This window comes from Diceros bicornis, chromosome 4, assembly GCF_020826845.1.
Source record: "Diceros bicornis minor isolate mBicDic1 chromosome 4, mDicBic1.mat.cur, whole genome shotgun sequence".
Classification (NCBI taxonomy): Eukaryota; Metazoa; Chordata; class Mammalia; order Perissodactyla; family Rhinocerotidae; genus Diceros; species Diceros bicornis.
In genome coordinates this window covers 53413629-53545986 of record NC_080743.1, presented here as the reverse complement: position 1 = coordinate 53545986, position 132358 = coordinate 53413629, and the positions used below count along the sequence as shown (strand labels likewise).

Below are 132358 nucleotides of genomic sequence, written 5' to 3'. Positions count from 1 at the left end.
TGATGGTTGAAATGTTAACATATTGGTCCTTTGATGAAATTGAAATACAGAGAGATTTCTTTCCCCAATTATTCCTGGGGAAATTAAACTGAAGAAAGGAACCCGGAGAGCTCTCCAACATGTTGAGACTGGGAATCATTATGACTTTTTGAAGACCCAAGGTGCAGACATGCAATCATGCTTCTTTTGCTGAGAAGCCAAGCTAGGTGGAGGCAGAGTCATAAACTTGGGCTCAACAAGGAAAAAGACCATCGCCTTGACCTGGAAGAGCTCTGGTTCTATCTGCCCTCTGCCCAGCACCCAAGACACACACCAGCTCTGGTCAACATGCTTTCCAGTCACCACCCACATCAACCAGATCTACATTGATTCCCACATCTCTTTCTAAACTACAAACCCGCACTTCCAACTCACAACTCCTAGTTCACAAGTCAATGCCTCATATGCGTCTCAGAGTCACAAATGCTAAAACTCAAGGCACCAGTGAGTTCCCTGTCAGCATCACACACCACCCTCTACCTCAAAGACTCTACGATCAGACCCAGGCACAGTGTCTCCCAAATGGTAGTGCACTGTCCTGAGTGTTTCAGTCAATCACCAAAACAACACCCAAATCTGCTCCTACTCCTGCCCAGTATACTTACCCTCACCACCAACCACCCTGCTGCCCAAACCACATCTTGCTACCCTCTTTGAATATACTCTCTCATCTTCCCAGCACAGAAATTCATGTCCAGTATAATCAACAGATAGTGTTTAACTTTGTCGTCTGCACCACTGCCTCACTGCCGCTTTATGACTGCACTCTTCCATCCATCAACTCTTACCTCCATTAATACAACCAGATAAAGAGCCAGCCTCCCTACAGCCAGTCTAGTCTACTCCAATCCACTTGCCACACTGCATCGTGAGTGACCCTTCCACAGCCTAAATATGGACATACATGTAGCCTAAAACCACCTAGTGTCACCGTATTCCTTCACTAAAATGTCTTAATACCTTCATGACATGTACTCTGGCTTCCCCCATCCTCATCATCTGAATATCTCTTGCCAATTCTCAAGTCCAGCAACAGTGAAATACTGGACATGTCAGGAACACTCTCACTTTCAGGTACTTGCTTCTTTCCACAAGGGATGGTCTCTCACAACTTCCTCTTCTTCAAAATCATTCTCATTCTTCAAGTCTCAGTTCAGAAGACTTTTCCTCTGGAAAGACTTTCCTGACTGTCTGAATTGAGTATGTGATGTGTCCACTTTTATTTTGGCATTAATTGTGCTCTAATGAGATCACATTTTACTTGACTCTGTCTTCCAAAGATATATTTTCATATGAAAAAGATTCATATTTCCTGGGAAACCAAGGTAGTGTATGTAAATAAAATATTCTGAAGATGTAGCACAGTGCCTAGCATACTCTGTAGTCCAAGGTTGTTAAACAGTGAAGGAAAGAGACAGAGAGAGAGAGAGAAGCAAATGAGGAAACTTTCTCTCTCTCTCTCTCTCTCAAACACACACACACATATATACACACAGATAGACAAACAAGAAAATAAATTAAGCAAGATTGGCAGCAAAATGGTTAGTCTACAAAGTAAAGTAACTCCAGCAGAGCAGTTGGAAAGGGTAGAGAACACAGTGATCAAGAATAAGGTTTTGCTTGAGTGTAAGGTAGTGACAGGATCTCGGGTGGATCTTCAGAGTTGAAGATAAGTCAATAGCCAGAAAGAAGAGAGGAAGGGTGTGGTGTGGTGTGGTGAAGGGAATAAATCCTGGAGTGCAAATTATACTTATATTCTTGTGTAGGTCTCTGTAAGATACCAGACTTTGAAAGCTGATTATTTTCATTCTTGTATTATTCTAGGGACTCAAAAGAGGCATCAGAGGAGAGAAGCTCGGGGGCCCTGGCGTGATTGTGCATGATGAGAGAGCATATCCAAAGAAGGTAGCAAGATCTGGTTAGTGCTTGGCCTGTACCAGGCTAATCATAAACAAAAGAACCAAGGAGTGAAAATATGAATATCAGACAAAAGCAAAGGGCAAAAAAGCTTTATATTGGATAGAAAAGTAACGTTCTAGTATCTACCCAGAATTTTCTAATTGAAGTGTTTTTCCCTGGCATGGTCTCCTCGAGTGGCCAATGAGGGTGGTTAAAGGGAAGAAATCTTGGAGTGAAATTTTCACTTATTCACACTTTTGTAGGTCTCTCTCAAACGCAAGAGTTTAAAAGCAGGACCCTTTGATCCCTGGCCTTTTCCAAGGACTCAAAAGAGGCATAGGAGGAGAGAAGCTCAATTACCGCCCAGATCTTCTGGAGTAACTCAGGCGCATCTCCAAATGCGAGCCTCCCCAACAGTCACTGGGTCCTGAATGCCTGTTCTGGGAAAGAGCTGGTGTTTGTCTCAAGGTTGAGAGGAAAGGGTGTTCTGTTCCCAGAGTGAGGTATATTCATTGCCGTCTGAGTGTGTTACCTCCTGCGATTTCCCCAAATGTGAAAGATTCGAGTGCATTAATTTGTGATGGTGAAGGACTGCGTTCGCGCTTTCCCCTGCCTTTTGCCGTGCGTAAAACGAACTCGTTGGCAGAGTTCCAAGGGAAAGGACCACGCGCCCCCTCGTGGCCGCCTCGGGGATCCCTACAGCCCGGCAACCGCGGGTACCCAATCCAAAGAAAACCAAATAAAACGCACTGGACGCTGGGCGATGCCGGAGATCTTCAAATTAGAAGTCTTGCGCGCTACAAACGAGCTAGCAGGATGACGCAAAGCCACGAGCTTCTCTTCTCCCTTGCAATTTGGGATCAGTTGCCCAAATGTAAAATATCCAAGCCAAGACCGAAGGCAACCTCGGCGCGTTGCTGACGAGAAAATAGGTTTGTAGAATGTTTGATGGATTTCCTCCGGCCCAGGGCTGAGCGGCACCGTGCAGGCCTATCTATGATCGTCCTCCTTCTAAGCTCAAGGAGGGGCCCTGGGTAGTGAATAGAAACTGCTGCGCGGAGGTATCATCGGGCTGAGGGAGCGACTCTACCCTCCCTGGGCCTTTTAGAACCGCCTCTCCTGGCGCTCGTTTCCGCCCAAACGCAACTCCAGACTTCGATGAAAAGGACGACCAGGATACAAGGGTCTTTTTCAATCCATCCCAAGAGGTCCCACCAAGACTTACCACAGATCCACCTCCTTAGTCCTGTTACTGAAATTTTCCAACTTTCCTGGACAATCGTGGGTGCTTTTCTCCAAGGTCTTTAGGCACAAGTGAAAGTTCACGCGGCGACAAGCGCACTTTCTGTGCCTCAGCCCCGCGCGTTCTCCGCCTCTCCTCTGCGGGCTGTTGGGGAAATAAATTGAAACTCAAAGGAACACGCATATTGATAGAGTATTACCTAAGTTTACTACTGCGAAAATAAATATCTGAGTGCATGTTTGAAGGTAGCCCGCAAATGGCTACAAAACTATAGTGGGCTTTCAGCCATATTTACTGAATTAAATCTACAGTTGTCATTGTCCTACACTTAGTAAACAGCATTACTCAATTTGTTCCAGCAATGATATGAAGCTTACTCTGACGTCTTGTTCTTCAGAATTCTTTATCAGTATCTCCTACGGTTTCCTCTGACAGTACATCTACTGGACAGGACAAATGATTCGTCACATTCTTCAATATTCCTCTGCAAGGCACAGGGCACAGGGCGCAGGGGCGGGGAGAAAGGTGGCAAACAGCCGACTCCCGGCGGCGGAGGGCTGGGGCAGAGTCGGAGACCTCTCAGGGTGACCGTTTGTCGCGTTTGCTGCCCTCTTGCGGTGCGCAGAGATTGTGGGCCCCCCACCGCGCGGGGCTGCCGGCGCCTCGCCCACCTCGCCCACCTGCTGCGAGGTCTGGACTCGGGAAGTCGCCAGGTCCAAAGGGTGACATCTCGAGGCGTTGCTGTCTGTAACTAAGCATTGCAAAGATGAACATCTGTCGTTCGGATTCTAGAGCATCAAAGTACACGATCACGGTCTTCACTTTCGCCGACAGAGGAGGCAGGGGGAGGGCGATCGAAGGTATTAAACGAAAATAGGCATTTTCTGTTTCCTGTTGGCCTTTTTCTTCAGTGGCTAGAGGGCTCGCTCGCTCTCTCCCCGCCCCTCACTAAGCTGCCCCCACTCCCACTCGCTTTCTTCTCTTCTTCAGCTTTCCCACCCCCACCCCCAATCCCACCCCGCAGGACCGACGACCCCAGGCTGAGGGTGCGTCGCCGTTCAGGGTAGGGAGCTCAGTTCAGTCCCAGTTCGCACGTGTCCAAAGTCAGGACCTTTGCAGTGTTCTCAATCAGCTCCGGGAACAAAAACGCGTCTGCTTTGATAAACCTTTCCCGTCTTCCCATTCCAGAGTTCCTCGTAGGACTAAAAGGTTAAAGCCCATGCTGGAATTCTTGGTTCCCCTAGGACCCTGCGGAGGAATGCATTCCTTCACTGAGCATTTATTGGGTGCCTACTACGTGTCAGGCCCTGCTCTGGGGTACTGGCTGCATCATAAGCAATTCTCAGGTCCCGCCGGGTGGACTCCACATCCAGAGGCATCAAGGATGGGCAGCGCGGTGGGAGCACAGCCGGTTCGTGTCCCTCGAACGCGCGCCCGCCGGGTCCTGCGGGACTCACTGTGAACGCGGCGGGTGAAGGGAGCTAAGAATGGGACAGCGGATGACTTCCGCCAGAGAGGCTGCAGTCGTCACCTCGAGCCAGGCGGCTATCGTGGCGGCGAGGAGCAGGTGGGAAGGCCGTGGATCTGGCGTTCGGCCGTCGGAGTTCCCCAGCTGACTCTGGCCCGGTATCGATGTCCAAATACGCCCAACAACACGACTCTTGGCCTCAGCGTCTCCGGTGACCCCAGTTTTTGGAATTCGAGAATCTGATGTCCCCAGCCAGAGGTTGAAAAGCAATTTCTGGGATCAGGAAATAAGTTGAAGAAAAGGAGCTTTCGTGTCTCTGTGGCGCAATTGGTTAGCGCGTTCGGCTGTTAACCGAAAGGTTGGTGGTTCGAGCCCACCCAGGGACGCTGTGTTTTACCTCATCGAAATCCTTTCTAGCTACTTACAACTTTAGATTACCGGTTAGCAACCTTATCCCCAGAGGCTTCTGGACCTCTCTCTACTTTAAATCAGACTCCGAAATATGCTACCTGAAGACTCAAGACTCAAGTTCCATGAAAGTGCCTAAAAGAAAGAATTTTTCAGGTATTTTGTCAATGGAGCCCACGACTGGGGCTTCAGAACTCACTTACCCCAGAGCCGCTGCACAGATTCTTTCACTTTCTGAAGCTGGGTTTTTACAACTGCACATCCTGGAACCTGAAAATCCCAAGAACTGAGAACAACAAAACCCCAATCTTCACTTGTGGGGAAGCCTCAAGTTCTGGGTGGAAGTGTTCCTTCCTCCACGATGTGACTTTGAACAAGTTACTGAATTTTCTGTGCCTCAATTTCTTCATCTATAAAAGGGGGCAAATAGGAGTACTTCCCTCATCAGTTAATCTAAATTTTAAAGAGATATGCACATAAAGCATTTGAAGACTTAATAAATGTTCATTAAACGTTACCTACTATAATTCCTTTCAGTGGGATCTCATCGTCATTTTCATTATTTACCTCATCCTTTTAAACAACTGCATATCCTTTTATGGTATGGGTGGATCATCATATTTAAACTTTCTTCAGTTGATGGGCACAACATTGGTTCTAATGTTTATTGTTATAAATAATTCTTCAGAGAACATCCTTATACAAATATCCTTCTCACTTGTGCAAGAATTTTCCTAAAATACAGTCCTGGAAGTGGACTTGCCTGATCAAAGCATTTGTGCAGTTCTAATTTTGCTAATTCCTGGCTAATTATCCTCCAAATAAGTTGTACGTAGTCATCGTCCCATATTCTAAGAGAACGCTCTTTCCTCAGCAACCCTATCTGGCATTAACAGCAGTACAAACCCATCACTTTTGCTTGGGGAATGTTATTGCTTGTTGCTCTGAATCTTGTAGGTGAGAGGCTGGTGCTATGATGGTCTCCTTTGTTCTCCTGATCCCTGGGAATTCTGGGGATGTGGTTCACAAGGTTGGATTCACCTGACTGTAGAGTTGCTGTTCCCAATGTTTCTGTGATAGAGAGCCCAGGCTTCTGCTGCTAAAGAAGAACTCGGAACTCACTCTCCAGAGTGGGACCTTCATGGTTGATCCTGAGCCAAATAAAAATTTGAAAGAGGAGACTTTTCAATTTTTCATCAGATTGAGACTTTATATAATGGATCATTTCTGATTTTCTGTGGCAACGAGAGGAGAGATTGCATTCTTAGGACTTTATTTGGGGGAAGTGAATAATGGTGGCCGTTCTATTGCTCTTGTGGAATTGTCTGGTCTGTGCTGGTATGTGATATTTGCTATAAAACCTGGTGAGCTGAGGTAGACAAGTAGCTAAAGAAAACTTCTCATAGAAAATAGAAACAGAGGATGCATTCTCAAATAGATTTGCCCAGAGTAAAGTCTTACTTTGATCCTTTCAGAGGTTTTGGTGGTGTCCTAGCTTAGGTTGCTATAAAAAAAAAATGCCATAGACTGGGTGGCGTAAATAACAGACATTTATTTCTCCAAGTTCTGGCAGCTGAAAAGCCCAAAATCAAGGTGCTGGCCGACTTAGTTCTTGGCGAAGGCCCTCTTCCTGACTCGCAGAAGCTGCCTTCTCACTGTATCCTCACATGGCAGAGGGAGGAAGCTCTGGTTTCTCTTCTGTTTTCGTAAAGACACTAATCCCATCATGGGGGCTTCACCCCCATCTCAACCTAATTACTTCCCAAAGGCTCCACTTCCTAACACCATCACATTGGGGATTAGGGCTTCAACATAAGAATGGGAGGGACACAAGCATTCAGTCCATAACAGGTGGTAACATAAAGAGACATTCCTCGAGTGTCTAAAATGCCCTTCATAGTGACCAGATTGCACAGGCTTGAGAACAGTCACGTGAAGGCAGGAGCAGAAGTTGTCTGTAGTTCTTTGATCTTTTCCTCCTAGAGGGATGGTGCATGTGTGTGTGTGTGTGTGTGTGTATGTGCCTGACAACAGAAAATCAAGGGATTATAGAAAGGTACATGCAGTGAGAAAATTCTCACCTCCTCTACTCAAGCTCCTAGCTCCCAAAGGCCAAATACTAACCTCATTGTTCTTAATAAACAATTTCATTTTTAATAAAATAAAACAATTTTATTTTTTAATGAAGTCAACAAGCATGACTTTATTGCTTTTATAACATATTTTATAAGTATATATTAAAAACCTCAGACAAACCAGGCTACATTCATCTGCTGAAACTCAAACTTGACTACAGGCTGCTGAAGCCACAGGTCAGGCCATTAACCCACAATCACAGCCTTTCCTCTGAGAGCTTGGGCAAATAACAATTTCTATGAACTTAAAGCATCATGATCCAGAAGTTTTGCAGGATTTTCTTTCCTTTCTTCTCTTGTCTGCTTGTCTGCTCTGAGCTAGAAGCTCACAGATACTAATATAAAAAAAAAAAAAAACCTTTAAAAAAATCCTGCATTTTGAAATTCCAGTCACATTACCAATATCTTTGTGGAAAGGAGAATCCAGCTACAGTAGGAAAAACATACGCCAGTTATAGAACTTTGTTTTAATGAAGTTGGAAAGCTCTGACAAGAAGATAATGTCCTGACAAACAATTTTTGGAGGAAAATTTAACCTAGGGTTTAGAATGATCTAAGGGAAAGAAAGATTGAACCAAATACATATCTAGATATCTCCAGGCCAGACATCATATGGTTCTAAAGTCAACAAACAGATACTCTCAAATAAATGAAAGAATTTAGGAAATACAAAACCTTTTTGAAAAACCTATTTGACACCAAAACGCAGCTAATGAGGAAATGATTTCACAACAAAAATCTCAGGAACGACAGAACTGTACAACACAAAGCATGAACCCTGAGGTACACTATGGACTTTAGTTAATAATAATGGATCAATATTGGTTCATCATTTGTAAGAAACGTACTACACCATGCATAATGTTAATAGTAGGGGGAAACAGTGGGGGTGGAGGAAAGAGAATATATGGGAACTCTCTGTACTTTCTGTAAACCCAAAACTGCTCTAAGAAATGAAATCTATTAACTTTTTTTTTTAAATCTCGAGAATGAAAAGACCGTATTTGCTGGGTATTCTGCATTTGTCCCACCGGATCCCTTTTCACCATTATCCACCCTATTATATGCCCCAGAAAGTTAATCTTTTTGAACTGCACAAAAGGACTTCTCTGCCCACTAGCTTCCTGTTGGCTACAGCCAATGGAATGCTTAATTGCGGATGGGAGGGTGGGAATATGAGGTCAGAGTAATTATTTTCTGCAAGCTGGCAGTGGTTGTGTTCGCCACCACCCCCACCCACACCCCCAGGCTACAGCTATCGTTCAGTGGCACTGGACTACACTACAGCCTTAGCTACAACTACCAGTTTTCCAGGTTCTGGGAACAGCTCTCTCCACTTGCCCAATCAGGCCTGGTAATTGCTCTCCACTGTTGCTAGCACCGGGATACTGCACCATCTTTTTAGCGGCTACCTTCCCATCTTAGAGCCCAGGAATCCTGGAGCTGCAAGTTCCCAGGAAACCCCCTCAATCTTCAGCAGGTCTAGCCTTCAGAGATCCTCAGGGAGTGTGCCACAAAATCATCTGGGAGCTCACTGCATCTCTGTTCAGCTCATTAGCAGAATAATTACAACTTTCTTCCTTCAAAAATACTCCTAATAAAAATTTTACAGTCTTGTAGGGAAAATCCTTTCTAAGCATGACATAAAACTCAAAATCCCTAAGGGAAAAGATTAATACATTTAACTACATAAAAAGTTTAAGAATTTGCATGGCTAAAAAAAAATCATAAACAAATTGAATGCTCGGCATCAGGCAAAGCCAAGGCCTGAGTGATTCAGCCCATAAAGATACAAGTCACTTTTGGGTTCAGACAGTTTTATTATTTACATAGACAACAAAAGGAAGAGTAGCTGAAGGTGCAGACTTCCTAGGTTCTTATCCCACACATCAAAAGGGATGACACTGAAACAAAAGGGGTCAGTAACTGCAATGCAAGTTGTGGGATACCCTGTAACTGAGGAGCCAATTCTAGACTGCAGCTAAGGGGTTTTTTAGTCTGCAGCTATACCCAGGGGAGGGGTGGGGAAGTGAGCAGAAAGCCTCATATGTCATTAGAACCTGGAAGGCAATGAGAAACTGTCCCAGCACAGCCTCCCAGGGAAGATGGGGAAGTGAATGGAGACAGTCTCGTGGCAGCTTTTCACAAGCCTCCCATCCTCTCTTGCTCTGAGACACAGAGCACCTTGCGATAAGATTCAGAATAGCTTCAGTTCAAGCTTTTGCTTGCATGGCCTTTATGAATATGTACAAGTCACCTGGGCGCCGTAACTGAGCCATTCCCCTATGAAATTCAAAAGACAACAAATTGAAAAACTACAACATACAAAAAGCTCATTTTATTTAGTATTTATTTTTATCAAGCTTATATATGCACATAGTTTAGAAAGTCAAACACTCTTACAAAGCTTATAAGGAAAACAAACACTCCCCTGACCCCCTCCCCTACTTCCCACTTCCTAGAGGTAACCACTTTAAATTCTTTTAATCAGTGATTGGTTGTTTATTTCCATCTCTGTAAACAAATATTGTTAATTCTTGATTTTCTAGTTTTAGGCTCTTTATCTCTCTTTTACACACTCCCTCTACAATTACCACTACATACACACACACACACACACTTCCCACTCCATCTTCCCAATTGTGATGGTTAATTTTATGCATCAACTTGGCTAGACCGTGGTACCCAGATATTTGTCAAACATCAGTCTAGATGTTCCTGTGAAGATTTTTGGTTGGGTTTTTTTTTTTTTGGTGAGGAAGATTAGCCCTGAGCTAACCTCTGTTGCTGCCGATCCTCCCTCCTCTTTTTCCTGAGAAAGACTGGCCCTGAGCTAATAACTGTGCCGATCTTCCTCTATTTTATATGTGGGACACCTGCCACAGCATGGCTTGATAAGCAGTGTGTATGCCCGCACCCGAGATCCAAACCGGCAAACCCCAGGCCCCCAAAGCAGAGCCCACAAACTTAACCACTATGCCATTGGGCTGGCCCCTGAAGGTTTTTTTTTAGATGAGATTAACATGTAAATCAATAGACTTTGAGTAAAGCAGATTACTCTCCATAATGTGGGTAGGCCTCATCCAATCAGTTGAAGGCCTTAGGAGAAAAAGACTGAGGTTCCCCAGAGGAAGGGGGAATTCTGCCTCCAAACTCTGCCTTCTGATTACAGCTACAACATCAACTCTTCTCTGGGTCTCCAGCCTATTGGCCTACCCTGAAGATTTTGGATTTCCAACCTCCACAATCACATTAGGCAATTCCTTAAAATATATTTCTCTCTCTATATATATATACACACACACATATATTACATACACACACATTACATATACATATATATACACACATATACATATATATATATATCTCCTATTGGTTCTGTTTCTCTGGAGAACCCTAATACATCAATATACTTGTATCATAATTTTGATGAGATCAATGACTATTATTTTAAACACATCAACTGTGAACAAACAAGCCACATAATTTAATGTGATCGCTTTTTGTATAATGTTTCTCCTCTGGCAGTAACAATTATCTTATTTTTCCATTTGCTTAGTTTTCCATGTATTTATTACTGAATTATAACCAATTTCTCCCCAGTTCTGTAAATCTCGCCTCAACACATTGAAACCCAGTTTTTTTCAAGAAATCTCTCCTGGCACATTCCTATCTCCTCCAGTCGGGTCTACTTGATCTTCAGGCCTTCCCCACAGCTGTCTTCATAATACCTCCTTTTACTTCACCATCATCTTGGGATTTCTATTGCCTCTCTCTTTTGTTAGATCCCCTGCTTCATAGATTGCAGTGGTCTTCTTTCTTCATTCATTCCTTCCTTTTGATTGTGTATATCCTCCAATAACTTCTGTAGAGAGGCTGCCTGAGAACTAAACTTTTTGAGACGTTGTATGTCTGAAAGTGTCTATTATATCCATATATTTAATTGATATTTTACTAGATAGAGAATTTTAGGTTGAAGTAATTTTCCCTCAGTTATTTTTAAGGCATTGCTCCGTTGTTTTCTAATTTCTAGAGCTGTTGTTGGGAAAGAAAAAATAGCCATTGACTGTTGTCAGCTTAGAGCTGGCCTAACTCAAACACCTAAGCTGTGATATTCTCCTGTTAAAACTAAAATATTTCACAGAATACCAACATCAGACAAAGTCACTCTATGATCACAATGAAGCAAAAAAAAAAAAAAAAAGACTACTTCATGATCATGTCTGAGTACAGACATAACACTATCCAAACCACAAAAACGAACAAACATCCCCCTTCCCAGCTACTAATAGTGACTGCTGCTTAATTACCAATTTCATATTTAGCCCTGTTCCATTCCTCCCACTTTCTAGATTAAAACAAAAAAAAAGTGTAACTGCCCCGCAGTTCCCCGTGGTGTATGCCGCCTCCTTTGTTGCAATGAGCCAATAAACCAGACTTTGTTCAACTACAGGCTTGTTGCTGATGGTTATAGACTGGAGGGCACCAACACTGTAGAGAAGGCAGATGCCATTCTGATTCTTGATTATTTGCATTAAATTGTTCTCTCATCTCCCCTCCTAAAAGCTTATAGGATCTTCTGTTTATCCTTACTATTTGAAATTTGATGATCTATTTTCATCCATTGTACTGGGCACTCAATGGGCCCTTTCAATATGGGAATTTATATGTCTTGTGTATCATTCTAGAGATGTTTATGTATGTACAAGTAAAGGTGTATATTTATTTCCTGCAACTACCATTACCCTTTTGATACGAATTATTGCATATTATAAGATTGTTCCTTGCTTTGGAATCTTCATTTAATTTTATGTCTTAGTGAATCAAAGTTAGCTTTTGCTGTATAACAAACCATCCCAAACGTATTGACTTAGAACAACAATAATTTATTATTTTTTAGTGATTCTGTGAGTTGTCTTGGAAGTTTTTCTGAAATGAACTGACTCATTTGGGGCTAGATGGTGTAGGATAGCCTCAATCACATGTCTGGGGCACAGCTGAATTAACTAGAAGAGCTGGGAGGGACAGATCTTTTTCTCTATGTGATCTCTCCAGCAAACTAACTTGGGTTTCTTCAGATCATTGTCTTAGGATTCCAAGTGCAGCAAAAAGGGGGTAAGCCCCAATATGCAAGCATTTTTAAAGCCTCTGCTTGTGTCATATTGTTAAGGCACCAACATTTGGCCAAAATAAGTCACATAGCCAATCCCAGATTCAAATGGAGGAGAAATAAGCTCCACCTTTTGATGGGAGGAGGTGCAAAATATTACAACCATTTTCTTCCATCTATCACACCATATTGGAATACCAAGAGCTTCCTCTTTTTTACAACTAGCTGAATTGTATTTAATTGTATGGTTGTACTGTCATTTATTTAGTCACCCCCAAAAGTGATGGACATTTAGAGAGTTTCCAATCTTTTGCTTAATAAAAAATGTTCCATGAATAACTCTGTGCACGTTTAATTTCACGCATGTGTAGGTACATCTCAGGATAAATGTCTAAATGTGGATTGCTGAAAAAAAAGTTTATTCAAATTTTTGATAGATATTGTTCAAAAAGCACCCTGTAGAACTTATATCAATCTACCCTCTCATTAACAATATTTATTAAATCTCCAACATATTAAACTTTTTAAAATTTTACCGCTTCTTATAAGTGAAAAATGTTATATCACTGTAGTTTTAAGTTATATTACTTTCATTAATAGCAATGTTGAATGTTGAGTATCTTTTCATATGGGCATAGCCTTTTATATTTTCTATTCTTTATGTGTTTGCCATTTTTATTGGGTTGTTGGTTTATGTCTTATTGGTTTATAGTTCTGTAAATTAGGGAAATTAGCCTTTTGTATATAATGTGTGTTCTAAGAATGGAGATGTTGGATACGGTATGGTAGAATTGGTGTGGCCACAGGAAGAGAACCAGGCTTGAAAAGTTTATTATACTCACAGGTCCCAGAGAGGAAGTCACCGCACTCTGTGCGGGGCCACACAAGAGCATTACCAGCCGGGTGCTCCATGGAACAGGTGGGGAGCAGAGATAGTGAGGACCTGTGGGCAGAAGCCTTTACTGGGGTCCTAAGTGGGGTCTAGGGAAAGCAAACCAAGAGGAGGAGACAGGGGAAGGGAAGAGGGAGGAAGAGGGAGAAGGGGGAAGAAGAGGAGGGAGGAAAGGGAATGGTAGAGTCCACCCGCTGGGTTGGTTATCAAGGGTTTCAGCTGTTCTTGAGTGTGAGTTCACAATTAGGGCAGTGAGAAGGATGTTGATGCACAACATGAACTCAAAATGGAGGATTTTTAACACAATGTGAGTTACAAATATTTCCCCAAACTGTCGTTTGTTTTTGGACTTTGCTTATGCACACTCCATTTGATTTATGTAGTCAAGTTCATCAATATTTTCTCTCAGACTTCTGAGTTTGTGTCAGTTAGAACAACCTTTTTGTTACACACACCAAAATAATAAAATAATTTTCATATCTCTACAAAAACTTTTATGTTTCTTTCAATTATTATTTAAATCTGTGGTTAATTTGGAATTTACTCTTAGGTAAAAGGTATGATATTCATTGACCATTATTTTTTTCCAGACAGCAACCTAGTTATTCAAAAACTATTCATTAGAATTATTGAGTCTTTCTTTCTAATATATTACATTTATTTACGTATTTTGGTCTATATCTGGACTCTATGCTATCCTATTGATTGGTGTCTATTCATACATGATATTTTACTGTTTTAATTATTATAATTTATGGCATTTGAAACATGCCATAGAGTTAATTAACTACATAGAGTTAATCCTTCCTTTTTGCTCTTTAAAAAAGAATTTCCCTGAATATTACTGCTTATTTTTCCATTTAAACTGCTCAGTTTGAATAAATAGGGAAATAACTTTTTTGATATTTTTATGAAACTGATGTTAAATTCAGACACCAAGTTAAGGAGAGGTGCTATCTTTATGACGTGTAGTCTCCTACCCAAAAACATGGTATATCTTGGTTGATAGGTGTATCCTGGCTACCCTAACGCAGTGGTTCCCAAACGTCAGCATTTATTCAAATCACCTGGAGAGCTTAAGCCACGGATTGTTGGGCCCACTCCCAGAGTTTCTTATTCAGTAGGTCTGAGGTGGGGCTTGAGAATTTGCATTTCTCAAAAGTTTCCAGGTGATGCTGATGATGTTTGTCCTGGCACCACACTTTGAGAATAATTGGCTGGTGTACTAATCATCTTGGAGATGGTTGGCTGGCTATATAAGGGAGACTAAAGCATATTTACAAACTTAAAAAAAAAGTAGGACTGGTAAACGATCCTTAGGGAGAGGAGGAGGACGACCTGTATGAGTTGAAAAGGAATGCCCGCATTGTTGTGGAGAAGCCTGTTGATCGATGCCAAACTTGGCTTCCACTCACCTTGCAAACCAACTTAACTCACATCACCCATCCCAACACTGAAAGGAGATTTAGCAGGAACAAATGTAAGGCAAACAACTTCAGGCTTTGGGGTAGAACAAGGTTCTCCAGTGGATCAATAACTAACTCAAAACATGTGGGCGCAGCGCTCCAGGGAGGCCCCTCATGCTCATCGAATAAGACTGCCGCTGTGCACGCCCCACTCGCCGGCTCCCGGCCTTGCTCCTCCCTCTCTTTCCCTTTCTCTTTGCTCATCCGCGTCCCGCCTCCGCCTCCCCAGCTCCTTTTCCAGGTTCCCCTTCTCTTTTTCGTTTGGGGACTTTCTTAAACGAGTTGTGTTTTACAGCCCTTTGCAGCTGATGAATGTTTCAAAACCTAGCGGAGAGCATTTTAACTAGCTAAGAAGGCCCTTCAATACCTCATCCAAAATTTCCCACCGACGAGAAGAAAACGAACATGTTCAAATCTGGTCACCTCCTCAGGCGTCTTCTCTGTGGAGCAGAGTCGGGGCGGGACAGAGGGAGAGCCCCAGACTCGGCCCCGGGAGGGGCCCAGACCCGGGCGACGGTCGGACAGGGACCCCTGGCCTCAACAACCTGAGGCGCTGGAATCCCTGGCCCGGATTCCTTTTTTTTGCTGAGTGTGGGGCAAATAGAGGCGTTCCTGGAATCCTTTACCGAAGTTGAAAACAACAGTGGCCACAATGGCTATTTAAAAGCTGTTGATTCTGTTGGTAGCTGGTAGAATTCAATAGAATTCAATAAAAGCACACCTCAGGGAAAAGGAGTATTAAAAGCTGTTGATTCTGTTGGTAGCTGATAGAATTCAATAAAAGCACACCTCAGGGTAAAAGAGTACGCCCAACGTGGGGCTCGAACCCACGACCCTGAGATTAAGAGTCTCATGCTCTACCGACTGAGCTAGCCGGGCTCCCGCAACCACGCTCTTCCAATATAGGTATAATTTTCTTGTGGGGACAGGGTGTGTGGTGCAGCTACATACTAGTAGTGTGCAAGAAATCTCCGAGTCTAGGATTTTGCTGGCGCAGTAGTAACCTTTTACCACCGAGGAACCCGAAGCTTCGAGAGCGTAATGTGGACTCAGCAGGGCCAGGCGGGCTTGCCAAGGAAGCAGAAATCGCTGAAACCTCTCGATGTTTCTGCAAATTTCTTTTGGACCTTGTCACTTTCAGAACCCGGCGTCTGGGACTGGGACTTCTAAGGAGGAGGGGAAAGAGCGCGAGAGAACGGGGATGAGATCCGCAAACAGCCACGGCGAGTAGGCGGGGCGAGAGGAGTTGTACTCTCGGGACCTTGCGGCTGCAGCCTCTATTTCCTCCGTGGCCGGAAACCTTTTTCTCCCCTAAACCATGAAGAGCAGGGGGTGGGAGGGTGAGGGTGAGGGACTCTTCACTGGGAAAATAGGTCCAATTCACTATTTATTTGGGGCACGAGTTTGTTTTTAAATACTAAAATTTTGTGTAGCCTGAGTAAAAGACCATATTCAATAAGTGTAAATGTCCCACCGACCGAGATTTAAACTCGGACGGGATTCAGAGCCTCAGGCGTCAGCGCTCGCGGGAGATTTCACTCCACTCTCCTAAGCGTTCATTTCCCCAACTGCTGGAAGAGGCGCTGAGTTCCGGAGTGACAGCGAAGGGTTCTCTCCTCTGCTCAGGTGAAGGCCGAAGGAGGCTCCCTCTGCAGCCTTGGTCGCAGCTCCGAGGCTCTCCATACCGCCCGGAAGCGTCTCTGCCTGGGTTGGTTAGGTGCCCCTAGGTCGGCGAGCCGCGCAGTGAGCTGTGTGAAGATAATTATTCACCCAATTCGCTGACTGCACTTGTGCGACCCTGCATCAAGCAAAGGCGGAATTATATAAGCTTTTTCCCTTTAAAAGGTTAAAAGGTGAGACCGCCGAGAAAAAGCTGTCACCATTTGCCGTGACTCGGATTCGAACCGAGGTTGCTGCGGCCACAACGCAGAGTACTAACCACTATACGATCACGGCGCGCCACCAGTCAGGTGGCGCACGGCGACTCGATTTAATGCCTTTTGAAACAGAAATGTCTACCTTGTGCCGCTGTTTTGTTTGGGTGACCCACAAAGGTCAAAATCCCAAACAAATTATTCCATTCTTCAACCTCCAAGCTCTGACACCTGAATCTAGTTCTAAACCTAGACCCTAGAGCCCGCGGTGCCGGCGCTAACGCGGCGCCCCCAGGTCCTGACTTGATGTCTGAGAGCGGCGGCTGCACCCCGGGGACCGTGTCCCCAGTAGCCCCTCCTCTTGTCACTTCTCTCTTTCCCCTCCGAAGAGTCAAGCCGCCCCGCCCAGGGGTTCGAGAGGCAGCCCCACAGGATTTTCCTATTTACATCTCCAGTTTGTACCCTGGAATTGAGGTTTCTGTCCCCGGAACGGTGGAACCGGAAGAGCAGCGGAGCCATTGAGCTGCCAAATGGGGTGAGGGCCCCCCTCCTTTATTTTTTCTTGCTTTCGTCACTGCTCCAAGCAACTTCGCGCGCTCTCTCTCGGGAACTGCTGGCGTTTGGGCTGACTTCCTTATTCTGACTCCTCAGTAAATCAGAGCCGCCTCCGAGAATTCAGGAAAACAGATCCGACCAGCCTTTATTTCAGAAACTTCCTTAAAGACCCCCTAAAGAATAATTATCGTAAACTGGTGCGAAGCCAGAGGCCAAACCCAGAGGACAGGTTTGGCTTGTGGAGCTACAAAACACCTGGATGTTCGCTTTGGGGAGAGACTTACCCGAGGGCTCGGAGTCTTAGGACGCAAGGGTGGTCAAAGGCTCCCACTCCTTTTTTTTTTCTTTTAATCTCTGCTTTGCTGGGCTACTTCAAGTTTCGGAGAAAAGTAAAAGTTCACAGTGCGTTGGCCGGGAATCGAACCCGGGTCAACTGCTTGGAAGGCAGCTATGCTCACCACTATACCACCAACGCACACAGAGTAAGTCTTCCGTCTATCTTCTTATGAGGATTAGCGCGCTAAATTTTGGTCCTACAAGTTCTCCCCTATTTTCGGATTCATATTAAGAGAATTTTCAACACACAGTCAAGGAAGGAAGAGAGGCTCTCTAGGTTTTCTCTTATAATTATATCGAAAATTCTATGGTAGTTTCATACTGCCACACACGTTTAAGGAAAGTCAATTCTAGTTTATCGACCGTCGTTTGAAGAGGGCCTTGAAATCCAGTGGAAGAGTTAAGGCTTTATTGCGGGAATTATCTCTACACATATCGTTACGCATTTGAGAGTGTTTCCTTAGGGCAAATGCATAAAGGTAATAAAATTGCAATTGAAAAGATATGCACATTTTTAAGCTTTGGATACATATTGCCAAATTGCTGTGTGAGAGAGAGATCATCAATTATCACTATTCAATGAGTACTACCAAATTACATCAGTCAACTAGATATCGTCATTCTTTTCATCTTTAAGAAAGTGCAGGATAAAAATATGGAGGCTAATTTTAATTCGCATTTATTCTATCACTATTGAGGTTGATCATTTTTCATAAACTTACCAACTGTTTGTATTACTTATGACTTACTAAGTCATATGCTTTGTCTATTTTTATATTGGGTATTTATATTATATTTCTATTACTGATTTATACCAGTTTGTCATTTGTCTTTTAGTATTATTTATAGAATTTTTTAGACAGGCAGAAGTTTTCTGTTTTTATGTAGTCTAACCTGTCAGTATTATCCTGTATGATTTCTGTCTTTGCTTTTATCATAGAAAAGTCTTCTCCAGCCCAATATTAAGATAATTATCCACTATTTTTTGCCCTAGCTTTTTCATTGTTTCAGTTTGTGCATTTAGTTCTCCAATGCATTTAATATATGGTACAAGGTAGTGATTCCATTTCTATGAATTTATCCTAAGGAAATATCTAAGGATATACACAAAGATGTATCTACACAAATATTCCTCAAAGCGTTATTTGTAAAACCAAAATTTTTTTTTGGTGGGGGGAATACTAAAAGTCCAGAAAAAAGATTGATTAAATGCATTTTGATGAAAACCCACATGATTTTTTTTTAAATTATATTTACATTGTACGTTGCTAGCGGGAGCGTAAAAACCTCTAAGAAAAGCATATTAGCAATATCTGTCCACAAATGCACATACCCTTTGAACCAGCATTTCAATTCCTGGACATTTGGTCCACACACGTGCAAAATGACATATGTACAAGATTATTTATGGCAGCATTGTTTGTAACAGCAAAGGATTAGAAATAACCTAAGTGTCCATCAATAGGAAGCTGGTTCAATTAAACATGGAACATCAATACAATGGAATACTATATGCCATAAAACAGAATAGGGAAGCTCTGCATGTCTAATCTGGAACTATTTCTAAAATATATTGTTAAGTGAAAAGGGCAAAGTGCGGAAAAGTGTGTTTAGATTGCTATGATTTGTGCAAGGGGGAAGCATATCTAAATATATACGTATGTATGCATGTACTTGTATTTGCATAAAAAACTTACGACATTATAGTTAAGAAACTTAACACTGGTTGCCTTACTAGAGGAAAACTAGACGGCAGAGGTGAAAATTAGGCTTATGCCTTTTTTGCATATTTGAATCCTAAACCATGTAAATACATTACCTTTTCAAATATTAAATAATTAAAGTGAAAGAAAATATGTTGCTGAAGAATGTTTATTTCCACTGGAAAGTGTTTGAAATATATTTAAAAATAGCTGGTTATAAAATATATGTATAGCATGATTACGTTTTCTGTTTCAAAAACTGGATGTTAACAGACATCGTTGGGTGCTAGAATTGTGAGCGATTTTTTTCTTTGCTTTTTTCTGCATTTCCTATATTTTGGCTTTGGGTGGATAGAGTGACTACAAGAAACGTTAATAGTTGCAAACGAAAAAGGGAAAAAAAAAACCCTTTCCCTGACCGGGAATCGAACCCGGGCCGCGGCGGTGAGAGCGCCGAATCCTAACCACTAGACCACCAGGGAAGCTTGCAAGATGTTGCAGTAGAGAATATATGATTCTAATTGAATGTGTATTTACGCTTATTCTTTCTGTTGTGCATGATATTTCAACTACCTAGGTTTTGAGATTCTTGAACACTGGGCCTTCCCCACGTCAAAACTACTTCTTCCCCGTATTTCGTTTTTGGAGTAGAAAACCCGCGAGAGAACTTCCATGCCTGGCTCCCAGAGCTGAGCAAGGATAGTGTACACACGATCACAGTCCCCAAGACCAGAGACGAATGTCAGGAGTAAAGAGCGAGAGACTGAGTAAGGAAGCTCTCAGCTTCATGTAGTTGCAGTGATTTCCAGAATTGTGATCAGCAGAAAAGTAAAGGTCTCCAGCTGGGGCTTTGCCAAATTGACCACGAAGTTTTCCTTAAGGAATATAAAGGTCGTTGAGTGAGTAACACTAGGAGATCCTGGTCCTATAGCAGCTTTTTTTTAATCTCGTGTGAATTTAGACCAAGCTCTGTTGGCCAAAACGAATATTACAGACAAGAGAAAGTCACTTAGTTTACGCGTGCTTGGTGGTCAGCAGGATCTGAGCATAAGGCAGTGACGGGAGACTAAGAGAAGGGCAGGGTTTTGGAGCTTTAAAATTTTTAAATATAAAGAAGAAAGAGAGAGAGGCAGGAGAAAATAATGAAAATTAGGGTGCATGCCTTGACTGAAGGAACTTTTAAAACTATACCCATCAATGTATGCAAATTAACTTTATAGGAGAGAGAAAAGAAAGCAAAGGTGGCAAAATATTAACAATGAATCTGGGCAAAAGGTAATTGAGTGTTCATTATTTCATTCTTTCAACTTTTCTGTTGGTTTGAAATTTTTAAAAATAAAAAGTTGAGAAAAACAAAAATGAAACAAACAAACAAAAAGCCTCCCCCCTCAGGCCTTTTTTGGTCAGATGACTGCAGTGTGATTAACTCTCTGCACATGAGTTCAAACAGAAATTTTTAAAAGCACCCCCCTCACAGACACTAACCATCAGAAAATACTTGTGATAATAAATGAAATAGAGAATTCAAAAATTGAATCATCAATGATGTGTACATATCAGCAGCACCTGACAAAAAATGGGTCGTAGGATATGGGGTATTTATGGGAGTTTTTTGTTGTTTTGTTTTGCTTTTGTTAATGTTAAGATGTTAAAATCAATGTTAAAATGTTGTTTAAGAAAAGTATTAATCCTCCAGTCATCCAATCTCCACCTTCCTATGAGTTTAAATGCCAAAAATTAGGGAGAAGAGTAACTAAATACTAGACATTTATTTTCACAGAAAACAAGTAACATGTCACCAAGGAGCCTAACAGAGCCCACTTCCTTTTTATTTACTCCAGCTCTGATCCCACAGGACATCTACCTGTACCCTGAGGCTGAAAAAAAGTATCTAATCTTCAGAGCAACATTTTGGGATTGTACCCGGGGGTGGGTACAAGGTAATAGAATTTATTTCTCTATGTCACAGAGGAAATCAGCCTCTTTATGTTTTGGTCAACATTCCATTTTTTTATTATTCTGCCACCTGCTGGTAATTTTCCATAACACATGAGAACCTAGGAGGAGAGTATGAGCTCTGCAAGTTTAGCCACCTTTCTCAACATCAAAGCACCAGGAGAAATCTCATCCTCAGGACAGGATTAAGCCTCCTCTGCTTCCTGGCACCACAACCTAAGGATGGATAGGGGAGGAGTGTTTTTCATTCACTTCATTCTGTATTCTATTTTCTTTTTCTTTTTTTCTAACATTTACAGATTATGTGCCACCCTAGGTATTAAAGATACAGAAATATACTTAAAGAGCTCACAATCTAATGGAAAACCAAATAAAAAAGTGAATAAAAGACAATGGATCAGGGAAGATTGAGTAGATGTACTTTTCCCTATTCCCCCTGCAAATACAACTAAAACTCCTGGATACTGCATATAAAACAAACATAAGAGACTCTGAAAGATGGACAGAAAAAGGCAGACCAGCTAGGGGCCTCAGAACCCAAGGAACCACACAATGGTGATTTCCCTGGGTTTTCTTTTTGCCTCATATATCCCAGACTTGGAGCTGAAGAAGTCAGCAAACCTGGAAATGCCAACCGGTGTAGCCAAAACAAACAAACAAACAAAAGCCTGCTCTCTCTAGCCAAAGAACCAGGAAAGAGGCAGCAAATAGAAAACTTTAGATAATAACAGCTCTACTCCAGCCAAACACCACAGAAAGAACTGTGGCTCATCTCTACCCACACCAGCAACCGCTGAATGGGGTGCCTAGACTTCCACCCTCACCAGGCCTGTAAGGAGATGTCCCTCCCCTTCCCAGCTGGATTGCTATCAGAGGAGACTTAATAGAGAGTCAGTACTTTCAGCAACACCCATTGATAACAAGGCCACCTCCATCCCCTAGTGTCAGTGGAGGCCATGTGGGGAGCAGAAGGAGGCACTCCAACCTATCCCAGCCAGGTTGGTATTAGTGGAAGCCTAGTGGGGAGCTGGAACTCCTACCCCCATCTAGCAGTAATAAGGAGCCCCTCCCCTCAGGTGTCAATGGAGCCCAAGTGAGGAACCTGGACTCCTGTGCCTACCTGTAATAAGGCACCAACCATCCCAACTTCCTTTTCCAGAGTAGTATCAGAGAAAGCCAACAAAAACAGAAGGTTTAAATAAGATTGAGTCCAAAATGTCCAGGCTTTAATAAAAAAGCACTCGTCAGACCAAAAATGAGGAAGATCTCAAACTAAATGAAAACAGACAACACCTAGATGACAGAGATGTTAGAATTATCTGACAAGGATTTTAAAGCAGTTATCATAAAAATGTTTCAACAAGCAATTACAAATATGCTTGAAACAAATGAAAAAATAGAAGGTCCCAGCAAAGAAATTAAAAGTTTCAGAAAAGAAATAGAAGATATAAAGAAGAAATGGAAATTTTGGAACTAAAAAAGACAACACAAAAACCCTCAATGGGTCAATGGGTGGGCTCAACCGCAGAATGGAGGGGACAGAGGAAAGAATCAGTGAACCGGAAGTTAAAACAATAGAAATTACTCAATCGGAACAACAGAGAAAACAGAATGGAAAGAAAAAAGCAGAGTAACAGGGACATGTGGGATTATAACAAAAGATCTAACATTTGTGTCATTGAATTCCCAGAAGAAGAGAGAAAGAACAGGACTGAAAAAAGTACTAAAAGAAATAATGGCTGAAAACTCCCCAAATTTGGCAGAGGGGTAAACCTACAGATTCAAGAAGCTGAGCAAACCCCAAAGAGGATAAACCCAAACAAAGTCATGCCAAGACACATCATAGTCAAATTGCTGAAAGCTAACAACAAAGAAAAAAGTCTTGAAAGCAGTGAAGAATGACACCTTACCTGTAGGGGAAAAACAATTTGAATGAAAGCAGATTTCTCATCAGAAACCATGGAGGCCAGAAGTGACACAAAATTTTTCAAGCACTGAAAGAAAAGATTCTTAACCTAGATTCCTATACCCAGCGAAAGAATCCTTCAAGAATGAAGGGAATACAACTCAACAACAAAAAGACAACTCAATTAACAAATGAGTAAATGATTTGAACAGAATTTCCCCAAAGAAGATATTCAAATCACCAACAGGCACATGAAAAGATGCTCAACGTCATTAGTTATAAGGGAAATGCAACAAATCAATACCACAATAAGATACCACTTCACACTTTCCAGCATGGCTATACTTTTAAAAAATGGAAAATAACAAGTGTTGGTAAGGATGAGGAGAAACTGAAACACTTGTAGATTGCTGGTGTGAATGTAAAATGTTGTAGGTGCTGGGGAGAACAGTTTGGCAGTTCCTCAATCAGTTAAACATAGAATACAACCCAGTAATTTTACTCCTAGGTATAAATCCCAAAGGACTTAAAACAGGTACTCAAATACTTGTACATGCACATTCACAGCAGCATGCTATTCACAATAGACAAAAAGTAGAAAGAAATGGTTAAACAAATTGTGGTACATACATACAATGGCATATTATTTGGACATGAGAAGGAATGAAGTACTGACATTCTACACCTGGGATGAACCTCAAAAACGTTATGCTAAATGAAAGAAGCCAGACACGTGTCACAAATTGTATAATTACATTTATATGAAATGTCCAGAATGGGCAAATCCACAGAAAGAGAAAGCAGATTGGGCATTGCTAGAGGGTGGGGAGTGACTGCATAATAGGTACAGTGTTTCCTTTTGGAGTGATGAAACTGTTCTGGAACTAGATAGTGGTGATGGTTGCTCAACATTTTGAATGTACTAAATGCCACTGAATTGCACACTGTAAAGTGGTTAAAATTGTGAACTTTATGTTATGTGTATTTTACCACAATAAAAAATTAGTGAAGGGGAAATCCTAGCAAGATTTTTTGTAGATATAGACAAAATTATTCTAAAAGTTATACGGACAGGCAAAGGAACTAGAATAGCTAAAACAAATTTTGAAAAAGAAGAATTAAGTGGGAGGAATCAGCTTACCCATTTTCAAGACTTATTAAAAGACTATAGTAGTCAAGATGGTGTGGTATTGGCAGAAGGATAAATACACAGATCAATGAAACCGAATAGAGAACCCAGCAGTAGACCTACACAAATATGCCCAATTGATTTTTTTACTAAGGTTCAAATCAATTTAATGAAGGAAGAATAGCTTTTTCAATATACATTGCTGAAGAAATTGGACATCCTTAGGCAAACAAACAAATAAAAAGCAAACAAACAAAAAAATCCTCAACCTAAGTCTCATATCTTATGAAAACTAACTCAAAGTGGATCACCAACTTAAATGTGAAGTGTAAAACTTTTAGGAAAAAAATAGAAGAAATTCTTCATGATCTAGGGCTACACAAAGATTTGACACCAAAAGCATGATCTATAAAAGGAAAAACTGATAAAGTAGACGTCATCAAAATTAAACACATTTACTCTGCAAAAGACCCTGTTATGAGGATGAAAAAACAAGATTGGGAGAAATATGTATAAACCACACACCCAATGAAGGACTATTATCTGGACTGTATAAAGAACTTTCAAATTCAACAGTGAAAGAAAACATCCAATGAGAAAATGGTCAAAAGATACGAAGGGACATTTCACCAAAGAGGATATACAGATAGCAAATAAACACATGAAAAGATGTTCAGCATCATTAGCCATTTTGGAAATACAAATTAAAACCACAATTAGATATCAATACATACCTATGAGAATGGCTAAAATTCAAAATAATGACAACATCAAATGCTAGTGAGAACAATGCAAAGAAACTGGTTCACTCATACATTGTTCATGGGAATGTAAAATGGTATAGCCACTCTGGAAAACAGTTTGGCAGTTTATTAAAAAAAACAAACAAACAAACAAACAAACAGGGCCGGCCCGGTGGCACAAGTGGTTAAGTGCGCGTTTAGTGGCACAAGTGGTTAAGTGCGCTTACTCCACTGCACACTCCACTGCAGCACCCAGGGGTTCGCCGGTTCGGATCCCAGGCACGTACCAATGCACATGCTGTGGCAGCGTCCTATATAAAGTGGAGGAAGATGGGCATGGATGTTAGCCCAGGGCCAGTCTTCCTCAGCAAAAAAAAGAGGAGGATTGGCAGATGTTAGCACAGGGCTGATCTTCCTTACAAAAAAATAAATAAAATAAAATTTACATTGACTGGGAATGCAGATGGCACTTGAGAGGGGAAGGGAGACAAGAATGCTAAATGTCCTGCGCACAAAACAAAGAATTGTCCCTCTCATAATGCCAATAGGGCCCCATTTAGAAACACTGAAGGCAATGGAAGCCTGAAAGATTTGAGTTACTTTACGTTCAAGGTCCCTAGGACACACCTCAATATGTTCTGAACCCTAATCTCTCTCTCTCATTACTTTTACTGCCTCTGCTCCACCCTTATCAGTTACTCACATTCACCTTCACAATCAAGAGATCTGCAGCTCCCATGGAGGCCAGGAGCCTCTGGTGGCTGGCTTCATGAACATAATCAAAACCACAATGAAAAATAATAATGTCTTTTTAATAGTGTGCCTAATTCTTCACATGATCAGGATGTTGAACAGACCACAAAGGAAACAAGGAACATAAAAACACTTTATGGCAACACGACAGAACTGAGTTCTACCCAAATAGTTAATAGTTTTCCCCTCTACAAGACCTCAAGATAGAGATTAATATAAACCAAATAAACAAAACTAAATCTATGAGGGTATATACTCCAGAGGGTAGTCTTCAGCAACTCAAATATTTTTTAGAACTATTTGATGGCCAGAATAGAATTGCTTCAAAGGCAACATGAAATACCCTTGGAGCTGGAAGAGCAGAACGTTTGCCTACGGTTCTATCACTGCTTTGAGCTGAGTATTGACTGACTTACTCAAGGTTGATTGAGCAAGCGTCTACCTTGCTCTTACTGCTATCCACAGAAAAGTGGCTCCCTGGTGGTCCCGAGGCTAGGATTCGGCGCTTTCACAGTAGAGAGAAGTCACATCTTATCTATTCTAGCCCTCTAATAAGAGGCATATGTACCCCAAAGAAATAATGGTTAAAATATCGACTGCACATACTTGAGCATTTTTCTGAGGACAGGGCTCATATCTCATTAGATTTTCGAAAGGCGTTTGTGATCCAAAAAAGTTAAGAATCATTGATTTATAAACTCTCAGTCCCAAGTAATCTCACTCTGCCAACATCCTAATCAGTTCAACAAAAGGAAACCCATCTTTCACTGCATCAGCAGTCTTTGATTTTAGACACATTTTATTTTTGGAACTGTCATATAAGAAATATGTGAAATATAAGAAATATAAGAAAATGCAAGCACTGCTTTCTTCACCTTTCCAGGAATTGATAAAAACATCAAATGTGTGGGTAAAGGTGGCACAAAGAATGTGTATTTACGTAATAGCTCCAAATGAGTAAAATGGCAAAACTTCAAGCTAGGAAAAATGAATGTCTTTTTATTTAATTCAATTTAAATTTAAATTCACACTTTCAAAAATATTTTATTTGCTTTTATTTGAACTTTAATTTTTCCAAAACAGATTTGAAGTGACTTTCAGAAAATTAACACCTTACATGTAAACAAAAACAAACATAACAAAAACAAACATAAAAATAGAAAATTCAAAAGCTATACAAAATATATAGCAAAAACCCAAGCTAATATAAACACCAAAATTGAGCATTATATTTTCCTCTGAATTTCTAAGCAGTTAAAAAGAGAAAGAAAATGAGTTATATAATTCTCATTGCTTCTTAAAAGGAAACATATCAAGCTGCCAAAAAAGGCAAACTTTTCTTACATGGTGAAGTTATCAAGTAGGCCCTTATTTCTGTAACAATGAACATAGCAATGACTGTCATTAGGTTTACCTTCAATAAATTTTGAAAAATCATCTTGTTTCCTTGTTGGTTTTTCATTTAACACAAAACAAAAGAGATAATCAAATGATTATCTTCTATTTTTTCAGCATACTGCTAGAAGTTAGGGGTTTAGTAATATAGTTTAAATGAGCTGAAATACATTAGAATTTTGTTGAACTCCTTAGGTATATAAAAGCTGGATGCCAGCCTGTCTCTCTTTTCACCACTTAGTGATAGGCCCATCCTCTTAGCCAGCCAGCCTTCTAATTTGAAGACCTAGGGACTGTTTCCTCTGTTCTGTCTCTGATATCCTTGTCTAAATCTGTATCTTTTCTGTTTTCCTTTTCGTCATCTAAACTCAGCCACCTATGAACCTATAAAAGACACTATAATGCAAAGAGTATTGGCTTCTGAGTCAGATAAATCTGTCATGAGTCAATTATCTGACTCAGATAAATAGACAACCTTGGGCAAGATGGTCTCTGAGCTTTAGCTTCCTTATCTGTAAAATGGGCATAAAATCTACCTTTCAGGATTGTTGTAAGGGTTAGAAATCTCATACAGATCACTAACCATAGCATCTGGCACCAGCAGGTATTCCACAACGCTATTCTTTAAACTACTTCTATTATTATGATTACTCTTGTCTAGGTAGATCTATTTTATTATGTCTCATGGCAATGCTCCCTACCCATTTCTCTCTTATTGTAAAACCAACATAATACCCTCTTACTGTGTTTCTTCTATCAGTTAACCTTGTCTATTCTTTCAATGGAGGTTCTACCCTCAGCCACAGGTGGGATTTTTTATCCTAGTACAAACAGTATACAAATTATAGCCGTTATCCAGCTCATTCTACTACCTTTCCTGTCACAGCTTCTTTACAGTTTCATAACACTGACTGAGCATGCAGTAACTTAAGATTACAATATACATGACTCCAAAGGGGTAAAGGAGACAAGTCTGTAAATGGGATGGGAAAGATTTAATGACCTGAACCATGCTCCAAATCATCCTGAGTGGTGCAACAAAGAGTTAGCGACCATCTTCTAGAAGAGTAGGGAAACTTTTCCTATCAAGGGCCATCGACTTATAGAAAACAAACTAGTTTAAGGCCTCATAAGGAAGAGAATTGTAAGAGAAATGATCTCATCTACTTTAGAAAAATAGACATTGTCAAAAGTAGTAAAAATTAGTCTCAAGAACAGTATCTGAGCATCAGCAAGTCCTATAGATTTACTTGCAAAATATATCCCGAAGCTGACCACTTCTCAACGTTTCCATGGCCACAGTCATAATCCTGAATGGCTGACTCCACTTTCACTCTTCCCTCTCTCCAAAATCATTTTCTATAGAGCAGTGAGAATTACCTGGTAATTCTGGTAATTAAATTTTATATTATGATATTATTATTGTGTTTTTATTTATATTTTTTCTTTTCTTTTTTTCTCCTGCTGTCTTGTCTTCTTTTTGATTAATCAAGTTTTTGTCTTGTTTTGTTACTTTAATTCTCTTTTTCTCTTCTTTTGGTTCAGAAATAACACACTTTTTTTCTATTATTTTGGTACCTACTCTTACAATGCACACTTAAATCTTAATTAAATTAGTACAAATCCAATCAATTTTGACATATTTCTCCCAAACAATATGGAATCTCAGATAGTTTTAATTATAATTCCCATCCTGTTTTATGTGTTATTATTGTATTTTTTACTGACAGGAGCAGTCATTTTTAAAATACAGTAATTGTTTTTTCAGATTTAGCCACACATTTCTTTGTTTACCATTCCTTCTGCCATCTTAATATATCCTTCTTTGCTCAAAATCATTCTCTCTATAGTAAATCTTTTTAACAGTTCTTTTGATGAGGATTTATTGGTGGTAACATCTCTCAGGTTTTGGTTTGTTTGAAATATTTTATTTATTTTTAATTCTGGAATAATATTTTAACTGAGTATAGAAGTCAAGGTTGACAATTATTCTCTCTTAGCTTATCAGACCCACACAAAAACTGGAATAAAACAGAGACAAGATCACTCTGCAGCCACAAAAATAAGCAAACATCCCCTCTTTTAACATGAGTAATTGCTGCTTTTTTGTTGTTGTTTTAACCAATTTCAGCTCCAATCTCTCTTTAATCCTCCCACCTCCCAGATAAAAATTTAGATACCCCATCATTGAAATGCCCCCACTTCTTGATGCTGTTCAATCCAAAATTGGCCCTCATGATTCTGAACTAGAGTTCAGAATCACCCAACAGAAACCCAAACTCTGTAAGAGGCTCCTCCTAACTCTCCCTCACTGAAATGGTCCCATAATTCCACTGCAGCATTCTCTCCCTTGCTGTAGCAAGCCCAATAAACCCTACTTTTTTGACTAGAGGTTTGTTCCCAGTGGTGTTTGGTCCATGGGCTTTGACAAGGATGATGGTCAAATTTCTCCAATAATCTCAAAGGAAACATAGATGACTTCTGACTTTAAAATGTTATTATGGAAATTTTCAAACATTTACAAAAAGAAAGAGACTAGTATAATGAATCCCTGTGTATCCATCATCCAGTTTCAACAATTATCAATTCATGTTTCAATCATGTTTTATCATTACTCCCACTCACTTCTCCCCCATCTTGGACTATTTGAAAGCAAATCCTACGTATGCTTTTTTTTTTTTTTTTTTTTTTGCTGAGGAAGATTCACCCTGAGCTAACATCTGTGCCAATCTTCCTCTCTTTTGCATGTAGGTCGCTGCTACAGCATGGCTGCCGCCCAGTGGTATAAGTCTGCGCCTTGGAACCGAACCTGGGCTGCTGAAGCGGAGCACACGGAACTTAATCACTAGGCCATGGGGCCAGCCCCCTATCCTATCTTTTTATCTGCAGATATTTCAAGATGTAGCTCTAAAAGATAAGCACTTGTTTTTTAAAAAGTACAATTTATGGGGTGTTAGCTCAGGGCCAACCTTGTTGCCAATCTTCCTCACAAAAAAAAAAAGTACCATTTATGACACCAACAACTTTAACAATAATTCCTTATAAATCACCAAGTATTCAGTGAGTGTTCATCAGCATTCAAATTTCCCTAATTGTCTCATAATTTTTTTTTCTTGATTTAGGATCCAATAAAGTCCATACTCTACAACTGTTTGATGTCTCTCAAGTCTCTTTTAGTTTATAGGTTCCCTCTCCATCTTTTTTTTCCAGTTTATTTGTTGAAGAACCCAGGGCATTTGTCCTGTAGCATATTCCCACACTCTGGATTTGCATCTCTGAGGTATCACTTGATGTCTCCTGTGTTTCCTCCAAATTAGTAGTTAGCTCTAGTCTAGAGGTTGATCAGATTCAGAATGCAAGGCTACTTCGTAGGTGGAATTGTGTACTCTACTTATGATCAGAAGAACATAATGTTTGTATCTCCTTTTGTAATGGATAACAGTCGCTGTTGATCATTGCCCAGATACCTTAATTCATTAGGAGTTATGAAATGTTGATATTCTAATTATGCCATTCTTTCTTCATTCATTTGCTGGAAAACTTCTACAAAGAGAAATTTTCCTCTTGTCTTGAATTACCACAGGAAAAACAGGATAAATGCCCGATTCCTTCCAATTACTAGCAATCTTCAAAATAATGAGTTGATCCTCTAGCATTCTCCAACAATGACCAACGAGTTTGTATTTTTAAGCATCAATGTGAACACATAGATTTGAATATATTTGATATGTTTAAATCCATCGCAGAGAGTATCCATTTTCACACTCAAATTGTCCCATCTTTGGCCAGTGGGAACTATTCTAGTTGCTTCTGAGTCCTTTTGGTACACTCCTAATAGCCTTTGAAAGCTTCCTTGCTTATCTTGGACAATTTCTGCCCCACACCTGAAATTTCTCCAAGGAATTCCTTTTAGTGGGAAACGGCATTTAGATAGCTCAATTTGGACACTAGGGGTGTTCATTGCTACTGAGTTATCATTTCTAGGCCTTTTCAGGATAAAGATAGAAAATGTTTTAGGATAAAATACACCATGAGCTCACAGTTATACTTCCAATTTAAATCCAGAATTATACAGTTTTTAGTTAACTTCTTCCATCACAAATCTGTATCTCTTTATTCTACACCAAAAATCCTGGTTCACAAAGACACTAACATTATTATTCATTTGTTTTATCCCACAATACACTCACAATAGTTTCAGAATAACAATACCAACACAACCACCAACAACATGACTACTTTAAAATATTTTTACACTTCTTTTTGTCCTTAGAGTATATCCCACTTGGGATGCCATAGTCAAATTATTGTGCTTTAAAGTCACTTGAAGTTTGGTTGGGGGCATTTTACATTTTTGTAATAAAAGCCCTTGTGATATGGCCTCATGTGGTAGAGAAAAAAACTAAATTTGTCAAATACATATGTATAATAACGAGAAGAGTACTGTGTGGGCCTCTAGATTTTGCATTAAATGTAGAGCCAATTAATGCAGATGCCTTACTGACACTATTTGGAATCAGCCCTTGTGTTAATTTCACTTGGCAAGTACTAAGAGATGATCCCAGATGCTTATGGCTGCAAAAATATGACATAGCTAAATTCCTTGGTTGCAACATCTTAAAAGGTCACAAGATTATGTTACTCCACAAAATTACCTTTCTGAGTCTCTTTTTCTCTCAGTTTGTCTCTCCAAGTCCCGCTCCCCTGTAGATTAGTAATCATCAAAACATTCTATCTCTACTCTTTCTTCACTTCTTCGCCTTTGCTAGCCTCCTCTCCCAGCAACTTAGGAGCTTTTTATTTTTTTGTTTATTGGTGAGAGGGAGGGAAGGGGAATTGCTGTATAAACTAAGGGAATGAAAATGGAGGAGGTAGGGTGATAGACAGCTGCAAGGATCTGACCTGGTAGACTGAAACAAACCCTCATCCTAAACAACTCAGAGCTCAGATTTCTTCTCTGGACAGCTGGCTTTTTTAGTCCTCCTGAAATACTCTGCAAAAATAGGGGAGGGGCTGTGAACCACCTCTGCTATGGATCTTACTTAAAGTCAGCTACCTCCTAGATACGTTCTATAGAAACTAAATGCGATATTCAATATAGCAGGGATGAGGGTGAACGAAAAGTATACAATTGGCCACTCTAATTTTTAAAGGCCAGGAGCTCATTATTGACAATGCTGGAGGGCTGCCTGGAGTAGGCAGTGACTAGAGTCATATAAGCTGGAACTGGGTATTTGACCTGCCTGTAATATTTGTCTCCCCTCCCCGACTTGGTACCCTATACGCCATATTCTTTCTAATCCTCCTACCCTCCCCACTCCCCCAAGTCCCATACCCTACCCCCACCAACACTCCTGGAATTTTGGACTTAGCTATTTTTAAAACAGTCAACTCAGTAGCCACCTCCCTCCCCCGCTCAGCTGTCCAGTACTCCGGCCAGCCATATACTCCTCCTTCCCCCACACCAAACCTTCTCTGGCTCCCTGACCTCAGTGAGATTGCAGCCAGTCTGAGGACCTGTGGGAGACATGGAGAAAGAGACGGGGCATCCCCTGGCTGGAGCTGACCGACAGAGTAGGCAGTCATGGCTGGAGAATTGGATATCAGAGTAATGTTTGACCTCTGGAAACAGTAAGTGAAAATGAAATTGCAATTCCTTTAATAAGCTTTAGGATTGAAGTTAGACTTTCCTAAAACTACGACACCTATGTGGATGTCTCTGGTCCAAAAGCTAGGATTTCTTCCATACTAAGGTGTCCCAATTTCCATTTCTCCTTCTGTCTTATTTCTTTCTGGCCTCTGGCCTCTGGCCATTTGAAGTTTAATCCTCAGTCTCTTTTTAGGCAGTCTTAGCTCTCTCCTTACCTTGTTACCTCAAGACTTCTGATGAAGTCTCCTTCTTTAGGAGGAGATTCCCACATCCCCCATTCTGTGGTTTTCTCACCAAGACCAAATTTAACCTCAGATGATTAGTCACTGATACCCTTCTACCCTGCCCCTGCTTAGCAGTGGCCTTCACAATGGACTTCCAAGAGTGGGGGCTACTCCTTGTTGTAAATGATTTCTCCTCACAACTCTAGTCCCACCATCCTATTTTCCCTCCTGCATGACTCTTCCCCCAATCATATCCTTACCCCAAGAGTGGGGAATTCGGCAGGAGGAGGTTAGTGCCTCCCCAAGCCCTGTCCTCATAAAAAGATTGAGAACTTCTGAATTTGCAAAGGGAAGATTAATGAAAAGAGTGGTTCTTCAATCAGGTTTGGAAAAATTCAAGAACTGTTGACTCAGAACAAACAAATGTTGATTTGCATGCTTGGTTTGCATCCCATTATTCCATGAGAGAGAAGGATTATAATTGCAGCTCTCTAGAGTAGATGAAAGAAATCCGTTTCCTTTTCATTTGAATACTGATGTTCTAGAGAGGGGATGGGTATTCCAGTCTTACTCCTTGCTGAAAATTCTGACACAAAGGAGGAAAAGAAATTAATGACCCCTAGAGGGTGTCCCCTCCTGATGGGGAGGGACAAATAAGAGGTATGTTTCTGAAGTATTTTCAGATCCTAACTCTATTGGGGAGCCCACTGGGATGACTGGGATCTGATCTATCCCCATGATTCCTCCTTTTTTGACATTTCCGCTATTTGGTAGTTCAGGATGGGGCAATACAGTGGACTCTGCTCCCTGAGTCCACTCAACCTTCCTTCCACCCCCACCTAGGGGTATTGCATAAGGGACCTGAAAGTGGCCACAAGAGCAGGGCACAGAGGCTTAACAGCCACACTTACAGTTTCGGGAGCCCTTTTCTCCCCAAACTCCAGTCTGCTCATTCTTTACTTGATCTCCCCAGATTCTCTTTACATCATCCTGAACAATCTTCAACTCTTCTCTCTCCCCATGCCCAGCCAAATTTCTTTTTTCAGTCCCTTACAGGACGTCCGGTCAAAATTCACTAGGTAGGAGGGTCATCAGCTGGAAAGAACTGGAGCCTGGGGGGACCTGGCTGGATAGGTATGGGGGATCCAGGCCAGTCCCCTAGTCCCCGGTCCACCCATGGCAGTCCCCCAACTCTAAGCACTCTCACTCTCCTGCTGCTCCTCTGTGGACATGGTAAGGAAGGGCTAGGGAAGGGTTTGGGGAATCTAGAGGGTAGGCTGCTATGTAGGGGTGGGCATGTGTAAGCATGTGTGAGTGAGAAGAGATGGGTGCTGAGGAGTCCTTGTCATTCATCCCACTCTCAAATGGGTATATTTTGTTTCTCATTCATCTTGGGGAAGGGTTCTGGGAAAGCCTTTGATCGACAGGGAGAAAAGATCTAGCAGTCTTACATATTTTTAGCAAGACAGAGTGACGACAGGACTAGGGACCTGGGGGCTGGGGACTGGGGAAGGCCTTCAGCTGGGTTTTAGGAACGCCTGGAATCCCCTGCTGAGATTGGGAGAGCATACTCCGATAGAGCCCGGATCTGGGGACCATCTCACAATCCTCTCCTTTCCATCTCAGCTCATTCTCAATGCAAGATCCTCCGCTGCAATGCTGAGTACGTGTCGTCCACCCTGAGCCTTAGAGGTGGGGGTTCACCAGGAGCGCTTCGAGGAGGAGGAGGAGGCCGGGGTGGAGGGGTGGGCTCCATCGGCCTCTGTCGAGCCCTCCGTTCCTACGCCCTCTGCACTCGGCGCACAGCCCGCACCTGCCGCGGGGACCTCGCCTTCCATTCGGCTGTGCACGGCATCGAAGACTTGATGATCCAGCACAACTGCTCCCGCCAAGGCCCCACTGCCCCGCCCCCGCCCCGGGGCCCAGCCCTTCCAGGCGAAGGCCCCATCCGCTCCTCTGGCCCCCCAGCCCCGGACCCCTGTGACTATGAAGGCCGGTTTTCCCGGCTGCACGGTCGTCCCCCGGGCTTCTTGCATTGTGCCTCCTTCGGGGACCCCCACGTCCGCAGCTTCCACCACCATTTTCACACGTGCCGTGTCCAAGGAGCTTGGCCCCTGCTGGATAATGACTTCCTTTTTGTCCAGGCCACCAGCTCCCCTGTGGCATCGGGGGCCAACGCCACCACCACCCGGAAGGTCAGGGACTCAACGGCTCCTCCAGACCCTCTCATGGTCACCCCACCGTACCACTCCCATCCCACTCCCACTATTCCACAGCAATGCTCCCTATTCCCTTTCTTCCTCAACCACTCCCACATCTTGAATCACTCCCACCTGCCAGACAGTTGCTCCTGTAAATCACTTTTCCTTGGTGGGAATTTCACTCCAATGCAGAAAACATTGAAGAGAAGGTTGGGGAGAGGAGAGCTGAGGAGCCCTGGGTTGAGAAGTTAGAGAAGGGAAACTTTACTTCTCCTGTGGGAATTGCTGAGATTGAGACCAAAAAGGAAGGGAAGGGTTGACCAGGGATGAGGCAATATTGGAACATAAAGAGAAGAAGGGATCAAGCAGTGAGAGCCAGAACAAGCCTTGCATCTCTACTGGGATCATATCCCTGACTATGTATGAGGCCTAATTGGGGGAAGGGGGTAGGATGCACTGAGCCCAAAATGAACTGTTTTCCCTCTTGCCCTCACAGCTCACCATTATATTTAAGAACATGCAGGAATGCATTGATCAGAAGGTCTACCAGGCTGAGGTGGACAATCTTCCTGCAGCCTTTGAAGATGGTTCTATCAATGGAGGTGACCGACCTGGGGGCTCAAGTTTGTCCATTCGAACTGCTAACCTTGGGAGCCATGTGGAGATTCGAGCTGCCTATATTGGCACAACTATAATCATTCGGCAGACAGCTGGGCAACTCTCCTTCTCCATCAAGGTAGCAGAGGATGTAGCCAGGGCCTTCTCAGCTGAGCAGGACCTGCAGCTCTGTGTTGGGGGGTGCCCCCCAAGTCAACGACTCTCTCGCTCAGAGCGCAATCGTCGGGGAGCTATAACACTTGATACTGCCAGACAGCTGTGCAAGGAAGGGCTGCCAGTTGAAGACGCTTACTTCCATTCCTGTGTCTTTGATGTTTCAATCTCTGGTGACCCCAACTTTACTGTGGCAGCTCAGGCAGCTCTGGAGGATGCCAGAGCCTTCCTACCAGACTTAGAAAAGCTGCATCTCTTCCCCTCAGATACCGGAGTTCCTCTTTCCTCAGCAACCCCCCTAGCTCCACTCCTTTCTGGGCTCTTTGTTCTATGGCTTAGCATTCAATAGATAGGCCAGCAATCCCATGATTGGTTTAGAAATTATTTGGGGATAGAGATTGGTAGGGAAGAACATAAAGAATCACTGAAGGAAACTGGACTAGGAGACACATGAAACAATGACATTTACCCAGAGTCAGATAAGGCTGCAGTCCAGGTTTGAAATGATCACAGAATAAGGATTCGGGGCAAAGTTACTGCATTCCAGACCTCTGTGGGGGCTCTTCACCAATTTTTCCAGTCCTATTTATAGTAATTGAATTGTTCCAGTCCATCTACTCCTGAGATCACCCCTACAAGCTTAGAGGTTATAGGGGTCCTGATGATCAGTAGAACTTAAGGGTTGAGACTCCTAAGAGGGGAGAACTGAAAGAGGAAGACATGATCATTACCTATAAGAGACTCAAAATCTAATGATCTTTTCTCTTGGAAGATGGAAAGAGGAGGAAATGATTAGGGAAAAGAGTCTATTTGATGAACATATGTGGGCAGGATGTGTTCTGCTTTCTTGGTTCAGAAATGAAGTGGGGGTTGTCCGGATCTTAGGTGAATGGAATCTCTGCCTTTGGAGAACGGCACAGATAGGAAGGAAGCTATCATCCCCACTCCTAACTACTCTGTTATTAAAGCTATGAATTCTTCACATCCTCCTCTGTTGCCTGTATTGAATCTCTTTACAGATGCTTGAAATGGAGTAAAGGCAATGTGTTCACGCCACTGAAAGAGAGCTCAGAAGTATCAGATATGGTTTCTGCCCTCAGGAAGTTTACATGCTATTAGGGAGAGAAAATTGATTCACATGAAGGAGTGATGAGTGTGTAATTATTCACTAAATTCTACGTTACCATGAAAATTCAGATGGGCAGATGGTTGACAAGAACTCAAGAAATAACAAGTAATAAGGGATAATAGAGGAGATGGGTTTTGAAGTGATCTTTGAAGACTGGGTAGGATTTGAATTGTTAAGGACCTTCTAGGCAATGGAAACCTATCTGGAGTTATGCACAGATTTATGATTCAGTGAGGAAACCAGCAAAGTTCAAATGCAGCAGACAAGAAGTAACGGCATAGAAGGGTAGACGGGCAGAGGCCAGATTATGGAGCAACTTGAAAGTGGGGCCAAGAAGTTTAAATTCAATTAACAGCTAACATTTATTGAGAGCTTAAAACCTGCCAGACAATGTCCTAAACACTTTTAAATTATTAATTCATTTAATCCTCACAACTCTCTATGGAAGGTAATATTCTTATCTCTATTCTTATATAAAGAAACTGAGGTACAGGAAGATTAAGCAGCTCACCCACAGTCACACAGCTAATAAATGATAGAGCCAGAAACTGAACCCAGGCAGTTTGGGTCCAGAGCCTTAACTCTTAACCACTATACTATATTGTCAAGGAAACAGCCATTAAAGGCTTGGTTGTGGAACTGGACAGGGAAGGGGAGCTGCAGTGGTGGCTGCCACTACAAAAGCTACTTTCGTCTCTCATATGAAACCCATAAAGGAGAGCTGGGGAGAGGGGAAAAAAAGCCCAAAGTTGAAGGAATCTAGTTTGTGGAAGAAAAGACTGAGAATAGCAGCTGTTCTTGTCCAGGATGTTCCAAAGTAACAGTGCTACACTGAACAAAACTATGAAGGAGGTAACTTTTATATCCAGTATTTTCCCTTTTTTTCTAGTCTCAGTCTCCCCCTTCAGGTACTCCATTATCTAGGGCCTGCCCTCCCTGATCTAATCATGTATTCACCCTTATCTTCCCATGCTTCTCTCAGCCTCACTCACCAGACCATACACCCCCAGAACACATATACACACTGGCCAGCACTTACCAGACAGGTGTCCTCTCTGGTCTGCCATTCAAATTTCTTTTGCAATTCTTCATCTCCTATTCCCTCCTCTCCATCTCCTCTAAGGACCACAGCCTCTCTGCCATTTCCTCAAAGCACAATCTCTATACTTTATGAAATGACAGTTTGCTCATCTAGAAAACAATCTGTTCTAATGGACGAAAAATATCCAGGGCTTCCCCTTCACTTACAGATAACATAGGCATTTTAACTCAAAACATCTTTTTTAGAAACTGCTCATTATAGTGATTCTCTTAACTCAAAAGAGTAACTTTATCCCTCAGGTGCAAGAATTTCAAGTAAGTTAAGAAGAATTTCATGGCCAACTGGTAGATGTGATTCTTTTATGGCACCTGTCATATAACAATGCTTCCTTTGCCCAAACTTAGGGTTAGCTCTACTACCAATGAAGTATTTAAAAATGGGTAGCTCAGGGGCTGGCCCCGTGGCTTAGCGGTTAAGTGCACACGCTCCGCTGCTGGCAGCCCGGGTTCAGATTCAGGCGCGCACGGACGCATCGCTTTTCAGGCCATGCTGAGGCAGCATCTCACATACAGCAACTAGAAGGATGTGCAACTATGACATACAACTATCTACTGGGGCTTTGGGGAGAAAAAGGGGAAAAAAAGGAGGAAGATTGGCATAGATGTTAGCTTAGGGCCAGTCTTCCTCAGCAAAAAGAGGAGGATTGGCATGGATGTTAGCTCAGGGCTAATCTTCCTCAAAAAAAAAAAATGGGTAACTCAAAATAAGCACATGAAAAGATGCTCAACATCATTAGTCATTAGTGAAATGCAAATCAAATTAAAATCACAATGAGAAAACACTATACATCCATAGAATATAGTCAAAAAGATTGACCATATCAAGTGTTGGCAAGCTCTTACACGCTGCTGATGGGAATGTAAAATAGTAAAACCACTTTGTAAAATGGTTTGGCAGTTTCTTTAAAAGTTAAACTTACACTTACAGTACAAGCTAAACATTCACTCTTAAGCATTGACCCAAGAGAAATGATAACATGTCTGCACAAAAACTTGCATATAAATGTTCATAACACTTTTGTCTCCAATAACAAAAACTAGAAACAAGCCAGATGTCCGTTAATAGGCAAAAAGATGCACCTATTGTGGTAAATCCATACAATACCACTCAGCAATAAAATGAAATAAACTACTGATAGACACAACAACATGACAAATCTCAAAACAATAATGCAAGTGAAAGAAGACAACAACAAAAAGGAGAACATACTGTTTGCTTCCTTTTATATAAAATTATAGAAAATGCAAACTAATATATAGTGGAAGAAAAGAGATCCAAGGCTGCCTGGAGATGGGCAGAGAGAGAGGGATGGTTTACAACGGGGCATGAGGAAACTTTTGGGAGTAACGTGTTCATTATCTTGACTGTGGCAGCAATTTCATGGGTATACATTTGTCAAAACCCATGAAATTATACACTTTAAACACGTGTAATTTATCACACATCAAGTATACCCAATAAAGCTGAAATTTTTAAAAAATGGGTAGCTGACCTTTCCCTCCTCCTTTGGTGCATCAGATAAAGGCTTAGAACCACCATAGCATAAAAAAGATTACAACAGACTTTCCTTCTTCTGGGAAAACACATAGAAGAAGAGGATGACGGAGCAAAGGAAGAGAATATTTAATGATTTTATATTCTCTCTTCTACTCCTATCACAAGCACCATATTCCTTCCTCCAAATTGTCACTCTCAAGGTCAGAGACCATAAAAAGGATAGTTTCTGGTTTAAAAACATCAACCCTGTGCCTCATAATTTTGTCTTTCCACTCCACTAACAGTCAGCAGGTGGCGTTGGTAACTAAAAAGAATTATTCAGTGGGGATGGGGCAAGTCTTCAGAGAAAAAGAAAATTAATTTCTTAGATTATCTGATATGTTGATCATTTCAGAGAAAATATTAATAAGCATTTGACAGAACTGGCATTTCAGAAATAAATCAAATATAGGTGCATAGTAAACTAAATAAATTGTTTAAATAAATTATTATAACTTCACGACAAACAGAGAGTTATTCAAGACATAAAACAATCAAAATACACTACTTGGCTCCACAAGAGATATTATTTACACAGAGATAATGATGTAAACACTGACTATTGATTTAGCCAAAACCATGATATAACTCTAATGAGAGGATGAGGTAAGAGGAAAGGGATGATAGGGATACAATGTGATGTAAGATGCTTAAAGTTTCAATTACTTTAACAAAAAAAGAGTAGATATGTCTAATATTTCTAAATTAAGAAACAAAATAAGAAACACATAATTTAGAAATATTAAGTAAATACCAGACGAAAAAGCTGAAAAAATTGGAAGACACCATCTCAATACAGAGACTTGAGGACTACTGTTTTTTTGTATAAGCATTAAATATTATGTGATTTTAACTACATTATGTTACATTATTTTGATTTAAAAAACAGAGAACAGGGGATGGCCCGGTGGCGTAGTGGTTGGGTTCGCGTGCTCCGCTTTGGCAGCCCGGGATTCACTAGTTTCGATCCTGGGCGCAGACCTACACACCGCTTATCAAGCCATGCTGTGGCAGGTGTCCCACATATAAAATAGAGGAAGATGGACTCTCCATAATATATAAAGAACTCACACAACTGAACAACAAAAAAACAAACAACCCGATCAAAAAATGGGCAGAGGAAATGAACAGACACTTCTCCAAAGAAGATATACAGATGGCCAATAGGCACATGAAAAGATGTTCAACATCACTAATCACCAGGGAAATGCAAATCAAAACAACACTAAGATATCACCTCATGCCCGTTAGAATGGCTATAATCACTAAGACAAAAAACAACAAATGTTGGAGAGGATTCGGAGAAATAGGAACCCTCATACACAGCTGGTGGGAATGCAAACTGGTGCAGCCTCTATGGAAAATGGTATGGAGATTCCTCAAAGAATTAAAAATAGAAATATCCTATGATCCAGCTATCCCACTACTGGGAATCTATCTAACGAACCTGAAATCAACAATCCAAAGAGGCTTATGCACCCCTGTGTTCATTGCAGCATTATTCACTATAACCAAGAAGTGGAAGCAACCTAAGTGTCCCTTGACTGATGATTGCATCAAGAAGATGTGGTATATATATATAATGGAATACTACTCAGCCATAAAAAAAAACAAAATCATCCCATTTGCAACAACATGGATGGGCTTGGAGGGTATTATGTTAAGTGAAATAAGCCAGAAAGAGAAAGACAAACCCTGTATGATCTCACTCATATGTGGAATATAAAGCAACACATGGACAGAGAAAATCGTATTGTGGTTACCAGGGGCAATGGGGGTGGGGGATGGGCACAAGGGGTGAAGGGAAACATATATGGTGACGGAAAAAAATGTACAACCCAAAATTCCACAATGTTATAAACTATTAAAACATCAATAAAAAAAAAATAGAGGAAGATGGGCACAGATGTTAGCCCAGGGCCAATCCTCCTCAGCAAAAAGGGGAGGATTGGCAACACACATTAGCTCAGGGCTAATCTTCCTCACCAAAAAGAAAAAAGGACATCTCCACCTTGGCCAGTTCTGAGCTTTTCTCCCTAACTTCCTAAACTCGTGGCCACCTCAACCATTTCTCAGATCCACCCAACCCTTCCCTTCCCACTTCACCCCACCTTGTATACTTCATGGCAAGCTCCTTCCCACATTTCTTCTCAAGGAAACAGAGATAATTTCTATGGTCCAGTGATTACGGTTCTCAAAATCAGCGCCAAGAAACTGCACCAGCACTAAGGAAAGAAAGGAAGGCAGAACATTAGAAAATAAAAGGCCTTCCTCAATTTTTCTGCCTACTTCCAAACTAAATTATTCATCATACTCCCAACAGTTGATAGGAAGAACTAAATAACATATGTTTCCTGAGATAAAATTTGTGTGTGAATGCAGGATGGGCTTTGAGAAAATGAAACAGAAATTAGGAAGGATAACTAGATTCTGCCTCTACTACAAGGCTATTTTGGAATTATTTTTCGCTCTTGGTTCAAAGAACCAATATTTTTTCTATCAAGGGTTTTGTATAATCAGTCTTTGATACGGCACTTTTCTTCTACTCTTACCTCTGAGGAACTAGTTAAGTCAGATTTTTAAAAAATTAATCAGCCTCTGCATCCTGCTCTCCCACCCCACCTCACCCCAGCCAAAAATTGAAAGGTCCTTTGTTAAAAGTATAGCATCTGAAACAAAATGTTCTGCCATGTTTTATTTTCTCTCTATGGAGGTCACTGCCCTGCATCTACCACAACCGAGCCTACAGCCTAGGGGGAATACCATCAGTGTTGAAGAAGAAACCAACACCAGAAGGATGAGCAATGGGATGGGCAACATATGCTACACATTACCTGATCAGGCTAAAATAATCCCATGGATTGATTTTGACCCCGATTTTAGAACTTTTGAAGCACCTAAACGATGCCAGGCCATAAGACAACACGGTTCCTACCTCCAGGGAGCTCAGTTTAGTGGGAATGAATAGACAGATAAACAGAAAATTACAAGATAAATGATCAATATTCTTAACACATAGATGTATGCCCAACATGCTGTAGGAATACAAAGAAGGTGACAAATCTGCTTGTAGAAATCAGAGAAATTTTTACAAAGGAGATTACTTTTTCTTTTTAAGGATCAGAGATGCTCTAGTGGAAAGATCTTTGAACCATAAATCAGATGAATTTTGCCCTAGTTGTGTGAACTTAAGCAAGTCACTTGAGCCCTCTGAATCGCAATATTTCTTTCTACAAAATATCTGCCTGTCTATTCAGTGAGGATCAAACGTTTGTGCAATTGCTTTATAACACACACATATAGTCAGCTCTATGTACACTATAAAATGCTATTAACAAAGAAAGTACTGTTAAATGTCAGTCTGGATAAAAAACAGAAAACAATATTAATATGTAGTTTCTTCCTCTCAGTCATGAACACCAGCTCCTTCTTCTCATGATTTAAGAATCATCGTCACCAGTCGGGAGCAGTCTGGGTCAAGTTTCAGATCTTAGAAAAGTTTCTGTATGCCTGAGACAATTCTTGGACTAAGGATCTTGATAGTACATTAATTTACCCACTGGGTGGCAGGGCTGAGCCAAATGAATTATTGAATTGTGTAAGAAAGAATTTCTCAGAAAAGGGGAAGTAGGACGAAGCACACAATGTCCTGTCTCCCTCATGCTTATAAACATCAACACAGTCCAATTTTCCCCTCAGAAAAACAAACCATCACCTCTCACCGCCTTACCACCCTTGCCCCGATACATAACTGGGGCCACAGGCTTTGTGGAGGGACTGGTTACATGTTACAGGACAGCAGAAGGAACTGAGGTTGAGGTTTAAAATCAAACACTGATAAGAAACAATGCTAGGTTCTGAACAGTGGCATGTTCTACTCCAGAGACATACCCCAATCTATCAATTCAATCTATATTTAATAATATATTTGCTCCATGAAATGTACTATGCTAGATGCTATGAAGAATACACAGACAAAAAAAGGACGCAGTTTCTGCTCTCTAGGAATTCATTATCTAGAAAGAAAAGGAAATTTACATGTAAGTTCTATATGAGAAATATAAACAATGTGCTATGGAGTATTCAAAAGAGAATGAAATCCTATTTGGTTGCAAGGTGAAAGATGAAGGGATTGGGAATCAAGAAAGTTTCATAGAGGAAAAGTCATTTGGCTGTCTGCTGAAGAGTGGGTAGGATTTCCAAAAGCAGAGATGAGGACGAAGGTCAGGCAGTCCAGGTAGAGAGAAAAGCATAAGTAAAGACACAAAGGCAGAGAAGGATATATTAGAAGAACACTCAGTACTCAGGTTTGGCTGAGGTATAGGGTACATACATGAGGAAGTAGTGGGAAATGAGACGGGAAAGTCTGGTTGAGGCCAATTTGTGAAGGCTTTAAATGCCAGATTGAAGCATTTGAATTTGATTCAGTAAGCAATAAGTTTTGGAGTATCACAGGAACAGACAGAAACTCAATTTTGTTAGATTAATCTAGTCATGGTCTATAGATTATAGCAGAAAGCTCAGTTAAAAGCTATTAAAATAATCTAGGCAAAAGCAACAAGGACATGAACCAGAGTGGTGGCAGTGAAACAAAAAATGAGAGAGAGATTCAAGAAACACTGGAAAGATGGCCTCTACAGAATTTGGCAGTTGATTGGAAGTGGGGAATGTCAGAGAGGAAGAAATCAAAGGAAATTCCTGGATTTCAAGCCTTGACAACTAAGGGAATATATAATGGTTCCATTAAAAGAAACAAGGGGAAGAACTGAGTTTGAGCACAGAGGGAAGATTATGAATTCCATACTGGACAAGCTGAATTTCAGATGCCAGCTAGAACCTGGGAGACAGACTAGAGGTATGGTATAGATTTTACACGAGTGACGTACAGACAGGCAAACTGAAGAACAAAGCTTAAACAAAGAAAAGGAGATGGCCAAGGACAAGCCCTTGAGAACGGCTTTCAGGGGGCAGGGAAAAAAGGAATTGCTGGCAAACAAGAAAAGAATAAAGTCCAAAAGTCAAGACGGATGTGTAAATTTTAAAAAGATGGCAGTTTTCAAATTATGTAGGAGTCAAGGAGAATAAGGCCTAAAAAAAACCACTCTTGTTTCCTCTGGAAACCTTAAAGAAAACTGTTTCAGTGGTAGCAGAAGCTAGACTACAAAGGGACAAGTTTAGTCAACAGACAAAGCTGATATAAGTGATTCTCTTAAGAAATTTGGTAGTCAAGGAAAGAAAACAGATGGGGTGATAGCATGAAAAGGGAAATAAGATTTTTTTTAATATAATAAAGCAACTTTAAGAAATAAATGATTCTGCAATCATTCTGAACAAACTAATTCACCGCCTCTCCTCATCCTTCCCTGAAGTTAGGCTACTAGATCTCCATTCTGTCCTCAACATAGTAGAAAAGTAGACCCCAACAAATAGGAAACGTGGGCTTCCAGATGAGATATTTTAATAATTAAAGCTAAACATAAAAACAAGAACCCTCACAAAGCATTCTAGAGACAAGAAGTCTAGATTAAGTAGTAGGAATCGTGGGTTTGGAGAGTGGCTCCAGCAGTTACTAGCTGTTTGGCCCAGGGCAAGTCACTTAACTAAAATAAGGGAACTGGTTTTAGGAAAATGACTGCTCGAGTCACCTTTAACTCTAAAATTTTATGAGTCTTGCCCTGAATCCTTTACAGTGAAGATCAAACAAGATATGGTGTGTTAAAGCACCGAAACGCAGGACAACACATTAGAAAGAGTACATACTTTAGATAGACAGACCTGGGTTCAAGATCTTGCTGTAGTGACAAAATCTGTGACCTCAGGCAAATTACTTAACCCTCTGAGCTTGACTTAATCAACCCTGAGTCACAAGGTTATTGTGAGAATTAAATGAAATAATCTAACCATTTTTAAATCCTTTCTGGAACAAGATGACAGATAAATTTTAAAATATCATTGAGATAACTATGTAAAAGACTTTGGTCCATTACAGGGGCTCAATAAATGACAAAAAAGTCACTTTGAACTCTAAGATGCTATACAATTATTAATATATTCTTATTTATCTATGACTTGGAGGCATACACACAGTTGAGCAGTCTCAAATTTCCCACTCTCTTTTCGACCTTTATTCGCCTCTAAACTAATATTCCCTAGGGAAAAATGGGAACTGGCTGATGGATAACGGTAAACGGAAATTTACAGAGTGAAGGTGACAGAAGAGATTAAAAGGACAAAGAAAGGGGTTTGTTTTGCGTTAGGAACTACGAGTCTTTAGAGTTTTAAATGTCTTCAGGCCACAGGTTAAGGAAAAGAGAAATGCAACAGAGTGCTGAGGGTACTTCCCTCCCTGAAAGCTTTGGCTTTACTCAATCAACTCCAGTACAGCAAACAATCACCACTTGGTTTCCTACTGGCACTGGAATTGAAGAGGGTGGGGAAGGAGCAGATAAAGATGACCAAACCTGCAAAACTCCTGGACTTAGCCCTACTTTGTTGTTCCTCCTGGGCCTGCCTTTTTCCCCCCCTGCACCCCACAAGTGCTTGTACACTGTTTTCAGAACAGGAATTCACAAGATTTTTTCTTCCTTCCAATAAGGAACTGAGAAAGAAAAATCGGGACAGATTTTTATCAGCATACTGGGGTATAAGGTGAAAGGTTGTAAACAACTCTGTCCAGGAGGGCTCCATTTCAGAACATGCTTTGGCTATAGGCCTGACAGTCAGCTGCTTGCTGCCAAAGCTAAATAGCTTTTTGGCATTTAAGGGAACCCAGGCACAACACAGAGCAAACAAGTGGTCTCTACTGAGTTCTGCAAAAGGGGAAAGAAAGAAGAAACGGGAGCCCATAAGAGGAACTTACAGCAAAAGAGAATTGTATTAAGATTTTTAAAAACTCAAAAATTCAGCCCTTCATAGATATGCCCAAATAAATATCAGCATTCCCTTTTCTCAAATACATCCTTAATACCACCTTGACCTATGACAACCCAACTCTCCCCCATCCCCTCAAAATTTATGTAGTTACATATCAACACTGTTTAACAATATTGATTCATGTATTTCTTTGTAAACACTGATGTTTCATATTTATGTACACTTTCATACTCATCAAACTAAAGGTCTCCCGGAAGCCACAATTTGAATTTTTAAAATGACTTTAGTGCGAGTCCCACCTTCCCTGCTCCCGATAATTCAATCAATATTGTTGACCGACTGAAAACAACTCAGCCCTTGTCAGTGAACTTTCTAGAACAGGGTGCCACCTCAAACCCACACACCCTAAGGATCAACATGTTCCCCTTTTTGTTCCTGGGGATTGGTGCTGTTTGTGTGTGTTTTCCAACAGTCTTAATGCCTGTTTCTTGAGCTTGCTTAATATTGGGGTTGAGTTGTAACTTGTTAGCCTTACCTTAGCAATCTACTTAGGGTGTACCAGGAAGGAAAAAGGATCCTTAACAGCAATTAATAGCCCTCTTTTTGCTGAGAGAGTAGGATTTCTGTATATTCTAACGCTTCTATTCACTTCCCCATCTCAATCTTGGGGACATTATCTTCCTCTTTCCAGCACAAGAAATGAAGTAATAAGCTCCTGATATCCCAAAACAGACATGGGAGGGAACCAGGAACCAAAGAAAAGGGGGAAGAATCCCAGTATCTCTGCATACAAGTTTTTATTGCATTTATGAATAATTTCTCAGGAGTCAGCTCCTAAGGCATCTCACTGCCAGCTCAGGACCAACCCATCTGACAACCAAACGACAGCAAGAAAGAGAAGTCAGGGTCTCTTTTAGCTTGAACGTACAGTGTTCTCACGACCCTTTTGTCTTCTTTCCTTTCTTACCGATTTTTAAACAACTTAAGAAAAAACTTTTAAAAGATAAGGAAATTCTTCCTTCAAACAGGAATACAGCCATCTCTTCACTGATACTTTGGTTATAAACAAGAGCACCTTCCCGCTCTTAACTAACTTGAAGACTGTGAGGAGTGTGGGCAACAGTTTTAGGGATGTACCTTTGATTTGGTGAGTTGAAGACGAGATGAAGACGACAGAATGGGAAGTAACTCAGGAAGAAAGTGGAAAGAGTGAAGCATCCTTTTTTTTCCCTCTCCTTTCCTGAAGAAGCAGGGAAGGAGTGAGAGAGAATCAGAGCCTCAAGAACACACCTTCCTAAAGAGGTAATGAGGCAACTGGGAGAACACAGTGTTCCCCAACTTTGCAGGTGGAAACTGAAGACATGAGGGGATAAGCAACAGGATGTGAAGACGCCCTTACTATTTCCGTTCCAGAGAACAGAACACAGGGTACGGGAGCTGAGGAACAGCACAGGCACACAGTCCCGGACAAAGGGAGGGAGAAGGCCGACCAGTCCCACATACTCGCTTTCCAATGAGGACAGAAGAGAGATTTAAAATTTGTGACAAATTCTCCTTTCCTTTACAGACAGCAGTTCTGTTTGTTTAATAGAGATGCGGGGCGAGAGAAGGAAAAAGGGGCTCTTCCTGAACAGTAACGCCAGCACTCCCTGTCCTCCACTCCAATCCTTAAGTATTCTTGGGGCTGTGGGATTGTTTTTCACACGACTTGCGACTTCTGAGCCGGAAATAAACGGTCGCCTCTAAATGAAGTGCTCTGGCTAAGGCTCCGCACGAAATTCCCTCATAAGCACATTTCCTTTTACCTCAAAACACCGCTCCCAGCCCAAAATCATCCGCACCCGCCCTTCGACAGCCACGGGCCCTGAATAAATGTTAGGGTCAGCGACACCCCCACCTCCTTCCGGCCGCAGGCAAGCCGCGCCGAAGCCCCTCCACCCCCTCCCCACCCCCTCCTCACCCCCTCCTCCCTGCGAGGCAGCGCGGCATAACAACCTCTTTCCCCCGCGCCAAGAGCACACCGTGTCCACGCGCCACTGCGACCTCGCTGATTGGTTCAGCTACTGGTAAACAAGGACCAGGCAGCCAATGGGAGGGCTGTGCACGAGGGCAGCACGAGCCTCCCGGCCAGCACTCGCGTGGCCCTGCCTGCCTGGGCTACTATATAGAGCAGTTTCCGGCTCTCGATTTAAACTATCCTTCTGTCTCTGTGGCTGGAGTGCTGTTAGTTCTTCCGCCGAGATCCGGCGCTCCCTCCAGCTGTTGGAGGAAAGAAAAGAGAGATCCTATTTTTCTCTTGAAATCCCTTGGCATAGCAAGCAGCTTACATTGTTTGGACATCTTTTCAAAAATTTAGTAGAGAATTGAGTGAAGTAATCTTAATTTATTGCAAAGGGGTTTTGTTTTTCCCCATTTCTAACTCTTGAGCCAACCCAGCCCCATCATGGTGATGTTCAAGAAGATGAAGTCTTTCGAGGTGGTCTTTAACGACCCTGAAAAGGTGTTCGGCAGTGGGGAGAAGGTGGCTGGCCGGGTGATAGTGGAGGTATGTGAAGTCACTCGAGTGAAAGCTGTCAGGATCCTGGCTTGCGGAGTGGCCAAAGTCCTCTGGATGCAAGGATCCCAGCAGTGCAAACAGGCTTTGGAGTACCTGCGCTACGAAGACACGCTTCTGCTGGAAGACCAGCCAGCAGGTGAGTGGCCCAGTTATTTGCTGGAGGGTGACAGCTGACTTGAGACGAGAATTGAAACGAATAAGTGGAGCCTGTACTAAATATTATAAGTTGCTTAGGTTGAGTGGTTTGAATTTTGTGTTACCTTATCTTTTTTAGTTTTAATTTGCAAATCCCCCCACCTCCCCAAAATAAAAGGTTGATTTGTACAATTTCTTACTGGTGCTGTGTTCTGAAGGTGATTCTGAGGGATGTTGCCTTAGCTATTTAAAGATTTTCTGTATGCATAAGTTGCTTATTCTTTGCTTGCTTCCTGTTTGAGATGTTAGTAGATTAACTGTCCTGGTTGAGTCATTCAGTATTGCAGGGCTTTGCAACTTGTTGTCCAACAAAATGCCTCAGAATCTCTCCTATAAGAACATAAGAGATGAAAATGGGGGTACTGCAACACTTTTTGCTTGCTGCCCAAGAATTCCTTATCACACAGATGCGTTTTCAGTGTAACAAGAAACCTAAGGGCTACTTGCTTTTGTCTCCTTTCAGGTGAGAATGAGATGGTGATCATGAGACCTGGAAACATATATGAGTACAAGTTCGGCTTTGAGCTTCCTCAAGGGTAGGTATCAGCTAAATGCATCTTTGGACTTTTCTGTCTCTAAAAATTTTCCCTTCCTTTGAGGAGATCACTTACTGTTCTGGGAGAGCATTTTTGAATTGTTTCCTTTTTCTTGACACAGGCCTCTAGGAACATCCTTCAAAGGAAAGTATGGGTGTGTAGACTACTGGGTGAAGGCTTTTCTTGATCGCCCCAGCCAGCCAACTCAAGAGACAAAGAAAAGCTTTGAAGTGATGGATCTAGTGGATGTCAATACTCCTGATTTAATGGTGAGGTTTAAGATTCTATTCTCCTGGGTCTCAGGGATGATAAGTCAAATGTCTTGGGCATTAGATTGAAGCACCTCAGGGAATCAAATCCTGTCATGAAGGTGGGAGGGAAAGCTGCCTACTCTAGGTAAGGAGTGGAAAGGAAAAAGAGAAAGGATCTCTAGAAATTCTCAAAATGTCTGTCCCACCCTTCTACATAGGCACCTGTGTCTGCTAAAAAGGAAAAGAAAGTTTCCTGCATGTTCATTCCTGATGGACGAGTGTCTGTCTCTGCCAGAATTGACAGAAAAGGATTTTGTGAAGGTAAAAACCTAGGGCTTAAAATGGTAGACTGATAAAACAGGAATGTGGGCTTGGAGGTGGGGTGAGGACAGGGGACAGGAACAGAAGAAAAGTCATTAGCCATACTGAGCGTTAGTTTTCATCTTTGTCATTGCTAGGTGATGAGATTGCCATCCATGCTGACTTTGAGAATACATGTTCCCGCATTGTGATCCCCAAAGCTGCCATTGTAGCCCGCCATACTTACCTTGCCAATGGCCAAACCAAGGTATTGACACAGAAGTTGTCATCAGTCAGAGGCAATCATATTATCTCAGGAACCTGTGCGTCATGGCGTGGCAAGAGCCTTCGGGTGCAGAAGATCAGGCCTTCTATCCTGGGCTGCAACATCCTTCGAGTTGAATATTCCTTACTGGTGAGTGAGTGGGGTTGGAGAGAGAAATTGTTCATCTGTCAAAATAACAGTGGTGTTTTCTCCAGACCTCTAGTCTAACAAAGTGCCATCTTTTTTTCTAGATCTATGTTAGTGTCCCTGGCTCCAAGAAGGTCATTCTTGACCTGCCCCTGGTAATTGGCAGCAGGTCAGGTCTGAGCAGCCGGTCGTCCAGCATGGCCAGCCAAACCAGCTCTGAGATGAGTTGGGTAGATCTCAACATCCCTGATACCCCAGAAGGTGAGCCAGACCTACGGTCTTTTCTTCTCCTCTGGCCTGTTTGGGTTTGTAAAATTGTGGTGGTCAGGTATTTCTTGGCCATGCTTCTTATCCCCATACTTTCTCTCTCTAGCTCCTCCTTGCTATATGGATATCATTCCTGAAGATCACCGATTGGAGAGCCCCACCACTCCTCTGCTAGATGACACAGATAGTTGCCAAGACAGCCCTATTTTTATGTATGCTCCTGAGTTCCAGTTCATGCCACCACCTACTTATACTGAGGTGAGAATTGTCATTTTACCACTATATTTGTCCGAAGCCTTCTATAGGAAGTTGAATTGAAGGAATTGCTAAACTGAGTTGTTGTTTTCCTTCTTACCCAAACTAAAATGGTCTTTTCTTTTTCCTCTCAGGTGGATCCTTGCATTCTAAACAACAATGTGCAGTGAGCATATGGAAGAAAAGAAGCAGCTGTACCTACTTGTTTCTTTCTGCCTCGCTTCCTGGACTCTTATTTTTTCAGAGACTCAGTGGTCTCTACAGTGGGCTATAGGTCCACTCTAGCCTCTGACTCCCCAATGTTAGGAGGTGATCAGCAGGCAATCTCCTGGGCCTTAAAGGGTGCACACTCGTTCTCAGCCAACAAGATGTTGTGATACAGGAGTGTTTGCTGGATGGGTTTAAAATCACACTAGACAAACTCAGGCCCATCCTGTTTTCTCAGATCTTGAAAATTGCGGCATTTTCAGTAGTTTTGAATAAGGGGTAGAAATAGCCTCCTGGCATGGTTTTCCCAAGGTTTTTTGAAGGGGATTACAGATGGTTATAACAGTATTAGATCTTGAACTTATGTGCCATGTGGAGCAGAGCTAATTTAGCAAACTAGGAAAATGAAAAAAAAGTGATGGCCAAAATTTTGGGAAAAGGAGATTCTTAAAATCATTGTTGCCCTTTGTTTCTATACTTATAGAAAAAAAAAAGAAATACTCTCCAGAGCTGATTTGGTTTGGACTTTGGAGAGAGCTTCCCATGTGAATTAAAGGGAAGAAAGGTTATCTTTGCTTAAAATGTACTTCAATTTGGCTTAAAGCAGTAGTAACTGTGCCCCGTGAAAGGTCTTAAAAGCCATTTTTAGAGCCGATTGCACTGTGTTCTCCTGTTGCGAACATTTTTCATGTGGGAGAATGTTTTTCTTTTCATGTGACTCCTTGGAATTGATTCTGAGGTGATGTTCTTAGCACTTTAGTTCCTGTCAAACTTTTTGGGTTTTTTTCCCCTCATACGTAAGCTAAAACTGGTCTACTACGTCTCTAGGGGTAAGCACAATGACAAAAAAAAAGTGTTACTCTATTTTTGAGACTTCGTCCCAGTGTACAGAATTCTGTTCTGACACTATAATTATATGAGAAGAGTTGCTGCTATCATCCTTGCCCACTGTGACTTCTCCAAACTCAAGGAGGCACTCTAGATCAAGATGCCCCAACACGATGAACTCTAGATCAAGATGCCCCAACACAGTGATCAGAGCCTCCAGACATTGCCATGAGAAACTAGAGGGCAGGTCTTCACAAAAGCCCCCAGGGCTCCCTTCCTGCCCACTATTAGAGACAGGGATGTTGACAGCCCCTCTCTCACTGCAGCCGCTAGCACTTGGTCACCCTCAGCCTTAGCACTTTGTTCACTGTCCTGTGTCAGAGCACTCCGCTCTCCACCCTTTTTTTGAGAAAGTATGTGGACTGAAGGTGGTTTTATTTTTTTTAATTGTGTATCTTTTTGTATGATAAAAACTATATTTTGTACTTAACCAGATATATTTTCACCCCAGGTGGGGGTATTCTTTGTAAAAAAATAAAAAAAGTTTTTTTAATGGCAAAACTGCTTGTTTTCTTTTCTGTGAAATGGTGTTGGAGAAATTATTAGAAAGTGTGCCTAAAGGAGCTTTACCCCTACTTGACCAATTCATGTTCTTGAAAACTCGGTAGAGAACATTCCTTGTTGACTAATGAATATAGTCAGAGTGGAGGTTGGAGGGGTGAAGAGGGAAGGAATTTGAAGTACGTTTAGTCTTTTCTTCCAATTCACTAAAAACCTATAGTGGGGCGGGGGAGTGGGCAGGGCCGGCCCGGTGGCATAGTGGTTATGTTCTTGCGCTCGGCTTCGGTGGCCCAGGGTTCACAGGTTCTGATCACCGGCAAGGACAGAGGCACCAACTACCAAACCATGCTGTGGGGGCGTCCCGTATAAAGTAAACGAAGATGGGCACAGATGTTAGCCCAGAGCCAATCTTCCTCAGCAGAGAAGAGAAGGATTGGCAACAGATGTTAGCTGAGAGCTAATCTTCCTCTCACACACACAAAAAACTGCAATGGGATCTTCTGGTGGTCTAAGCTAGTTTTCTACATCCATCACTTATCATTACTAAATTGTTTGAAGTTTGGAGTGTGTAAGGTTTTTTTTTTTAAGGAGCTCTTGAAATACAAGGAAATGAGGTTTCTGGGGAGATTTGGAAGGAAAGGGTTTTGGTTCCATATTTTATAATTTGGTTTTATCATAAGAGTTTTTTCCTAGTGTAAACTTTGTTTATATGCAATAAGACATAAGATGATAATTATTCAGGTGTTATGGATTTAGAGTTACAAGTATTAAATTCTTTGAAGGCAATCTATCATTTTTTATCTTAGCAGTTCTGAGCACAGTTCCTATCCAAGCACATAATCATACTCAGTAAAGGTTTGCTAAATATCCAACCCCACCCTCATCTCTGAGGATATGCTTTAGCAGTTTGTATTTCTTCCTTGTAGAGTAATAACAATAGATTGATACCACAATTCCCTCTCTAATTGAAATGATTTTTATTATTCCTAAAAGAGTGACTAGGATGAGAAACCCTGAGATGGCAGAAGTTAATATACTTTCTGATTTCTGGCTCATTTAAACCTTTGCAGACAGATCTAGTTCTGGCCCTTATTTGATGGGGTCAGTTTTCCTATGGACCTCCACTCCAAACAGGCTCTTGGGAAGTTCATAAAATCAACATGAATTGAACAGAAAGATTGAAAAGCTTCTTTTCCGCTTCAATCTTCCCTTTGTTGTGTCTTTTCCTTCATTCTCAGTAGCTTGTTTGCTCTCTCCTGGTTCTCCTTTTTTCTTTCTCAAGGTGTCAGTCTCTAGATCTCAGTTGCCATGGTGACTCTTACCTCTGCCGTCTCCTTTTCTTCCTACCTGTTCAAGAATTTAGTAGCTCCTCCCTTTTTTGAATCTGTGACCAGGAAACTAGGTCAAAGTTGATGGAAAAGTTTTTTCTGCAGCTTGTTTTCCAGGGACTGGAAGGGTGGAGCAAGGACAAGAGCAGGCCAGAGGGAAGGACAAAGGGATGGAGAGACCATGGAACACATAAGCCTGGCCGTTTGTGTACACAGCCTGGCTACTGGTACGAGATATGAGAAGGAGATGGTGTGGAAAGAGTAGATAAACTTCACCCAAGGTCTGTTAGAGATTTGATCCTCAAGGGGCCAGAACATGTGCAGCCCCTCCTGATACCCTAATACCTCATATTGAGCAGTGTCCAATAGAACTTTCTATGATGATGGAAATGTTCTATATTTGCACTAATACAGTAGCCAGTAGCCACTAGCCACACATAGCTATTGAGCTCTGAAATGTGGCTACTGTGACTGATGAACTGAATTTTTATTTCTAATTTAATTAAATTTACCTAGCTTCATGTGACTAGTGACTACCATATTGAACAGCACAGCGAAATCTGAGGAAGGAAGTGAGCAGCTATAGCTATTCACTCAGAGGAAACTCATCCGTCCCTTAGAGCACAAAAGGCTCCACTCAACTTTCTTTTGCCTTCTAGACGCAACTTCTACCTCACCCCAGGACATTTTCTGCATGTAGGCTCGCTTAAGTACACTTCCCTAGGTACTGGCCCAGCTGTTTCTCCACTTAAGTGGGTTGATATTTTGGGTTTTCCTTTCTCATGCTCTTCTCATATGCCTTTTAAGGTTTAAAGAGTTATAACCTACATGTACAGCCATTAGAGAAGATCTAGTTCTTAGTGTCATTTATTCATTAGGTCCAATCTGGTATAGGAATATCTGAGAGAAGACAGAAAGAAAACTATCTAAAGAGATAAAAGAGCTAGAGAAAGTAAAATTAACAAGAAAAGGGCAGCTACTTCCACAACCAGGGTCCTTGGCTACTATGATACCTCTGAACAGGCTGGAAACACAAGGATGTAACTCGGGTTGAGGCATTGGGAGGGAAAAGTGTGGAGGGAGGATTTAACCAGGCCTCTGGTCAACAAAAACCCATCACATAGGAACTGAGGAGTATGAAGCGGGGTGAAGGAGCGGCTTTTGCCCAGTTCTTTCAACAGCATACAGACTCCTTCCTAGCCTTCTTTCCTTGGACTATCTCTAGGTGATGGAATGCATCAGGAAAATATTTTACTGACCCTCCAATGGTCCAGTCCCTGTCCCAAGCACCCTGACCTCAATTGTTCTGGACTGGGAGAGCAGAAACTTTTGTCCCATCCTTTCTTCTGACCCCACATCAACCTCCATTTCCTAACCTGAAAAACTCCCTCCCAGAGATTGTTGCAGATCCAGGGCTGAAGGTCCTGGTCCAATAGGTGAGTCTATAGCCTAGAAAAAGTTCAGGGATCAGCCTTCCTATACTATTAAGGAGAAATAGTATAGTGAGGTAGTTAAGCACATGTACTCTGGAGCCAAACTATCTACATTTGAATCCTACTTCCACCAGTTAACAAGCTGTATGATCTCTGCCAACTTGATTAACATCTCTGTGCTACAGTTTATTTGTAAAATGGGAGATAATAATAGATAACTCAGAAGATTGTTGAGAGGATTTAAAAATATATGTGAAGTGTTAGAATAATGGCAAGTAAATGCTTGTTATCTAAAATAAAGACAAGACATATCCACCACCACCACCTTGATTAGTTTACTCCCAGCCATGTCTCAAAAATTGTTCTTCCCGTCTGACCTATCAGAAGTAAGGCCATTCTCTCTTTGCTCCTCTTGATTCCCTTCCTGTGTTGGGGGAACAAAAAAGTCTGAGAAGAGGTCTGAGAAGAGGTCAGTGTATAGAAGCTGGCTCAGAATGGAGTTAATTATAGTAGGGAAGGGGTAGCCCACTATTGGGACTCCCATACCCAGGCCAGGACAGGCCCTCTACATACCACCAGCATCTCATGGTATAGCTCTGGGAGCACTAGAGTTTTCTCTCTCATAGTCCCAGTGTGCTTCACAGGCCTCTCTGGATTAACTTTGTCACTGTCTGAATTTTTTTTTTTTTTTGTGAGGAAGATTAGCCCTGAGCTAACACCTGTTGCTGATCCTCCTCTTTTTTGCTGAGGAAGATTGGCCCTAGGCTAACATTCGTGCCCATCTTCCTCTACTTTATGTGGGACGCCTGCCACAGTGTGGCTTGATGAGCGGTATGTAGGTCCACGCCCGGGATCTGAACCTGCAAACCCCGGGCTGCCAGAAGCTGAGCGCACAAACTCAACCACTATGCTACCGGGCTGGCCCCACCTTCTGAAAATGAACTGAGCTTTCTTAACTTTTCAGTATACAACTCCAGGGGAAAGCTTTCCACCATTTGGAGTGATAAACTGAGGAACAGAGAGTGCTGGATATATAATGTGATACTACAAAAAACTCTCAGACTCCTTATTCGAAGATATTACATCTCATTTGATTTTTTTTCCTGAGGTGGACTAGACGGAGCACCACAAAAACAGTGGAAGTGAGCCCACTGATGAGGCCCAATTTAGCCTCTTTAGGCTATTCTTGTCATGTACTGGCATTTCCCTGGACTTGACCCTGCTATACTCTCTACTGGGCCTGTTATATAAGGTGAAAAGAAGGAACGAACTCTGAAGGTTGGGATTTTTCTGACTACCAATTAATTGGTCATCTCTAGGCAATGGAGGAAGGAGGAAGACAGGGAGAACCTGGGCACATGATTGTGAATCCTACGTGTCTCGAGTCCTGGGTTGTCAAGCAATGTCCATTCTCATTCTTTGTTGGGTGACGGAGCTGCTGACTACCTCTCCAAGTGAATCAAATGGTCAGTAAATGGGTTCTTGGAAATGTCTGGCTGGGTACCCAGCTTGGATATTTTTAACCTCCTGGACTGATGGACAGAGGAAGGATTTCAGTTGATGGGAGGGGAGGAGGAGTTCGGGGGCGTGAGAACTGTGTTTCCCTTATATGGTTCTCTGGCTAAAGAACCCTCCCTCTCCACTTCACCTGTCTAAATTCTGACTTCCTCCTTCATCTATCCAGACTCACAGCTAATCCTTCGTTTGTCTCCTGTTCTCCCATTTCTCTCTATTCCTAGTCTTTTGTGCTTGTCTCACCTTCCAACTCTGAGGAAACTCTGGTTTCTGTTGCAGACGCCAAGATGTTTTTAGCTGCATATCCCTGTAGATCAGGGAAAGGGTGGTTGAGCAGTGACCAATGCCTCCTTTGCTCCCCCTGGAGAAAGGTGTAGCCTGCCGGTGATACCCAGAGGCTTCTCTTTAGTTCTGCCTCCCCAAGCTGTCCTGCAAGAGAGCTTCAACCTCTGCTGCAACCTAATGCACCTCACTGTCCTCAGTTCTTGGGAACAGAATTTGAGACCTTGGAAGCCCAGATTTTGGGCTTATATACCTGTGGAAAGTAGAAGAAATGTCAGTAGAGGTCAGAGGCAGCAAACCAGGGGCACATAGGCAGAATCAGCTTGCAGACATCAAGAAACCTATATAATTTCTTTCTAAAATTTTACATTGGCTGTAGATATTTAAAAACCAGATTTCACTAAAATCTACTGTTCTGCAATCAGTGAAAAGCAATCATATTTGGTAACACTGAGCCCACATTCTCTCATGGCATCAACCTGCTGGAGCCGAAGGGGCCAGGCAGGCTCTTATTTGCCGGTTCTCAGCACTCCCTACTGCACTACACTCACCTGTTTCACTCCTTTATACCTGCCTGACTCCTGTCTGGTATTGAGGTTTGTCTTAGGTTGTCACCTCTGCTCTAAGTAGAGCTTCTCAAATATTTCCTCTGAAGGACCCCTAAGATTAGGGAGAGTGAACCATGTTCCCTAGGGCTTTTAGAGCAGTCCAAAGTAGCCTGTCACAAGCCAGAAATGTCTTTGAAGTACGTATTTTATGTTTAAAAAGTACAAATTTTGATTTACACTGCATAGTATATTTGTGTAGTTTTAGTATAAAAACAATTTATCTTCCTCCACCAAATCTTAGAAGTAAAATTGACACTTTGGAAGATGTGCCATGTATATTCTGTGGCTCCAAATATTCCTCACCACATCACCCAGTAGTAACCCAATTTAAGAGGCACAATGCTAAAGACATGAGGCAAAGCGAGACATGGAAAGAAAAACATGGAGAGAGAGCTAAGAAGAGGAAAAGAACCTGAAAGACAATAAGAATGAGTCTGAGTGACACGCTTTCTCTCTAGCCCTAAGCCATCCCTCCTGACCTGGCCCAGTAGAGCTCCTGAGCAGTTCGTAGATGTCCCTGATATCTCTGGACAGGTGTTAAGAGTGATAGCTCCGGATGAAAAACAAGTCTCAAAACAGGAGCCAGGCCAAGTAAGGGAGAGGTTAGGGGCCAAGAGCAGCCAAGTATGGTCAGACAGAAAAGATCGTCTAGGGGCCAGGAGAGAGGCCTGGGGACAGGAAGCAGAGGGCTAAGAAAAGGGCTAGTCAGCATTTGCTCTTTCTCCCACTGAGCCCATCTTTGTTTCACTTCCTCTTACTATCTCTGCCTGAGAAAAACAAGGTAAAGGAATTACCTTGACCTCCTTAGATGAGGGAATTTCCTCTCCAGAATGGCTACATCTCTGGCCATAGCAGAGCATAAAGAGGATGAGTACCAGGGCTTCTTTCCCTGTCCAAATGGGATTTCACCTATTCTCTCCAAGACGGGAAATACCCCAGATCTGTGTTACCGACTTAGGTGAGTTTGGTCCCCCCACCCCTTTTGGTAAGGCAAAGATAGTTCTAACTAATCTCCTATTCTAGTACTATCAATGCTGCCCTGAGTCTAACAAAGAATGTTAGGGACAGGATTTGGATATTTTCCCCCTTTGTCTATTGTATACCAAGAGAAATGGAATCACAGGATGGGGAAGATTCAGGGAGAGGCAGGGGTCCAAGTTTGGGGAAGCCCAGCCCATAGCTGAGCATCCTGGAAGGAGGGGATATTTGAGAAGGGAGAATGGTCCCAGACTCAGAGGTCATGGGGAGATAGCCTCTTCCTGCACTGGTCAGGACTGTGTCTGAGGAATCCTTGGTTTCCTTCCCCCAAAGTCTTGGGTTCCCAAGGTGATCGCACTTAGCCTCTTAGGTCCTGCAGTTAGGGTTGGATCATTGTCTCCCCACTGACTCCCACTAAGGTTGCAGGGGGAACCTCTCTTCCCTTCAGGATACAAAATGGCAAATTGAATCCTGTTGGGGATAAGGGAAAGGGATTTCTGAGGGGATACTAGGAAACTAGAACTTCTTATTTCCAGCTTTCTAGTCCCAAATGACCTTGGGGAAAAAGTGAGCCTCGTCAGGGGAAAGCTCAATGGAGAAGGGGTTACCACTGGTCTGGCCAGATTAGCTAACTGAGCTATTCCTACCTAGCTCATTTCTCTTCTCTGTCCTCTGGCCACACATGATACATGAGGAGAGATGGAGAGGCCCTGCCCCACTGGCCCCTTCCTCAATCAGAAATTTCTTAGTAGCTGTCCTGATTTGAGTCTTGGCTTGCAGATTGTGACCTTGAACTCTGCTGCAGGGATTGTCTCCTTCCTTGCTAATTGATGGAATTGCTGATCCTCCTGCTACTGGTGCTGAAGTGGGTTCTTGGAAAGGACTGGCTAGATGCCTGAGCTTATCTTTAGCTGCCCAAGTTGAAAATATGGTGGGGAAGTCCAGCGGATGGAAGGAGTTCAGCAAAAGCCGGACACGTCATGACCATTGTTCTCAGAACCATTTGGATTCTTGCAGGGGGATCAACATCAGCTTGAAGGATTCCCAGTGGACATCTAATCCAAATTCTGTTTCAGACATGAGGAAATTGAGGCTTGGAGACTTGACATGACTTTCCCAAGGGCACAAAGTTATGGAGTGGTGAAACTAGGACCATAAACCAGTGTTTTGCCCGGTTGAGATGGCAGCCCTTCCCCTTGGCCAAGTTCTTAACCAGCCTATGCCTACAAGCCACTCTTCCTTCCTTTCAAAGTTCAAACAGCAATAAAAAAGAATGGAGGAAAATAATTGTCTTTTCCTCACCAAACCATGAGTGCCCTATCCACCCAACATTTGACCCTCTAATTTTCTTTGGTCTCTACTCCCAATGTTCCAAACTGCATGTTGCAGCCAGGTCTCGCATTCAGCCATCCCTCAAACCACTTGAGTCCTTGCACTTAAACCTGCAGACCCCACTCTCAAGCTTCCTGCCCAAGATGAGAGGGGACCAGAAGGCTAGGGATGGAACACAGGGTAGGGAAAGATAGGATTCTTGCCAGAGAACCTACCCTGCCTGGGGCCAGTGCAGCCCAGGCTGTGGGCATGGGAGCAATCTGCTCAACATAAGCAGACCCTAGCAGGCACATAGCACAGGACTGAGCAAGAATCTCACGGGTCCCTTCTAAATGTTTGCAAGCAGGGCCTCAACCTCTAACCTCTCAGGTGGTCCTGCAGAGGAATAGCAGCCCTGTCTCTGTTTACTGGGCCTTAGGCTTCAGCCTCAGCCTGCCTGATAGAGCCTATGGAAAGTGGGGGAGAGGTCAATGGAAACAGTCTAGCTCATGCCTGGAACTGCTCTGGAATCTGAGGAAGCTGCTGGGTCCCATGTCTGGCTTTGTTCAGCAAGGTCACCTGCCAGGAAGGGCAGGAGGCCAGACAGGAACAAGTCCAAGAATGGTCTAATCTTTCTGACGCTTTGTCTTTGAGGCAGTACAACTGATCCCAAGTGGTTACTCTAACCTTTGTCCTCCCTTCCCCCATTTCATGGGAAAACGATGTGCGTGTATAGAGATGGGGGCAGGGATGTGTTCCAGTCCTCCTCTACTGTCTCTTGTCTAGAATCTTCTTTGTTCCCACTCTTTTAAGTTCCCAGGCTAATATTAGGTAGGATTTAGGAGGTTACCTGTGCCCCCAAGATAAACCCATATAGTTGACCAGGTTAGGACTGGTATGTGTCGTATATGTAGGGAAGAAAGGCAAAAGATTTTTCAGTGTCTTTTACTTTTGTTTTTTGCTGATTTCTCCCTAGCCACAATCACAGGCTAAAGTGTGACTATGGGAAAACCCAGTGACAGGTCCCCTGGCGCCTCCCCCGACTCTACTCATACAACACCTCAGAGAGCTAGAAAAGGAAACACACTAATCGTCACTCACAAATTGTTCAATAACTCTGGGATATTGTTTCTATTTCTGCTTCCTTCTCTGTCCACTTGGCTCCTTCTACCTTAACACCTACTACTGTACCCAAACCAGGCTTTTAAGGTGCTTTCCCTCAGTGGAGTCACAGCCCTTATTCATTCTTTACAATGGGGTCAGAAATGTCTAACATTAGATTGTCAGTCTCTATCACTTGATGCTGTAGGGAATTCTGTCTGCCTGCCTGAATATGGTTGGGGAATTTCCTGAAGGTTCTCCTGCATCCCATCTTTATGGCTTTCAAATGTTTAGCAGGGTTGCTATGACAGCATCCCAGCTATCTGTGGCTGCCTCCTTATTCAGTCCCTATTCTGGACACGCAGCTCGCCCGTGACTGTTGCATGTCAAGTGGCTGGAACCAATCAGCTCATCCAGGGCTTCCTCAGAAGCCAATCAGAGCCTAGGGAAGTGACCTCACCCAAGGGAGAGCTGTGTGGGTGAGAAAGCGTCTCTCAGTCTCTCAGAGCTGAGTGTCCCCAAAGTCACTCCCTTCCTCCCCGCCCTCCTTACTTCCTGTAAAGCAATACCGCCTACCCACCCTCCCCAAGAAGGGTGTGAGAAAAGCTAAATTCCATGAAGGAAGAACCAAAAGAGAAACTGCAATTCAGCCAACAGCCACTTCTGGAAGTGAAGAACAGGATATTTAGGGGGCTCCCTCTGCACAGAGATACCTCTTAAAGTGGGGTCTCCAGGGCCTGGAAGACAGTGAGTGGGCTGAAGAAGAATCAGCAGCTCCTCCCTACTCCCTCTCCACACCTGGCTTTCTTGACTCTCCCCATAAAAATAGCTGTAATCATTCCTTGATCATTCCTTGTAAACAAGGACAAGATCAAGGTCAAGTGTGGGAAAGAGAAGGCCTATGCCCCTGTGAGCACATGTGAACAATCATGTCCCTGTGGCCTGAGGACCAGAGGCTCAGAAGCCAGCTGGTCTTCAGGGCCTGGGCTGTTCTTCCCTACTACTCACTCTGCGCAGCCACAGCCACGCAAACGAGTTCCTGAATGTTCCTTGGCAGGGCTAGATTAGGAGTATATGTCCTACCAGGGGGGTGGGAGGGAAGGGGGAAAGGACAGGAAGGCTGTAACCCCCAGTGTATCACACTGGGCTCTGACGAGTAAGGAAGAAGAATGGCTCAGCTAGACATCCCCTTCATTCCTTCAGCCCTCTCCCACCATGCCTCACTCTGGACAGACAGACAGATAAAAACATTTTATTTAAAAATATAAAACTGGCTTTATTCCTTCTACCTGCTCCTACTCCCAATTATCTCCACAAAGAACTATAAAAAATGGGTAGGGGTATGTGTGCGCTGTCTCAGCTCTAACAACTCCAGTTCTTCTTTTGACCCTCCTTTCTCCTTTTCATACAATTAAGACATTGGTCCTTTTCCCTTTTCCCAAGATATCAGAGGTGATACAAGGGTAGATGGAGGGGAAGGGTAGAAAAGAGAGCTATCTGTCGTCATTCTCCATTCCTATCTCCAGGGACCAAACAGATTATCTGGACTCTGAGCAAAGGATTTGTTTGTCCACAAAACCAAATAATAGGAACAGTTACTCTCTGTATCCTAAATCAAGAGAGATATGGAGGGCCGGCCTGGTGGTGTAGCAGTTAAGTTTGCACACTCCGCTTCGGCAGCCTGGGGTTCACCAGTTCAGATCCTGTGCGCAGACCTACGCACCGCTCATCAAGCCATGCTGAGGCAGCGTCCCACACAGAAGAGCTAGAAGGACCTACAACTAGGATATACAACTATGTACTGGGGATAAAAAAGGGGAGAAAAAAGGGAAACAAAAAAAAAAAAAAAGAGGAAGATTGGCAAGAGATGTTAAGCTCAGGGCCAATCTTCCTAAAAAATAAAAAAATAAAAAGTCGAGAGCCTCTTTGGTGGCACTTAGAGACACTCATCCTGAAAAGAAAGAAAGAAAGAAAGATATGGAGGTCCAAGGTGTTGTTTAGGGTCCTTCTTCAGTATATAGCCTCATCCATATTGTCATCACTGTCACCCCCAAAATCCTCTCCATTGTCAAAATATGACATGATGTAATCAGTTTCCTGAAATAGAAAAAAAGAAATAAAAGTCAGACATGCTTTCAGCATTCTCCTTCTGCCCTGTGTCTCAGGCCCCTTCCCTCCCAATCACACTGTTTCAGGCCTGGAAAGTCCCTTTCAGCTGTAGTTCCCTCTTGAGAAGAGCCTAGGGACAGATAAAGGGGAGGGCACTATCCTTTGAGGGCACTATCTCCTTTGGCCCTCCAACCCTCTGAAGAGAACATCCCTAGTGGACAGAGTTGATATCCCCAGGACTTATGAGGGGAAGAGAGGGGGACTGAGTGTGGAAAGAGGTCCCCTTCACCTCTTCATGTTCTTCTTCATCATACTCCTCCTCCTCTTCCTCTTCCTTCTCTTCTTCTTCTTCTTTCTCTTCATCTTCTTCTGAAGTCACTTCTTCCTCTTTCTTCTCCAGGGTCTTATGTGAAGATGAATGGGAAGAAAAGCTCAGACTCAGCTCACAGAAGGGAAAAACTGAGGCACACATGGGCCAAAGGGGAGGGAATGGATCTGGGCCCAGGTGGTCTCTATTCACATTTCCTCCTTACCTCTAGTTTCTGTATTGTTTCCTCCTTATCTTCTGTGGTCTTAGGGGGCCTTTTAGGGAGTAGAATGGTGGTCCCTGGTGAGGGGATCAAAAGGTGAACAAAGAAGGAGCAAACTTTGTTAGCTTTCTACCCCACCCTCCTGCAAAGACCATGTTACTCTGCTGCCCTCATGTGGCCACTATGGCATCTGGCAACAATACTGGTGGATTGTGTAGGAATTGGGAGGGCAGGCAAGACCACCAGCTGCCTTGGCTCTCTAGCTGCCTTGGCCCTGGAACTGTTGAAGAAAATCTCTCTTCTCCCTCTTTCTTCCAGATACACTCACGCTCCTTCTGTAGCTTCCGCACTCGGATCTTTAGCTCCCGGGGTAGACGTCGCCAATCTGGGAATATTGGGAACATAAAAGTCGGTAAGACCCTGCCTGGGGTCTCCCATGGCTGATGACTGGTTTTAAAGAAGAGATAAGGGTCAGGTAAAGGGTGAGGAAGGGGTTAGGTCAAAGCTGCTTGGACCAAAACTGTGGCTTGGATGTCTCCAGGGGAGTGGGGGCTATTTAATAGGTTTTTAGGTAGAGTCTGAAAGTGTTTTGGAGCACATCTAAGGCTCGAGCCCAGTTTGTAAATTCTGAATAGGGTGGAGAGGGAGACAGAGGAGGGTGGATGAGGTGGTGGCTTGGGGCTTGAGGCATCTCAAGCATTTGAAAGAAGGGCAATCAATGAAAGAGCCCATCACCTACCAGGGTTCCAATCGATGGCACTGTCAATCGGCCCTGACATCTGATATTTGTCTGAGTAACGTTCCACATCTGAGGGGTCAGAGGTCAAGGGTCAAAGTTTTATCCTTTCAGAGCCCCAGAAGAGGGTTGTTCCTGAGGGCCCAGCCCTCTCAATATTCAGGAATTGTCTGTTCTCTCACCCCAAACTCAGAGCCCAAGGGGTCAGCTTCAGTGAGAACCTTCAACACTCTTCTAACCTGTCCCTTTGCCACCCAAGATTACAATGTTTTTGTTATCTCTCTTAACACAAAGGCATGGCTACAGTGGTATAGTGGGAAGTATATTAGAGAGCAAGAAACCAGGTTTCAGTCTTCCCTTTACTCCTTGTTAATGGGGCTAACTTAGGCAAGTCTTTCATCTCTCTGAACTTCAGCTTCAGTAGGAAAGCACCGGTTGTCAATATACTGAAATACTGTACTCCCACAGCAGTTGGTAAATATCTACTATTCCAAGCCTCCCAAGTGTACCCCCTTCTCCAGCCCCTCCTGGTCTCCCTGACCTCTCCATGATCCACTAACGAAAGGGGTAATACTTTAATTAACAGGGCTTCTCAGAGACCCAGCACCAGCCCATCTTTAGATTGGTTGGTGCCTGTAGTATCCAGGTTGTTAAAAATTTTAATACATCCCCTCATTTATATCTGTGAAATGGTTACCTTAAAACTTAACCTCCTACTGTCCCAAAACTATTGTGAGACTCAAAACAAACCATGGATACTAACTCATTTCAAATGCAGGGGTAATTATTATGATCTCCCCAGTTAGACAGTGAGTTTCCTGTGCCTCTTCTGGACTGTCTGGCCCCCAGTGGTGCTGAGGATAGGGCACTACTCATGGAAGGCACTCAGAACATGATGCTAGCATTCCAACTGACCTCTCTTGGGGACAGCTGGCCGGATAAAGTAGGGGAGCTGCCTCATGGCCCCTCGTAGCTCCTGCTTCAGTGCCAGGACATATTCCCCTTCTTCTCCTGAGGACAGAGGCACTGGGCGGAATTCCAATGGCTAAGAGGACAGAAGCAGTGGTCAGTTAAGGGAGAAAATGCTGGAGTACAAATCTGGGAGGGCCTCTCCTCTCCCCCCAATTCAATCCAATGCTCTCACTGAGCAGAGGACCAAAGGAAAATGTGGGGAACAATACAGCATTTTGAAAGGGGTGGAGCTGGGAGTGTGAGAAGTAAGGGTAGATACTTCCTTGCCTGCAAAACATCCCATGTGAGGTGGGAGTATGGAGACCAGGAAGAGCAAGATGAGGATGGTTTTATGATGGCCCAGGAGGAATCCAGTATCAAATATAGTCAGCCAGGGGCACATGGGAGTCTTAAGAAGGGAGGGCAGACACTCACAGGGAAGAGTGGAGACGGCTGCAGGGTAGGTGGGGGCAAGGCATCCCCCTTCCCAATGCCCACAGCCTCCATGTTGAAGGTCAACTGGCCCCGGCCACGACCCTGGCCCCCACCCCGGCTGGCCATGGTGGAGGGGGCCTGGGTATTCAGAGATCCAATGAGAAAAACCTGATAAAGACAAAAAGAGAAAAAGAAGTAGAGTAGAATGGACAGGAAGCCAGGGAGGCACAAGACACTTAATCTTTTCTCTCTGGGATGGGAAAAGCCAGTGTAATTCAACAAATTTTGACTGTGAAAGCATAGTGCCAGGCAGGGTATTTCTGGAAATAAAAACATGGATGAGACGTGGTCCCAACAGGACAGATAATTGCAATATAGTGTAACTGTAGCACAAAGGGGAAAGTGATTCTACTCTTGGATAAAATTTCCCTACATCCCTGAAATAACTGGATGTTTACCACCATCTGCATATCTACACATGACCTTTGAATTCTTTCTCTCCCTTTCCAAACCCAACCAGGCCCCGATTCAATCCAATGCAATGCATTTCAGCAAAACACTTATTAAGCATCTCCCATTAAAAAGGTAGTGTGCCAGGGCCGGCCCTGTGGCTTAGCGGTTAGGTGCATGCGCTCCGCTGCTGGCGGCCCGGGTTTGGATCCCGGGCACGCACCGATGCACCGCTTGTCCCGCCATGCTGGGGCCGCGTCCCACATGCAGCGGCTGGAAGGATGTGCAGCTGTGACATACAACTATCTACTGGGGCTTTGGGGGAAAAATAAATAAATAAAATTATAAAAAAAAAAAAAAAAAGGTAGTGTGCCAGGCACTGTGGGGGCACAGGAATGAGTCTTCAGTCTCATTGTCAATTGGCGGGGGCGGAAGTAGGGGGCAGTGAGGGAAGAGCCATTACAATCCAATTGATCTTTTTAAACACCACTTGGAAGCAAAGAATCTTAGAATTAGAAGGACCCATAGAGTCATCTAGTCCAAAAGCCCTCCCAGTGCAGTACGCCAGTCTGTAAGTTGTTAGCCATTCAGCTTCTGGTGGCATTTTCCCACAGAAAAGCTGTCCATTCTCCCCCAAGGCAGCCCATTCCACTGTGATCAACTGTGATGAATCAAAAGTCCTCCTGCTACTGAACTGAACTCTGCCTCTTGTCATCCTGTGGGGCCAGTCAGATAGAATGGGGGATAAAGTCACCAAATGAACATGAAACTTGAAAGAAATTATATCCCAGTACCAAGGAGCACAACTAGCACCCAGATCTTAGTTTCTAATACCATTTTGCAATAAAGGGAACCAGGGCTTCTTGGAGAAATGGCTGATTCTAGGACTGGGGCAGGAAATATACAAGATGAGCCTGAAGCATCTTGTAATGTCAGAAACTAAGGAAATACTCCAAAAAAACAACACATACACATTGAGGGGGCTATGTCAAAGGGGCATAAGAGTCAACTGAAAGAGCTCCCAATGAACAATAAAATAAATAAAGTAGTATTGGATTATAACCCCAAAGTATAAAATAAATATCCATGAGTCCATACTGATACAAATAAATGATTGACTAAATTAACACATGGGGAGAAAAGACAAACCTCTTACGCAGAATTCCAAATAAATTATGTAGACTCCACCCTAAAGAGGGGGAATGTTAACTCCCCAATCCCTAAGTGTGGGTTGTATATAGGAAATTTTGTCCAATACAGTTTTGGAAAGAGGCGAGAATAACTTCACAGTGGAGAAACTGGACAAACACTACTGCAGTCAGGTAACCAAAGTCAACATCAACAACATTAAATCATGTTGTTGTATGTATCCTTAATATGATACAATGAAAATAGCACTTTACCTCTGTGATCCTCCTCCCCCAAACCCATAACCCCAGTCTAATCAGGAGAAAAACATCAGACAAATTCCAACAGAGGAGCATCCTATAACATACCTGATCAGTCCTCTTCAAAACTGTCAAGGTCATCAAAAACAAGGAAGGTCCACACATCCATTTTATTTTTATTTATTTATTTATTTATTGTGAGGAAGATCGGCCCTGTGCTAACATCTGCCAATCCTCCTCTTTTTTGCTGAGGAAGACTGGCCGTGGGCTATCTCCCATGCCCATCTTCCTCCACGTTTTATGGGACGCCACCACAGCATGGCTTGCCAAGCCGTGCGTCAGTGCGCACCTGGGAGTGCGCACCCGGGATCCGAGCCCGCAAACCGCAGGCCGCCGCAGCAGAGCACGTGCACTTAGCTGCTTGCGCCACCAGGGCGGCGCCCACACATCCATTTGAAAAGAGGGAAAGCTGTCCTAGTGGCAGCATTCTTAAAAATAAATAAAACCACCCCTTTTGTTTTCTGATTATAGAAGTAATATACATTTATTCTAGAAAACTTGGAAACACTTAAAAGTATAAAGAAAAATACCTATTATTTCATGACCATGATGTAGTAACAATCATTATTAATATTTTAATAGGTATCCTTTCAATTTCATTTCTGTGTGTATACATACATGTACATATGTGTGTATACATATGTCTATACATACATAACAGGGCCATGACAACTAAATGTAATGTGGTATACTGGATGGGATCTTGGAAAAGAAAAAGAGCATTAGGTAAAACTATGGAAATCTGATTCAAATATGGACCTTAAATAATTATAATGTATCAGTGTTGGGTTCATTAATTGTAACAAATGTACCATACTAATATATGATGTTAATTACAGGGGAAACTGTGTGCCAGGGCATATGGAAACTTTTAGTACTATCTGCTCAGTTTTTCTGTAAATCGAAAACTGTCTTTAAAAATAAAATCTATTAACAATAATAAAAAAAGAAACTTGAGTAGCAATTCAAAATTCACAGTTTCTTATTTTTGATGATGCTCCTCTGTTGGAATTTGTATGCTGTTTTTATTTTGATTAGACTTGGGTTATGGGTTTGGGGGAGGAGGATCACAGAGGTAAAGCGCCATTTTCATCACATCATGTTAAAGGTACATACTAACAACAAGTTAGGGAACAATAAGAGACAATGCAGACAATTTAATTAAGATTTCTTAAATTAGTGTTTCATAATATAAGTGCTCCCACAGTCAGGAGAAGGGAGAAAGCTAGAAGGACTGGAATGGTGAGGGGAGGCTTTGTGAATAACAGGTCTCAAGTTTGCAAGAGCCCTTAGAAATCATGTATTCATTCATTCAACAAATATTTTTTTTTAATTTTTTATTTATTTATTTATTTTTCCCCTAAAGCCCCAGGCGATAGCTGTATGTCACAGCTGCACATTCTTCTAGTTGCTGTATGTGGGACGCAGCCTCAGCATGGCCGAAGAAGCAGTGCGTCCGTGCGCGCCCGGGATCCGAACCCGGGCAGCCTGCATCGGAGCGCACGCACTTAACGGCCAAGCCACGGGGCCGGCCCTCAACAAATATTTATTGAGCATCTACCATATGCCAGACAATGCTAGACAATGGGGATCATGGTGAATCCTCCACTCTAGATGCATCTTTCCTCTGCTAAACCATGTTTAGTAAATTGTTATCCAGCTTCTATTTAAACATCTTTAGTAAGAGGACTCCCTATCTCACTTTGCTTTTCCATTTTTGGATATTTGTTTTTCAATCAATATCCAACAAATACTCTAAACAAGAAATATATGGCTCAATGAAGTATATTCCACAAAAGATTAGTTGGTGAAATAAAGATTTAAAAATATGTATAACGTAATCTATTTTGTCAAACACATACACACATATCAATAGAAAAGTTGTTCTTGAAATGAACCAAAAATTAATATTGGTTAATTTGGGGTGATGTGTTTTTGTTTTTGTTTTTTGTTATTTTAAATTTTAAAATTTTGTGTATTTTAAGGTTTTTTCCTATGCTGAATAGGTACTGGTTTTGTAATAAGAGAAAAATATTCATTTAAAAATTTAACAATACAGTAACAGAATAGTAGATGAGATTAATAACATGTAGCAGGAAGGAAGGGGTGGAAAAATGTGTGTCTGAGGAATTTAGAAAGTTTCAAGGCCAACTGCCATGAAAAATGTGAGGAAAAACGGCTGTTGGTTAATAGATTAAATTGTGATCTGATTGAAAGAAGATATTAGGGGAGAGGGGATGTCTCATGGACACTAAAGAAGATTTAAGAATTTGTCACCATGTCTTCAGACCCTTTCAAGGGAAAGGACACTTTAACCTAACTAGCTGGCTTAGGTACCTTTCCACTTGACAGATATAGTTCTAGCAGGAGATGGGAGCTGTTTTGATTGCAAAGCAGTGAGCAGTCAAGAAAAGGCCATGAGAGATATGGTTCTAGCAGGAGATGGGAGCTGTTTTGATTGCAAAGCAGTGAGCAGTCAAGAAAAGGCCATGAGAGATATGGTTCTAGCAGGAGATGGGAGCTGTTTTGATTGCAAAGCAGTGAGCAGTCAAGAAAAGGCCATGAGAGATATGGTTCTAGCAGGAGATGGGAGCTGTTTTGATTGCAAAGCAGTGAGCAGTCAAGAAAAGGCCATGAGCTTTGAGGTTAGACAAATCTAACTCCATTTCTGATACTAACCAAGTGACCCCCAAGGACGTGGGGCAAGAAGACGACAAAATTTTATTTAATTCAGACAATAAACTGGTGGTTGGGAAACTAAACCATCCATCTCTACCCCACTCAGCTGAGGAATCTACAATGAGTCTCATCTATTTAAGATTGAGATTGAGTCTACATTCGTGAAGATATTTAAGGTCTCCCATAATCTGGTCCCAAACTGCTCCTCCTTAACATCAACCCTTCCTAGTGTTCACCCGGCACTATCCTTCCCCCAAAACACATCTCATATACATTATACTCATTCCCAATTATACATAACTACGTATTGTAGTAGAAGTTACTAAGAACAGGTTTCAACAAAACATACAGAAAAACAATTACATCAAATTTAAGGATGGCAGTACATGTAGTGGTTAAGAACATGGATTTGAACCCCAGTTCTGTCATTTCTTAGCTACACAACCTTCAGCAATTTATTTAACATCTCTAAATCTGTTTCCTCATCTGTAAAATGGGAATAATAATAATAAAACCATCTTAATTAATTCATCAAATATTTACTGAGTGCTTACTATATGCCAGGCACTGTTCTCAGTGCTAGGAATACAGTAGTGAGCAAAACTCATTGTGGACAAAAAACTGCTGCATCCATGAAGTTTGATGGGAGCTTACATTCCAGTGGAGTTATCAGTACACAAATATGTCAAGCCATGAGACTGGGTGAGATCCCTAAAGGATTGAATGTGAACAGAGAAAAGAAGAGATCCAGGGACGGAGGCCTGGAGCACAGTAATGTTTAGAGTTTCCTATATTTGTAATAAATAAGGCAAGAAGTTAACACTTTTATTGTATTAGAACTCATGGAAATCCAAATGAAAAAAAATCATCCTAATAGAATAAATGTGCAAAGGACATGAATAGGCAATTGATAAAACAATGGCCAATAAAACCACCCTTTACCTATCAAATTGACAAAGATTTAAATAATAATCAGGCTGTCATGAGTCTCTCATACCTCACTGGAAGGACTATAAACACAATCTTTCAGGGAACAATCTGATCACTTGAATCAACAGCCTTTTAAATGTTCATATCCTTAATTTAGTAATCCTACTTTAAAAATCTATCCTAAAGAAATATCAGATATATAATCAGAGATATAAGTACAAGGATGTTCATCAAATAGCTATCCATGGTAGCAAAAATTCTGAAATAACCCAAATGGTCCAACAAAAAATGAATGGTTAAAAAAATTCAAATATCCATTTTAGACTATTATGTAACCATAAAAATGACTTTAAATAATATTTAAAGGCAGAAAAGTGTTCACAATATAATATAAAGTAGAGGGAAACACATAAAATTGTATTTATTGTATGGTCCTATTTATGTAATATATATATGTACACACACATGTATATATAGGTATACATGCAGAAAGGAAATTGAAAGGATACATATTAACATCATAATGGTTATCACTACATCATGGTCATGAAATAATAGACATTTTTATTTATACCTTTATGTGTTTCCAAATTTTCTAGAATAAATATGTATTACTTCTATAATCAGAAAACAAAGAGATGGTTTTCTTTATTTTTAAGAATGCTGCCACTAGGACAGTGCTCCCTCTTTTATAACGGAAGTGTGGAATGCATTTCACTGAGCCAGGTATTTGTTTAGAATATTTGTTGGATATTAACTGAAGAACAAATATCCAAAAATGGCATGACCTGCAAAGTGAGATAGGGAGTCCTCTTACTCAAGATGTTTAAATAGAAGCTGGATAACAGCTTACTAAGCATGGTTTAGCAGAGGAAGGATGCATGTCTAGAGTAGAGGATTCACCATGATCCTCATTGTCTAGCATTGTGTCTGGCATATAGTAGATGCTCAACAAATACTTGTTGAATGAATGAATACATGATTCCTAAGGGCTCTTCCAAACTTGAGACCTGTTATTCACAAAGCCTCGCCTCACCATTCCAGTCCTCCAAGTTTTCTCCCTTCTCTGGACTGTGGGAGAAATTTTATGATGAACCACTAATTTAAGGATCTTAATTATATACTGTGTTGTATTTTACTTTGTCTTTTATTACTGTAATTGTTCCCTAATTATGTTAGGAGTTTAAATTCTACCTCCCCAATCACTGCCATTCAATTAACCTTTATTGGGCACTATGTATTAAGTACCAGAACCTGCCCTACAAAACCTTATATTCTAAGAATAGAAACATTAAAGAGAGCGAGCGCACTAAGTGCTCTAATAAGGGTAGGCATAAAATACTATCGTCAGACTAGAGAACAATGAATTCCGCTAAAAAAGGTGGCCCAGGAAAGCTACAGGTAGGAGGTAACATTTCAGCTGAATCTTGATAGACAACAGGAGTTTGTCAGGCTCTTAGGGGAATAATGTTACTATAGGAAGGAAGCTGATGCCACAGCAAAGAGTCAGAGGTACAAGAGTGAGTCTTGCTCACTTTCTACTTTCATCTCTCTCCTATGCGCCAAAGAAAACTACGGTTCTCTGGCATACAATCAATATAGCAATGGGAGCCCAGAGGAGAAAGGTTCCCTAGAACCAGAAGGGGGCTGACGCAACAAGCTTCCAGAAAGCTTTGTCTATCTATCTCACAGCTTGGCCCTGATGAACTAGTTCGGGAAGTGTGGGAGCCAACCAGGTCAGAGCCACCAGGTCGGAGCCTTACCTGCTGCCCCTCCCCCACACGGAGCCCACGCCGCAGCCAACTTGAAATTTGCTCGTCTTCCTCCCGCTGGTGGCGTTCTAGGTCCGCCTCCCAGAGCTCCCCATTGGTGAGTTCTCCCGGCCAATCTAGAAGAAGCTGAGGAGGTAGGTCCGCCCACTTGAAGCGAGGAGGAGAAGCAGGGAGGGGGAGAGAGTCAGCCGGAGCCCAGGCTTGGGGACCCTGGCGCGGAGAGAGACGGGGTTACTGAATCAACCAGGGGACAGTTATTTCGGACCTCATCTCAGACGGAGGAGCCCCTGGCTAGCCAGAGTTCACAAAGGGAACCTGACACTAAGATCTCACCGAGCGTCTCTGCTGAGGGAGCCCCCACAGAGAAATGAACCCTTATGAAACCTGTTCTTTAGGGATGAGTCGTTTTGTGACTCAGGCTTCACAGCTTGACCTCTCCTCCATTACTCCAATTTTCCCTTCAATCCTACATTGCTTCCCTCCAGCACCACCAATAAATATTTCTTTTCAAAAAAAAAAAATTTTATCTGGGTTGCTGCCATTTCTGTGAGAAGATGGGAAGAGGATTTGGAGAAGGAAGGATTAGGAATCAGAGAACCAGATTTGGGGAGGCAGGGAAGGATCCCAGTGTTTCCTGCGTTTTCCACTGCCTTTCAGCTCATCCTAGCCCTTGGCAAGGGGGGGCGCAGTGGGAGGAGTCCAGTTTTCACAAAAAACAGAAACAGGGAAAAAGTTCAGAATGGAGATAAAATCTAGGAGTTAGTCAAGAAGCATATCCCAGATGTCAGGGAAAATGGCCCCGGGAGTGAAGCTTCTGAACTTGGAAAGCTGTAGGTGCCCAGTCTTTAGAATAGGACAGAAACACAGCTGAGAGGCTTTGGAAAACTTGCTTAACTTTACTAAGTCTGTTTCTTCCTCTATAACAAGAAGATAATTCCTTCTTTATGGCTTTGTTTTGAGGATTGGAGACAATGTATGTAAAGTACTTGGCATATTGTTGGTGTCCAATAAATGGTAGCTAGTAAAAAAAAATCAAGCCCTGCAAATAGTTCTCTTTCTCTCCTTCTCCAGGAACATTATTTTTAGTATCTTGTGTCTGGTGACCACCAGCCTCTGAATTATCTCAGGTGAGTTTTCCAAATCCTTAGGATTTTTTCCTCATCCTCCTTCCCCTGATGCCTTCCAGCTGGATACAAACTCATTCCTAAAATATGCAGATGGAAACTATGGTAACTATGGAGACAGGGCAGGTGGCAAGGAGAGGCAGAGACAGACAGTGAGAGAGACCCATTAAGACAGGGAGAGAGAAGACTTAAGGAGCAGTTCAGACAGAGACTTTCAAGCAAAGTGGAAAAATGATGAGTCTAAGCAAGACTGAGAGTAAAAAGATACAATGAGAGAGGATATGTTTGTAACAAGGTTTCCTCTTCTCTCTGCCCCTTTTCTATCTCCCTCCTTCCCCCCAAGAATATGGGGAGGAGGCATAAGGGAATGCCTCTTGCTGTATCAAAAAATGACCCCAGATAACCACCCTCCTCAAACTTATGTGTACAAGGGAGCTGAAGTCCAAATTTATCTATGCTATGCGTTCCATTTGGGGGGGAGGTGGAGTGAGGATGTATCTTTGTGTCTGATTCCAGCTCTCCCTGACATTTAAACTACGAGACGGCAGCCAGACCTTTTGCCTCTCTCTGCACAGTATGGACTCCGGCTGTGGAACCCAATTGCCTCTCTCCACCCCTCTGCACAGTGTGCCATGTGCCGTGTGTGGCAGGTCAGATCTGGCGCACAGGCGCGCATAAACACACCAAGCGCGGAGAATAGGGATCTGCAGGAGCTCAACGAAGAATTGGGATGGTCCCAGTCTGGGTGTCGGAGGAGTCTCCTAAGGAACACTTACGTTTGTTGGGGCTGAGGGGAGGTCGGCTAAGCAAGGGAAGTCAGGATTGGAGCCCCTAGGTTTTGAGGGTTTATGTGTGCATGGGTGGGGTAACAGTTTGGTGCCCGACGCCCCCACCCGCAGAGACTAGTCTATAAATAGCAAGGCAGAGCTCCGCCCTCCCCGCCCCCCCCCCCCCAGCTTCTCTCCTCCGGAGCCGGCGCTGTGCCCGGGGCGCACCGGGAGGAGGGACCAAAATCCGGTGCCCGGGCGCAGATACTGACACCAAGGGAATCCGGGTGCCCCCCCCACGCCATGTGGACCCCCGAGAACCAGGCTCCGCCACCCCGGCTGCCCCGTGGCCCTGGCCTTAGCCCTGGCCCGGCGGAGATTCTGCGGACATTCAGGTATCTATTTGGGCGCACAGCCTGGGAGGGGAAAGAGCAAGGAGTGATGGGGAACATAGCAGGGGCAAAAGAAACCCCCAATTCTCCCGCCACCCGTTTTAGGTCCCAAACGCAAGCTGCTTCCCTCCCCCCCATTCAATTTGTGGGGCTGTGGCAACCTAAAAGAGGTTAGGAATGGGAATATGTGTGTGAATGTATGGGTGCATGTGGGTGGGTGGGTGGCGTTCAGCATCCTAAAAAGGGGGATTCCAAGTGCGGATAAGAAAAGGGGGGTGCTGGAAAGGTCTGATAAGCCCTGGGGTGAGGGTGGGGGTGCGGATATCCTTGCGCGTGCACGTACGCATTTGCACGCGCGCTCGTCCTTCAGTGCGGGTGCACCCTTCCCACCTCCTCAGGCATGCGCTGGGGGGAAGGGGCGGCTCAAAGGCATGAATTAGAGGAAGGACTGTGCGCGGTGCCGTGGAGATCTCCCCGCCCCACGCCGGGTCCTTCCATCGGTGCCTCAGTTTCCCTGCCTGAATCCGTCAATAAGATCTCTCTCTTTCTCGCAGGGATTGGCTTCGCCACTGAGCCCTCAGGCCTCTGCCAGCCATCATCCCCACGCCCCTAGTCATTCTCGCCAGGTCCCAGGCCCGGCTCCATCGGTGCTTTCGCCCCAGCTGCAGCTATGCTGCACACCGAGGGCCACGCTCTTCTTCGGGCCGTGGGTCAGGGTAAGCTACGCTTGGCCCGTTTGCTTCTGGAGGGGGGCGCCTACGTGAATGAGGGTGATGCCCAGGGTGAGACTGCGCTAATGGCGGCCTGTCGGGCCCGTTACGACGACCCCGAGAACAAGGCGCGCATGGTACGCTACCTCCTGGAGCAAGGCGCCGACCCCAACATCGCAGACCGCCTAGGGCGCACAGCGCTCATGCACGCTTGCGCCGGGGGTGGGGGCGCCGCCGTGGCCTCGCTGCTCCTTGCCCACGGCGCAGACCCTTCAGTCCGAGATCACGCGGGTGCCTCGGCGCTTGTCCACGCTCTGGACCGCGGGGACCGCGAGACCCTTGCCACGCTGCTGGACGCCTGTAAGGCCAAGGGCACGGAGGTCATCATCATCACCACCGACACCTCGCCCTCGGGTACCAAGAAGACCCGGCAGTATCTCAATTCCCCACCTTCCCCGGGGGTGGAGGGCCACGCTCCCGTTCCTTCTAGCTCGGGGGTCTGCACGTCGCCTTCGGAAATCCAACTGCAGACTGCAGGAGGAGGAGGACGGGGATTGTTATCCCCTCGCGCCCAGGAGGAAGAGGAGAAGCGGGACGTATTTGAATTCCCTCTTCCTAAGCCCCCCGATGATCCCTCCCCTTCTGAGCCGCTCCCCAAACCACCCCGTCACCCTCCAAAACCACTCAAAAGGCTAAACTCCGAGCCCTGGGGCCTAGTGGCCCCTCCTCAACCGGTCCCGCCCTCGGAAGGGAGGCCGGGGATCGAGCGCCTGACCGCCGAATTCAACGGCCTGACCCTGACCAGCCGACCGCGTCTTTCCAGACGTCACAGCACGGAAGGTCCCGAGGACCCGCCCCCGTGGGCGGAGAAAGTGACGGGCGGGGGTCCCCTGTCTCGCCGAAACACCGCGCCAGAAGCTCAGGAGTCTGGTCCCCCTTCAGGGCTGAGGCAGAAACTGAGCCGCATGGAGCCGGTGGAGCTCGATACCCCCGGAAATCTTTGCCCTGACTCGCCAGAATGCAGCCGCCTGTCCCTGGAGCGCCGCCGATACAGCGCCTCCCCGCTGACCTTCCCTCCAGCCGGCTCGGTTCCCTCCCCGCGCCAGTCCCAGGAGAGTCTGCCTGGGGCTGTATCTCCGCTGAGCGGGCGGAGGCGGAGTCCTGGGTTGCTGGAGCGGAGGGGCTCGGGTACGCTGCTCCTGGACCACATCGCGCAAACGCGGCCTGGTTTCCTGCCCCCGCTCAACGTCAGCCCCCATCCTCCCATCCCCGACATTCGCCCCCAACCTGGAAGTCGGGCGCCTTCGCTGCCCGCTCCTCCCCAGGCGGGGGCGCCAGGCTCTCCCAGGACCAAGCGCAAGTTGGTGAGGCGCCACTCCATGCAGACTGAGCAGATCCGACTGCTAGGGGGCTTCCAGAGTCTAGGCGGGTCAGGGGAGCCTGGGCGCTGAGAGGAGTGAGACGAGCCAAGGAGTGTGGGGATCAGGACCTTGATGGGACAGGTGGGAGAACTGGCTCACACACACACCACGGACATAGGGATCTCTTGCATGTGCTCATGGGCACGGTGCACGCACACATGGGTAAACGTGTCCACAAGCACAGTACTTTTATTCACAGGGAAGAGTAAGTACTCTATTTACTGGGCATATAGACACACGCATTCATGCCCTGGTCACTTCACACGCGTATGGGAATTACTTGTGTACCCACAGGCATGGCATACACAGGACCACTTGTGCTAGGGCCCCACATGGGTCCCAAACTCTCTTGCGTTTGTTCAGAAGCAGTAGGGAGCCCCTACTTATGGGTAGTTTCCAATCTCTTTGCCCTCCTACAGAAGCAAACCCTTGCTTTCCATGTATGCCCTGCAACACAGTCCGCTCATGATTTTGCACACTCTATCCTTTTTGTGAATATTCCAGATATTCTGCAGGTTTTGCAGGTCTTGGTTCTCTCTCCAGGCTGGCTCCTTGTTCACACCCTGCTTCCGGTCCTAACCACTTTTCAGGATATGTTCTTCACTCTCCATGGGGGTTTCCTGCAGCAATCTCCAGCCTCAGTTCTGCTGTTGGCCTTCCTGCTCTCTGCTTTACTTCTCAACTTCCTGCTTTTTATTCCCACCCTGCTCCCCTGCAACCAGTACAACAGGTTGTCTCACTTTCCCAGGGGGTGGCTCATGGGCTCTAAGCTGCCCTTCTGTCTGTTTGAGCTTATGAACACCCCCACAGGTAGAAGTGGGGAGCAATCCTAAATCAGTCCTCTCTCCACTTGACATATCAAATAAATGTGTTCAGAAGTCTCTGTTTTGTCACTTCTGTCTGGGGGGTGTCGGGTACAAGGAATGGGGAGGAAGGGTGACGCTAACTATAGCTATAATGGTCTAGGGCATACTTAGAGGTTCCAGCCACCTTCTTTCCAGGAGACCAACTGACCAACTGCGGTTGTAGAAGAAAAGGCAAGTGTCTTGTGTCCTGAGGGTTTTAAGGCATTTGACAGGCTTTCATTTTCCCCAGTCTCTCCTATGTCCATCCTCAAATTCTTTAACTTGCGATTCCTACAAAGAGTCCCTCCCTCCACTGTTGGCAGATATATCCCAGTAGATTAACTGTCCCTCCAAGCTTCCTATTTCTTGACCACTCATAGTTTTTCCTTGTGAGTGTAACTTTCATCTCACAGGTGCATTTCATTCATTTTCTTCTACTTCTGGCTTCTATTTCCCCATCCTTGATTTCTGAACCACTATAGGGTGGAGAGAGACAGATTTAGAGAGACGGAACGAGAGAGCAGTAGTTAATATAACCTCACTTAGGTCAAAATGGCATGATGGTCAACTGACAAAGGGTGTGTAGTGTGGGTGTGGGTGTGTGTGTGGGTGTGTAAGAGTAATCAGAGGAACCCAACTGGCAAAGGGTGTCTAGTGTGTGTGTGTGTGTGTGTGTGTGTGTGTGTGTGTTTAAGAGTAGTCAGAGGAACCCAACATGACAGATTCTATGAACAAGGGTACCTGCCTTGATCTGCCCCCTGGACCTCTCAGTTTGCTGATTTTCTGCATATATTCTAACTCTTCCTTACTCCAATGAGAGGTAAGGGAGCAGCCCATTCTACTCTTTCTTACTCCCTCCCCCCACTTAGAATAGGTGAAATCAGAAAATTACCCAACAATGTGGTATAATGAAAAAATCAAAATATTGGGAACCAGGAGACCTATGTCTGAACCCCTCTTTGCCATCTCCTAGCTATTTAATTTTGGGCAATTTATCTAGCTCTCTGAGTGTCAATTTCCTTATCTGTAAAATGATAAAATCTAGTTAGTGATTGTAATTATTAAATAAGAGGATGCTCTAAAGTACACTGTTTAGTGTCTGACATACAGTAAGTATATGATCATTAAATGTCAGTATCTTTCCTTGCTTTAGCTTCATCACCAATTGCATGTGATCTTGGACAAGTCATATCACTTTTCTGAGCCAGTTTCCTCATCTACATCTATAAAATGAAGTAGTCAGACAAATGATCTCTAAGAATCCTCTCACTCTGTCTATAATTCTCTCCGACCTTGCATCCAGGGTTTTTTTTCCCCAGGCCTCCCTCCGGGGTCTCGCCCACTTTCTAGTACTCCCCCACAGTACTCCAGAACACGCTCCCAAGCTAAGCTTCTCCCTTATAGACGATATCGCCTTTTCTCTTTGTAATTGGTTGCTCAAAACCTCCACCCTCTTTAATAATTGGCCCATGGCGGAGCTGGAACCCACCAGCTCCCGCCCCCTCACCGGTGATTGGCATGGGACTTGGCTCGTCCCCGCCCCCGCTTGACTGACGGCTGGGCTCCGGCACCGCCTTCAGTCCCTGGGCGCTCACTGGCGAGGGTGGCTGGGACCGTTAGCTCGCCAGGCTGGCAGGCTCCGGGCCGCTACTCCACTGGCGGCCGGGATGGAGACGATGCGAGCGCAGCGGCTGCAGCCTGGAGTGGGCACCAGCGGGAGGGGCACTCTGCGAGCGCTTCGGCCAGGAGTGACTGGGGCCGCGGCTGCCACCGCCACACCCGCAGCGGGCCCCCCGCCGGCCCCGCCGCCCCCCGCACCGCCCCCGCCGCCGCTGCTCCTGTCGGGGGCCCCGGGGCTGCCGCTGCCCCCCGGCGCCGCCGGCAGCCCCGCGGTGCTGCGAGAGGCCGTGGAGGCCGTGGTAAGGAGCTTCGCCAAGCACACGCAGGGCTATGGCCGAGGTGAGTCTGCGGGTCTGGCCTCCTGCGGGACACCCTCTGTAAGGGAGCCTTGCTCCCACAGTCCTCTGGATCGCTTTTCCTGGCGCAGAGCCCTCACATGCATTTCCTTTTGGGGAGTTTCCTTCTGAGCTACACACACACGCACACGCACAGACACACACACTCATGCACACGTTTTAAGCCTCTCACCCCCTCCCCTTTATTGAGTTACTACCATGTTCTCCAAGGACCCCTTTTTACAGATACAACCCTCATTTCTTCCCAACCTTTTCTCCTTCAGAAATAGAATTCCTTCTGTAGCTTAATGCCTTAACATCTCTCTGCCTTTGAGCCCGGTCTCCGTCGTGTAGGATCCTATCCTTTATCTCAGATCCAAGATATTTCTCACCCATACCTTCTCAAAATCTTTCTTCTGTAATCTCAGCAATTCTTGGATTCTCCTGTTAATTTACTCCATCTCCTTAACCTTGACTTTTCAGTTCTTTTCCTACTTATCATCACTCTGAAATTTCCAATGCAACTGCTGATTTGCTGAGGAATTATTTAGTGCCTTCACAAGTCACTTATAATAATTGTGCTTTTAAATCTGGACCCATACCATTGAGCCCGCACCAACTTCCTGTGATTTAATACCTCACTTTGGTGTCTTTTTTAGTATGGAGCCTCACAACTCTGTCCTCTCTGTCTGTCTGGCTCTGTTTTCTTGGCCTTTGCCCAGGAACTAAGGATAAATCCCAGGCCTTGGCTCTCTCAATGTTAAATTCTGTGGAAATGAGCCAGGCAGAAATCCTATTTCCATTAGAAATCTTCATCTTAAGGATGCCTAATTTCTAAGGTGTCTGAGAAGGGGGATGTGAGGATTTTCTTTGTTGTTTTTGTTTAACCAGTGCAGAATTTCCTGAGTTTGAGCTCCAGAGTTATAGTGTAACAAGAAATATATAGCGAGGGGTGTGGGATACAGAATTTAGATCTGAAATTTCTGAGACATCACTTCTCTCTGTTTGGCCAGGTCCTGCATGACCTGGAAGTGACTATATCTTTAACTTTCTAGTTTAATAATAATACACACAAAGTTTGCAGGGTTTCCTCTATAGACAGTAATGACTTTTTTTTTTTTTCTCCCTGAGAAAGTGTAGTGAAAAGAGCACACACAGGCTTTGGAGTGAGACAAGTCTGGATTAAATCCCAGATTAAATCTCTGTCACTTGCCAGCTATGTATTTGGGGAAGTGACTTAACCTCACTGAACTTTAGTTTCCTCAAGGGTTATGATGTGGATTAAATGAGATATGGCACCTAACACATAATAGGTACTTTAAAAATGATGAGTATTATCTCAAATTTATTGGTTCATATTTCCTTGGGAAGAACATGTCTCATTTTCTTCCACTCTTAAATCCTGTGTAAACCCAAAGATTTCCATGAAAACAGATTTTTAAATCCGTTTTACTATATGTGCCAAATGATACATTTATCATCAGTTTCCCTTTGTTCTTCAACATTTTGAACTCTTACCATGGGGCAGGCACTCTGCTAGATGCTGGGAATACAAATGCATATGATTCTGAAAACCATCATGAGGGAATGTATTTGTTTTTCTAGTTTAATTTCTAGATTTAACAAGGCTATGTGATGGAACTGCAATTAGCTGTTGTCCTGCTGCTTCAGGTCTTTTTAAGTCAAGACCAAGGGAAGGTCTTTGCCTCTGGGCATAGGAGTAGCCAGGAGTGGTCACCCTAAATCTGAACCCTTCCTCTTAGAAACTTACAGGAATTTATTACAATTGTAGAGGAGTGTACCATTTTTCTTGTCTGTGTTACCTGGAGAGCTTCTGGTTTAGCATCTAAACTGAGTGTCCTGTAAAAACTTTTTCATTTTCTTAGAAAGGATGAGGGAACGAGGGCATAGTACTGACAAAGAGCAATCAGTCAGGCTTCAGACTCTGCGGGGATTCTCTCCTCCAACCTCCCTACCTCCCACCACAGTCCTTCTCATTATTCTTGAGTTTCTCATTTCCAGTCTGCTTGTCCAGCCAGTACTTTGGGAGAGTTTGGCAGATAGTTCAGCTTCAGGCAAGCAGAATTTCTGCCGATTTGGCTCAGAAGTCCTTCACCACATGGAATTACTTATTCTGCTTCAATTAATAGGCAAAGCTGCCATTGGCATGTAGCCACATACCCTTGTGACTGATGGCATGGTATTTGGGGACTGGCTCTAGTCCCCTGAATATAATTTACTTTGGTCTTTCGCCAAACCATTCCCCAATCCAGCAGTGCTTTACTGTATCATCTTCAATTCACATCCTTCATCTTCTTCCTGACTGCTCCAAATTCACCTTTTCCAGTCACAGTCTTTAGATTTACCTTCACTCATGTAGGCTCTCAGCATTTATACAAAAAAACTCTCCTGTTAGGGGCCAGCCTGGTGGCGCAGCGGTTAAGTGCGCGCACTCCACTTCGGTGGCCCAGGGTTCATGGGTTCGGTCTGGGGTGCGCACTGTGGCACCGCTTGTCAAGCCATGCTGTGGCGGCGTCCCATATAAAGTGGAGGAAGATGGGTAGGGATGTTATCCCAGGGCCAATCTTCGTCACACACAAAAAAAACTCTTCTGTTATTTCACCTGTTTGTCCTATATCTCCCTGCCACCCTGTATCCCTGGCCCCAGCCCCACCCAAGATACACACATAGCTCAGTAAGCTGTAGGATCTTAATCGGTTTACACTGCATAGGATTTGGAATCAGAGGACCTGGCCCTATAAAATAGTGGCTGTGTGATTTTGGATAAGTTGCTTAATCTCTCTAGGCCTCATCTGTTCGATTCATTCATTTAACAAATACTTATTGATTACCAGAGGCAGTGGTGAACAAGACAGATACTCAGTCCCTATCTTCATGGAGCTCACAATCCACTTTACAGCACATGTGTGAGGATTAATAATGCAACAAAACAGGATAGTACAATAGAAAGAGGGTTGTCTTCTGAGGCAAACAAACATTAATTCTAAATCCTGCTTCTGCCACTGTGGCCTGTTCTATAACTTATTTACTTTTTGTAAAATGGGTATTATAATATGTATCTTGATAGTTTTGTGTGGATTAAATGAGATAATAAATGTAAAGTATGCAGCACATAGTTAGTATTCAATGAGTGGTTGCTATTATTATGCATTTGGAAACGCTTTGAAAACTGTGCATATGGTAGGTATTATTAGCATTATCATTTCCCTTGCCCCTTTTTTCCACATGGCATATAGTCCTCGTCTTCTAACGATTGACTGAATGACCAAGTCACTTTCCTTGCTCTTCAACTTCTGCATTGCCCTCTTCAAACCTATTTTTTTGGAATTGGTATTCTCCCTTTATATCACAATATGGTTACATGATTGGAAATTCTGCCCAGCTACTCCACCAGGTTGAACAAATGAATCTCGTGTGGTATTTCTGTTTAGTTGTTCCTTTTCCTCAGAATCACAGATAGCTTCTTTGCCTGTAAATGACTGTGAAATTAAATTGATTGGTCAGAATATTTCCAATTTTGGGAATGTTGGATTAGACCCTGTATTAGTTTCCTGTGGCTGCTCTAACAAATTATCACATACTTGGTGGCTTAAAGCAACAGAAATTTATTTTCTCATGGTTCTGGAGGCCAGTAGTCCAAAATCAGTATCACTGGGCCAAAATCAAGGTGTCAGCAGGTGTGTGCTCCCTCCAAAGGCTCTAAGGGAGAATCTGCTTCCTTGCCTCTTCCAGCTTCTGGTGGCTGCCAGTATTCCTTGGCTTGTTACTACATCACTCCAATCTCTGCCTCCATGGTCACCCTGCCTTCTCCTCTTGTGTGTTTCATCAAATCTCCTTCCCTAAGGATACTTGTGATTGCATTTAGGGCTCACCTGGATAATCCAGGCTTATCTCTGCAACTCAAGATCCTTAACTTAATCACATCTGCAAAGTCTTTGCCATATAAGGTAACATTCACAGGTTCCAAGGATTAGGACATGGACATCTTGGCAGGGGGCATTATTCAGCTTACCATAGTCCTCTCAAAGTCACTGTCACTGTCTCCCTTCCAAAGAGTCAGTGCATTGTGGCCTATTCAGGGATACCTTCTACAAATTGAAATAGGAAATGTCAGATGAAATATTGTTAACCAGCTTCTCTGTCTTCATAAGAACATGAATTAAGCCAGGCCAGCCTATTCTTGCCACCCTGTATGATCAGGGAGAACCTTCTCACTCATCTTTCAATTTCATTATCTATTTATTATCTATTTATCCATGCTCTCCCACCACAAAATTATATTTATTTTTATGATAATTTTTACTGTAGTTTCATGTGTTGTTTTAATGCTTTTACTCTGGTGGATATACAGTCTGTACCTCTCATCTCACTTGGCCATTCATCTAATATTTTGCCTCCTAAGGGCAAAACCAAAATTATTCTCTTTTTTATTGTTGTTCAGCATCATGGTACAAGCACTTAAATATTCCTCACTATCTAAGTCTTTCTTGTCCCTTTCAGCCCAGCATCCATCAGTGACTTCCAAAAGGCAATTGTAGCTGTCAGATGTGTATGTCTCAGTCATTGCTACCCTCCTACCTTACTGTTCTTTAACCATCCATATGTAAACTATTATATCCATGGTTCCTCACTGAAAATCTGATAGAAACTCTGGGTACTTCCCACACACACACACATAAATACTCATATTCACACACACACACATAATTTTACTTAAGACTTTTAGGGGGCCTGTGAACCCCGTGAAGCTCAACCATGAACTGGAACCTGGGTTAAGATTCCCAAATTGGAAAGAGAATTGTCATCAGGATATCTACATTCATGCCCCAATTCTGCCATAGCTGTGTGACCTCAAGCAAGTCATTTACCCTTTCTTAGCCTGAGTTGGAGTAGATGATCTCTCAAATCCCTTTTAGCTCTAAAAATGAATGAGTCTATGAGCATTTTCAAATGCTGATCATAATTAATTGCTTGTTTCCTGATTACTTTGCCCAGTTTCCTATTTCACACTCACATTTTTGAAATAAGACTCCCTATTTCCTTTGGCTTTGAGTAATCATTAGAAAACAGTCCTGTACTCTGTGTCAAGAGGGATTTAACTGGATATAGAATGGACATATGCTTTTTAATAGGACCTTCCCCATTATAGTGGTCTCCTCCCCTTCCTCTTTATTTCAGTATTCTCCCTGTTATTTGCATGTCAGGAGAGCTGTCACCCAGCGCATTGTGCTAAATTGTCTCAAAGAGGGAACTGGGGCTGAAAAGATCTCAATGGAAAGAACAAAGATGGCTAAGCTTTCTGGGCAGCAGTGACCTTTGAAGAGCCCCTGCCAAAACTAAGGGTGGGAAAGAGAAAGTTTCCTTTTCATGCTGTCTTTTAATGAAAGAATGAACATTCTAAGAAATCTGTTAAATATAGGGTATTAGAAAAGAGCTTATGCTGCTTTCAGACTCTGGCTGGTACATGGAATGCTTGCTTCAGCTGCAGAGCAGGTAAGATAACAGTTATTATTGGCCACTAGATTTTGAACACCTTGCTGGCAGGGAATGTGTGTTATTCATCTTTGCATCCCTGATGCCTTGAATAGAGCTATGCATCTATTAAGTTCTCAAATTTTTGCTTAATGTGTGTGTGGCAGCCGTGAAAATGTGCTGTTTATATCTCCTGCTGCAGGGAGCATAATTGACTGACAGCTTTAAGCTGATATTCCCTCTAGGTCCATCACCACATTTATACTGAGGCCACACATCCTGCAGTCTGCTCCCAGCCAGTGACTGAGCACAGAAGGGGTACTAACTCCGGCACATCCTGGTGAGATGTGGGATTTCTTTGGCTTGAGGACTTCCCACTGGCCTAGCCAAACCTTTATTGGAACTGCACTGCAGTCTGAGACTCTCATATCCAGATCTCCTTCCTTCCCGCTCTCCTTCCACAGGTGTTATACCTTCAACATGGTCTGAAGGCTCTCCCTTCTACTTCCTCTCCAATAAATCTCTTGCATGTCTATCCCATCGTGGTGTCTTCTCTTTGGCAGACCTGAACTAATGCAATATAAAAGAATGAATGAGTCCTGGTTGTAACTAAGAGTAGAGAGAGGTCATGTTGGAAGATATTGGAGAATTCATGTGATAATTTATTATTATGAGGCTTTAGTTAAAGCCATTTGAAATGTTTGGAACCCTAGACTTAAAGTGATCCTTTCCAAAGGCAAACTGATCTCATCCCTCCTTCCATTTAAAACCCTTGCATGGCTTCCCATTCTCCTAGGATAAAGCCAGTACTCTAACATGGCCTACCAGGTCCAATTTTGTCTGGTCCCTGCTTCGTTTTGCAACCTCATTTTGCATTACACTACTCCTCACTCTCTCTTTTCTAGCCACACTAGTCCCTTTATTCACCAAATTCCCGCTGCTACAGAGCCTTTGTACATGCTGTTGCTTCTGCTCAGAGTATTACTCTCTTACCTTTTTGCCTAGTGAATTCATACTCATATCTGAGATTAAGTATCATCTCATCAGGGTAGCTTTCTTTGACCTTCTTAACTAGGTCAGATGCTCCTACGACATTTCCCAGCATTTACCGCTCCTTTATAGCACTTATTACAGTTGTAATTTTTCCTTTGTTTGAGATTATTTGGTTAATATCTCTCTCCCTCTTTAGACTGTAAGCTACATAAGGAAAAGGAACAGTGTATGGTTTTGCTCACTATTGTAGATTAGCATCAAGCACATAGTCTAGCACTGAGTAGTTGCTCAATACATATCTGTGGAATGATTGAGCCCAAGTATTGGGGGATAAGGGGCACTGTTCTGGAATACAGTATTGGGTCTGGAGTTTGATTTTACCCTATTTACAAATAATAAGTTAGCTGGTTACTGTTTCATGGATACTGACAAAAGTCAAGAGACTTCTGGATCCGAGACAAAGGACTTTATTACTGAACATCATGTTTGTTTGCATTGGTTCCCCTTGCCTCCAAAGTCTGACATGGAGAGCTCACGTGGATGCTTGCCCAGGCCATGGGTTGCGTTACAGGAGAGGAACACTGAGTTTGGGGAACCTACCATTTTATAGCAAGCAGTAAGCAAGCTTGTTCTTTGTCCCAGAGGGAGACATTACCTCATCCCTCAAGGTTTCTTGCTTGAAACAAAATCCTGAGAAATGATTCAAGTAAAGAGCAGTCAGGGGCTTGAAATCTTGGCACACCCAGCAAAATGGAAAGGAGTGCAAGAGACCTGTAGAGGAGTGTCTCCCAGTATACAGTTCCTCCAGAAATCATTTATACCTAGGGATAGCCTCAGAAGAGAAATATTTTCTCTCTCTCTCTCTCTCATGTAGTATATACATAGTATTCCAGGATGGAAAAGGAATCTGGCCATGGGTTTGCTCACCAGAAGCATAAGGTCAAGAATGGCTAATAGGGCCATATTTCCTTGAGTGGCAGTATTGCATAATGGTTAAGAACTGCCTGGGTTTGAATTCTTGCTCTGCTGCTTTCTAGCTGTTACATCCTTGGGCAAGTTATTTAACCTCTCTATGCCTCATTTCCCTCATCTGTAAAATGGGGATAATAAAAGTACCTGCCTCATAAGGTTGTTGTGATTAAATGAATAAAGCACTTAGAGAAATGCATGACATACAGTAAGTGTTCAGTGAGTGTTAGCACTTATTCTGGTGGTTGTTATTATTTTAGGCCAGCTGACCAATTGTGGAATAATTTACTTGCATTTCTTCAGATAGTGATAATGGTCTGCTGATCTTGGAAACTCTGCCTCCAATGTTTAAGTTATGCTTCTTTGGTGTCTAGTATTAATCAAAATGTGAACTAGAGAGGTGGTAGAGGAGGCAGGCATACTCTGGTCTTCGTATGCAAGTGGACTTAATCACAGTCTAGGTTCATTAAATTAAATGCTTTTAAATGGTGATAGGTAGAGAGCTAAGGGGGTTAGACTCTTAATGTAGGTACAGATTACAGAAACTGTATTGAAGCACAGCACCACTTGGAGGTATTCTCATTGCTGAACTTAACTACTTCTCTTTTTGTAGTGAATGTGGTGGAGGCACTCCAGGAATTCTGGCAGATGAAGCAGTCTCGTGGGGCTGACTTGAAGAATGGGGCGCTAGTGGTTTATGAGATGGTTCCCTCCAACAGCCCTCCCTATGTCTGCTATGTCACCCTGCCTGGGGGAAGTTGCTTTGGGAGTTTCCAGGTAAGAGTTGTGAGGTGGCAGTAGCAAAAACAAATGCTTAGGTGCTACTAATGGCTTTCTCCATCACTTTGGCCATGAAATTTCTGTCTGAAATCACATATTTGAGGACCTGAACCAATTCTGAGAAAATCATTCTGGTAGCATCTGAGGCTCATTTGACCACAAAAGAACCTCAGTAGCATGCTTTTCTTTCAGCCTACAAAAACTCAAACCTGGGGCCAGCCCGGTGGCATAGTGGTTAAGTTCGCACACTCCACTTGGGCATGCCAGGGTTCACAGGTTCAGATCCCGGGTGCAGAACTACACACCACTTATCAAGCCATGCTGTGGCAGGCGTGCCACATATAAAGTAGAGGAAGATGGGCACGGATGTTAGCCCCGGGCCAATCTTCCTCAGCAAAAAGAGGAAGATTGGCAACAGATGTTAGCTCAGGGCTGATCTTCCTCACCACAAAACAACAAAAACAAAAAAACAAAAAATTCAAATCCACTTTGTTTTGTATTTTGTGTGTGTGTGTGTGAGGAAGATCAGCCCTGAGCTAACATCCATGCTAATCCTCCTCTTTTTGCTGAGGAAGACCGGCTCTGAGCTAATATCTATTGCCAATCCTCCTCCTTTTTTTTCCCCAAAGCCCCAGTAAATAGTTGTATGTCATAGTTGCACATCCTTCTAGTTGATGTATGTGGGACGCAGCCTCAGCATGGCCAGACAAGCGGTGCATCGGTGCGCACCCAGATCCAAACCCGGGCCGCCAGTAGCGGAGCGCGCACACTTAACCGCTAAGACACGGGGCCGGCCCCTCAAATCCACTTTGAATTTGAGCAGTTATGAATATGCCCTTACTCAGTATATCAGACTACCAGCACATAACCCATGTTCAGATCTGGCTTTCCAACTTCCTGCCATCTGTTTTTGAGAACACAGAATAACATTCCTTGCCCCCAGTACTTTTTAATAGGCAATTACTAAAGAAAGCAATGTTTGAGTTCTCTAAGTGATCAAAGGGGAAGGACTATGTATGGTAGAAATAGTACTCATCTAAGAGTTGGGAGATCCAAATTCTCATTCTCCTGACTGCCAGCAGGGTAATCAGGTAACTTTGCTGGGCCTCAGTTTCCCCATCTATAACATGAAGGAAAATAGGTTAGATTATCTAAAGTCTATGTAAAATGTAAAAAAATCCATCTTTGATGATAATATTCACACTAGTCAAATTTCTCATTACCCTATAAAAGCAACTACTCTTTTTATCATCATATATTACAGGTCTTTCATCTAATTGTAGAACGCTAGTACTAGAAAAATTTTTGATGCTCCATAGAGGCAGAGATAGTGTCTGTCTTCTTTTTTATTCAGTTTTAAATCTCTACCACCAAACTCAGCATACAGCACCGAGTAGGCACTTAATATATCTGTGGCATGAGTGAGTGCCATTGCAGCTCAGTTCCTGCCTCAATCAGAAACAGTTCTAAGGAAGCTTCATTTCAAATCAGGTGACTAAATTTCTTCCCTCAGAACATTTCAGAGAAATAAATATATGCCCAGGATGACTAATGTTTATGCTTTCTCTTCTAGAGAATAAGATCTTTCCTTCCTTTTCTTGCCTCATCATATTGTTGAATAAGGATTTTATAATTTTATGGTGATGCCTATAACTGGACCATTATAGTAATTTGATTCATGTTATTTCCTGAAAGAGTAGAATTATCTATCTTGGCCTCTTTTCGCTTATATCTTTTATATCCACTTTGGCAGGTGAAATTTCTCCCAGTGGTTTTATTCGTAGATGACTTTTCAGCATTATACAGTACAATGGGCAGTGCGCCAGTAAATAGAGAAGTAGAAACAGAAATTGAAGAATCAAGAAGACTTAGGGTAGGGGCCGGCCCGGTGGCGCAAGCGGTTAAGTGCGCGCGCTCCGCTGCAACGGCCCGGAGTTCGCTGGCCCGGATCCCGGGCGCGCACCGACGCACTGCTTGGCAAGCCATGCTGTGGCGGCGTCCCATATAAAGTGGAGGAAGATGGGCACAGATGTTAGCCCAGGGCCGTCTTCCTCAGCAAAAAAAGAGGATTGGCGGATGTTAGCACAGGGCTGATCTCCTCACAAAAAAAAAAAAAAAAAAAAAAAAAAAAAAGACGACATAGGGTTAATGTACCAAGCTCCCTATGCTGTCTCAGAGATACCTGTCAGCTAAAGGGAAATTGGGAATTATTGATTTTAAGGATGGTTAAGTAGAGAATATATCCCGGGTCTACTTTTTAAAACTGTAACATTGTTACTGGACACAAACACAAGTTCTTTACCTGCCACACAAGAGGGGCCAAATAAAAACTGGAACGCCAGGCTTATGGCAAGGAAAGCATTTTTGTTTTGGGTGATGTCAGCCGGGAGATGAGAGTGAGCCCTCAAATTTGCCTTGTCTCCCCCAAAAGATGGGAGGCAAGGGGTTTTAAAGGTTGCGAGGAATGCAGCTGCTTGTAGGGAGGGGGAGCCTGTGGCCTTGCTGGTCAGGGCTTTCCCACCAGCCTGCATTTGGTCTTATGAAGCTGCTTGCAGGGAGGAGGATGGTGAGATAAGGGAATCCATAGGTGGGTGTCCTTGGTTGTCTGCCTCCATGGTGGAGGATAGATTCTGGTACCAGGAAGCCAAGGAGTTGGGGTCTGGGAAGCTTCAGCTTCTTGATATTCTCTTGTAACATACCTCAAGAACCGGTAATTAGCCAAAACTTCAGTGTGAGCCCAGCATGAGGCCACCTGGGCTTTTAACAGTTTAAAGTAACTTCCATCTGCCTTGTGGAGTTCAGGGAAAGGAAGGTTTAAAAAACCAATATTTACATATGAATGCAACTTAGAGAAGCAGGGAAAGGGGATGAGTGCTTTTGGTTTTAACCCCATATATTCTGGGTTTGATGCAGGGGAACTGATATCAGGGCTGCATCAACATCACTTTTTTTCCTTTCCTCGAATCCTAATCATAAATGACAAAGGGCACAGAGGACTTTGAGGCAGCCAGTGAAGATGAATTATAAAGGAATACTATGGTGCCTAGGGATCTGAAGTTGAATGATTTAAGACTGAAAAATCAGACTTGTTCTATGATACCTATGTTGGATACAATGTAAAAACATGAATTGATGTTTTCTTGCTTTCCTCAGGTCAGCTTTCCTTCCCCTAGCCACCCCTCTCCTCCCTGATTCCGCTGGGGGAGAAAAAAAGACTATAAATTCCTTCTTCAGATCTCGGGGATAGCTTCTTGGCTCCCTACATTATTGGGAGAACTGCCTGCTCACAGCTAAAAGTGAAGTCGAAGAATCCCAGATGGGTGCTTCTGATAGAGACTAGAGGTGTCCTCTGCAGAGGTAGCCTGGACACAGCTTTGTTCTGCTCTTAGGTTATCTAGAGGGATGAAAAAAATTTTGCCTGTCCAAAGAACAAGAGAACAAGATACAGATTTCTAACAGGCTGGCCAGAATCTGGCTTTTGAGTAATTAATTCTGTTGACAGTTTAAACAGGGGTATGTTTCATTTCCAGTGAGTATATGCTGACTTCAGCAGCCTTCTTCATTCTGCATTCAATTTGGTATGAGCTACAGCCGTCTCCAGTTCCTTAATGACTTCAGGATGTTGAATCAAAATTATGTTTCCAAATGCCCCAACCATTTTACAATAAAAATTTTGGAGGGTGTGTTGAACAAACTGATTTACCCAGTGTCCGAGTGTCTTCTGTCCCAAGTGTTTCCTTCTCACTGTTCCTTCCTCTCTCTCAGATGCACATAAACATATCTTCTCTCTCTCTAAACGTATCTTCTCTCTCTCTACCCTGCCTAGTTTTGCCCCACAAAAGCTGAGGCCCGGCGGAGTGCTGCAAAGATTGCGCTAATGAATTCTGTGTTTAATGAACATCCTTCCCGAAGAATCACTGATGAGTTTATTGAGAAGAGTGTCTCTGAGGCCCTAGCATCTTTCAATGTAAGTTACTTGGAGTTGGAAGGAAAGAGAGTGGGGGATGGGAGAACTGGCTGGTTGGGAAGTCTTGTAAATTACTGGGAAACAGCATGAATTCTTGTTTTCTTTCCTATTACATCTGTGTTCTTTCTGTTTATTCTGTCAGTCTTTTATATTACCTGCTCCATATATCTCGGTCTCTAATTCTATGTGTTTATGTTTTTGTTGTTTTGTCTCTTTCTTTGTGTCTATTTGGTATCTAGAAATTTTTAATTCAAGATTTATGGAATTTTAGAGATATTCCAAAGTGAAAATTGAGCTTGAATTTTGCTTTTCCCAATTTTGGTTTAAGACCTTAGTCACTTTTTCCTTTACTGTTCTTTTTTTTTATATGACTGTTCTTATTGTCACTTGTCTCCTGCCTCCATTACTTGATCTTATTAATAAAGATCACTTTATAATACAATGTCTTGTCTTTTTTCCTTTCTAGAAATGGGGAGGATAATATATTTACCCTCTCTAAAAAGAACATCTGTTCTTTCAAATGATTATGATGATGATGATAACCATAACTAATTCTCATTGAGTATTTACTTTGTGCCAGGCACTATTCTAGGGGATTTATATGCATTTTATCTCATTTGATCTTTACAACAATCCTATGAGGTATGAGAACCATTATTACCCCTGTTATACAGATGAGGAAACTAAAAACACAGAAGTGAAGTTTTGCCTAAAGTGATAGAGCTAGTAAGTGGTAGAGCCAAGACTGGAACCCAAGCCAACTTACAGACTTTTCTAACTGAGAGGTACATCTTAGAAATTAATACTACCTTCTTCCTCCCTCCCCACAAGTTCATTGATTGGGTGATAAAGTCATAACAATTTTCTGTGTCTGTTCTCTTTGCATTTAAGATGTATTTACATATACTAAACTGCTTCAGTTATCTGTTTTGTGGATTAGTGTTGGACACTTTAAATCATAAGTTGGCTTCCCTCTGTTATCTAGGACCCATCTGTTTTTCTCCTATTACTCTTTGCCCCAGTCAGCAGTATCTGCAGAGAATAAAAACATTTTTATATTAATCAAAGCCAATTAAAATTAAGAAAGTACATTTGTTATTCTTAAGTCACCTAATATATTATAAAATGAAACATAAGTTTTGGATTATAGAAAGCATTGGTTATGAGCCTGGGTTCTGAATTCATTGTTTTGAAATTATGGTTCTCCTAGCTATATGCCTGTGAGCAAGTTACTTAATCTAAGTCTCAGACTCGTCATCTATAAAATAGGATAACAGTTATACCTATCACACAGGATTACTGGATAAAAGAGAATATATTCAAGCACTTAGCACATGTTATCTGTTTAGATGCCTTTGGATGCAAGTAATAGAAAATCTCACTTCAAATTGACTTAAGGAAATAAATAAAGGAAGGAAATCTATTATCTAACATGACAGGAAGTTCAGAAGTAGGGCAGATTTCAGGGCTGGTTGATTCCATGGATCAAGAATGTCATCATCTACTGGCCCAAATTCTTTCCATCTCTTCAATTTCCAGCCACTTCTAGATAATGGCTTTGTCCTTGGGCTGGCTCCCCTCAGGGTGCAAGATGGCTACAGAATTCCAGACATTAAATACAGACATAACTACATTCAGAGACAGAAAGAGACCATCTTTTCTCATGTCTCCTTAGTAGTAAGGAATCTTTGCCCAGAAGCCCTCCAGCAGACCTCCCTTCTACCTTCCATGGCCAGAATTCCCACCTTAAAACCAATTACAGGAAAAGGGATTAGGATTTACCCACTGGAATTAGGATAAAATCACTCTTCCCTGAGGCACATGGGAAATGGGTAGGGACTAAAACAAGATTAAGGTTCTATAGCAAGGAGGAAGGAAATAGATGTTGGGTAGGTCCCAGCAGTGTCTACTACAAAGTATTTAAGAAATGTAAACTATTTTTATTCTCATGCCACTATTCCTTTTGATTAACCCCCCAAATTGAGAGTTTAATAGATTTCTCATTAATTTCTCAATCAAATCCTCATTCTCCAGAATAACAATTTTCACTTGGTCTCAGCCATGGGTAAAAAGTGATGTCCACATTCTTTGCTTTCAGCTTTTCTTTAAAAGTCCTCAATCTGACACTATATTATATTATTATATTATTTGTCTTTTGACAAATCACCTAGCCTCTGTGAGTCTGAGTTTCCTCATTTGTAAAATAAGCAGGTTGAATTAAATTAACTCTAATTCCTTTCCAATTATATTCTAATGTTCCTACCGCTTATCAAGTATTCTGTGATTAAATGTTTATTGAATTAATGGAGTTTGTTTATAACTATGTTAGGTGTAGAAGTGTCATATGAGGTAGAACTTCCCAACTAGTGGGTCATGCCACTCTGGTGTACTCCAAGTGGGTTACAGATGTGCCATGATATTGATTCCCTCAGCTCTCAAGGGACTGAGCAAGGGCTGGAGCAGATGGACTCCTCTGCCCCGCAGCCTCTGCTGGCAGGCTGCTCTGCCAACAGCCTCCTTTGTATACTCCAGTAGGCTGTACAGATATGATCATTATTTTCTATGTGCTATATCATGGGAAAGTTTGGAGGTGCTGAATAAAGTACTGTATTGACCAATTATAGGTAAAAATAAAAATGGTTGCTTGCTTCAGAGTCCTAAATCCTAATAGTGAAGATTACCTTTGTCCTCCTTCCCTCTGGCTTTTCACTTTTAAATCCAAATTTTGTGATCTTTGCTTCACCACAAAGGTTAAGTACATGTGGTATGGTTGTTTCTCGTCAGCCACAAAACAATATGGGTTGATTTTTAGTAGTTCTGACTTCTTGTTGATTCTAGAACAGTGAAAACAAATAATAACGATAAGCCAGCACTTATGGTATACTTACTAAGTGCCTGGAATTATTTTAGGTTTGATACATACACAGTAAAACTTCATGATAAAGTGCCCCACAATAAACTGAATTTGGAGATAACTTAATTGGCTCCCAACCTCTACCCAGCCTCCTTTCTCAAAGAGAGCAGAATAAAGTTCTTATCTTGGTAGGTGGGAGTGTGTGTGGAACTGGCTAGGAAGAGCAGGCAACTTCTCAGGAAGCAGGAGGAGAAAGTTGGGTCCCTGTGTTCCCAGTACTCTCCTGATCTTATTTTCCTAGATCAAGTTGATAAAAGGGTCACCAATAAACCAGGAGATGCCCTTATTTTGGAAGTCCCAGCCAGCCCCAGGATCTGGAATTATCCCCAATAAGATTAAACCACCACCAAATAGCACCTAATCAGAGCCAGTACCAGAATGGATTTGGATTGTGTAACTGGACACCAGGTCCAGTACAATAATGCACTCACATTTTATATGATTGGAGTTTTCAGACCATATTCATCCCTTCTTAAATTAAAACATTTTTTTAATTTATTTAATTCTCAAAACAATCCAATAGCATATTTTTTTTTTTAGGAAGATTGGCCCTGAGCTAACATCTGTTGCCAATCTTCCTCCTTTTTTCCTTTTTTTTCCCCAAAGCTCCAGCAGATAGTTGCATGTCATAGTTGTACATCCTTCTAGTTGCTCTCTGTGGGATGCCGCCTCTGCATGGCTTGATGAGCAGTGAGTAGGTCCCCGCCCAGGATCCAAACGCTGCAAACCCAGGGCCGCGGGCCGCCAAAGCGGAACACTCGAACTTAACCACTATGTCACAAGGCCAGCCCCTTGTATTATATTTCTATTGGACAGTGCTGCTTGAGGTGATAATCCTAACTGAAAATCTATTTTTCTTTTCCTTTCCTCTGTTACCAGGGCAACAGGGAGGAAGCTGACAACCCAAATACAGGGATTGGTGCCTTTCGATTCATGTTGGAATCCAACAAGGGCAAGTCAATGTTGGAGTTCCAGGTACTATTCCTCCTACTTCCCTGGCTCTAATAACATGGATCAGCCTGTTACCATATGTAATTGGAAATGAAGGGAGAGAAAGTCCTTAGGATATTTTTCAAAATATAAATACCTTTCTCCCCACAAGGGCATATCAGAGTTGGTGTAAGAGATGCTTCCACAAATACATTTTGTAAAACGTTCCCCATGTAATTCTGATGCAACCTCCCAATATAAAATCACTGTCCTGGCATTTCATATCTTCTTCCCCCAGGAGTTAATGACAGTTTTTCAACTGCTGCACTGGAATGGCAGTCTTAAGGCCATGAGGGAAAGACAGTGTTCTCGGCAGGTAAGAGATCCTGTGGGTGAGGTGAGTCTAGCAAAGGGACTATTTTCAGGTGGCTGCTCTGTTAGAAATAAGCAGACCTGTGGTTACCAAGTTGTGAATATTGAAAGCTTTACTTCAAGTGCCCTCTTCACCCCTATAATCTTTCCTGTTTAAATCTTAACTGTGATTCTTTCGCCTGCCTTACTTCCCCCACCAGGAAGTTTCTCTTAAGAATCTCCTTTGAGGGGCCGGCCCAGTGGCACAAGCAGTTAAGTGCGCGCGCTCCACTGCGGTGGCCTGGGGTTCACCGGTTCGGATCCCGGGCATGCACCCGACACACTGCTTGGCAAGCCATGCTGTAGTGGCGTCCCATATAAAGTGGAGGAAGATGGGCACGGATGTTAGCCCAGGGCTAGTCTTCCTCAGCAAAAAAAGAGGAGGATTGGCAGATGTTCACAGGGCTGATCTTCCTCAAAAAAAAAAAGAATCTCCTTTGAGGACTTAGGTGCTGACTTCAGTTAGGACTCCAAGGCTAAGAGTTTCTAGTCCCCGTTGGGTCAATGTGGTATGAACCTTTACCTTGTCAGTGACCTTCACATTCCTCTCCCCCTCCAGGAAGTGTTGGCTCATTATTCACACCGGGCCCTGGATGATGATATTCGCCACCAAATGGCATTGGACTGGGTGAGCCGGGAGCAGAGTGTGCCAGGGGCACTGTCTAGAGAGCTGGCCTCTACTGAGCGGGAGCTCGATGAAGCCCGCCTGGCAGGCAAGGAGCTGCGCTTCCACAAGGAGAAGAAAGATATTCTCATGCTGGCTGCTGGGCAGTTGGGCAATATGCATTCTTCCAACTGCTAGGCATCCACCCACATACTCCGCATCCTCTCTTTTTATGTCCTTTCTAAGACTTAGTATGATTTCTGTACATACTTTCTCAATTTTATACTTTAAAATACAGAGATATATATATGTATGTATAAATTCTACACCTGGATTCCTATTTGCTAAGAGATCTGTTTTCTTACTTCTAGTTTTTGGATGTAGTTTCATTTGAAACATCTCCACTTCACTTTACAAGAAGAGCAGGCTGTCTTCGGAGCTTTGTTGGCTCTTACACTCTCAGTAATTCTGTGTAGTCATTTCAATAGCACAAAATGATTAAGTGTTCATGTCTCCTTCTTTTAAAATAACAGGGAGCTTGAATAAGGACTATGTGCCCCACCCTCACTCCCATTCCTGCTTTCTCTTGGGCTCAAACAGGGTATGAGTATGAAACCTTCGACTTTGGTTTATCTTGAGCTGGGCCTACTTGGTACCGAGTTGTTCCCTCAGTAACTAGATATTTCCTAGCCTCCACCACCCTCTCCCCACTACTACCTTACTCCTTTGCCTCCAAATGGTACTTCATTTTGAGGCTTCCTTACTTTATTATTTGGCAGGAAGTGGAGATCTGGTTTCTTATTTTTAAAATCAATCCTGAGAAACTGTCCAGGAACAAGAGAGGAATTCGAAACACAGTTCACAAGAGTTTATCATCTAAGTTGCTTCTAGGGCATAGATACAATACCATACTGGTAGTCCAGATTTCCGGATGTACTCTACACTACAGAAGGGGTCAGGGTTGAAGTTGCTTATCTTTCAACATTCCCTTTTCACTCCTCCTCCCCTTCTCACCCAGCTTAAGCCCTATATTTAGACCTTCCTGCCTGCAGAGATTGGTAGAAGGTAAAACATATTTCCCTCCTCTCTCTCTTCCCATCACTTTGCTCTTTGGAAACATTATCTGTCCTGTTTGGTGAGGGCCACGTTCCTCTTACTTCCACGAAGTTGCTGCTGTTTATGACTTTAGATGTACATACCTTAGATTCACATTTGTTTTCTTTCTTTTCTTTCCTCTTCCTCACATTGATTATTAGAGCATGAGCATCAGGAAAATTAGATGAGACTTTTGCATTGTGGCACTTCCTAATTGGAACCGTGGGAGACTGCAGGAGGGGAAAGAAAATCAATGATCAGCTATTTGTGTTTTTAATTTTGTTCTCTTCCCCCACCTCTCTTTTGAGTGAAATAGGAGAGAAATGATCTGGAGTACAGCTAAAACATTCCCCTTTGGGAGAACTTTTTGTAGGTCTCTCTGAGATATATTTTCCCCTTGTTTCTCTAATCTCCTTTATACTATATTATAGCTCAGTGCACTTTCTTGGGAAGTTTAATGTTCATGTAATTGGACTTTTCATTTAACAATTTTACAGTTTGCTTTTAGAAATAGGTTAGGAAACAGGCCACAGTTTGCTCTTTGGATCATAGAGGGACAAGATGAAAGTCAGCTTTCTTGCTTTTTAAATGATCTTGGTAACCAGTATATATGGGATCAGAGGTAAGGAATCTAGCAACAATTGTATTAGTGCTTGAAAAGGACTTCCTTGAATTCTCCAGTCCCCATCTCTGTATTCCACGAAGCACATAAAAGGTTGGAGTAGAGGATCCTACATTAAAAAATAGGTGTGTCTATTCAGTTTTTATTGATATTTATAATCCAGAAATCATAAACCCTCATTCCTCCTATGCTCCTTTCTCTGAGAAGTGTTAAGGGGTATGAGTTGTGGGAAGAACTTGTCCTTGCACCTCCTGGATTTATTGTTTTTCTCAAATACCAACCAGTAAGATCTCAAAGAACTTGAGAAAAATTGTTCCCTGATCTGTCCACTTTTGGTATTAAAGATTTTACTCACCATTTACTACTTTCTATGTATTTTATATGTATAATTTTATACAATTAAAAATAGATTTTTGTCTAGTGAACCAGACTCTTTCTTGAGACCTGTGTATCAGAGGAGCTCTAAAATGACCCTTTCTCTTACATATATACTAAAAAATAATTTTGATTAGTATTTTTGGTTAAAAATGGTACTGCTGGGGGAAGGAAGGCATTCTGCCTTCCCTTCTCCAGACATTTGAGGAGCCTGGATTTTGTCCTTGGCCCTTTCTCCTCAAGCTCTACCCATTTCCACTGGCAATCTCACCCACTATTGTGGCTTAAACTCTATCATAACATGATTCTCAAATCTATTTCTTCCACCTCAACTGTTTTGAGCTTTTACATCTATATTTCCACATATTGGACATCAGCACTGGGGGAATATGACACAACTCTTTGAACTCACATATCCAAAATAAAACCCATTTCACCATACATGCTCCTCTTTGACTTCCCAGATCTGTTATGGGAATTATTATCTGCCCAGTCATCTAAGCTAGAACCTCAGATCCATCCTCAGCTTTTCCCTACTGTCATCTAATCAGTCACTTACTGTTGAATTTACCTCCCATATAAACTTCCTAATCTGTGTTGTCCATATATACTGCCTTAGTTCAGTCCTTGATCATTTCTGGGCTGGACCACTGCAACAGCTTCCTAACTAATCTCTGCCTTTTTTTTTTTTTTTTTGTGAGGAGATCAGCCCTGAGCTAACATCTGCCAATCCTCCTCTTTTTGCTGAGGAAGACTGGCCCTGGGCTAACATCCGTGCCCATCTTCCTCCGCTTTATATGGGACACCGCCACAGCATGGCTTGACGCAGTGCATCTGTGTGCGCCCGGGATCCGGGCGGTGAACCCCGGGCCGCCGCAGCGGAGCGCGCGCACTTAACCGCTTGCGCAACCCAGCCGGCTCCTCTGCTTTTATTCTTAACATCCTACACACTCCTGTCAGATTTCTGTCTCAAATACGTATGGCTGTACCACTCCCTTGCTAAACCATCACTTAGCTATCTTTACCTTTAGCAGCATTTCCCAAAGTTTTATATGTGAACCCTTGGTATTACCTGAGATGATTTTAGGTGGTAGATGGGCAAATAGTTTTCCTTTTTTCTAGTTATGCTTTAATCTGAATTTGTAGTAGAAAAATATAAGTTTTCCACTTATGGCAGTGATATTTAAATTTAGTGTAAATTTGTTTAAAAAGTCAGTCTATTTAAGGAAAAATACTAATCAAAAATAGTATGGGGTTGGGGCCAGCTCTGTGGCTTAGCGGTTAAGTGCGCGCGCTCTGATGCTGGCGCCCGGGTTGGGATCCCGGGCACGCCCCAAGGCACCACTTCTCCGTCCAACGCGAGGCCGAGTCCCACGTACAGCAACTAGAAGGATGTGAACCTATGACATACAACTATCTACTGGGGCTTTGGGGGGAAAAAAATGAATAAATAAAATCTTTAAAAAAAAAATAGTATGGGGACTATTTGCAAATAATAAAAATCATGACTCCTCAAATACTTGAAGTAGAGAAATTTCTTGCCTACAGGATAAGTTTCAAAATCCTTAGCATGGCATAAAATTTGGCCCTAAACTGTATTTCCAGCTTTATTTCCTAGTCACACAGCATACAGAATTTCTCGCCATTCTGATAGTCATTCTTCAATAAGTATTTACCAGATGTCTACTATGAGCCAGGCACTGGTCTAAACTTTGGGGATATAGTTGTAAATAAGAGTCTCTGCCATAAAGATTACATTCTAATGGGAGAAACAGACAATAAACAAGTTAGAAAGTAAACAAGGTAATTAAAGATTCGGATTTCAGTTCTGTAAAGGAAATAAACAAAATGAAGGATAGGAGGGTAGAGAAGACCCCTTCGCGTGACAGTAGTATTTTAGGGAGACCTAAAGGATGAGGTTGAACTAGCGATGTGAAGAGCTTGAGCAAAAGCATCAGGAACAAAAAGTTGCAAAAGTCTTGAGATGGGAAAGAGTACAATATAGTTGAGGGAAAGTGTAGGGAGAGCTTAATGGGTGAGAGGGAAGAATGGTGGTGGAAGAGGTTAGAGACATAGGCAGAGCTGACTGTGTGAGCCTGAATTTTATTCTAAGTGCAAAAATAAGTCAAGGAAGAGTTTTTAGCAGGATGTGACCAACTGATTTTTAGAAAGGTCACACTACCTACTGTGGACAATGGGTTAGTGTCCACTAGTCTCAATACAACTGCTTTGCCTGGAAAACTATCCAGCCTTAAAGGCACAGTTCAAACAGACGTCCTCCTTTACATGGACTCTCCTTACTCCCAGTCCCATTAGAAACTTTCTTTGTACTGCCATAGCACTTTGTGATAGCAATTATCACTTTCATAATGTGATGTAAGTGATTTTCATAATAAAGTGATTGTTGATAATACAATTATTTTTCCTTGTATTGCCAGCACCTCCTCTAACATTAGATGTACAGGCACTCATAACTCTTTGATTAACAAATAAGTGAATCTGCAGTCCACTATTGTTTAAGGCCTACACTGGGATTCTTTGGGGGCAATATGGGTTTTGCCTTGTCGGGGGAAGAGGGAGAATCTCCCTCTGCCCTTTTCCTTAAGGTTCCTATGGCTGGCCAAATAATCAACAAGACAAGTTAGCAGGAGAAAATAATACCAAGTTTAATAACATGTATACATGGGAGAAACTCAGAAATGAGCAACTCGTCCCTCTGTCTAAGCTGCTTGCTTAAGTATTGCAGCTAAAGGCGAGGAGCATGTTGGGGGTGGGTAGTGGCCTAGGACTTCAGAGGGCAGGAGGACAATTCTTTTCTGGGTCATTTATAGATAACATGGTCATCTATAGATAACGTGGTCAGGGAGAGACAGAGTTTTTTGATAAAAGAGACTTGGTGCCTTTGCTATTGTAACCTCTATCCTACATCATCTTTATAGCCATCATGATATAAGATCTGTTCCAGGAAGGAGCCACCATGTCAAATTCTTTAGGCAGTTACTGGGGGAGGTCAAATGTCCCCCAGAGAAAACAATCAAGGTAAAGAGATATATTTCAGGGTGGCCAAATCTTGATCTCCCACAGCCTCAATGCCTAGGTTTTTAAACGTGAAATACCTGTACCACCACCAGAGAAACTTTAAAGCCCCTATTCTGTTTAAAGCCATGACTATTTTTTAATTCCCAGAGACAGTGGGAAGAGTTTCGGAATTTAACAACAAAAAAAAGAAAGTTATCTGTTCACCAATGGTTTCACGCACAACTAGGTCTGTTAGTTTCCTTAAGAGAGAAATTCGGTACTGCCGTAGGTTCCAGAGGCAGCTTTTTGAGCCAGCATTGCTGACTGAACTATTTTTTTAAAATGCTTCCATCACAGATGCGGCTGCTCCTCGGAACACGTAAAGGCCTGGAAGTTTTGACAGAAAAACTTTCTTAAACTTCAATTTCCTAGAATGGTGTGGTGAAAAGAGACGGAAAGCAACCCTCTAATAAGGAAATTAGGCTGGGCTTCATTGTCAGTACTATTTCTCGTTGGCTGTCCTAGTCGAGAAATCCGCAGACTTGCCCACCCCCGAGCTTGTCCCTCACAGGGCTGCTGCTTTCAGCTCACGACCTGCTCAAGATGGCTACAGATACACTTCCGGCAGCTTCCCGAACTAGGCCCGCCTCTATTTGCGTATTTTCAACGCGCCGGGGGCCGGACTTAGAGTTAGCTTTTCATTGGTCAACTTGACTGGCGACCTTTCGTCTCCGCGACAGTTTCCCGAGGTGCCTAGTGCCTGAGCGGCACGGACGAGAGTTACAACGAAGGCAAGATGGCGGATGTGCTGGATCTTCATGAGGCTGGCGGCGAGGATTTCGCCATGGATGAGGATGGGGACGGTGAGGACAGTGGAGGCGGCTGCGGGAAGCGGGGAAGGTGCGAGAGAAGGGCGTTAACAGGAAAACACAATCTCCCTCTTCCCCAGCAGGGAAGATGGGAGCCGGGGAACTGGGTTTCGGTTGGATTAGAGACTCCGCCCCCCTCGAGAGGAATGGGGGCGGGACCGGGAAGGGACTGGGACTGGAGGTGGTGGGGTCTGCTTTCAGATACTGTCTTGGGACAAAGAGACTATTGTTATAAATAACTGTTGTCTTTGTTATTCATTCTTTCATTTCTGGGGTTCCAGAGAGCATCCACAAACTAAAAGAAAAAGCGAAGAAACGGAAGGGCCGCGGCTTTGGCTCCGGTGAGTGTGTGTGGGAAAAATGGGGTCTAGAATGGCGAGAGCTACGAGTTTTGGAGTTCCCGTTCAGACTCATGGGAAGCAGTGGGAGAAGGAGAATTTCCGGTGATCTCGTGTATGTTCCTTATAGAAGAGGGGTCTCGAGCGCGGATGCGTGAGGATTATGACAGCGTGGAGCAAGATGGTGATGAACCCGGCCCACAACGCTGTAAGTAACATGGAGCCTGTAGGGATCTGTGTTTGTAGAGAATCAGGAACCAATAAAATAAAACCCAGTAGAAATGGGGTCAGAGATAGCTTAACCATTCTCTGCAGTCCGTGCACTCACTCTACTCCTGTGATCTTGTTTGAAGTTTTTCTCTCATGTTCTCAAACAGTCTCCGTCCCTTCCCCAACAGCTGTTGAAGGCTGGATTCTCTTTGTCACTGGAGTCCATGAGGAAGCCACTGAAGAAGACATCCATGACAAATTTGCAGAGTATGGCGAAATAAAAAACATCCACCTCAACTTGGACAGGCGTACAGGATACCTGAAGGTATCCTAAGTAACACTCTTTTGCCTGTCTTCCTCCATAACCCTTAGACATCATTGGTAGTTCTTGTTTGCTGTGGTTGACCAAAAGCAAAGTTGAAATAAAATGACATTGGAAATTGATTTTGTTAGACACAGCAAAGAGACAGACAGAAACAGACACGGTGTGTATACAGTAGGGATATATGATGTACATTCATTGTTTAAAGTTTATAGATTTTTCTATTTGAGTATGAATTTAGATTTGAAGAAAAATTTAGTATTTGAAGATACTCAGGGATGTTTGGTGGAATAGGAGGGTTCTGATATCTGTCTTTTCCCTTGCCCCAGGGATATACTCTAGTTGAGTATGAAACATACAAGGAGGCCCAGGCTGCTATGGAGGGACTCAATGGCCAGGATTTGATGGGACAGCCAATCAGCGTGGACTGGTGTTTTGTCCGGGGTCCGCCCAAGGGCAAGAGGAGGTAAAGTGGAGCGGGCAAACACTATCTTGCTAAAGGGAATATGAAGGAAACCGATTAAGGACTTTGTATTATGTCCCTCTGATGGACCTCCCCCTTCCTTTTCCCTAGAGGTGGCCGAAGACGCAGCAGGAGTCCAGACCGGAGGCGTCGCTGACAAGATCTCTGTTGTCGAGGTGGTTTCTCCAGAGATTCCATTTGACCACGCAACCTTGGAGAAAGAGAGCCGGGGTGGAACTCACTATGTTTATATTTAATCTCTTACCCTACCTGCTTAGTGTTTGAGTTATGAATAAATGTCCCATTTTTGTTTTCTACATTTAAAGTTTTTTTCCTATTCTAACATTGGAAGCTCTGAAGCACTATTTAGAGTAAGGCAGTGTGGGTTACTGTGAAGATACTTCTCCCAGGAACTGAATTCTGTGTGAGTTTCTACATTAGACATAGTTTCAAGTCTCAGCTAGGGTTAAAAGAAAGAGACTGCTTAGTATTTCTTTTTCTTGGAAGCTAAGAAAGCAGGGCTAGAAGTGAGATGTTCTCATGATATTAAAGAATAATTATTCCCTTCCTATATACTCTGTCCTGAGCAAATGGATATTACAGGAATGTCTCTTGTGTTTCTCCTGCTCTTCTTCCTGCCACATTTGTTTGTATTTCCAGCTGTCTAAGGGCTTGAGTCTCCTGTCGAGGCATTCTCCCAGACCCTCTTTCCCTGGAAGAGTCTTTACTAAGTTCTTGGTGCCCTCTTTGGCATCCAAGGGTGAAGGCCCCATAAAGGAGAGGATCCAGAGGAGCTTTGAGGATGCCCAAGAGGAAAAGGATATGGCTGAGGCTGGGAGGGACTTCAGTTAGCATGGTGGGAGAGAACCAGTACCACAGACCCAGCAGGTAATAAGGTGTCCAGCAGAGGACGAAGGTCAGCAAGACGAGCCGGGCCAGTCGCAGGGCCCATAGACGAACACGGGGGCGACTGTCTAAGGAGCGGCGGAGGGCAAATTCACTGGCAGGGGCTGGGAATTTAGAAAATATACTCAAATTCAGAACCACTCAGCTTCTGAACTGAGTTTAGGGTGAACTGATAGGCAGAGATAGTGAGATGGAGCTCTCCCCCTACGAGGAAGAGAATGCTGTAAACAGGAGGTAATGCTGCAAACCCTCTTCCCCTTCCCAACCTGTGACCATGTGCTCCCCTCCCCACCAGGGATTATGACAAACATGCTAGAGAAAAGGTTTTGATGGAAGTGCTGTGTTATGTGAAGCTACTAAGTCTACTTTAAGATTTGATGGTGTCCAAAAGTAAAGGAGAATATAGATCACCTTTCTCCTTAATCCTTGCCCAGCTAACTCAGCTTTAGAGGCTGGTTAGAACTGCAGGCATTCAATAAAATTATGTGCAGCTTCAGGTGCTAGAGATATCGTTAGGATCTTACTTTTGGTTTATCACAGCTATATAATAGATGGCTATCAAATAAATGAGGGTAGAGGCAATAGTTTCAGGGTATGGATTCGGGCCTGGAGATTGGAGTCTCACCATGGTTCCCTTTCCTTGTCCAGGGACTGGACACACTGAGGACAATGCGGCGATAGCAGATCGTCATAGCAGTCAGTGGCAGCAGAAAGAGGCAGCAGAAGGTGAAGAGGTTATAGGTGATCTCTTGCCATTGAGCCTTGAAGCTGCCTTTGGTGACACATTGAGTGAAGGGGACTGGGCCAGCTTGGCGGGCGGTATGGAATGGGAACAGCTGGAGTGGATTTAAGGACTATTAGAACTGGTCCCTCTTCCCCTCCCCTTCAGCCTACCCACGAGTATGACACTGTCTCCTAATTCATCCTTAATTCTATGCAGAGCAATGCAGTGCTAAGCAATGGTTCATCCATGGTGCCATTTTTAAAAGGGTAGAAATGTATCTTCAAAATCCCTGTCTCCTTAGGCTATGGAGGTAACCGTTAAATTTGTTAAATCCTGGGACTTAAAAAATCCTGCCTTTTCATATATTCTAACATTGCACTTTATAAAAAGGATATCTCTACCACCTCACCAACATTTTTAGCTGAAATGAATTTTCTGATGTGACTGGTTAATTCTGGGGAAAAAAGAAATCTTGTATAAAACAGGTGCTGCTAAAATTCCAGGCCATTTTGCAACTACTCTGTGAAGTAACCTTTACTAATAGTCTTATGTACAATAACTACAATGATGAAGTAATGTTAAATAATAAAACTTAACATTTTCAAAATGCTATTGGTTGCCCCTCCCCCTTTTTGGTAAATGGTTGGGTTTTTGGTTTGAATCAGTAGAGTATTTTTCAGTTTAGAGCTTCAGGGTTAGTACCTTGGTTCAGGTGAGGTAGATTATTAGTCTGAGAAAAGGCAAGTTCAGTAGGTATCGTTTCCTAGATAGAAGGCATTTGGGGAAGTCATTTTAGCAGGCATGAGGGACTTTTAGGAAAGGTGAATAGTATCAGCCATAGACATACAATTTTATGACCTGCTTGGAGTTACGATCAGGCTACTCTGAGCTAGTTGGGGAGTAGTCTTTCCTCTTTCCCTATCTTGAGGCCATATATTTCTGGGGTTTTTTTTGTACTATGCCTAGAAGTACTTGAGACATTGTGAGAATGGGTTTAAAAATAGGTAAGGCTCTTGGACTTAGAATTTGGTCCACAGCCCTGCTTCTGTCTCTCCTTTCCCCTATTTTATATGCAATTTACCATCTACTGTAGAAACCTTCCTCTCAACTACTTCTGATACTTGGAAACTTGAGCCTATAAAGAAAATTTCTAACAACCCCAATACTCCTTCACTACACTAACCCCATGCTTCAAAAAAAATTTTTTTATTGACACTAATATTTTAAATACAGTATATGGGCAATGCAGAATATACAAGAGGACGCTAATGTGGAACCAAAAATATCACCTTTGCACATACATCACCACTAGTTTGCCACTGAAGGAAATGGAGATAGCAATTACTGTCAGATTGTCAAGATGTATGAAATTCATCTCCTATTGCGTTGTTTTCTGGCCCATGGATTTCAAGTGACTTACCCCAAGTCACAGCTAGTTAGTGGTAGAGCCTAGATTAAAAAAAAAAACAAAGCCAAGTAAAACAAGCAGACAATGCAACAAAAACAGGCTTCTAACTCCCAGTCCACATCTAAAATTTGCTTCATATGTATATGAACATATATGTATATGTATATGATACTTTTGGTAGTTATATTTCTAATATTTGAGGATTTAAGGATCAAATCTTAAATCTGACTCTAGTGCATAATCATTCCAGAGACTGAAATCAGCCCTTTTAGCCCCTTCCAGACATAATCCTAATCCTAGTCTCAGATGCTGCTCAAGCCCCTCCCACCCAGATGGTGGTAGTAGTTTTTGTTTTGAAGGAACTGCTTCATATTTAGCTTTTTTCTAGATTTCTAGCTCATTTGCAATATTGAGATTTGATTAACTGGCACTCAAGTTCAGATCCTTTTTTTTTTCTGTTTTTGACACCCATTCCACAATAAACCCAGAGTAAAAAAATACAAATCTGATTATATCACTCATGACCTTTTACTCAAGTGTCTCTCTACTGCCCTCAGGATAAAGTACAAACTTAACATTTGTGATCTGGCCCATCCTTCCCCTCCAGGCTCGTTACTCATCATTTTCTAGTCCTTAACTTTAGCTGCAACCACTTTGAGATCCTCTACCATCTACCCTCCCCAGCATTCCTCCTGCTTTAACTTTTCTAATACCTATCTGTCAGGAATCATATTTTAACATCTCTAGGAAGCTGTTCCTGACGGTCCAAGAGTGGGTCAGTCACCCTCCATTGTTCTCGGGCTCCTTATGCTTACCTTTAGTGTAACACTTGACTGCACACTGTATTGTAACTGCATACTAATTTGTCTCCTGCACTAGTCTATAAATTTCTTGAAGGCAGGACTTTGTTGCTGTATGCTTGATAGAGCATTTGGGTATATCTGGGGATGATGCACATTATTTTTTGAATCGATGAAATGAATGTACCCAAATGGCTTTACCCAAAGACCTTGACTTCACTGTCTTGTTAATAGACCTCCCTGCCCTAGAGTATTTCTGCAACAACCTCCTGAAGAAGGTGGGACTGGCAGGATGCAAAGAGGTGGAAGCTAAGTGTAGTAAAACAAAGCTGAAGGAAGAGCATAGATACAGGGTACTGTTTTCAAGAGGTAGGCTCTAAACAGAGACAAATTAACATGCAATGATCTTAACTTGCAAACGAGATAGCACAGGCTCCCCCCTGAGGATTAACGGTTGACGCTGGCCACGCACACCCCTTGACTCCGGAGGCTCATGCTGTGTACCCAAATTCTTGTCCTGTCTAGCCCTGAGTCCCGACAAGTCACTCACCTGGGGCAAGACAAGCAGGAAACTAAGTCCCCAGGCTGTCCCCAGAAGTTTCCTTCCAGCGGGGCGGGGTCCAAGCGGGTGGAGTACTGCTGCCTGGCGGTCTAGCCCAGTGACCACAGGCAGGAAAGCTGCGGCATGCATGGCCATTAGTTTCAGGAACATGAGTGTCCGACATGCAATATCCCCGGCCAGCCATTGAACAGTGATATTCCAGGTGGCATCTAGGGGCATAATCACAAAAGTGACCAGTAAGTCGTCGGCTGCTAAATGGGCAGAGTCGCCACACTGGAGAGGGGCGGAGTTGGCCGGGTTGCGGCCGCGTCACTGACCACAGCACGGCCAAGTTCCCTCCAGCAGAAGAAAAAAACAGCACAATGGTCACTCCTACTCGGACTTGGCTGCAGCTGAGGTGGGCAGCTCTGAGCCCTCCACCTCTACTCCTGATCCAGCCCAGACCTCTTCCCCCGTAGCTGACCCCCCACGGGGTGCCGTAGCCTGCAGGCATGGTGGCCTAGAAGGACAAGGGTTGTGGGTATAAAGAGGTTAGCTTCGGCCACTGATTCTTCGCCCTCCTTTTTAGGATCTGGAGCTGGTTATTGCGAATTTCGTCCAGTAAAGCCTCGGTCTCTGAAGACTCTCCATCTTTATTCTGCAGATCACCTGTTCAACTGTCAGGGACCTGCAGATAACAGGGATCTGGTGCTGGCTTCTACTTTCATAGACCTCTTTAGCCCCTGGAAGCCTGGATTCGGGCGCAACGTGCGTGCATGCATGCACCTGTGGTGGGAGTGTTCTGCTGGACACACCCGGGGGGAAACCCTATCCCAGCCGCCGCGGAGAGATCCCTGCGGCGCCTTCTCGCCCCGCCCGCACGCCTGCAGGCCCCGCCCTTAGGTCAGAATATTTAAAGAGGAATGTGCCGCTGGAGGCGTGCTTAAGAAAAAATAGACCATTTGATAAGACGACGCTCTGACAGAGACACGCACGAAAACACGCAGGTGTAGGCTCAGAGACAAGCGCTTCTCGTTTTGAAATTCCACTTCAGGGGCCGGCTGCGCTCGCTTTCTTTTCTGATGATGTTTGTCCCTCGCGAGGCACCGTTGGGTTGTCCAGGAGGCGTGACGAGGGGCGGGCAGTGGGGCGGGAGAGGCCCTGCGGAGCCGCGGCTGCCGGTGTCATGGACGCCTGGGTCCGCTTCAGTGCTCAGAGCCAGGCGCGGGAGCGGCTGTGTAGGTGCGCCCCGAATAGGAATGGGGGGAGGGCGGGCAGAGGAAGGTCTTCGTGAGGCGAGGTCAGTTCACACTACGGGGGTCAAAAAGGGTCAACTTGGGCTACGGGGGCCCAGACGGACCGCCAGGAGCTGATTTGAGCAGGCCATGAGGAGATGATTCGTTTCTGCTCACGGGAAAGATGGGGAAACTGAGGCATTAGTGGGCCAGTGGGGAGACTGCTCAGGGTTGCCGTGTCCACATAAGACCAACAGTTTTCTCACTGGGCAGTGGTGGGATGAGGAGCGTTCGCCCCGCGGTAGATAGCGACCCAGACTCTGTCCCCAGAGCAAAGGAGGCTCTCCAAGTTTACGTGTCCCCTCACCCTGCTGTCACCCGGGAATTCCTTTGCCTCCGCTCTGTCTTCTGGTCTCGATTCAGCTCGAGGGGCCTTGAAATCTCTGAAGAATAATCTGCCTTCCAACTATTCTCCACTCCCTCACATATCACATACATGCTCACACTGAGGTGATTGTGATGGACCCCCTGCTGCCTTCACTGTCCTCTTCAGGCCTCATCATTGTCAAATCTCTTATGTTCTCAACTCTAATTAGTGCTCCTCACCCCCTTCTAGGCTTCTTTTTAATCTTATGCTTTTCCCTTCCCCTGGCCCCTCACCAAACGGTGAGATATGGGCATGAAGAGGAGGAAAGGGAATGGTCTCAATCTGGGAAAAGAGAAAGTCCATACTTGCCTTTTGGAGGATGTTTTTGACGGGGAGATTAGGGAGGTCTCCACCTCACCCTGCATGTCCTCTCCTCCAGGGCTGCGCAGTATGCTTGCTCCCTTCTTGGTCATGCACTGCAGAAACATGGAGCCAGTCCTGAGTTACAGAAACAGATTCGACAACTGGAGGGTCACCTGAGCCTAGGAAGAAAGCGTAAGTAACTGTGCCTTTCCTTTTATTACCCCAAGACTTCTTCCATCCCCAGCTATTCTGCCTTAGTTCCTCCTTCCTGTTTTTGACCATCTCTGGCAGTTCTTCTCCCTCATTTGGTTCTGCAGTTATCCTCTGCATGCAGGGGTAACTTGAGATAGGAGAGCAGGGGTAAGAGAGTAATAAAGGATTGGAGAGACTCGGGCAAGTTTTGAGAAAACTAAACTGGGGTGCAAATTATTTAAAATTTGAAGTAAAAAAGAAAGAACTGTTTCTGCTCTTTTTAAAAATTGTTTGTTATTGTTTCTTTCACTTGGTCTACCTTCACACTCTTGCTGTCTCTCTTTCTCTATGTCTTGCCCTCTGTTTGCCTCTCTCCTTCCAAATCCTTGCTTTTCCTTGCTAATCTCCACAAGTTCTACGCCTGGGTAACTCAGCAGATGCCCTTGAGTCAGCCAAACGAGCTGTGCACCTATCAGATGTTGTCCTGAGATTCTGCATCACTGTTAGTCACCTCAATCGAGCTTTGTACTTCGCCTGTGACAATGTCCTGTGGGCTGGAAAGTCTGGACTAGCTCCCCATGTGGATCAGGAGAAGTGGGCTCAACGTTCATTCAGGTTTGATATCCTTTTATCCTACAAGACCTTTTGTATTCTCCATACTGCGTAGCTTGTTTTTTATGAGAGAAAGATCTCTTGGGGTCTTCCCAGATTATACACATCTTAATCAATCTTCCAATTTTGGTTTCCAATCTTCATTTAGATCTTAAACTATCAGAGAATAATGAACGAGGGCAGATGAAAGACAGATGCTCTTCCCTGATAAATGACTAAGATTGGGCTAGATAAGATATGTTCTTTTAATTCTGCTCTGTTTATGCCACAGGTTATGCCCCTCACTGCCTGCTCATTTATTCATTCTAAAAATATTTAGTAAGTGCTTACTGTGGGCCAGGGAATAAAGCAAAGAGCCAAACAGATATGGTTCCTACTCTCATGAAGCTTCTAGTCTAGTGAGGGTGTCAAATTTTAAAACAAATAACTACCAAACCAGATATAATAAGGAAAGCTAATTTAGATTGAAAGGTCAGGGAAGAACTCTTTGAAAAAGTAATATTTTAGTTCAGACCTGAAGTCCAAGTAACAGTGGCAGAGAAGACCTTTCCGAATGGAAAATAGCACATTTTGAGACCTTGAACCAAGAAAGACTTTGAGGAATTAGAGAAATAAAAAGAAAGAAAGCCGGGGGGCCGGCCCCGTGGCGTAGCGGTTAAGTGCATGCACTCTGCTGCTGGCAGCCTGAGTTCAGATCCCGGGTGCCCAGCGAGGCACCACTTGTCAGGCCATGCTGTGGCGGTGTCCCATATAACGGGGAGGAAGATAGGCACAGATGTTAGCCCAGGGCCAGTCTTCCTCAGCAAAAAGAGGAAGGATTGGCATGGATGTTAGCTCAGGGCTGATCTTCCTCACAAAAGAAAAGAAAGAAAGAAAGAAAGAAAGAAAGAAAGCCAGTGTGATGGACAGTATTGAGTAAAGGGCATAAATTCAAACTGGAGAGGTAGGTAGAGGCTAGATCATTCATGCAAAGCCTTTTAGGCAAAGGTAAGATTTTTTTGTTCAGTTTTGTTTAAATTGTCTCGTAAGTACAATGGGTTCTGAACAGGAATGTGACATGATTCAAATTGTGTTTAAAGAAGATCTCTCTTGCTGCAGTGTGGAAAATGGATTGCAGTAGGGCAAAAGAGGAGGAGATGCCCTAATATGGCCAAGAGATGATGTTGGCTTGGACTAAGGAGCTGGCTGGTAATGAAGGTGGAGAGAAATACAATTTGGGAATAAAATTATCTGTATAAATATCATTTGTATTTGTTTTTTATTTCTCTATGATTCTCTTCGTTCTTTTACATTATATTAGCATCTTTCCATCTCCATTTATATCTTGCTTTTCTCTTCATCTTTCTCAGTGATCTACAGCTATAACACAGCTAATGATATATGAAGGGTGGGGGCAGAGGCATGGCTGGAGTGGTATGGAAAAGCAACCCTTAGAAGAGTTTATGTGCTATGTTTATTCATTTCGTTCAATAAATATACCAAGCTCTTACTATCTGGCAAGCACTGGTCTAGACAAAGGGATACAGTGGTAAAGACAAACAAGGTCCTTGTTCCTATGGAGCTTACATTGTAATGGGAGGAGACAAAGAAACAATAAATAAGAAAAATATCAGATAGTGGTAAGTTCCATGCAGGAAATTAAAATAGGATCATGTGGTAGAGAGTAAATGGCTCGCTATATAGAGAGGGGGGGTCAGAGAAGGCCTCTCTGAAGAGGTGACGTTTAAACTCAGACCCAAAGAACAAGAAAGAGCCAGCCATGTGAAGATTTTGGAGAGAATATTTCAAGTAGAGGGACTAGGTAGTTTAAAGGCCGTAAAGCAGGACAAGCTTGATGGGATCAAAATATAGAAGGAAACTAATGTGGTTGGAGCGTAGTGATTGAGGGAAAGGATGGTACATGATGGAGTTAGAGAGGCAGGGTCAGATGTTGACTTCTGTAAGCCTGTCTAAGGTATCTAGATTTTGTTCTAAATGTGATGGGAAGGAAACCATGGAGACTTTTAAGAAGAGGAATAATGATGTGATTTACGTTTATGCCAGCTACTATATGAAATTAGATTGCTGGGGTCAGAGTGGCAAGAGTGGCCCTGAAGAGACCAATTAAAAGACTAAAGGAGTAGTTCAAGTGAGAGATGATGGTGGCTTAGACTGTAGTGGTGGAATATAACAAAGAGATGTGGTTGGATTCAAGATGTGTTTTAGAGGTAGGACAATTATATTGAGTACAGACTACTGTTGTCAGAGTGGATTAAAAATCAAGAACATAGAGTGTTCTTAAGGAATTTATAATCTAAGACATTTGACAAGCTGCTTAACACCTCTGGGCCTCACTTTTTTTTTTTTTAACAAAAGAATTGTATTTAAATGATGTATAATGTGTCTGAGTCTCTGAAACAACTGAAGCTTGTTCTTTCAAAACAAATTTGCATTATTATAGTTGAAGTTGAATGTGTGTGTGTGCTAATGGGTTGCCAAGTGTAAAAGTGAAATTTGAGGTTGATCTTGGAAGATTTGATGATGCTCATGAATTTTAAGCCAGTATCGTAAGGTACACATAAACACATATTAGTTACAAAAAGGTGGGAGAACATTTCTAATAGTGGTTAATAGCATTCACATCTGGTGTTCTAATGTGTAATCCCTTTGCAGTATGGGGAAAAAAGTGTTTACGTGTTCTGTTGGATGTGCTAAGTGGGTATACATGCCCTTAATGACCCTTCTGTCCTGTGTATCCCAGGTACTATCTGTTTTCCCTCATCATGAATTTGAGCCGTGATGCTTATGAGATTCGCCTACTGATGGAACAAGAGTCTTCAGCTTGTAGCCGGCGACTGAAGGGTTCTGGAGGAGGAGTCCCAGGAGGAATTGAGACTGGGGGATCTGGGGGTCCAGGGACTCTGGGAGGAGGCCTGCCCCAACTGGCTCTGAAGCTTCGGCTCCGAGTCCTGCTCCTGGCTCGGGTCCTTCGAGGTCATCCCCCCCTTCTGCTGGATGTAGTCAGAAATGCCTGTGATCTCTTCATTCCACTGGACAAACTAGGCCTCTGGCGCTGTGGCCCTGGGATTGTGGGGCTTTGTGGCCTCGTGTCCTCCATCCTGTCTATTCTCACGCTAATCTACCCTTGGCTACGACTCAAGCCCTGATATTCTGGTACAGGATAAGGAGGGGACCTGAATTGGTAAGATGGAACGTTAGATCGTCCCCAGTGTACCAGCTTCATTCTAACTCTACTCCTTGGTTAAGTTAAAAATCCAGAGATTCAGGAGTAGAGAGAGGGGCTTTGGGGAAGATGAGGTGAGGAAAAGTGACTTGTGAAGTCAATAGGACGATTCTGATGTTCAGCCCTATTGGAGCTTTTGTTCTTTTCCTCCTTCATTGCATTGTCTGTGTCTCTCTTGACTCTTTTTACTTTGTGTCTCTTTAGTCTATTTAAGATTCTGTCTCTGCATCTCTTTTTTACCTTCTCAGTCGCCTGTCCTAGGAATTTAATCAGCAGCAGAATTACTTTTTGGTAGAGGAGGTAGAAGGTGTGGTCCCTAAGGTTCTAACTGCCTTCTTTTTCTTCACAAAGGTGGCTTTGGCAGATTTTACTGCCCTCAAACTCCAAATCATAATTTTAAAGACTTTAAGTCCCGGTGGACTCTTCCTTCATGCACCAGAGGTGGTTCGATGCTTCCTCTTCCTCCCTCCTGTCTACCTCACCAACCTCCCTCATGACTTCGCCCATACCCTTCTCTCTACTCACGCCTGCAGATTTCTGCTACACTTTAATTTCAGGGCTTTGTTCTTTAGCCTGATCTTACCCCTTCTTTGCCTATCCAGGATGAAGCTGTGTCTAGCATCTTGCTGTAAATATTGTACAATGATTCTGTGTAAATAGCTGTGCCCCATGCCCACGATTGAGAGCAAGCGTTCCAGGTTAGCAAATTAAAGATCAGTTTGCTCATTAATGTTTAGTCTGGTACTGTGTATTGTAGTCATTTGAGGCCCCTATTTCTGTCACTGTGGTTTGGGTTTTCCATGGGATTAGCTGCTGGCATCATCACCCACAGACTTTTATTGAGCACCTACACTATGCAGGACATAATACTTGGTGGTGGAGCTACAAAAAGCTAAGAAGCTCTATGGTCCCAACTTCAGCTAAGTTTATAGCCTGGTTGAGAAGATGGGATCTAATGTTGAAGTAGTTATACTGGTTCCACAAAGCACACCCCATACCAGTTCATGGTTTATAGTCCCTCCAAAAACTATAATACCACAAGGCAGCATGGGCTAAGAGTCACAAACAGGACTAAGTGGAGTGAGGCTGGTAAGGCTTGGTTTGTGGGCTGGCTGTGTCTTCACACGTTGGGACTCCGCTTGGTTGGTTGGGGAAGTGATATCACTGTTATCAGCTCTTTCATTTTCCATATCCCAGGTTGAGATAAATAAAGTTAGAAAGTAAAAAGTATCTATTTCCCACTCCTGCCTTCTATTCTGAATCTGAAGAAAGCATTATTGCCTGGCAACAGCAAAGGATAGGAAAAAAGGAAGAGAAAGAAACGGCAGAAATAGTCAAGAATTGTGTTCTCTTTGGATATTGAGGTGATGCCTCCAGGGGGCAGCACCAAGGCACAGAACTAGAGTAAGATTGCTCAGTCCTCCTTTTCTTGGTCTGGGGCTCCCCACAGTTCCCCACCAGCACTCCTCCCATTCCTTCCAACTTTATTTTTAGCTGCCAGTGGGAGGGGGCAGGATGGGAGGGAAAGTAAAAAAAACAGAAAAGAAGAGGGACAGAGGCACAGAGGACTTCTCACATGGACAGAGGACTTCTCACACGGACAGAGAACAACCAGACATGGAGCTCCCCTTCATCCCTCACCTGTTCTTGCCCCTGATGTTCCTGACAGGTGAGGGAGGTTAACTTCTTGGTTTCTGGTGGGAATGGAATATGTTTGTATTGTTTGGCATTGGGACCTTTAGGGTTAAAATTCTTCAGGAATTAGGGTGAGAGATTAATACTGATTCTACATTTCTAGTGTGTATGTGGTGGGGGCGGGGGGCGGGGGGAGTAGGGGGGCGTTGCATGATTGCATTCTTATGCCCAACATATGACTGCTTCAATATTGAGACTGGCAGGGCCTCGTGTAAGATGTGTGTTCAGTTATCTAAAATCTTCATCCTAAGACCTGGAGAAGTGAGGGGACCAAAAAGAAACCTGATGTGACCTTCCATGTGGCTAGTCTAATTCCTATTATCCCCCTCCCTACTTCTCCCTAATCTTGGTGGTCTCTGGGGCCTGAGGCATAATTGACTAACTCTGTGGTCAGAACTCTGGGTTTATCTAAACCAATGAGCTACAATTCCTGGTCATACAGCCCTGCCAGTTTCCTGGATGCAAAAAGGCTCACATACAAAATACCTTTCTGAAAATGAGCATAGTTTGAGACAGAGCTATAGCCATTGGTGGCTGTGGCCTGAGAGGGGGTTGCTTGAAAGGAAGGAGCAAGGTACAGTCAGGGAAAGAACCATGGGAGGGACAAGAGGCCTGGAATTTTTCCTCATTGGTGCCCTGTAATCTTCGTTTCCTAAAATACCAGCTCTGATTTTAAAGGGACTGAGATTGGGAGGGAAGATTCAGCTAGGACATGATTGAGGGGTCTTTAGGGTGGGATGAGAGTTAAGAAAGAAATGCAGGTAGGCAGGGGGCAGTTGGGAGGGTGGATGAATTAGAAAGGAACGGGATTGTGGGAAACTTTGAGGTAATGGGACCCTTGGTAAGGATGGATGGCAAACCATATGTGTGGGCAGGCGAGTGGCCCCACCCGGTTAATTACCACTGAGGTTTCCAGGGCTGGAATCAACCAGAGACCTAGACATTGGAGAAAGAGTGAGAGTGTAACAATGACACTGGGAGTCAAGAAGAGATAGAAAGAGAAGGAGACCCAGACATATAGTGCTCCCTAGACTCCTTGTTCTCCCTATGGTCCTGAGTTGGGGGAGAATTTGGAAGAAGTAGTTGTTCTGGGGCTGCAGAAAGACCTTCTCCCTCTTTTGACTCTCACAGCTTGGGGAGGAGGATGTGTAGGAGGAATAATGTGGAAAAGAGGAACTTGACCCTTCCAGACATGTCTGTAAATGAGATTTCAGAAATGGGAATGAAAATACAGCTGTGCACCAGCATGGCAGAGGGACACAGTTAGACATCTGGACCCAAACACAGGAAGGAGATCATCCTTGCTTGGAGCTCTGAGTACATGACGTTGACAGAGGCCAGGACAGCTTATGAGTAAGAAGCAGGGAGATAGACCGAAATCAAAATGTTCCCTTCGTGGCTTCTCTTTGGTTGTGCTTTTCCAGGCATTCATTAGTCTCTCTGACTGCTTCCTGCTAACCTTATGATCCTGGCCCCCCAGGTCTCTGCTCCCCCTTTAACCTGGACGTACATCGCCCACGCCTATTCCCAGGGCCACCCGAGGCTGAATTTGGATACAGTGTCTTACAACATGTTGGGGGTGGACGACGATGGTGAGGAGGAAACCAGAGGGCCATGGGGTTGGGACTGTGATAGAGCTATTAAAGGGGAGACAGGGTAGATGGGAATCTAATCTGGTCTTTTGAAAGTGGCTAGGGCTCTAGACTCGCCACCCCCGTGTGCTTCCCCTCTGGCCTATCTCAAAGGTCATACTCACACTACACTGATATTCATGTCCTCCTCCCAGGATGCTGGTGGGTGCCCCCTGGGATGGGCCTTCAGGCGACCGAAGAGGGGATGTTTATCGCTGCCCTATAGGGGGCTCCCACAATGCCCCATGTGCCAAGGGCCATTTGGGTAAGAAGATGTTTCACTCTTCCACTCCTAACCCTTAACCTTGATGTGCTAGTAGCTGTGACCACTTACACCTCACCTTCTTTGCTCCCGTATCTCACATACTCCGCACCCCTAACTTGATCCTGATCTCTTCTCATCCTCTTCCAAAATCACCCTGAACTTAAGCACCCCGTCATCTGTGACCCCATGATCTCATTCTTTCCCACCCCCTCATCCCCCAACCAGGTGACTATCCACTGGGAAATTCATCTCATCCTGCTGTGAATATGCACCTGGGGATGTCTCTACTAGAGACAAATGGTGATGGGGGATTCATGGTGAGCTAAGGAACGGGTGGTGGGTGATGGTGGGGGGAGTCTCTGAAAGTTCGTGGCAGAGAAAAGAGCAATATGGTAAAGGGTAACTGGTCTATGTGGAGGGGTCAAGGAGTTAAAACCCTAGAAAGAAAGGAGAGGAATCTCAGGGAGTGGTCTCAATGCCTCTGTTGACTAGGAGCATGTTCTGAGGGTGCCCTCTCAAGCCTGGGAATAACTATTTCCCCCACCCATTCTCAGGCTTGTGCCCCTCTCTGGTCTCGTGCTTGCGGCTCCTCTGTCTTCAGTTCTGGGATATGTGCCCATGTAGATGCTTCATTCCGGCCCCAGGGAAGCCTGGCACCCACCGCACAACGTGAGCCGGAAGAAGGGACTGAGGACTCAGTCCTCAGAATGGGGTGCAGGGTGGGAAAAAGATGGGGCAAGAGGGTATGATGCTTGATAGGGGGCCTGCATGACTATCCTCATTGCTACCTAATATACCTGCAAAAGCTCCAGATTTCCTAACAGATTAGAATTCAGACTCTACCAGGGCATCAAGACTCCATGAATTGATCTAACCAACTTCAAAAACTCAATTCTCATTATATCATTCCATACCCTGCACCTTGCCCATAGCATTCACCTTAACATTCTCCTATGTATCATCTATTTTTATACCTCCATCTCCTTTTGTTTAAAGTGTTCTCCACCCAAATGCCTTTCCTTATATTCTCCTCTCCTTAAACATCTTCAGTCTTCAATATCTTCTCAGTTCCTGCCTCCTTTGATTGCCTACCATCAGAACTGACCCTATTTTGTTCTCCCATAGCATAGAGTGGTAGTGTGTTTCTGCCTAGTGCTTAATTCCTTTTTCTTTGTTTTTTTTTTTAGTAAATTGTATGTATGCTCATCGCCTCTTTTATTTGTTTCTACATTTACCCAGGGCCTGGCACACTACCTTCCTTGCATGTCAGAAGTGCCTAATAAATGTTTGAATTGAATGTGCCCTCCTGTGACCTCTTCCCTTGTTGCCCCCATGCCCAATATCCTTCTGCTCCTCTGTTTCCCATCACCATACCCTCCTCTTAGGCTGCCCCACATACATGGATGTTGTCATCGTCTTGGATGGCTCCAACAGCATCTATCCCTGGTCTGAAGTTCGGACTTTCCTACGAAGACTGGTAGGGAGACTGTTTATTGACCCAGAGCAAATACAGGTAAGAGAAGGCAATATGGATGGGCTTGGAGGGGAAGAGACAGGAAGAGAGGAGATAAATGTTAGGTAGTGGTGTCTTCAGTGGTATCTGGGTGCTCCTTTCCTGTCCCTCACATACTTTCTTCTCCCCCTACAACCATACACACCTTCCATTTGAATGTACACTTTATTCTCAGGTGGGTCTGGTACAGTATGGGGAGAGTCCTGTACATGAGTGGTCCCTGGGAGATTACCGAACCAAGGAAGAAGTGATGAGAGCAGCAAGGAACCTGAGTCGGCGGGAGGGACGAGAAACAAAGACTGCCCAAGCAATAACGGTGGCCTGGTGAGGCACTGGGAGGGGAGTGTGGGAGGCCAGAGTGAGGAGGGCCTAGAAAGGTTAGGGGAGGGTTTGGAGGGCAGTGTGTACATCCCAAGATTCTTGCGTGCTTATCTCTGTGTCCATACTAATGGTGGGTGGGGGAATGCTAAGTTGGCTGTCATTGCACTCCCTCTCAACGCATTTCCTCAAAGAATCTATGTCTGTGTCTCTCCATGTTTCTGCTTTATTTATCTCTGCAGACAGAACTCTCTATCCCTCCGTTCCCACTTTGATCTTGGCCTTCAGGTCACTCCACCACTCATATCCTAGCCCACTTTCCAAACGTGATTCAAAACTTATCTCTTGAAAGACTCCCCTGACCTGATCATTCTCCTTTATTCTACATTCCCTTAATACTTATCCTCCCAAATGTAATATTTGCTGAATAAATCTATGAATGAGTGGATTTTATACTTATTTGCACTGATGATATGCTACTCTGTATGTTCTATGACACTCTTACTGTGTGCCAGTGTCCATGCTAGACACTGTTGGGGAGATAGACTAAAAAGGCAAGATGTCTGACCTCGGTGAAGTGCTGACAGTGTTGAGTCCTGTGTGTGTGTGTGTGTGTGTGTGCACGTGTATCTGCATACATCTGATCACATCTCACTCCTTTCTCTCTTTTCTCAGCACAGAAGGATTCAGTCAGTCCCGTGGGGGCCGACCAGAGGCTGCCAGGCTACTGGTGGTTGTCACTGATGGAGAATCACATGATGGAGAGGAGCTTCCCACAGCACTAAAGGCCTGTGATGCTGGAAGAGTGACACGCTATGGGATTGCGGTGAGAATCTACCCTGGACCTGGAAGGATGGAGGTGACATTGAGGACTGGGAACCTGAGGAAAATGAGCATTAACTGCTTCCCAGATGTCAGCCATATTTCCTTTCCTTCACTTTAGTTGGCTGTGTTCTATACCAGCTGTAACATTTCCCTCCACACAGCTAACAGACCCTACCTTGATCTCCTGATACCAGGTCCTTGGTCACTACCTCCGGCGGCAGCGAGACCCCAGCTCTTTCCTGCGGGAAATCAGAGCTATTGCCAGTGATCCAGACGAGAGATTCTTCTTCAATGTCACAGATGAAGCTGCATTGACTGACATTGTGGATGCACTAGGGGACCGGATTTTTGGCCTTGAGGGTAATGATTACCTTGGAGAAACTGGAGGGTAGGAGGAGTTCTGGAGTGTAGGTAGGGTTCTGGAGTGAGTTCAATAGGTCAAAGGGGGAACTGTCTTCCCTAATATTGCCTTGATATTTTCTCATGCTCAAGGCTCCCATGGAGAAAACGAAAGCTCCTTTGGGCTGGAAATGTCTCAGATTGGTTTCTCCACTCATCGACTAAAGGTTGGACAGACTCTGACCCTTCCATGACCCCTTTCAACCTCTGACTCCTTCCAACCTCTGACTCAGACAACTTCAACCCCAGGGCTCTTCTAGATTCCTCCTTTAACCAATGTCCATGCTGACCTTCCCATGCCTTTCCAACTCCCAGCATAAAAAAATATATATGCTTTTTACCCCAGCATATTCTCAGGGACCCTCTCACTCCTGGAGATTTTTTTCTCCTTATTCTCCACTGTCTTTTCAGTGACCCCATCTGGTTCTGCCCTACAGGATGGGATTCTCTTTGGGATGGTGGGGGCCTATGACTGGGGGGGCTCAGTGTTATGGCTTGAAGAAGGTCACCGCCTTTTTCCCCCACGGACGGCCCTGGAAGATGAGTTCCCCCCTGCATTGCAGAACCATGCAGCCTACCTGGGTGAGTAGCAGAGAGTTGCAGAGGATTAGGGGATGGGGGTGGGGGAAATGCTTTCCCAGTCGGGGGGATAATGTACTCCCTCTTAACTCATGTAGTTTCTCACTGATCTCCTGCTACTTTCCTTGGAACCTCCTTCTGTGCCTTTAAGAAACCCTCCCACTCTGACCCCATCTTCCTTCCCTTTCACCTCTGATTCCTTGCCCACTTCTAGGTTACTCTGTTTCCTCCATGCTTTTGCGAGGTGGACGCCGCCTCTTTCTCTCAGGGGCTCCTCGGTTTAGACATCGAGGAAAGGTCATCGCCTTCCAGCTTAAGAAAGATGGGGCTGTGAGGGTCGCCCAGAGCCTCCAGGGGGAGCAGGTAGGGCATCCAATGGAGGGTGGGGTTCTTGGATCCTGAGGGACCTCCAGGCTGTCGGGGAAGAGAGTGAAGGGGCAAGAGAGTGAAGGGGCCTGAAAAGTCTGTGCTGAATTCTGGTTGGCAGACTGTCAAAGGTGTGAGGTCCAGATTGGCAGGCTGATGGGTGCTTCCCATTTGTCCACAATCACCTTCCTTTTTCTCTGGGGTCACCACTCCCCACCACTTCCCAGATTGGCTCATACTTTGGCAGTGAGCTCTGCCCATTGGATATGGATGGGGATGGAACAACAGATGTCTTACTTGTGGCTGCCCCCATGTTCCTGGGACCCCAGAACAAGGAGACAGGACGTGTTTATGTGTATCTCGTGGGCCAGGTGAGTCTTGCTGGAATCCCCTAGAACTTGTTTGTTGAGGGTGGAGGGTGGGAGGGAAGGTACATACAACTGAGGGCTGGCTGAGTGGTGGGACTGTCAGATCAGCATCTTCTATCTTCTCACCTCCACCAGCAGTCATTGCTGACATTCCAGGGAACACTTCAGCCAGAACCCCCACAAGATGCTCGATTTGGCTTTGCCATGGGTGCCCTTCCTGATCTGAACCAAGATGGTTTTGCTGATGTGGCTGTGGGGGCACCCCTGGAGGATGGGCACCATGGAGCACTGTACTTATATCATGGAACCCAGAGTGGAGTCCGGCCCCATCCTGCCCAGGTCAGGAGTGGCCAGATAAAGCAGGGGCTTGGTGGGAAGAAAGGAAAGGGAGATATGCTCTTTGCTTATCAATTGTTCCCTGGTCTTGAGACCCAAACTGAACAAGTGCTTTTTTATCAGTAGGCGAAAAGGTGAGGTGGTGGGGTAGGATAAAGGTTGCTGTTCAGGGACTTCTGAATGCAAGCAAGTTTCTCTTATTCCTTCCCATGCCTGAAGGGAGTATTAGAAAGAGCCAGGTAGGAGGCCTGGGAAACCAGGTGTGTGTGTCCCTGCTAAGCCTTTCCTCTCTTCCTCTCAGCGGATTGCTGCTATCTCCATGCCACTGGCCCTCAGCTACTTTGGCCGAAGTGTGGATGGCCGGCTAGATCTGGATGGAGATGACCTGGTAGATGTGGCTGTGGGTGCCCAAGGGGCAGCCATCCTGCTCAGGTGAGCAGTCCCAGCTCAGGTAGCAATGGACAGCACAGCATAGCTGTTAAAAACAAGGGCTTTAGAGTCACAGACTTAGATTTGGATTTCTTGATCAACTTACTTTGTGCTTCCGTTTCCTAATTTATAAAATGGGAATAATAGTAGTAGCTACCTTACTGGCTTGTTGTGAGGATTAAATGCAATAATCCATGTAAAGATCTTAACACAGTGCCTAGCACATGGCAAGTGCTTATTAAATGTTAGCTGTTATCTTACTTCTGTCAGAAATTTCAGGGGAGGGTGACACAAGGGCATCTATCTCCTTGTTCTTTCCGTTGACCTCAGGGAGGCAGACACTGGAAATTGCCTTTCTCAAAGGGCTTTCCTCCTACTGCTAGAATTTCTTCCCCACCCTGTTCCTAGCTCCCGGCCCATTGTCCACCTGGCCCCTTCACTGGATGTGAGTCCACCAGCCATCAGTGTGGTTCAGAGGGACTGCAGGCGTCGAAGCCAGGAGGCAGCCTGCCTATCTGCAGCCCTGTGCTTTCAAGTGACCTCCCGCACTCCTGGCCGCTGGGATCGCCGATTTTGTGAGTGACTAGAATGCATCCTAAGCAACTCTCAACTCCTTGCCTGCCTTGGTCTCTGGACCCCCTCCACCCTCACTCTTGCCTGCCCCATTCAGACATGCGGTTCACAGCATCACTGGATGAATGGACAGCTGGGGCACGTGCAGCATTTGATGGCTCTGGCCAGAGGCTGTCTTCTCGGAGGCTCCGGCTCAGTGTGGGGAATATCACTTGTGAGCAGCTGCACTTCCATGTGCTGGTGAGAAGAGGGCAGGAACTGCTTTGCATCTGGGCTGGGGAGTGAGGGGAAGGCTGGATCAGAGAAGGAATTTCTGCTGGATGGGCAAGAAAGCTGAAGACAGGAAAATGAGAAAGTTCAGACTTTGGAGTCTGGCTGATCTGGATTTGAATCCCAGCTCTGCCATTTACCACCTGTGAACTCTGGCAAGTCACATATAACCTGCAAGCCTCAGTTTCCTTGCCTGCAAAGGGGGGATAATAATAATAATGATAATAATAATAATAATAGTAATAATAACTACATCATTGGAGTTGTATTAGAATTAAATGTAATTAGTATTGATAAAACCTTAGGATAGTGTGCAGCACACAGAAAGTGCCCAGTAAATGATCACTGTAATTATTACATTCTGCCAGGGGCCTGGCTTATACCCTTAACCCTGGGTCCTCATGATCCTTGATTCTGGTTTCCCTCAGGATACATCAGATTACCTCCGGCCAGTGGCTTTGACTGTGACCTTTACTTTGGACAACACCACAAAGCCAGGGCCTGTGCTGGATGAGGCCTCACTCACCTCCATACGAAAGTTGGTCAGCAGTGCCAAACCGTGCCCTGCCCCTGGGTCCCAACACCGCCCTTCTCAGTGAATTCAAGAGGAAGGGGAGGGAGGAGACATGAGATCATGGTGAAATCTGACCTGGGCACCCACTCTTCCCTTTTCAGTTTTCCCCCAATTCCATTCCTTTCTCCTTGCATTCTTCTCACCCTCAGCCCCTTCTCTCCCCTCTAGGTGCCTTTCTCGAAGGATTGTGGCCCTGATAATGAATGTATAACAGACCTGGTGCTTCGAGTTAATATGAACATCAGAGGCTCCAGGTGGGATGGACGTGAACTGGCCAAATCAGGGTGACCTGATAGAGACTGGAAGGGACTTGGTGGGTTGTCTCTTGCTCAGGAAAACAGAAGTGAGGCTTTTGGCACCCCTTCAACTCCTGGGCTCTCCCTTATCCACCACTCCTAGGAAGGACCCGTTTGTGGTTCGAGATGGTCGGCGGAAAGTGCTGGTGTCAGCAGCTCTGGAGAATAGGAAGGAAAATGCCTACAACACTAGCCTGAGTCTCAGCTTCTCTAGAAACCTCCACCTGGCCAGTTTCACTCCTCAGGTGCCCTTGGGGAAGGGAGTTTGGGAGGAGTCAGGGAAGGAGGAGGAAGAAGATGGGGTATTGGCCTCGGCTATGAGGGGTTCTAGAGAAAGGTTCAGTGTTTAGAGACTGTGGGCGGGAGAGCAGTTGCAGCCCCAGCTCCAGCCTCCACCCCCATTCCTCTGCTCCCAGAGGGACAGCCCAGTGAAGGTGGAATGCACAGCTCCTTCCCCTCATGCCCGGCTCTGCAGTGTGGGGCATCCTGTCTTTCAGACTGGAGCCAAGGTGAGTTGGGGCCCAGGATGAGACAGGGGCTCTGAGAGAGCAGGGGCTGGAATCTGTGGGGCCTAGGAGTTTAGGGAAGAAGGCACACAAGGGCTCCTGTTCCTCTGTAGTTGCCCCATGAAGAGGAATCTACCATGACCCCATGTCTCCTGCCCTCAGGTGACTTTTCAGCTAGAGTTTGAGTTTAGCTGCTCCTCCCTCCTAAACCAGGTCCTTGTGAGGCTGACTGCTACTAGGTGAGAACAAAGGGAACTTCTTCCCAGCCCTCTCCTTTTGGGTCTTGGTGGGAAGGGGGTTGGGGGTAGGGTGTATACAGCATTGACTCCTCTACTCCAGAGAGGGGTGATTGAGACAGAGCTGGGATGTGAGCCTCTCCCTCTGACCCTACAGCAATAGCCTGGAGAGAAATGGGACACTTCAAGATAACACAGCCCAGACTTCAGCCTACATCCAATATGAGCCTCACCTCCTATTCTCTAGGTATGGCTCAGCTCCCCACTGGGACCCTGTTCTGACCGCAGACTCATACTCTTTATGTTTCCTTCCTTTCCCTCCATGTGCTTCAGTGTTCCCCAAGACCCAAACCCTTGGGGCTGCTCCATCTTTTGGCCCTCAGTCCCACTCATGCTGAACATTCTCTTTTAAATATCTTACTTTCCTAGATACAGGTATACCTATACATCCTAGGTGTAGGGATTTGCTGGGCTCCGGGGGTTGGAGTTGGGGTGAGGGGATGTGGGATGTGGCCATAAAGTTTGTACCAAGTCTATGTCATGTCCCATTTCTATCTGTGTGCTGGCCCTGCCTTGCCTGAATCCATTTCTCTGTGCTGATCGTGTGCCTCTGGATCTGTGTCATGGCTGTGACCATGTACTTCCTGACTTGGTGTTCACGCAGTGAGTCTACTCTACACCGCTATGAGGTTCACCCATATGGGACCCTGTCAGTGGGTCCTGGCCCTGAATTCAAAACTACTCTTAGGGTGAGAAGCCAGATGGGCCTTGGCATGAACAGAGGGACGGGGAGGAGTCCTGGAAAAAGGATGGGAAGAGTCTCTCTTAGATTTCAATGGTATCTAGGGTAAAGGGGAATAGATGAGGAAGAGTCTTCTTTTATCTCCCACCTCTTCCCGTTTCAATCCTCCTCTTAGGTTCAGAACCTGGGCTGCTATGTGATCAGTGGCCTCATCATCTCAGCCCTCCTACCAGCTGTGGCCCATGGGGGCAATTACTTCCTTTCACTGTCTCAAGTCATCAGTAACAATGTGAGTCTGTGCTAGGGGTGTGTGGAACTCTGCCACCTTGATCTGGTGGACTCACCCAGCTCCCTGTCTACTGGATCACTGCTCTCAGGGCTCTTTCCCCTGGGAGACCTTTCTTTCATATATGTGGCTTCTTTGAGAAGAAAGAAGGGGATTACCCAGGGAAGAACTACAATAGTGTGGATAGTATGCTCCTGCTCAGCCTAGAGTGGCTGGCCTCTTACCATCAAGAAGGTCCCTCAAGTTGAATCTTCCTCTAGGCAAGTTGCACAGTGCAGAACCTGACTGAGCCCCCAGGGTCCCCTTTGCATCCAAAGGAGCTTCAGCACACAAGCCGACTGGTATGAGTCACAAGAAAGTGAAGAAGGTGTCCAGAGTGGGAATGCAGGGGTGGGGGCAGTAGAGTTTGGAGCCTTGGGATAGGGAGTAGAGCCTGGAGTGGGGAGGAGGGGATCTTCCCACTTCAGGGTTCTGATCTGTCTCTTTCTTTTGGTAGAATGGGAGCAACACTCAGTGTCAGGTTGTGAGGTGCCACCTTGGGCGGCTGGCAAAGGGCACTGAGGTCTCTGTTGGACTACTGAGGCTGGTTCACAATGAATTTTTCCGGAGGGTAAACCGTTTCTTTTCTACTACTCTCCCCTTCTGCGCCTATCTGGAACTTTAGCATAGGCTTTGGAGGTAGACAGACCCATCTTCAAATTCCAGCTTTACCTCCTACTAGCTGTTGGACCTTGAGCAAGTTATTTTATCTCTTTAAGCTTCTTTCTCTTCATCTCTAAAACAAGGAAGATAATACCTACTTTATGGGGTTGTTGTAAAGAAAAAATGAATAATGAAGCAGATTCATTAAAAACTAGTTATTATCCTTGTATTTTCCTCCATTTATCATCCCTTAGTGCTTTATCAATAATCAATCGACATTTATCGGATACCTAAATTCAATCAATCAATAATCCATCAAGTGCCTACTATATAAAAGGCTCTGTATTAGGTAGACACTGATGAGAATATCTCCAACATTTAGCACCATGCCTAACTCATTGTAGTGACTTAATACATTTTTGTTAAATGAATGAATAAATAGTTGATATTACTTTCAGGGTATGTATTGGAGGGTAGTGGGAAGTAAGATTATATAGTTGACAAGGATCTAGATTATGAAAGTTCTCTAAAGCTAGGGAGATGAAATTGGACTTAATATGATAGGCAGTCAGGAGTCAGTGTGAGTTCCTGAGCAGGGAAATGACATCCTAATTATAACAGCTATTTAGTACTAGAGGTTTATATTGTGCTTTCCCATATACTATCTACTTTGAATGATACAGATCCCTGGGATGTAGGCATATGTGTTAGGGAAGTTAAGTCTGACCAACCATTCCTCTGTAAGTCTGGTTCTCTTTGTCTCTCTTTGGTATCCTCTTTTTCATTTATTTATTCTTTCAACAAAGATTTATTGAGAAACCACTATGTACTTAGCACTATGCTAGGCACCAGGCACTAGGGACACATAAATTAGTAAGACACAACCCTTGACCTCAAGGATCTTATAGTTCAGTGGTGAAAGACAGAGAAGTAAACAGAACATTATAACTTGATCCAGGGTGGTAGGGGTTAAGAGGACACACTTCCCTAATTCTCAGAGGGGATGACATCTAAACTTCAACCTAAAGGAGGGGTAGGGGTTAGCCAAAGAAAGGGGAGTTGAGTGCATTTCAGGTAAAGCAAACAGCATATATGAAAGACCAGAGGCTTTCCATCTATTTCCTCTCTTTCCCTGTTAGTCTCAAACCTTTTCTTCTGGTCTTGAGGGTCCTGCAAGTTGTGCCTCTCAGCTTCATCCTTGCTATTGGGGTTCCAAGAGCTATACCACCTTAAGATGGCTCACTTTAAATGTCTTCCCATCCACTTGTCCACAGGCCAAGTTCAAGTCTTTGACAGTGGTCAGCACCTTTGAGCTGGGAACTGAGGAGGGCAGTGTCCTACAGCTGACTGAGGCCTCCCGTTGGAGTGAGGTGGGGCTGGAGACTGAGTTTGAGAGCTGTGAAACTAATGAGGGTGGGGATGGGGTAAGGGTACCTGTGAGCTTTTTCAGAACAGAGGTATCTTCATTAGGCAGCAGTCGGTGACTTAGAAGTGATAAATCAGGATGCTGGGGTCCCACTGCCTCCATTCCTGCCTCAGTTTCTTTCCTTTTATTCTTTTATTTTAAGCCTGGCTTTGCTATAATGTGGGGAGAGGCTAGCTGGGCAAAAGGGTGCCGGTAAAAAATAACTCTCCTCCCCATACAGAGCCTCCTGGAGGTGATTCAGACCCGCCCTGTCCTCATATCCCTGTGGATCCTCATTGGCAGTGTCTTGGGAGGGCTGCTTCTGCTTGCTCTCCTTGTCTTCTGCCTCTGGAAGGTAAGCACTGCTTTAGTGGGGAATATGGGGCATGGTGCCCACAAGTTGAGGGATCCTTGATGATAGCAGAGAGAACTGGATTTGTGCTGGGCAGCTAAGCAGGCTGTGGGTGTCATGCCTGAATCTCCTTCACTGTACTCCACAAATGTTGGTTGAATTAAACTTAGCCAAGTAAAATAAATTTGAATCTCATTTTTGGAAACAGAACAAAAGTGAAGACTTCAGCTATGTCTGAGGGCTGTTGGCAAGGTCCCCAGGCAGGGCATTTGGCAATGACTCTTATCTCTTCCTCTACAGCTTGGCTTTTTTGCCCGTAAGAAAATCCCCGAGGAAGAAAAAAGAGAAGAGAAACTGGAGCAATGAATGTAGAATAAAGCCCTAGAAAGTCCTCCTTGGCAGCTTCTCCAAAAGACTTGCATAAGAGCAGAGGTTTAGGGGCTCAGATGGGACAAGAAGAAGCCTCTGGACTGTCTCCCCAGACCTGCAGCCTGACTTGACTTTTGAGTCATGAGGATGCTGCTGGCAAGAGATGAGGCCTTCCCTCATACAAGAACGCCTGGCACCAAAGCCAGGAACACTCCCACCCTGTGTTTCCCTCCTCATAATCCTGGTTCCACAGCCAACATTGGGGCCTGGTTTGGGGCCCTTTTTTCCCTGTCCCCAGGAATCAAGAATTTTTTGCCTAGGTCCCTGACTTCTTTCAGATTCCCTCTACATCCTCCCTCACAATTTGGAAAGGATGAGGGTTATCATCCTCCATTCCCTGCCTCTCACCTTCCTGCCTGTGCCCTACTCCACAGGAGAGAGCTGACGTTGGCTTGAAAGAAGTAAAGTCAACATCTGCTGCTTTCCTGTGGAGTCTGGTGATTCAGAGAGCCAGATGGGGAGAGTCAACAGGAAAAAAGGAGGGAGGAGGAAAAGCCACAAGAGACATTCTGTACAATTCCAAGGAACAGAGAAGCCTTTAGACAGGCAACTGCCGTCCTCCTGAAACCCGAGACTTCATGGTGTACTTGCCCGCCCTCAGGTGCTGGTGAAACAGAGCTGCCCCAGGCCTGCTGGGCATGGGTTTCCCAACTCGCAGCCTTCCCTGGGAGCAAAGCCAGGGCCAGGTGCCTGATTCTCTGGAACCAGGGGCCCCCGGCTGGCTAGAGCCGGAATAGCAGAGAAGACTGGATAATCCTGGCAGTGTTTCTCCTCTCTCAGGCCTCATGTACTCTTGAGCCCTCATTGGGGCCTCCTTATAGAAAGTAGAGAGAAGGCAGAGGATTGCTGCTTGATGGTGGGAAACTCTTTCACCTTATCAGCTTTGGGAAGCAGCAGCCCCATGGGGTCTGAATGAGTGGGGTCTGCCTTAAGGAAGAAGCTGAAGTGGGTGGCAGGGGGTCTTGGGAGCAAGCCCTGACTTGCTCAGCACTGGTTGCGTAGTACAAATAGCTCCTAGGAAAATGTTTCTGGGGGCAACTCCATTCATACCTTGTAGGGCTTCTCTGGGGGAATCAGTTTGCCAGCCCTTGCCTGATGTTTACTGGAAATTCCCAAGTTAATTTCTATCTCTGGATCACCCTCCCCCTCCACCACCACCCACCTCTTATGGTCATGGCCAGTAAAGAGAATTGGATTCTCATTGACAACTGGGTAACTTGTATTTCTTTGCAATCAATACTTTGGGTACCAAAGTCAATTATTGGTCTCCAGAGTGCAGCTCTCACAGCCATTTGAAGAATCAGCACCCATTTAGAGCTGAGAAGAGAAGAGACCTGATCGGGCAGTTGACTAGCAGCCACAGAACCTGTCCTCCAGGGCTGTTCTTGAGGCCTGGCCACAATGTTTATTTTGGCATGTCTCTGGCCTTTTGCAGAGGGCATTGTCTCTGTTTCCCTGGTAGGGTGGACAGTATATCAGATGGTCAGAACAAATGAAGTTCAGTGTCACATGACTTCTGGCTCTATTTGAGTTCCCTAAGATATGGACTGCTCAGGAATGGTGAGAGGTAGATTCTTGGTTCACCTGAGACCTTATACAGTTGAGTCCCTGGAAGGCCAAGTTATGAAGTATTTGAAATGTTTGCTGTGACTCTCCCACTGGAGATGTGCTCTCGCCTCCTGTAATCCTCACCTACTTAAGTGACCATAGAGTGTAAAATGTGTAGGTTTGGGAAGCATATAGGCCTAGATTGAAATCCAAGGTCTGCCATTTATTAGCTGTGTGGCCTTGGGCAAGTCATAACCACCCCGAGGCTCAGATAACAATAAGAGGCTGTGTAGTACAGTGGTTAAGAATGAAGACAGACTTGCGTTTACATCTAAGCTGTACCACTTAAAACG

The 132358-nt window shown here is 43.8% G+C and overlaps 8 protein-coding genes and 5 non-coding genes across 18 annotated transcripts; 8 read left to right on the top strand and 5 right to left on the bottom strand.

Annotated features, from left to right (window-relative positions):
- Positions 1-4961: 4961 nt before the first annotated feature.
- On the top strand, positions 4962-5035 carry TRNAN-GUU (transfer RNA asparagine (anticodon GUU)). Its single transcript has one exon. It is a non-coding gene; the product is annotated as a tRNA-Asn (tRNA).
- Positions 5036-15469: 10434 nt separating this feature from the next.
- TRNAK-CUU (transfer RNA lysine (anticodon CUU)) lies at positions 15470-15542 on the bottom strand. Its single transcript has one exon. It is a non-coding gene; the product is annotated as a tRNA-Lys (tRNA).
- Positions 15543-16547: 1005 nt separating this feature from the next.
- Positions 16548-16619, bottom strand: TRNAH-GUG (transfer RNA histidin (anticodon GUG)). Its single transcript has one exon. It is a non-coding gene; the product is annotated as a tRNA-His (tRNA).
- Positions 16620-17495: 876 nt separating this feature from the next.
- TRNAG-UCC (transfer RNA glycine (anticodon UCC)) lies at positions 17496-17567 on the bottom strand. Its single transcript has one exon. It is a non-coding gene; the product is annotated as a tRNA-Gly (tRNA).
- Positions 17568-19541: 1974 nt separating this feature from the next.
- TRNAE-CUC (transfer RNA glutamic acid (anticodon CUC)) lies at positions 19542-19613 on the bottom strand. The gene has a single exon. It is a non-coding gene; the product is annotated as a tRNA-Glu (tRNA).
- A 14392-nt stretch (positions 19614-34005) lies between these two features.
- On the top strand, positions 34006-36208 carry HJV (hemojuvelin BMP co-receptor). Its single transcript, XM_058537261.1, has 3 exons — positions 34006-34120; positions 34514-35082; positions 35585-36208. The coding sequence occupies exons 1-3, from the start codon at positions 34024-34026 to the stop codon at positions 36206-36208; spliced, it is 1290 nt and encodes a 429-aa protein (XP_058393244.1). The 5' UTR covers positions 34006-34023.
- Positions 36209-48711: 12503 nt separating this feature from the next.
- On the top strand, positions 48712-52868 carry TXNIP (thioredoxin interacting protein). The gene is made up of 8 exons (XM_058538998.1): positions 48712-49192; positions 49715-49787; positions 49909-50056; positions 50257-50359; positions 50497-50753; positions 50855-51011; positions 51124-51275; positions 51407-52868. Exons 1-8 carry the CDS (start codon positions 48943-48945, stop codon positions 51440-51442), a joined length of 1176 nt encoding a protein of 391 aa, XP_058394981.1. The 5' UTR covers positions 48712-48942; the 3' UTR covers positions 51443-52868.
- A 9792-nt stretch (positions 52869-62660) lies between these two features.
- Positions 62661-77046, bottom strand: POLR3GL (RNA polymerase III subunit GL). 2 transcript variants are annotated; one of them, XM_058538996.1, is made up of 10 exons: positions 76908-77046; positions 76604-76815; positions 73456-73674; positions 66186-66353; positions 65715-65844; positions 64803-64871; positions 64392-64448; positions 64067-64140; positions 63823-63936; positions 62661-63521 (listed from the first exon to the last, which is right to left on the bottom strand). In XM_058538996.1, the coding sequence occupies exons 4-10, from the start codon at positions 66309-66311 to the stop codon at positions 63435-63437; spliced, it is 657 nt and encodes a 218-aa protein (XP_058394979.1). In that variant the 5' UTR covers positions 66312-66353; positions 73456-73674; positions 76604-76815; positions 76908-77046; the 3' UTR covers positions 62661-63434. The 2 variants fall into 2 exon arrangements, with proteins under 2 accessions (XP_058394979.1, XP_058394980.1); XM_058538997.1 differs by having other exon boundaries at positions 73456-73611.
- ANKRD34A (ankyrin repeat domain 34A) lies at positions 75574-78911 on the top strand. Its single transcript, XM_058538995.1, has 2 exons — positions 75574-75750; positions 76302-78911. Exon 2 carries the CDS (start codon positions 76418-76420, stop codon positions 77906-77908), a length of 1491 nt encoding a protein of 496 aa, XP_058394978.1. The 5' UTR covers positions 75574-75750; positions 76302-76417; the 3' UTR covers positions 77909-78911.
- Positions 78912-80278: 1367 nt separating this feature from the next.
- On the top strand, positions 80279-99881 carry LIX1L (limb and CNS expressed 1 like). Its single transcript, XM_058538994.1, has 6 exons — positions 80279-80682; positions 88747-88910; positions 92740-92880; positions 96674-96769; positions 97023-97100; positions 97695-99881. Exons 1-6 carry the CDS (start codon positions 80391-80393, stop codon positions 97935-97937), a joined length of 1014 nt encoding a protein of 337 aa, XP_058394977.1. The 5' UTR covers positions 80279-80390; the 3' UTR covers positions 97938-99881.
- Positions 99882-103603: 3722 nt separating this feature from the next.
- On the top strand, positions 103604-105370 carry RBM8A (RNA binding motif protein 8A). 2 transcript variants are annotated; one of them, XM_058538993.1, is made up of 6 exons: positions 103604-103712; positions 104000-104059; positions 104190-104264; positions 104455-104591; positions 104918-105054; positions 105163-105370. In XM_058538993.1, the coding sequence occupies exons 1-6, from the start codon at positions 103646-103648 to the stop codon at positions 105206-105208; spliced, it is 522 nt and encodes a 173-aa protein (XP_058394976.1). In that variant the 5' UTR covers positions 103604-103645; the 3' UTR covers positions 105209-105370. The 2 variants fall into 2 exon arrangements, with proteins under 2 accessions (XP_058394976.1, XP_058394975.1); XM_058538992.1 differs by having other exon boundaries at positions 104187-104264.
- A 5225-nt stretch (positions 105371-110595) lies between these two features.
- On the top strand, positions 110596-116152 carry PEX11B (peroxisomal biogenesis factor 11 beta). 2 transcript variants are annotated; one of them, XM_058538990.1, is made up of 4 exons: positions 110596-110672; positions 111472-111587; positions 112001-112202; positions 114940-116152. In XM_058538990.1, exons 1-4 carry the CDS (start codon positions 110617-110619, stop codon positions 115343-115345), a joined length of 780 nt encoding a protein of 259 aa, XP_058394973.1. In that variant the 5' UTR covers positions 110596-110616; the 3' UTR covers positions 115346-116152. The 2 variants fall into 2 exon arrangements, with proteins under 2 accessions (XP_058394973.1, XP_058394974.1); XM_058538991.1 differs by lacking the exon at positions 110596-110672 and adding an exon at positions 110687-110730.
- Positions 116153-116217: 65 nt separating this feature from the next.
- Positions 116218-131910, top strand: ITGA10 (integrin subunit alpha 10). 3 transcript variants are annotated; one of them, XM_058538986.1, is made up of 30 exons: positions 116218-117091; positions 118598-118709; positions 118904-119013; positions 119239-119330; positions 119568-119682; positions 120399-120526; positions 120702-120850; positions 121520-121670; positions 121864-122029; positions 122162-122235; positions 122506-122650; positions 122862-123010; positions 123241-123384; positions 123517-123720; positions 124019-124149; positions 124555-124721; positions 124817-124959; positions 125418-125531; positions 125732-125817; positions 125963-126104; positions 126276-126368; positions 126528-126604; positions 126759-126848; positions 127266-127350; positions 127519-127632; positions 127890-127970; positions 128126-128239; positions 129546-129641; positions 129918-130031; positions 130329-131910. In XM_058538986.1, the coding sequence occupies exons 1-30, from the start codon at positions 116938-116940 to the stop codon at positions 130392-130394; spliced, it is 3606 nt and encodes a 1201-aa protein (XP_058394969.1). In that variant the 5' UTR covers positions 116218-116937; the 3' UTR covers positions 130395-131910. The 3 variants fall into 3 exon arrangements, with proteins under 3 accessions (XP_058394969.1, XP_058394971.1, XP_058394970.1); XM_058538988.1 differs by lacking the exons at positions 116218-117091; positions 118904-119013; positions 119239-119330; positions 119568-119682 and having other exon boundaries at positions 117921-118709; XM_058538987.1 differs by lacking the exons at positions 116218-117091; positions 118598-118709; positions 118904-119013; positions 119239-119330 and having other exon boundaries at positions 119622-119682; positions 120253-120526.
- Positions 131911-132358: the final 448 nt, after the last annotated feature.

Excerpts from the sequence above, each read along its gene's own strand:
- HJV (XM_058537261.1), top strand. The coding sequence starts at position 34,024 with ATGGGGGATCCAGGCCAGTCCCCTAGTCCCCGGTCCACCCATGGCAGT. Across the intron at positions 34,121-34,513 it reads GCTGCTCCTCTGTGGACATG|CTCATTCTCAATGCAAGATC; the intron begins GTAAGGAAGGGC and ends TTTCCATCTCAG. Across the intron at positions 35,083-35,584 it reads ACGCCACCACCACCCGGAAG|CTCACCATTATATTTAAGAA; the intron begins GTCAGGGACTCA and ends TTGCCCTCACAG.
- TXNIP (XM_058538998.1), top strand. The coding sequence starts at position 48,943 with ATGGTGATGTTCAAGAAGATGAAGTCTTTCGAGGTGGTCTTTAACGAC. Across the intron at positions 49,193-49,714 it reads GCTGGAAGACCAGCCAGCAG|GTGAGAATGAGATGGTGATC; the intron begins GTGAGTGGCCCA and ends GTCTCCTTTCAG. Across the intron at positions 50,057-50,256 it reads TCAATACTCCTGATTTAATG|GCACCTGTGTCTGCTAAAAA; the intron begins GTGAGGTTTAAG and ends CCTTCTACATAG.
- POLR3GL (XM_058538996.1), bottom strand. The coding sequence starts at position 66,311 with ATGGCCAGCCGGGGTGGGGGCCAGGGTCGTGGCCGGGGCCAGTTGACC. Across the intron at positions 65,845-66,185 it reads AGCCGTCTCCACTCTTCCCT|CCATTGGAATTCCGCCCAGT; the intron begins GTGAGTGTCTGC and ends CTGTCCTCTTAG. Across the intron at positions 63,937-64,066 it reads AAACAATACAGAAACTAGAG|ACCCTGGAGAAGAAAGAGGA; the intron begins GTAAGGAGGAAA and ends TCTTCACATAAG.
- ANKRD34A (XM_058538995.1), top strand. The coding sequence starts at position 76,418 with ATGCTGCACACCGAGGGCCACGCTCTTCTTCGGGCCGTGGGTCAGGGT.
- LIX1L (XM_058538994.1), top strand. The coding sequence starts at position 80,391 with ATGGAGACGATGCGAGCGCAGCGGCTGCAGCCTGGAGTGGGCACCAGC. Across the intron at positions 80,683-88,746 it reads CACGCAGGGCTATGGCCGAG|TGAATGTGGTGGAGGCACTC; the intron begins GTGAGTCTGCGG and ends CTCTTTTTGTAG. Across the intron at positions 88,911-92,739 it reads GTTGCTTTGGGAGTTTCCAG|TTTTGCCCCACAAAAGCTGA; the intron begins GTAAGAGTTGTG and ends TACCCTGCCTAG.
- RBM8A (XM_058538992.1), top strand. The coding sequence starts at position 103,646 with ATGGCGGATGTGCTGGATCTTCATGAGGCTGGCGGCGAGGATTTCGCC. Across the intron at positions 103,713-103,999 it reads CATGGATGAGGATGGGGACG|AGAGCATCCACAAACTAAAA; the intron begins GTGAGGACAGTG and ends CTGGGGTTCCAG. Across the intron at positions 104,060-104,186 it reads GGGCCGCGGCTTTGGCTCCG|AAGAGGGGTCTCGAGCGCGG; the intron begins GTGAGTGTGTGT and ends TGTTCCTTATAG.
- PEX11B (XM_058538990.1), top strand. The coding sequence starts at position 110,617 with ATGGACGCCTGGGTCCGCTTCAGTGCTCAGAGCCAGGCGCGGGAGCGG. Across the intron at positions 110,673-111,471 it reads GCGCGGGAGCGGCTGTGTAG|GGCTGCGCAGTATGCTTGCT; the intron begins GTGCGCCCCGAA and ends CCTCTCCTCCAG. Across the intron at positions 111,588-112,000 it reads CCTGAGCCTAGGAAGAAAGC|TTCTACGCCTGGGTAACTCA; the intron begins GTAAGTAACTGT and ends AATCTCCACAAG.
- ITGA10 (XM_058538986.1), top strand. The coding sequence starts at position 116,938 with ATGGGAGGGAAAGTAAAAAAAACAGAAAAGAAGAGGGACAGAGGCACA. Across the intron at positions 117,092-118,597 it reads GCCCCTGATGTTCCTGACAG|GTCTCTGCTCCCCCTTTAAC; the intron begins GTGAGGGAGGTT and ends CTGGCCCCCCAG. Across the intron at positions 127,351-127,518 it reads AATTCAAAACTACTCTTAGG|GTTCAGAACCTGGGCTGCTA; the intron begins GTGAGAAGCCAG and ends TCCTCCTCTTAG.